The sequence below is a fragment of the Amblyomma mixtum genome, chromosome 2, assembly GCF_055824585.1.
Source record: "Amblyomma mixtum isolate Tamu chromosome 2, ASM5582458v1, whole genome shotgun sequence".
Lineage (NCBI taxonomy): Eukaryota > Metazoa > Arthropoda > Arachnida > Ixodida > Ixodidae > Amblyomma > Amblyomma mixtum.
Window position 1 is genome coordinate 212,224,863 of NC_143013.1, and position 144,179 is coordinate 212,369,041.

At 46.3% G+C, this 144,179-nt stretch overlaps 1 long non-coding RNA gene and 2 pseudogenes across 1 annotated transcript; all 3 read right to left on the reverse strand.

The window, feature by feature from the left end:
* Positions 1-51,221: 51,221 nt before the first annotated feature.
* On the reverse strand, positions 51,222-80,905 carry LOC149362477 (uncharacterized). The gene is made up of 3 exons (XR_016288506.1): positions 80,838-80,905; positions 65,499-65,567; positions 51,222-51,413 (listed from the first exon to the last, which is right to left on the reverse strand). It is a non-coding gene; the product is annotated as an uncharacterized LOC149362477 (long non-coding RNA).
* Positions 80,906-104,256: 23,351 nt separating this feature from the next.
* LOC149362478 (uncharacterized) lies at positions 104,257-106,908 on the reverse strand (annotated as a pseudogene).
* A 2,393-nt stretch (positions 106,909-109,301) lies between these two features.
* On the reverse strand, positions 109,302-111,252 carry LOC149362479 (uncharacterized; annotated as a pseudogene).
* Between the last annotated feature and the right edge of the window lie 32,927 nt (positions 111,253-144,179).

A 144,179-nucleotide genomic window follows, 5' to 3' on the forward strand; every position in this document is an offset into this window, starting at 1 on the left:
CTCGTTTCATGGGCTCAGGAAGTCGCCCCCACCTCGAGGCCACAGCAAGCCAACCTGCCCTTCTCTTGTTGTTTCTCTCTCTCTATCAAATGCATATTTTTGACGCACGATATTTTGAGCCATATATGCGTTTAAGAAAATTTTAAATAAATGCTAAGCTTAGATTTCGACCATCATGAGTTTCGCGATATGATCTTACCCGTGGAATAGAAAAATAAAAGTTTATCATGAAGATTGTTCGATAATACAGAAAGATTCTATGAAATAGGTATTTATTACTGAAAATTACTCATCAGGACCTGTTTCACCCTTAAAGTAGTCTCCGGTTAGCGAAATGCACTTGTCCCATTGTTTGTGCCTCGGCTGGAAAACATGAAAGAAGCCATTTTTCGTCGTCTGCTTGAAAACCGCCTCCAAAGCCTTGACAGCATTCTAAACGTATGAAAACACGTATTTCATTTCTTTCTCCTTCCTTTTTGCCTTGGGTTACAAGAACTAGCCGCAGGGGGCCAGGTCAGGACTCCGGTGTCATTGAACGATTGTTGAAATGTTTTTCCGAGCAAGAAATTCCACAGTGTTCGCAATGGAGCATTTCCGTTGTCGCAGTGCAGTTCCCAATTTCCTGCACGCTCGGGCCTTTTTCTTGAGATGTGTTTCGTCATCAGCGTTTGCTGTGGGGCCTGCAGGTACAGCATGGGTGCAGACTAATCCTTTGTGGTGAAAAAATATGGTCACCATTGCTTTGTTTGACAACCTTTGGCCCTTAACCTTCATTGGTCGGGGCTTCCTTTTTGCAACCCACCCAGTGCTTTGGCACTTCATCTCTGGGTCATAGCAGTATACGCAGATCTCGTCTGCAAAAATACTGGTCTTCCACCAGTCTTCGCTACCGTCTTCTATACTTCGTTTCGCAAGATGTTTGCAGCACTACGGAAGGCAGAGCCCTCTCGTCCAATCAGGGCGGCAAGAACACAAAAAATAGTCCCTCGAATTTTTGAGCAGTGTGGGACTATTAATCAAACAATAAGCACAGTAATTGAAAGCATAGTTTGGACTGATAGATTTAGATGGTGTAGAGCGATTTCAATCACTGCTGAAATTAACAGACAAAGCCCCTACGAACACAGCTCTGCGGAGGCTTGCTGCGAGGTAGTGATGCGTCGCCACTTTCCAACATGGCGCCGGCCAAGTCGGTTGAGTCGCCAGTGTGTCCTACACCGACAGTGCGCTGTTTTTCCAATCAGGCAATCGCAGTTGGCTTCTTGAAGTGCTTCGCGTGGAGAACGGGGGCAGTTCAAGTACGAATGCGCTCATCAAGAGGACGGCAAAACTCACTCAGGTGAGCGAGCGAACGCTTTACCAGTGGACGAAGCAGACGTTGAAGGCGGGCCGAATGTTGTCCCCGAAGAAGCCGGCAGCGTTACAGTCATGGACAACGCGCCATATCATTCTGTGAAGCAGGATAAAGTGCGGCGGATGACTAGCCTCGAAAAAGGCCAAAGACTTGGCTGCCCGGAAAGCGTGTCGTGTGGAGTAGCGACATGGTGAAGGCCGAGCTCATGAAGCTTGTCAGCAACGTGAACACAGGTGGGGACCGATACGGTGTGGACTGCATCGCCGAAGCTGCTGGCAGTCTCGTTGTGCGCTTGCCACCCTACCACTGCCAAATGAACCCGATAGAGCTTGTTTGGAGCGATGTCAAGGGCTTCGTCGCCAGTCAAAACAAGATGTTTAAGCTCCAAGACGTGGAGCCTCTGGTTTGGCAAGGCATCATGGTAGTGACTGCCGAGAAATAGAAGAATTACCTGCAGCATGTTATTAGTGAGGAAGATGGGATGAGGAAACTGGACCATGTCATCGACGATGTTGTTGACTAAGGACTGCCTATTGTTGTCAACTTGGAGGACGGCACAACCAGCAGAGTTGAATGGAATTGTGATGAGGACAATGAGTTGAGCCCCATTAACGTGCTAACGTACGCGGGAAAGTCTGAGTACTGTCGCAGCGTCTCTCATGACATACCGCAGACGCCGTAGCGGACGGCTCCGGATTAATGTTGACCGCTTGTGCGTTGACTTTCACGCAGCGCATGGGGATGTTTTGTATTTCGCCAACACCGGCATTCGGCTGCCACGGCCTGCATTCGACCAAGCTTAATAGTGTAGTAACCATGCTGGAACAAATAAATTCATATACCCATGACAGGAACATTGAAAATGACTGTAACGTGACAAGAGGAACTGATACAAACAGGTGGCGACAAAAAAAAGTGGGGCCAGTGCGTCTGGAACGGGCTTCTGCCGGTACAAAGAGAAACAGATGGAAGAATAAAAAGACATAAAGCGCCACCTGCTAGAGGTAGAAAGAATCTAACCACTAGTACGACTTCTTTCATATGGATCGAGCCACCTGGACATCAGGTGGATCGAGCCACAGGCACGTAGGAACACACTAATGTAGTGTGCGCCATCCTGATTGGACGAGAGAGCTCTACCTTTCGTAGTGCTGCAAACATCTTGTGAGACGGAGTATAGGAACCGCTTCCACTTGTCCACACAACAAATTCCATACGGTTTTGTTTCTGGACTGGTGTCAAGCAGGTGCGGGATCCACTTCGCACAGATTCTTCACATGTGAAGGTGTTCTTTCAGAATTTTCTAGGTGATTCCTACTGAAGTATCCGGGAATGCGCCCATCACCTTGATCATGGGCTCTTCTATGTTCCTCAAAAAAGGTTGTAACAGGTGCCCCATCGCCTCATTTTAATTCAGGGCCTCCCCTGCCCTCTTTGAAAGCCTTGAAGTTGGACTAGACATGATGTCCCCAGAAAATGTACGCGTCAAATCGGCATAGTTTTCCGCGGCTGTTTTACTAAGCAGCTCACAAAACTTGACAGCGCAGTGTTGATCACGCAAGGTCGACATGGGTTACACAACCAGCACACTAGGAGGTGATGAAATACTATCTTCTTTTTGAATGAATATTCCTGCCAGCGAGTAAGACTCAAAGTGATGCGGCATCTGGTGGGGATTTCGGAGTCACAACGTTCGCCAAAAACGACGGAAAATGGCGCAGGAAGGTCGTAGCAAGGAACCCTTGAGCCAGTCTCAGTCTTCACTGAACAGCCCACTTAGTTATTTCAAGTTAAATGTTTGTCTGATTATTGATCCATATCAGGTACATACTGTTCGCATTGCTGCATAATCTAACTCAACAGACACCCACCGACACCACAGACACCACCACCATCTTACAGTTTTTAAATTCAATACCCGGAAAAGATAAAGGATTCGCTCTTTCATAGCCCCCCAACGCACGCGAAAATTTAATTACTCAAATAGAAACTACACCTTTCCTAAACGTCTTACCTGAGTTTAGCCAAGGAGGTAGTCATGTTATCCCGGTTTCGGTCCGAGGTGCTGGCCATATTGAAGAAAGAACAAAAGTAAGCTGTGTTCAGATAGAAAATTGTTTTGAGGATAAAATGCGATGTAGTCGATAATATTCAAAGAAACAGAAAAGTGTGCCATTCAAACTCAAGCTCCAAATGAAACGAAAACACTCGAATGAAGCGATAAAGAAAGAAATAGAACGCCAACCAATGTTAAAAAGGTCAAAGGGAACAAAACTGTAAAAATAAGGTCGACTCTTCTCTGAAGGTGTGACTGTGGGCAAGGCATGGATTGGTTTCAAAACACGCGCACATCTCTATTCTTGTTACTGTTGGGTAACTGAAGTGCACGTAAGCTGGGGGTAGTCTTTGAATTTCAGACTGGGTGGCAAGCGAACTTATGTCGTCAAAGTTATGCCTGTGATCGTGCCTTACCGTGCTCCGCCAGGGCGTTGAGCTTCCCGTTCATCTGGTCAACGTGCACTTTTCATTTAATATTTTCAACAAAGTTTTTAGTTTCCCCGAGTACGACGCGGAACCCCGTGAGCACAAAACCGCGTAAAAAATGTTAGGGTTTTTTTTTGTTTAGCTCTATTGAGGGAGGAAGAAGCCACCCGTTCGTGAAAGAGTGCTTCAATAATCTTCATATCCCTTCTTTTCCAAGAAGCCGCGCGAGGCCTGACTGCTGTCACCTACATTTAAGATCGGTGCGCGTTGTTGCCGCTGTCTTTTATTTTAGCTGGCGGCAGAAATATCATATTTACTGATTTTTACTTCCACTTTATGCCACATGCTCTCGGGTTGTGTGCGTACCCAGATACTTTTAGAGCGTGTGAGGTAAGGGTCAGGAACACCTTAGACTTCAATCAACCAGATGATCAGCGAGGCTTTCGTAAATGATACTCGGCAATTTACCATATTCACGCTATGAAGCAGGTGACAGAGAAATGCGCAGAATATAACCAACCCATATACATAGCCTTCATTGACTACGAGAAAGCATTCGACTTAGTACAAACCTCAGCCGTCTTGCATTCGTTGCAGAATCAGTGTAGAAGAGTGTTATGCGAAAATATTGGAATATATTTATAACGATTCCACAGCTACCATAGTTCTACATCAATTCAGCGATAAAATTCAAATAAAGAAAGGTGTCAGGCAGGGAGACATGATCTCGCCTATGCTATTCACAGCCTGTTTACAGGAGTTATACCGGGGCCTGAATTGGTAACAGTTGGGGATAAGAGTTAATGGAGAATACCTAAGTAATCTGCGATTCGCTGATGACATTGCCTTGCTAAGTTCCTCAGGACATGAACTGCTAAGCATGACCAATGATTTAGGCAGAGAAGAACGGTGTGGCTAATAATTAACATGCAGAAAACCAAAGAAATATTCAGCAGTCTAGCAAGCGAACAGCAGCTCGCAGTTGGTGGCGAGGGGCAAAAAATAGTAAGAGAATAAGTCTATTTAGGGCAGGTAGTGACCGCTGATCCGGATTGTGAGAGGGAAATAACTAGAAGAATAAGAAAAGGGGGGGGGGACCTCATATGGCAGGTTCTCTCAGATCATGAAAGGCGTTTACCAATATCCCTCAAGAGAAAAGTATACAACAGCTGCATCTTACCGATACTCACCTATGGGACAGAAACGTGGAGGCCAACAAAGAGGGTTCAGCTTAAGGAGAACGCAGCGAGCTATGGAAAGAAAAATGATAAGTGTAATGTTAAGAGATCAGAAGCGGGCGGAGTCGCTGAAGGAGCAAACAAGGGTTAATGACATCCTAGTCAAAATTAAGAGGAAGAAATTGGCTTAGGCAGGGCATGTGATGCGAAGGCAAGATAACCGCTTGTCCTTAAGGGTAACGGAGTGGATTCCAAGAGAAAGCAAGAGTAGAAGGGGCGGCAGAAAGTTAGGTGGGCGGATGAGATTAAGTAGTTTGCGGGGATACGGTAGTAGCAACTGGCGAAGGACAGGGTTAATTAGAGAGACATGGCAGAGGCCTTTGCACTGCAGTGGGCGTAGTCAGGCTGATGATGATGATGATGGGGTAGGTGTTCCCGACTTAGAGGAGACGTTCTTTGTTTAGCATGGCAGGCTCAGGCGGAATCAAACTACCACGTGATAAGGCGGGGCGGGGGGGGGGGGGGGGGGCGAGTTGTTTGGTACCCAGCTTTCCCCGGTGGAAAGCTATAAAATGGGTCGGAGTAGAAGTTTGACTAAACAAACAGCTTTATACAGCGAAAATCCCATAGAAAGAAAATACAAAGTACGTATAAGAATACGCGATTGTTGTAAAAAAACATTCCAAGGCAAGCAGTAGTAGAAAAGGCTACAGTACGGAAACAGTTCTCACAACAGTATACTACAGTACGCGAAAGCCAATGGAAACAAACGCAAATTGTTCACTGGGCACTGCGACTGTCCGGCGACCAGAGAATCGCGATGAGGTCGTCCGCAAGACTGCCTCGCGCTAGTCGGCAGGTCCGTGGCTGGTGGTCAGCTGTGCTCAATTATGATAGTAATCCGAGAGCGCTTCTTTAAAGCCGACCAACGGCAGGGGCTCCAGAACGTCACTCATATAGTATAGGCGCGCTGTGTCTGTTAGTTTAGCCACGTCAATGTAGGCACGAAAAAGCAAGTAACTTAAGTAAACCAAGCGCGCTCTTGCCCTCTTCGAGGGGCGAATGTCGCTACTGGTCAGTTCTGCAGCGAGTTCCAATAGTTACTTTTCGGCAAGGCGCCGCCGTTTCCGGCAGGTGTGAAAGTATATTTCTCAAAATATGCAAGGGCATGCACGCTCCGTCGATCATCACTGGGCTTTTCTCCGTTGTTCTCGTACGTTCTACACACTGCGCAGGCAAGTTTTCTTTCGTGCAACGCGGTCTTTCTAAATGTATGCGCCCAAATGTGTGACACTAACCTGCTTTTTAGAATAGTGTGCTACAATATGCCAAACGCACTTGCACGCACTCGTAAACGCAAATGATAAAAGCCAAAATGAAACTTTGGACGCTGTCAAGTGTAGACACCATTGAAAATTTGCAAATGCTGAATACAAACGTGTGCATTGCAGTTTTGAAGCCTGATACTGAAACGTGATCACACCCTTCAATCACTGCGCAGTTCGTAAACCGGGAGCACAGTCTTCAGAAGACAACCAAGCACAAGGCGGCTTTTTTTTTCTTACTCCCATCCTTGCGCAAGCTAATCTACCTTTAAACACGCTTTACAAACGTCGGTTTTTGTGTAGCCGTCACATTTCTCTTTCTTATTCGTGTCTTTTCTATTTTAAATGCGGGCTGAAGCAGCTCCCTTTCGGAATTTCTTCAACAATATTGCCAAAAAATTGCGCACTATGATATGAGCTTACAAACATGACTCATCTCAAAAGGACGGCAACAATGAAGAAAGACGATGATACAAGCGCTAATTCACAAGGAAATTATTTTATTGAGAAAACGCATGTTTATACTATGTAAAGTAACCACCGACAAAGGGCAAAGCAAGCACAGAAAAAAAAATGATCAGAACCTCATCGCATTTCAAACCGGAAGACGTTACTGTTGTGAGGTGGAAATAAAGCGGAATTCTTTCTTATACAAAATGATCGAAGCCTCACTTAAACAACTGGGCCCTTTTCTTGCTATATAAAAAACTGAGAGTATTTCGCTTTTTAGATCACATAATGATTGTCATTGTGAAAGAGGAGAGTGACGCTGTATGCGTGCGGCAGGAGAGCCTCTGAAGGGACCCACTGACACTGTTGCGTCATACCCTTAAAGGCGGAGCTTATGTGTCCCCGAATTTATTTCAAGGTGGTTCAGATTTCTTCCTTATATAGAATGCAGTGATAGAATGGAAATCAACATCATCGTTGGGGAAATAACTACATTAGTGTATTGCGTACGGTAAAAATAAAGAAACGGAATGTGTCTTATGTGCACTTTTGTTCCCTTAAGTGTTCCCACTGTTAGTGCTTTGTAGATCTTCATATTGACAAGGACAGATATTTGCTGCTGCAGATTCTCAGGAGATTGTTGTAGAGTTGGTTAAAAGCGTAAACGTTGGAATTCAGCCCGCTTGGAAATTGTGGTCCACCCTGCCTTTGCAAAGTGTTTTGAAGGGATGTGCATGCAATAATCATAAAAATTATAAACGAATCTGCTTTTCTGAGCTGAGTGCTTTGAAATGTTTTCAGGGTATTGTTTTTGCATGAAAACCAAGATGCTATGCCATAGCCTTACATCGTTCGGACTAGTGGGCTAAATGTGAGGAGTTTTGTGCAAACGGAGGCGGCTGTATACGTGAGTTTCAAAAATTATAGTGTATAGAGGGCTTTGCTAGCAATATATGAGACGCGGTTCTCCCTTTTAAGGCGTGCAGTGATAAATATGAAAATATATTTAAATTGACTACCTTCGGTTCTTTGAAGTTTTGAAGTTTATAGTGGAAAAGAAAAGACTTCCTTTTCCTAGTGAAATCTGAGTGTTCTGTTTGCGTTGATAGCCATCTGCCACGTCTCGCATCTGTCTGATACCTGCACAAGTATATTCATTAGAACAGGTGGATCTTCAGAGCTATAATTCTCTGATAGCAAACTCACTGCAAAGCAAACATACAAACAGTAGTAGTGTCGACATTACGCGCAATGTCACTGATGAAAAGAAAAACTAGAATGCTAACCGAAACTGCTCCTTGAAAGACCCCGGAAGGCACGTGTCTTTAGTCGGAAAGTTGGGTATATGCAGATCGGTGTTGTCAACAAGCGCGATAAATAGACCTTTAAAGGATTAGTTTCCTTGTTATTGCCAAGGCGACTGACTCATTAATAGCTTAGAATGTGATACGTGACTCATCGCGTCAGATAAGTGTCAAAACACAAAATGCCGAGGTCCGTATAGTCTAATGTTAGAGAAATTGGTAAATTGACTCAGTGATGCTTTCATGGCTACGTCATTTTTAAAGCCATACTGGTTACTGCCAATGAAGGTATTAGCTTCCACAAAGGTCGGGATGCGGCTCAGTATGATGTGCTCCAGTATTTGTCGCACATAGTAGGTTATAGACATTTCCCTGCAGTTGGACGAAACATTGATATTTTTGCTTCTATGGGTAGTAATAAGAGTGGTAATTTTCCACTCAGAAAGAACAGCGCGGCAGATTCAACATTTTCTATAGGGGAGAATGAGGCAAAGCGCGACATTTTGTTACTTAGGGCGCTATAACCTTTAAGCGAGCTGCGATATTAATGTGATTTTTATGCGACAGGGCCGCCCATATGTTCTCTACAGTACAACCTATTGACTATATTGGCCACTTCTAAACAAAAGGCCAAATTTCGAAATCCGCGTTGATGAACGGGAAAGTGGTCGGAAAGGCGTTAAATCCTGCACGGAAGATTCTTCGGAGCCTTGCAGCTCAATCAACATGGCGTCCTAGAGTAACGGAAGTGTTTAGTTGCTGTAATTTGTTAGTACTCTTATATTATGCAAAGTTTACGGATAGTTACTTCTCGGTAATTAAGGTAGAGTCATCTAAGCATGAGACTACATGCTGTGCAAAACGTGACGTTTGGAAGTTTTAATGGATTTAAGCAAATGCAATGGCTTTATGCGATGTCAGTGTAAGTCAAAGAGCCCAAGGTGGTCGAAATTTCCGTAGCCCTCTACTACGGAGTCCCTCATAGACCGGGTTGGTTTGAAACGTTAAACCTCCATAAGACATAAATTATAATGGTTTTATTGCTTGCTCTATGTTATCCCACTCCCGAGGATGGTCGGCAAATACTAAAGTAAAACTACGAGAGGGCACAAAAGCATGTAGAAAATATGGAAAAATCTCTGTTGAAACGGAAGCACTGCTGGGATAATCAAGCGTTTCGCTGTTCCCATAAGTCAACACCATAGAAAAGTAAAGAAAATGACAAGGATACGACAAGAATAAACTGTATAAGAAGTTGCGCGAACCTCAGCGTCGCACTTTGTCCGGAGGGCATGTACAGCAGTTTGCACAACCCTCTGTGACAGTGAAGCAAGATCTGTTCGGAACAACTTACATCCACATTAAAAAGCTCGTGTTCATGCGCCATGAATCGAACCAAATCGCATGTCTATTCAACACGGCGGCTGGGCGAAACAGCAACAACTGTGGAACTAGAACAGAGAAAAATGTGAGGTAAGGGCATCAAATTCGAAAACATCGCGACACCGGTCAACACGCAGATCCCGGATGTAGACCTACGTCTTCTAAAGATAGCCATGTAACGAAAAAGTGCCCATTTTGGTCTCAGTACAATGTCTGGCATTCGAATAAGCTCGGAAAGATTGCCCAGATATCTACGGAGCCAATTTCGTCTGCAATCATTGTTAGGATCACTAATACAGTGATTTCGGAAGGGCATCTCATTCTGCTCTCATGCATAGGTTGGCACGAGATTCAAGATTTTGAAATATTGCATTGCGCTACAGCTGACTGTGTTCCTTTTGTGCATGACATTTCACAGTTGGTGAGCGTGATGGTAGGGCGACACGAAATAATTTGGCCGCATTTGGTTTTCATATCTGGGAACAAACATAATGGCGACGATTGCGAATTTGTGTCGCTTTTTACCCAACTCTACCCCAATTGTGAAGCAAGTATTTCGCGTTCTGCTCTGCATATTCTGTAATGAATTTATTTGATACTTTGTCGGGACCGCTAGACATTTTATGTCGATGTTGAGAATTACAGCACAAACGCTTAGTTCCGATGAAGCCATTTCTTCCCAGGCAGTTGCGTGAGTATCAGAAGACGCCCTTCTGTTAAAACCATTGTTAGTCGTCAACACTGAACTGTGAGTCATAGAGGTATTGTTATATGTGTAGCTTAGGTTGTTGGCAACAAAACATTGCCCTGCTGTCAATCGCTGTATATCGACAGAACTTATTTGGTACAATTCGCATAAAGTTACTGTGCGTTTTGGGCAGGAACAAAAATTTGGTTTCTTTGATTGCGATCTTAACTAGCGACTGAGTACTCGTGGTTTATAAGTGCAGTTACTAAAACTATACGTGTTTTTTAGCTTTCTCAGTCTGATGATTTTATGGATCAACTGTCACGAAATATCCAGAAAAAGGCTTTTCTGGTTCTCTTCCTTTTGTTGGAAATGTAGTGTTATAGAGAGCTCTCACCTGTGCCTTTCAACAAACACCAGAGCTAATTAGCATACCCCTTAGATTAGCAGCTCTATTGTGCAAATTCCAAAATGAGCAATATTGTTTATTTAGGACAAAAATTGGTCGAGCATGTCGGGAAAACCCACGTCGTGTGCGCTTCCCGAATTGTAAGCGCGAGATATGAAGTTTATTTATCGCAACGACCATAACACTGGAAGATTACAGAGCTTGTGTGCTTTGTCAGGAATAGCTGTTATACCCAGAATCTGTCACTGTGTTCACATGGGCCTTCTGTGACTTCATATGAGAATAAATTTGTTTCGATGTTGTTTGATTTGGTTTTATTGTTTATGGGTGTTTAACACCCCAAAGTGACTCAGGCTATGAGGGAAGCCGTAGTGAAAAGCTCCGGAAATCTCCACCACTTGGGCTTCTTTAACGTTCAGTGACATCGCACAGTACACGGTCCTCTAGAATTTCGCTCCCATCGCTGTTCGACTCCCGCAGCGTGGATCGAACCCGCGTCTTTCGGGTCAGTAGCCGAGCGCCGTAACTACTGAGCCACCTCGTGTGACTGAAAAGCGTTAGCTCTACAATGCTGCTACTTGTTGTAACGACACGTATATGCTTCTGGATAATCCAAGATCAAAATCTAGCGCGAAGTGAAGAAACCTTTAAAAAATCTAATACGGCGCGTACGATTTTCTAGAGGAGAAAACAATTTAAGCCATGGAGTTGAATTCGCCGTCAGGACAATTCTTTTGCAGCCACATATATGATATAACATATGCTTATACATTTTTCAGCACTTCAGAGCCAGCATTTGGGGAACGGTGGACAAAACACTGCTGCGTTTCAGTGTTGCCCAGATTCACTTCTTCAGCGAAGGAGAGTTGTGGTGGCATGCGCAGATGATCGCTGGTCAAAACGGTGACGCGTCCGCCTTGTGAGCGTGTATTCTGGCGCAACAGCAAGTTTTGTTTCAACGTAAGTATGTCGGGATAGTACTCGGAGTGGCTTCAAGTTCTGGGGTTTTGTTAAACTTGCTACTTAGATTTATGTCAGCAAGGACATTTGCGACAGTGGCATGTTTATTTATTGAACTTTGCTATTTTTTTTATCCGTAGGTTGAAGTTATCATATACCTCTATTTTAATAAATACCAACGCCACCACGTCAGCTTTGCCTCGGCCATCCTGACAGCTATACCAAACATTTTTTGCGAATATTTCGAACACGCAATGAAAAATCTTCCGCGGCTACTTAATGCCATTGAAGCATCTGCAGTTTCTAAAAATGTTTGCCTTTTTATGGTAGTAGTGCAGCTTTAGTATGATAGGCAGCACTTTTTCTTCTTTCTTTGCTCCTATATGCTGAATTCTGTGAACACCAGAGACACTTTTAAAATTTTCTTTGAACGGCGCTTTCGTCACTACTTTCTGCAGACCTTTTATCAGTTTCATGCTCGCTGAAAGGCCAGCCGTAGATGAGGAGTGAAGTGCCCACTGGTATTTTCGAGGCGCTGTTTCTCAGAAAGGTAATATTTTATCCGTTGTTAAGTTGGCCAGTTTTGTACCCGGCTTGTTTATTCCTTTCATGAATTGCGTTAATTGTTAATTTATGCCACTGACATCAGCTGGTAACTTCTTGATTTCAACAAGAATATTTCCTGCTAGTAAGAGTCTGGATTTTTTTTCCACATCACTAGTGAGCTTCGAAAAGGTACTTCAGAGAGGCGAAATCGCCAATAATAGAGCTGAAATGACCTGCTCAATGCAGCATCATCAAGAACAAATTGCAACTTCGACAGCTTTTCGCAGAGCTTTCGTCCACGTGTAGCAAGTAGACGAAAGCATTCATGAACAATGTTGCTCGACGTGCCACCATGCTCAGTGCCTAGTCGAAAGGTGTTGTCCGTATTAGGTAGGCAAATGTCTGACGCCATCTTTGAAAACTGGTCGATTTAGTTGAATGTGCTACGGGATAATTAGTTCCAGACGCTTTTCGCTGCACAGCTTCTCCAGCCGGTCTTCTTTAGAATTAGTGGCTATGCATTGGCGATGCATAGCAGACGCAGGTCGGGAAGCTAATTATTAAAACTGAGAATTGAGGTTACATTATCTACCAAATATAAGTAATCATAGAAGAGAAGAATCAATGCAACACTTTCCAGAACATTTCCCGCGCGACTTTAAAAAAGCGTGCTACTTGCTGTTTAATTAAAATTATCCCATCATCTACCTTGCTTGTATAAACCTACGTAATCCAGATTTGCCCTGCCATTGCTTCAGCAGTGCTGCTGCATGCCGTAGTCGAAGATTGCATTAGTAATGATCATCATCATCATCATCAGCCTGACTACTACCACTGCAGGACAAAAAACCTCTCCCATGTCTCTGCACTTAACCCTGTCCTTTGCCACTTGCGGCCACCTTAACCTCGCAGACTTAATCACATCCGCCCACCTAACTTTCTGCCGCCCCCTGCTGCGTTTCCCTTCTCGGTTATCTTGTCTATAACCATCGGTTGCCTATAACCATCAGATAACCATCGGTTATCTTGCCTTCGCATTACATGCCGTGCCCAAGCTCATTTCTTCCTCTTGATTTGTAGGTCATTCGAGTGGGCATTAGTAATACAAAACTTTTTTTTTTTTGGAAACACTTTCGTTCCATCAACTGGAAAATTTTGTAATTTGTTGTGGGGTATTCTATAGTATTTTTCTTTAATTCATGCTTTTTGTCGGGATTAGCATAGGAAGAAGAGCACGAATTGGCAACATACTAGCCCTTCACAAGTTTGAATTTTATTTTTCGTTCTCTGGCATGTATGAAACATATCAACTCACGACAAAAGCTCCGTGCCATCACCGCCAGGGATTACTTGCTCAAACAAAAAGTTGTGCATAACTTAAAACTTTATTTAATCAGACTGCCATTCTGAATAGAAGAAAACCAAATAAGCACACAAATTAGTAGCATGAACCCTCATCTCGTAGAGAAATTTTACAGCTGAAGTTAACGCCAGCTTAGCATGAATGCTCCATTCGCTCCTAAATCGGTTGACCCATCGGGAACAGCGAAACCTGGACAAAATATAGTTGACGCTGAACTCAAGGCCCACGACATCCTGATATTTAGACGGGCACCTTGACAAGTGAACTTTCCTTCGCCACACACAAACGAATATAATAAAACAAGGGACAATGACACAAACAGCAAATGTTACCTCTGCCAGCGGCGAGTCTTCCTGAAAAACACCGCTAAGAGGGAAGGGGGCAGGGACCGACAGAGTGGCTGCGCTGTCCACATCCAGATGTGCAGCTTCCTGTAAGCAATTGTTCATCTGCCAGTGAACTCTGATGGTCAGTAGAAGCTTTGTGTGTCAGTCAGTGAACGCGCCATGATAGTTAGTGAGAAAGGTACCTGTTCAAGCGGCAAAGCGTTCAGGAACATCATGAGTGCGCTGAAGAGATGCAGATGTATACCATCCAGTGCGGTTAAAATATCTGTAGAAGGGCTTTACTTAGCTGGATTGGGTATTTTGGAGGTGGAAAGCTCCTAGATTACATATTCTGGCATGGGCGCTTTCTTAAATACAGTTGCGTGATACGTGCCTATTGGCAATTTCAAGCGAATATTGCATCATCAGCAAAATGCCATATATCCGCTACCTAGGTCAATAAGTTTTAGTTTCTCATTGGGTATATATAGCAACACAGGCCTTCCCGATGCGAAACGTATCCACCTTCGTGTATATAAAGGTAGATATTTGAGTATTGAAAACATTGATGTCGTCTTACCAACAACCAAATTAAGATGAGTAGCAGTCACACACTGTTGCATAGACGTAGAATATATAAAGAGTTCGTTTGCAAAAATTAATAACACGGCGCATCTTTTTCAACAGCAATCACTACCTGCAGGTTAGAAAACTGGAAAATGATGTTTACGTTTTGCTTCTGCTTCGGGCTGCAGCGCAAGAAAGTGTGCCTATGTGGGCGTAAAACCAAAAGTGGGTAGAAAATAACTCAGTGTCTAACTGGGCAGGATGGAATAAGTTCAGGCATATTACTGGGCAAAGGACATCTCAAGAAAAAAGGACACGCGTGCTGTATGTAGTAGTGGCACCTTTTTGTTTCCATTTTCTAGGATTTTTTTCTCTAGGACACGTCTGGAATTACTAGTAGACTTATCGTGAGCAGTGTCATCAGCCTATTGCGTTGGAGCATAGACTCATTCGAGAAGAACCTACAGTTCGGGGCGCTGGTGAATGTTTTTGCCCAGCTTTGCTAAGTTATATCCGGCGAGCGCAGTGGTGGAAATATCGTGGAAAGCGCGTGTGCTCTTTTTATGTACTCCGCTAGCACTTGTGTTTTAAGGGGTTTCTCTCACGATCACCAGTTTTTCAGATGTTGTTGAACCTAGAATAGTTCACTGATCGCGATGGTCTGGTGGCTTTAGGGTAAGACAACATACGAGGTCTGTTAGAAAAGTATCCGACCTTTGGCTGTAGAAAAAAAACTTCTATAACTGGAGGGTTGGAAACCTAGTCACCTTCAAAGTAGTCTACTTGGGACTCCACACACTTTTTCCAGTGGTGCTGCCATTGTGGGAAGTATTCTGAAAAGGCCCCTTTCGGAATGGAGTTTACCTCAGCTGTCGCTGCAGCCATAATGTTCTTCTTGTCTGAAATCGCGCTCCTTTTAATGGTCTTTTTATTTTGGGAACCAGCCAGAAATCGCAGAGGACATATCAGGAGAGTAAGGAGTCTGTTGAACTACAGGAGTCTGGTTTTTGATAAAAAAATCTGAACCAAGTGCGAGGAATGCGCAGGAGCATTGTCGCGATGGGTGCGCCAATTTCCTGTTGACCTCAGCTACGGGTTCTTGCGCCGCACAACATCATGTAGACAACGGAGGACATCCCTGTAGTACTCTTTGGTCATTGTTTGACCCTGTGGGGTGCGTACTCGTGGTGTGCCACACAGAGGGAGTCAAAGAAAGCAGTCAGCATCACTTTCACATTGCTGCGCACTTGGCGGGCCTTCTTAAGTCTTGGTGACGTTGAATGCTTCCACTGTGACGACTGGGATCTGGTTTCCGGGTCGTAACTGTACACCCAAGTCTCGTCACTAGTGATTATGATGTTGATGAAGTCGGGGTCACTGTTTGCGGAATCCAACATGTCCTGTGAGACTTCAACACGAAGCTGCTTTTGCTCCACCGTGAGCAGCTTCGGCCCGAATTTCGCCGCAACTCTCTCCATGGCCAAATGTTCGGTGATAATGGAATGTGCGGAGAAATTGCTCATGTCCACCTCTTCCTCAATTTCTCGGATAGTCACGCGACGGTCCCGTATCACCACAGCGTTCAGTTCGGCAATGACCTGGTCATTTTGGCATGTTGATGGCCGATTGGAGCGTGGCTCGTTCTCCACCGATCTGCGGCCATCTTTAAATCAATTGTACCCTTGCTTAATCTGTGTGCTGCTCATAGCATCGTCACCGAAAGTCGTCTGAATATTTTGAATTGTTTTCACTTGGCTGTCCCCTAGTTTATGGCAAAATTTGATGCAGCAGCGCTGTTCCTTTCACTCCGCCATTTTCCTTGCAATAAAAAACCGACGAGAGCACTGCGCACTCCCTCACTCAAATGCTGCGTCCCAGCAACTGACGCTATCGGCAGGCGGGAAAAAATTCGTGCATGGGCATTAAGGTTCAAGGTCGCCTGATGCAAGCGCGCTTGTTTCATATCCATCAGGTGCTCGCAAAAAAAATAAAGTCGGATACTTTTCTAACAGACCTCGTATACCAGGTGCCCAAACTGTAGGCAACCTAGCTTTAAAAAAAAACAAAAACAAAGAATATCCTAGCCGCGTGAAAACAGCTGAGGTTGTTTAGAGTCGTGTGACTAGTCTGCTACATTTTTTTTCGTTTTTCTAAGTGAATGAGTTAAGCCTAATTATCTAACTTTTTATTATCGACAGAGGAAGAAAGTTTCAATAGAAACAGCTGAAAAAAAAACAGCTGAATGAAACGTTTGCACAAAGGTACCGTTTACGTAAAGCCGTTTGTTAAACTGGCTGTAAACCGTAACTCGCACAATAAAACAGCTTTCATATCGGTTTTTCCTGAAGTGCTCACCCCGTCGACCCTTTGCGCGTATATCTGGACGTAGATATGAGCCAGCAGCTGGTCAGCTCTTTTAACGCCAATAAATAAAGCACGTTAACCTTCCCTTGGCGGTAACAGCGCTGCTAGAGGTTTTTTGAAGCGATCCACAATTTTTTCATTTACACTTTGTTCCTGAAGTCAGTAATAAAAATTTTAGGTAAATAGACATGACTATTTAACTAAATTTCAAGAACGAAAACAAATACTACAGATCAAGCCGCGCGACTCCGAACAACCCTCAGTTCGCTTCGTTGAAGCTAGGACAATTAGTTTTTTTTAAAAGGTTGGCTACATTTAGCGGGGACGCCTGTTAAATAGGGCCTTTCGTTCTCGGGTAAAACGGGATTTCACCCTATTATTGCATCAAAAATCTTTCCTTAAATATCGCGTTGAACTCTATTTGCATGCCCATATTTGGTTACAGAATAAGAAGGCGCAGCTCATTGCATAACAAAAATGGTGTGTAGCAGAAACATGTTCTAACCGGAATTACAGCGATGGGTCGGCTTACTCTTCTAAGATCGGCATTTTCCTGCTGTGCTCGTTATTATGTCCCCTTCTTACGTGGATTTAGCAAAAAAACCCAAATTCTATTTGTAATTTTGAACAAGCCCGATTTACCCTCCGACAATAAACTGAAAATAAAGCTTTATATTTACGGCCGAAGTTAGCAAAAAATAAAATGAGGAAACGAATCGCCCTACCTATACAGGCCGCATACGACAAAGGTGACTACCCTTGAATTGAGTGAAAGTAAATTCCTGGCAAAAGAAAAAACCGCCTTGTGTTTGCATGACCCTTATCCCCTATGTTCAGCGCTTCGCTATGAACATGATTCCCTAAGACTTTTCACCAACATCAAGGGGAAAAATATGACAATGACATATGTACCGCTACTCACATATCCGCTTGCTATGTTTATAGATACAGTACGAGGATTTTTACGAGGGTTGGACCACTTACTACGCCACAAGCTTTTTTTTTTAAATGCTGCGGTAGTCTCAATATCTCTTGTTCTATATCAGCTTGAGAATGCCATGCTGAATGTGGCGCATGACCCGTATCCCCTATGTACAGTGCTTCGCTATGAACATGATTCCCTAAGACTTCTCACCAATATCAAGGGGACAAATATGACAATGGCATATGTACCGCTACTCACATATCCGCTTGATATGTTTATAGATACAGTACGAGGATTTTTACGAGGACTGAACCACTTACTACGCCACAAGTTTTGTTTTTCTTAATTGCTGCGGACGTCTCAACATCTCTTGTTCTATATCAGCTTGAGAATGCGATGCTGAATGTGGAGAGGAGGTTTCGGGAGAGTTTTCAATCAGAATCAGTGAAAGCAATCAATGGAGCACAGGAGTGGCGGTGGGAATCAGAGCCGTAGAGGGGGAGCAGGACGCGCGCTCTGCAACACGTCAATGGCGGCTGCCGCTCCTTGGGTTCTCAATCCCTGTTTAGAGGTGTGGGATCAATACTAAGAGCGTTCATATTCTCTCTGAAGCCATTAAACATGTGCTCCGTAAACGATGTCTTTTTAAATGATGTGCCAACAAAGAAAAAAGAGACGAGTTAAGGACTCTTTGCCTTCGGTTAGTGATGCAGCGTACTAATCAGTCGCCCAGTGGGCTCGCTAATGCCAATGCATACATTGCCGCACGATTTGCATTGAGTTTCTCTGATTATTTTTAGAAATCGTTCTCCGTGGGCATAATACCTACGAAACTTTTAGGTTCAATACAGAGCTAGGGCCACCAGTATTGTTTTTTTTGCGCGCGGGATTTTCATATTGCAGCTGCACGAACACAACAGTCTGAAGTCAGCGCTCTACAAAAGCGCTTTTCATGCTGCCTGACGACAGTTGCAGTGGGGAATAAGAGTCCGAAATATTGGATACTAAGGACATGCTTAGACATTTTCGCGCAAGGACAACGCGAACACTCCGGACAATGTTTTTTTTTAAGATTTTCTTTTTCACGTGACCTATTCTCATTTTCGCTTTTTAAATATCCTGATTAACTTCTCCTTGTGTCGTGCTGACTTTTTTCGTCATCTGCCATTTCTTCAGCATGTGAGCGTCTGCCATTTGTTTTTGCTTCAGTAGAGAGGGCATTAACAGCTGCGCGATTTCATGTCGTCTTCCTGTGTCGATGTGGGGATTTTGAAGAGCAAATATCGATTTGCTCTGCAGTAAATGGCATCGAACGCGTTGACGATTATAGTGGAGTTCAAGTGAGCCTCAATCTCCTACTGTGATGGCTTCATATTTTATGAACGTAAAACACTGTTTTCAGGTTCAGAACTTCTCACTATGAGCCATTGCTCAAGAAAGTAGCGCTAGTGACGCCGGAGCACTAGCTTGTTAGCACCGAAATGCATGAAATGCTGTGCCGTTATTTTTTACGCAAAAAAAGATATTTCGGCGCTTAAATTTCTGAATTTGTGAGGGAATTTCTGCCCTTGCATTTTTGGCTGCGTGTCTAAATTTGATATAAACAGAGAGCGTTGCGTACTCGGCATCGGCCGAAGGCACAACGAGTACAGACAACTCGTGGTGCCTTCGGCAGCTGCCTCATGGACCTAAGATCACATGCAAAGTTTAGGGTAGCCTTCACTATCCAAAAATCTCATTCGAATTCATAAGGGTCTCGAATTATTTGATGCTTTACATGCGAGTTATATGTCTCGCAAGTAGATCTCCTATCAACACACGGTGAGCATATGAGTTACATGTGCTAAGAAACGTGCCTCGTATGAACAAGTGTATGTTTCATGCGATTACACACGTGTTAGAAAAATGTGTAGCACAAAATTTTATGGGTCTTGTCCGAGCGAATTCATACGCCTCAGAAATGCCTGGATTTAACACATATGTGCTGCTGCGACCTTATACGTAGCACAAAAGTTTCACTGATCAACTATGTGGCGCATACAATTTCACACACCTCACAAATGGTTCTTTTGTGTTTTTGTACTTCCGTGTACAAAGCCTCAACTGACACGCCACACACGTGCGTGTCAGTGACACTCACATCTGACTCGTATGAAACAGAGAGCGGCTCATGAGTGTCTCGGATGAAGTGGCCCCTGTATCATGAAACATCATAAAAGACGCGGCAAACCAAGGTGTAAAACAAAAAAAAACACATGGCCAGTTTCGCAGAACTTTGTCCGTGTTTCTCTGTTCAAGTGCGGGAGCATTTTTGTTTATGGGCGTACCTACGGACTGCTGGCCGCAAAACTAAATGTACCATTGCGCAGAGCACCGGCGCGGCTGGGGGCTGCCGCGTAGCGTCCGTGCAGCCGCGCGCTTGCCACCAGAGTGCCCCGAGCGACGACAAACTTCAACCTCATTCTAGCCTGGGTCACTGCCCCGCTTGTTAGATTTCTCTTGTGCTGTTTCGCTGCTCTGCTGTTGACGGTCGCGACAAAATGCTGCGCGCATCGGCAGTGGTCGAACACATCGCTCTGTGCTAAAGTAGTCAGGTGGTGTGCAGTCAAACCGCTGGAGTGTGAAAGAACGAGAGGCCGAGTGCAAAAGTGCTATTCTGATAGGTAAATCCCCGCGAAGATAACGTGATGTCAGTGTGCTTGCTGTGTTTGTGGGAGTTGGGCAAAGTGAAATAAATAAATAAAAATACATCAAATAATACCCGCAACAGGGATTTCATCCCGCGGCGGCGTGAAGGAACCAGCTTTTCTGATCACTGCGCGAGAGCACTAGGTTGTCGCCGCACTAGAACGCGTCTCGCATTAAACGGCAACACTCACTCGCACTCTACATTGCACATCGTATCCTTCATCAACTAATGCTACTATAAAGCTAACATCCGCGCTTTGAGCTATGTGACGGTAGTTACGGAGACATCTGTGCTGCATGCGTTGGCGTGGACAACACTGTGGCAGAAACACGGCACTAGAGAAATACGTGTGGGCGCTGACATCACAACTTCGAAAACGCGGCCCTGGAGCAGAGGCCGCTGACGTACATTAGATACATTGGCATTTAAGATAAGAGGTCAAGAGGCGCATAATTAGCTCCATGGGTGAGCGGACAGTTCAATCACTCTTTCAGGTACGTGGTGGTGGTGTCCACTCGCAAGACACCATGGTTTCGCGCAATATATTGTGCTTACCAATGTTAAATCACCAGAAAATTTTCAAGGCGGAAGCCTTTAATGTCTCATTGTTGTAAGCAGCAGTTTACAGAAAATGTCACGCTTTTCAATTGGTGGAAACGGTCGTGACGTCACAGTGCGCGAATCTCAAACGGGGCCAATTGCACTTTGGCTAGTAACCATGCAACCAATTGAAGGGATCGTATAGTGATGCTCCAAGTAAGTGGGACTGAGCTTAGTTAATTGCTTAATTACCCAATTAGCTTTACTAGTCGGGCCATATAAATAAATAAAACCGATTAAGAAATTGGTCGAGCTCAGGAAACGAACCCCGGTCTTAGGCGTGAGAGACGAGCATGCTATCCACTCCGCCATGCCAGCTCGATGGTTTGGAATGAACAAAGGCGCGTCTAGTGAATACGGTGTCTTCACTCACTCTCATCCTTTTCCATTCCCTTCCGGTGAGGTTTAGGTGTCCACCGACAAATGAGAGACAGATACATTTCCTTTCTCAAAAACCAATTTACCGACGAGCGAGGCGTCGAACCGAATGGGCGATGGCGTTCTATGGACTCCTTGGCAGCGTTGCAAGACGCTGTCGCGTTCCACTCTTAGGGGCGAAGCTTAACATCTTAACCACACATCAGTGACCACACTTTAGGTAAAAAAAAATGGCTGAGACTTAACTTGGTTAAGCCTAGAGAATGCGAAGCATCATCGTGTCGCGTAATTTGGAGGCGCACAACCACAGCGACGGCGCGAGGTGGGCCCCCGTTTCTCCACTGTCGTGACGTCATCGTGTCACGTGGTGTGACGTCATGTATCACGTGATTTGGAGGCGCACAACCACAGCGACGGCGCGAGGTGGGCCCCCATCATCATCATCAAAACGTTTATTTCCACCGAAATGAGACTCCTTTTTGGACCCCCCGGCACGCAGGCCTAAGGGAGCCCTACTTAGGAGCCTCGCAAACTAAGGTCTGGTGAAGACACATTGTCTCTTCACGGCCTCAGCCGCCAGGCGGATGGCTTGTTGCTGCTTAGCGGGGTCCTCGCTCCGCAGCAAGGTCTCCCAGGCTTCTCTATCTTCTATCTTTTGCTCGGCGCCCGGGCTTCCAGCACATTCCCATATGACATGGTCGAGAGTGCCCCTCTCCCCGCACGTTATGCAATATTTATCTTTCTCCTCTTTAGAGATTGTTATGTATACCCAGAAGGGGCTTATATGATTCCCCCCTTGCAATCTTCTCCACGCAATTGCCTCCTCTTTTGCGAGGGAACGGTCGGGCGGCGGATAGACCCTCCTGCTCAGCTTATAATGTTCCGTGATCTCATGGTATGAAATTAGGCTATCTTTCATGTCTATGCGGGAGGGCTGCTTTGCGGCCCCCGTTTCTCTACTGTCGTGACGTCATCGTGTCACGTGGTGTGACGTCATGTATCACGTGATTTGGAGGCGCATAACCACGGTGAAGGGCTGAAGTGGTCGCTAAAGTAGTATGCTTCGCATAAAAGTGCCCCCCTGAATTTTGAGGGGTGTCCTCCGAGATATGTGAGACAGTTACTGCGTAATTTCCTTTCCTCAAATACAATTTTCATTTTCTTCATTACGGCTCCTCTTTATCTATCTTCTTTCACTCCCATTTCCTCCCTTCCTCTACGGTGCGGTTCAGGTGTCCACCGAGATTACAGAGAATTACTGCGCCATTTCCTTTCCTCAAAAAGCGTTGCGTTCAAACGGGTGGTGGCGTTCCGTGGACTCCCTGGCAGCGCTACAACGCGCTGTCGCGTTCCACTCCTAAAGGCGAAGCTTAAGCGTCATTAATTAGCAGTTAATTAGTATTCAGGCATTAATCAGTAATTAATAATTAATTAGTGATTTGCCATCACTTAGTAATTATATGTGACGCCACTAGTGCCACAGAAACAGCGAAGGTGGTGCGGAAAACGCTTCCGCCTCTACCCACTTTAGACAGTCAAAGTGCCCCCTGAATTTTTGTTGTTCTTTTTACATTTTATATTGCTCTCACGTGAATTTTTATGGCCTGTTGCCTGTGTTCACAGCAGCAAGATTTCAAAAAAAAACGGGGCCCAAGGCGGCGGTTACCATAAGGCACACTTTTTCATACTGGTGCAACAAGTAACAGACACGGCGAGCTTTGCTGCGTGAGCTGCTTCTCTTACAATACTGTGTTCTGGACTGTCTCCGCAAACGGTTTAATATTATGGTCAGCCAGTCCTCTGAAAACTGTTTTTATTGGACGCTACGATGCATAAAACTTATGGAAATTTATTTTCAGGAGCACCGTCGCAAATTTTACCGGCACAAAGACAATTAGAATCTATTCGAGCGGCAGCTACACAGCAGTTAACCTTGAACTTTCTCTTTCGTGGAAAATTGCATGCCCACTTTCTTCGAGTGAACCGTTGATGGAAACTGGGCTTCATTTAAGAAGAAAGTCTCATCGCTAGTCAATACGTAAGGCATCGGTCAGTAGTTTAGAGCCCAGGGGGTTTGCTTCTAACCCATGTAATGGGATTCTGTACGATTGGTGGGATTCCTACCAATCCGAGGGGGCAGGACCAGAAGTCTTATTATCTTCAGGAGATTTAGAAGGCCGAGGATGCATTACAAGCCGCACGGTGCGGCTCGAAAACAAACCACTAGGGCTCTGAATTTTTGACAAGTGGTGTACGTGCCAATGTACTGAATTTCAAAAACCCCTGATCGCTCTGGTTCACCGTTGCAAAGTAACGTTATCAATGATTAAAAACGTTTCTTTTGCATTGCAAAACATGTTAACACCCCAGAAAGTTGGTGTCTATAGAGCGATTTTTTGCGAACGTATCGTTTCGCTGTCACAGAGGCCAAACACGTTTGTCAAAATACATGCTGCCTTCCGTTTTGAACTGGTCTTATACCTCCCAGGACTAGAAACGGGAACTGCATAATGCAGCTACAACTTTCTCGCACTCACTGATGAGGTCTTGCAACTACCGCACTCGTAATGAGTTTTTATGGACTATAGTTAGGTTATTACTCGAGACCCTCTAAACGAGCAATGATAATTCTTTCTGCACGTTTGTGTGAATTGTTGAGATTACTTTTCCTGATGTACATCGTTGTGTTTGTTTTGCTTTGACTGCGATTTTATTTATTATTTATTTAAGCATTTTTATTAGATGACCTGTCATTCGATGTGAACTGCCACAAATATGGTGGCAGCCACGCCGTGACACTGCTGTTCGAGGCAACTTTTCTACCCAGCTGCTGTTTTTCTGCTGTAACGAAACTAAAGTTAATATATTTGTATTATTTTATTACCTCAGACGAACTGAGCTATTAAATTAGGGAGAAATTCCTTTCTTTGTGGGACAGTTCAGGCTGGTGCTTTGACATCACTGGCAGCTCTGCGGAAGCAAAGACCTCTACAGAAAATATTGATACCTTCAGGTTAGGATAACTTTTGATTTAAAATGTTTACGTACACTGAATGTATCGCTGTCCAGGAATTAGTGCATAAAGGTAGCTGCTGATGTATATTCAACGTGATGAGCACGGGGCAGTACAGCGTATTCATTTTCTATATTTTCTATAAAACGCAAACAGGGAGGTGGTGGCTGCCAGAGCGTTGCAGGTCATTCTGATAGCGACTGTAGACCAACGAATACGTGCACTTTGTTAGTTCATGTAACTAAAGGCGAGCATAACAGGAGTGGCATCGGGGTGATGAAGATTGACGCGTGCGGAGAGATGCGGGTAGTATCACTCTCCTATCCAATGCCGGAGGAGAATTCCGCGACTGCGCAGGCCATGGGTCCCCGGAATCTGGCGTGTAGGTGGGATGCCGAGAAGGAATTGGTAATCCGGCCAAAGAGGATACGTTCAGGAGCCATAATGCGATGCTCGGTGGTGGGGGCGCCATGTCGAGATCGCACCGTGCTAACTGCAGCGGTAGCACACAAGAGAAGGACGAGGGACAGGCTGCACAGGCAAGTAGTCACCGTAGGAAGCACTGGGCTAAACGTTCTTGTCATATGTGATCGGCACGAGCTGATATTAACGGGACCGTTACTCCGGGAGTGATCACTGTGTTCGTCGGCCGCAGCGTCACGTATCGCTGGTCCTCCTAAAAGCCCGCTTGGCAAACGGCGGCTGCCGAGGCGGACGCATCATTTACGCGGGACAGAGCACTCAGGAGCTCATAGTGAGTTCCAGTGACCTGGTGAATTCTTCGCGAACGATCTGGCGGACACTGGATGCCAGATTGTATAACGATGTTGTCTCAACAGCTGCCACCGTCGTCACTCCGGCCAAATGGCCGAACATGGAGGTAATTCCATGCATTTTCAGTCTCAATACCTGCGGTAATGCTGGATGGCATCACACACACGGACTGGAGACGTCCTTTGCCATCTTCTGCAAATCGTTTGTCCACTGCATAAGTTTGTACTCTTCTGTCATACGAGCAGAGACAACTTCTCATAATTTCAAGATTTCCTCGATGCACTGCATACTAAATGTCTAACCCGGAAGCTGAGCCCTTCGAGCAAAACGTTTGTTCAGGCCCCTTCTTCGCGACAGGGTAGCCGAAGCACCTTTTGCGCTGCTCTGCAAAATGGTCCAATATCGCAAAAGAATCCCCTTAATTTTCGTATCATATTAGGGCCGTATTAGTAAAGCAAAATACCACATTGTCAAGCCAGGGTGACGAGTACCACTTTACCGGCTCACCCGGTGGCAGTAGGGTTTAGCAACTCGGCCACTTTGTCGCTGGTTAAACCCGCGAACGAGCATGAGTCTGTCAGCATGAGCATATTAAGGAAACAGAAGGTGGAAGGCCAACAATGCAACGACTCCAGTGAATCTCACGCTGGGGATGCGTCTTTGGGTGACCTCGTTAGCAGACACATTCCACCAAGTTATTACAAGCACTTTCTTAGTGAGTGCAGAACGGCGGACTAAGGCCAGCTGTGGCCGCTTCAGCATCATATTCTTCAGCCTGGATACGCCCACTGGAGGGCAAAACCCTCTCCCGCCATCTCTCCAATCAACCCTGTTCTTTGCCAACTGCAGGCACCGTATCCCTGCAAACTTCTTAATCGCATCCTCCCAGCTAACATTATTCGGCTCCCTGCTACGCTTGCCTTCTCTTGGAATCCATTCCTTTACTATTAAGAACCAGCGGTTATCTTGTTTTCTGAATATATGCCCTGCCCAAGCCCATTTCTTCCACTTGATTTGGACTAGGATGTCATTGGCCTGCGTTGGTTCCCTCACTAACTCTACCGCTACCGGTCTCTTAATATTACACCCATCATTTTTCTTTCCTTAGCTCGCTGACATGTCCTTAAGTTGAATCCTTTTCGTTAGTCTCCACGTTTTTGCCCCGCACGTGAGTACCGGTAAGATGCACCTGCTGTATACTTTTCTCTTACGGGCGATTGACAAACTGTATTTCATGATCTGAGAGAACCTGCCTAATGAGGTCCACCCTATTCTTATTGTTGTAGTTATTTCACTCTCATGATGCGCATTGCCGGCCACTACCTGCCGTAAGCACACATATTCCTTTACCCCTTCAGCACCTCGCTACCACTTGTGACCTGCTATCTTCTTGCTACACTGTTGAACATTGGTTTCGTCTTTTGCGTGTTAAATTTAGATCTACTGTTCTCCTCTGCCCCTCTAACTTATTGATCATGCTTTGCAGCTCATCTTCTGAGTGACTTAGCAAGACAATGTCATCAGCGATTAGTTGTTTACTTAGGTATTCTCCGTTGATTGTTATCCCGAGCTGTTAGCACTCAAGACCTCGCCACTCATCCTGTAAACAGGCGGTGAATAGCATTGGTGAGATCATGTCTCCCTGCCTGACACCATTTCTTATTGGAATTTTTAATGCTGACTTTATGAAGTGCTATGGTAGCTGTGATTATCTTGCAGTATTTTAACGTAGTACCCTTCTACGCCATGATTCCGCAATGCCTGCATGGGGTTTCAACTTAGTCAAATGCTTTCCTGTAACCAGCAAACGCTACATATAGGGGTTTGTTATATTCTGTACAGTTCTCTATCGCCTTATTACTAGTTTCAATGTGGTGTACTGTGGAGTATCCTTTACGAAAGCCTGCCTGTTTATTTGGCTGACTGAAGTTTAAAGCTGATTTGATTCTATTTGCAATTACCTTAGTAAATGCCTTGTAGGCAACAGAAAGTAAGGTGATCGGTTTTTAATTTATCATTTCTTGGACATCTCCTTTCTTATGAATTAAGGTAATGTTCGCGTATTGTTAGCGTATTAAGGTATCTTAGGTATTGCGTGTACAGGGTGGCTAGTTTTTCTAGCACAGTCTCTCTGGCGTCCTTCAACCAATCTGCTGTTACCTCATTCTCACCAGCTGCTTTCTCACTCTGCATTGCTCTTGTAGGACTCTTTACTTTCTCTTTACTGGCGGGATGATCCATTGCTGTGCCCTAATGGCTCTCTGATAACGTTGTGATTGCATTAGATACTGAGGGCACTTCGTTTGCTTTAACTACCTTATCCATATTACATATTTCATTGCCCACTTTGTCTCCATGCGCATACATCTGGTTTATACCTAGGCCTCGTTTGCTCTTCGGTGCTTTTAGGCGACCTCCGTTCTTTAGAGCAGGCTCGATATCTCCATGTTGATCCTCCTTATGTCAGCTACTTTGCGCTTATATATTAAGTTGGATAGATCTGCCAGTTCTATTCCGTCCGTAGGGTTAGGCTGTTTTATGCTTTGGCGTTTCTTATTAAGATCTTTTATCTCGTGAGGTAGCTTGCCGGTATCCTGAGGCACCATCCTACCGCCTACTTCTACTGCACACTCCGTAAGGGTAGCTGTGAGATTAGCGTTTATTCTTTCAACATTAAGGTCGTGTTCCTCAGCTAGAGCCGAATATCTGTTCTTCTGCGATGTCCTCAATTCCTCTACTTTCCATCATGACACTAACTCGTGAATAGGCTTCCGCTTCACTAGATTCTCCGTTTCCTTCTCAAGTCTAAGCTAATTCGAGACGGTAGCGTTCTGTGGTGAGTACAAAGCACCTTTCTGAGGACCTCCAATAACCTGCACGATGCCAGGGTGAGCGCATGGTATGGAATCTATATCAATTTTATGAAGCCGAGAGTTGGACGAAAACTCGCCTGGTCGGGGACAAACATACTGACGGTGAAGAAGGAACGCCGACCAAAGAAAACACAAAAAACAAGAACAGACGTTTCGGCTCCCCTACAGGAGCCTTGTTCACATTGAAATGAAGCAAGCAGCTGAGTGGCATTAAATATTCTTGAAAAGAGGGCGCAGGGAGCGTGCGTAGATTGCGTTCAGATTTCCATCGTTGCGGTTGAGGGTGTGACTAGTAGTTTGGATGATTAATGATTCCAAGTGCAGGCGAGGGCGTAGCTTCTTTTCAGTTGAAAGCACGTGTGCCCGACCGCAGTCGATGTCATGGCCTGTAGATACTGCGTGCTCGGCGATAGCATTGAAAGCCACTTTTTTGTTACGTAGATCGTTAATATATGTTCTTTTAGCCGCCTCTCGAAGTTTCCGGTGTCGCCAATGTATGCGTAGCCACAGTCGGAACAAGGAACCTTAAACACTACGCCAGGATATTTTTCTTTGGGAAGGGGGTCTTTGACGTTTACCAACGCATGGCGCAGTTTTCTTGTCGGAACGTGGGCGATATGGATATCAAAGGTGCGCATGATGCGCGCTAAAGCCTCGCGTAGTTCGGGAGCATAGGGCACGGCAGCACGTTTCGAGGGTGACAGAGGAGTATCGCCTGCTGGGCGACGTAACTGTTTTTCCACAGATTGCACAAATGAGGTCGGGTAGTTGTTGCTTGAAAGTTCTTGTCGTACAGTTTGAAAATCAATGGTGTGGTCTTCAAAGGAGCTGCAGATGCGTTGCGATCGTTTGAACAAGGGCGTAGCGACTCATTTCTTCTGTGTAGCAGGGTGAACCGAATTAAAGTTGAGGTATCTTCCGGTGTATGTCGCGGTTCTATAAACGCTGAAACTGATCTTACTGCTTTCCCGCTTTATCAATACATCCAGAAAGGGCAACGCACCATTCGCTTCTTCTTCGGTAGTGAAGTCTATTGCTTGTGCTATAGAATTCAAATGGTGCGAGAAGGCGGCTAAGTCAGCATTACGAATCAGGCAAAACAGTCGTCAACATATCTCAGGAAAATTCTAGGAGGTGATGCAAACGTTTCAAGGGCATGGCGCTCGACGGATTCCCTACAGAGGTTAGCGACGGTCACGGATATAGAGGCACCCATTGGTGTGCCCTGAAGTTGACGGTAAAAGCATCCTTGGAAGACGAAATAAGTGTTATCCAGGCAGAACTACAGGAGCCTACGGAGATCCAAAACTTCAATGGGGGTTCGTTTAGGTATAGACTTGTCAGCTTCGAGAGCAGGAGAGCAAACTTGTACGGCCAGGTCGACGGGAACGCATGTGAAAAGCGACTTGACGTCGAACGAGACCATGAGCTCGTCATCGTCCGGTTCTATGTCGTTTACCTTCTCGATGAAATCAGTCAAGTTGTGAACGTGCGTTGAGCCAAGGCCGACAAGAGGGGAGAGGATACGATGGACGTAGCTGGATAGACAGCGAAGAGGGGACGGACTGTAGTCTACGATGAGGCGCATGGGCATACTAGGTTTGTACACCTTCGGTAGACCGTAGAGAGCAGGGGCTGAGCCGTTAGTGCACACCAGAGTGAAGTAGAGTGGCTTGTAGGTCGGGGGAACGAAACGAAAGACGTCTGAAAGAAGTTTCTGCAAGTTGCGCTGAACTTTCGTGGTTGGGTCCTTGTCAAGACGGGAGTAGGTGATTTCATCTTCCAGGAGGCTTTCCATTCTGCTTATGTAGTTGGTTCGGTTCAGGAGGACTGTGCTGTTTCCTTTATCAGCGGTAGTATGACGAGATATTTGTTGTCTCGCAGGCTCTTCACGGCTTTTTGTTGTTCTGTGGTAAGCGGGGACAGGTGTTGATACTTGGAGAAGACGCTGACTGCGCGAGTCCTTGCTTCATCGCGGCGAGATGCTTCCACTTGATTCACTGCGTTTACCACCGCACACACAAGTTTTTTGGTCTCTAGAGAAGGTCCAGTGTTGCAATTGAGGCCAAGGTTTAAAACAGAAATTTCAGCGCTGCTAGGTTTGTACGAGGAGAAGTTTCTAACGACGGTTGTGGGCGTAGCTTTTTCAGTTGTTGCGCGTTGCGGAAGAAGGTGATGCAATTTGTTTTTGTGTGCAAGTTCAGCACACCGGGACTGTACAGCTGCTTTGCGGTTGGCGTGCAGCTGAATGCTGGCAAATTCTCCAGGGTAGAGTGATTCAAAGCGGCGTCGAGTGAAGAATGCCTCGTTTTCTAGAACTCTTAGCTTTCCTTTGCATTCCAGTATCCTGGCCTGAAGGAGCGACCGTTCGGCTTTGGCGACAACGCTCAAACCAAAGCATGTACAGACTGGACGGATCAAACGGAGGGACCGTGGAATAACAGAATAGGACTTGAATGTCAGGTTGAACTGAATATGGCCTTTGAACAAAGAGACGCGGGTAATCAGGGACAGGTACTGGTGGATGCTTGTGACGATGGGTTGGCCGTACGCCCGGCGAAGATTGATGAAGTCGAGAGTTGGACGAAAACTCGTCTGGTCGGGGACAAACATACTGACGGTGAAGAAGGAACACCGACCAAAGAAAAAAAAACAAAAAACAAAAACAGACGTTTCGGCGTGTTTTGTTTTGTTTTGTTTTTTTTGGTCGGCTTTCCTTCTTCACCGTCACTATATATCAATTTTAGTCCCACCATTGGGGCTCTTCCACGTCCACTTCCTGTTCTTTAGTTTCCGGAATAAGGTATTCATGATGCCTAAATTATTTCTTTCTGGGAATTCTACTAATACCTCTCTCCTGTTCCAAACTAGATGAGCCACAGCAGCACGAGTGATAGCGTTTTAGAAATTCTAAGAACTAATACAGCTATATCTAACGGGCGGTTAACGGCAGACGTGCAACTTAATTTTCAAATTTCCTGGGGTGGGCCAGCCAAACTTTCGGAGTAGTCCCAGCCCATTTTTTGGTGGCCACAGGTCGCTTCCGAACGAGGGTGAATACAGTTTTGAAATTTTCGAGGGTAGGCCACTCAAAATTTGTGGCGTGCCACCCCCCTTTTTGGAGCGGAGGTAATTCGATTTTGAGACTTGTTCAACCCTGTCTTGCATTCGACCCACCTAAACTCACCAGGAAATTAGGCAAAGGTCACTCCTAGGGCAGTCCTATCTGACATATGACATCCCTCATATGTCCATATCGTGTGCTGCCATCTTCACCCTGTCTGACCATCCTCAAATTGAGCTTGTCTTGCTGTCTCACCAGTCTTGTTGTTCAAAGGTCGAATTTCGGGCGATGCTAATCGCATGTTTGGGACATGTCGCATGTACCATACCACCAGACCGGGTTTTTTCATCCTTAACCTGCAGAACAACTTCAGAATTGAGCTTCGTTTGATTCATTGTCATGGTCACCCATTTTTTGTGTAGGGCTGAGGCTTCATTTCTTCGCATTAGACAATGCCGAAATCGCTCGGTTAGGCTAGAATTGCTTTTGCACTAAAACACAGGCGAATTAGGAGGAGAATGAGCTAGAAGAGGAAAGGCAGGGAGATTAACCGGAAGAATAACCGGTTTGGTACCCTGCACCGGGATAAAGGGGTGGGGGATAAAGAAATGAAACAGGAAAGAAAGTAGCAGAAAATTGAAGTCACTACAAAAAGTCAGCGTTCTTTACTAGTAAAGTGATTACCTGAGCTGTAACAGTTGTTTTTAACTAGTAATTTAATAGTTTATTAAATTATTATTTAAATTTTGTGCTTTTACATATAGACACCTGATCGCAATTAGAGATTTTTCGCCAGGTTTCATTATAACGATATTAATTTTAAGAATTTTGAAAATGCGATCACCCTCGCAGCTATGGGTCGACTAATTTGGGCCAATATATCGTACCAGTCAAAAACCGCGCTATTGCTGGAGGGCACAGAGCAACTATCAAGTAGGAACACTGCGTGACGTATGTACAAACTGACATCAATTGGCTGTCAATTGGCGAGAAGCGGGGAGCATTCCAGCAGGCAGATTTGAGACTGTCTCGTGCTACGTGGAGGAACCAGACACCTTGGAAGAGAAACTGCGATGCTATGTAAGTGCGCATCTTCGAGGAGCGGAGCGCCGTCGCGCTCCTCGGGCAACGCATTTAGCATCAGCGGCTGGAGAAGGCACCTCAACATTCTTCCGTCTTCGCCGTACCCTTCCTCCTCCTTCCTCAGTAGCAACGCTCCGGGTCGTTTCCGTGGTGCGCCTTCCTATACTGACGCCATACCCTCCTCTTTTCGCTGTAGCCCCCATCAACGGCAACCCTCCTTCTCATACTTTGGCACCCTACCCCCCACCTCCCAATACGTTTTCTATACAGACGCGCAGGCAGCTCTGCGTGCCTTCCATGAAAGAGCCCTCCCTTTCCCTACCCGATCGGCCTTAGATGCCTCCCTCTTAGCATTAAGCCCACGACCGGTGACCCTTCGATGGATCCCTGGTCACATGGGCATCCCCGGCAATGAGCTGGCTCACCAGCTTGCCTGCGAAACTGTACACCGGGCGCCGAGGATCCCATGGACGAGCCCACCGACGGAGCAGGCGGTCAGGGCTTACAGACACACTGTCGACGAATACTACACGCAGGGAAAATTAGACTTAGCTGATTTACCACCCCCACACCCATCCTTATCGATCTGTGAAGCTCGCCTTCTTCGCCGAATACAGTTTAATCTCCTACGTACACCAGCCAAACTTTATATGTACCGGCAAACTTCCACACCCCAGTGCCCAAACTGTCCACACACATATGCAGACATAGAATACTGCCACGTAGCCTTCCAGTCCCCCGCCTATCCTTTCCCGCCACCCCCACCGTGGCCCATCTGGCTTGCCTTCCGGGACCTGAACCTGCAACGTTCCCTCGTCACCTTGGCCCAGGACCTATTGAACGCCTAACATAAAGGCTGTTAATAAAAAAGTGTCACACCACCACCATCCCCACGTTCTCATTCTAGTGCAACTACCCTCTGCTGGGTTCCCATTGCAATCAGGTAACGGTTGCGCGTTCTCACTCTCTCCCCATGCCTTCCTCCTTTCACAGTAATCATTCTTCGGTTGGGGATTTCTTCCCTTCCGCCACACCTTCCTCCTACCAAGGCAGCCACCTCCAGAGAGATTACCGTTGTAACCATCCTCTGGTTGCGCCTTCCTACGCTCTCTCCATAAAGCCTCTTTCCAGGTAACTCACTCCTTCCAATGTAACTGCCCTACCGGTGGTTTCCGTGGCAACCGGCGACCGATTGCACCTTCTTAGGCTCTAATTATACTCTCTTCTTTGCAGGCTAAACATCCTCCGGTTGGGATTCCTCCGCTCTCCCTGTGCCATCCTGCTTCCGCGATAACCGCCCTGCGGATGGCTCCTGTGGCAATAACCCACCGGGTGCGCATGTCTCCGTTCACAAGAGCTTGTACATTCTACCTCCACATTTTATCCCTGAACGCCGCGATCATAACTAGAAAGTTCTTGTACCGCGATGTCGAACTGATGTGTTTCGTAATTCTTTTTTCCTCATACTTCTTCACACTGGAATAGGCTTCCCAAGGGCATAGAACAATGTAAAACGCATAAACATTTTCACTCTTTCCTGGCGACGAATCGGTCGTAGAAGCTTTCCACCCTTTCAGAACTTGTTTTCTCGGACCGCCATTTCAGTGATGCGTTACTATTGTATTTTAGACAAATGTGCCTTATTGTTTATTTCCAATATTTTTGACATGCTCATTTTAGGTATATGTTTACTGTTATTGTCGCCTCTGCTATAATGCCCCTGGGCGCTGCAGGTACTTGTATAAATAAAATAAATAAATGTTACACTTTCCTCATTGCAGAGTAACCACCCTCCCAGTAGTTCCCATGCCAATGCACCCACTGGTTACGCCGATGACTATGAAAGAGGACAACATACTGCGACTCCAAACCCAGGAACCGGCGCTTAACAGCTGGGGCTGCAAAATACTCATTATTCATTCAAATCAGCAATGACTACCCGGTCGCCCACGTCGTCATTAATGTTTACAAAAGAAGAATTTATGAACGAAGCAGGAGTTTATATCTACTCGGTTATCATAGTATACCGAGCCGAGAAGCAACGTAATATCTAGCGCAAAAAAGGAGTGGAGCTAGAGGTTGTAATTTCACCACAGGATCATAACACCATTAGATGTTTTAAACCTGTTGCAAGCCACCACGTCTTGTTGCTGCTGCATGTCCGACAAAAATTTTTTAATTAAAAACTTTTTCATATCGGTTCCAAGGCGACTGTCATGCTCGTTGATATTCTGCGTGCCAGCTTTGCAAATACGCAGACTGCATTTTCAGCCACCCAAAAAACATTTCTCTGCGATTTCAGCTGTATATTTTTCGATCTTTACGTCAATTTGACATTTACGTCTTTTGGCCGTGGAACTACCGTAACTGGTGGCAAAAAAAGGCGTTTCTCCCAGATCTTAAAGAGCAGGCAGCTGCTTAAGGAGATGATCGGTCAAGCAGCTGCCCTTTCCAAGGTAGATGCCCTAATGCCTCTATGCCCGTCGGGGTTCCGTGGCTGTTTCCAAGGCGTTTAGAAGCGCACGTGTGCTGTGCTGTCACTGCACAGTAACAGCTACTGCTCAGTACAATACAGTGTGCTTGGTTATAGGCAGCAGGAGTCCTTGGGCGGCCAGAAATGCAACGCCATTTTCATGGCATGCCTAACGCGCCTGAAACGAGGCTGCAATGTGAAGCATAAATAGTTGAGTTTCTGCCACTTCTCTCGGCCATGATTTCACAACATATGCTAGTGCACTTTCTCCCTGCTTGGGCAGATTTACCAAAAACAAACATCATCCTGTCATGAGATTTTCAACTCTAGAGCAGTAAGACAGCTGCTTCGTTACACTACAAGCTTGAAGCAAAAATTAAGCAGGAAGTAAAGATTTGTTCTTGCCGCAAGCTACGAGAAAATGTTTTTTGATTAAGGCGACAGCCTCCCAGACCCGGATTTTCGGTTTAAACCTACACCATACTGATCGCTGAATGAACACTACTTATTTATTTCTCTGTTTATTTATTTATTTATTACCAGTACCTACAGCACCCATGAGGCATTATTGTATGGGGATTAACCCCATGTTTGCCTCTTCCTTGTACGCTTTGAAGAGCGAGGCGTTAAAAATAACTGGAAATTGTATTTCACCCAAGGCGCATGCAAATGTCAAAAAGTACATTCTTCAGAGCGCGGTCTTTTAAAATGCCCTGCACCTTTGTGCTGAGTTTGAAAATGCCTATACCGTGACGCTATTTGTAACCTTTTGAAACTATATTTACACGCGTTATGAAAGCGCTCGCATAGTAAACGTATCCCCCCTTTGCTTTTAAAAATGAGGAATTTTTTGCTTGCATAATAAACGCACACACTGCTTTTAGCGCGCAGTCTACTGATGCTGATAGTGAATGATAGCAAGCGCCATTGTTGAATGCCAAAACAAGTAAGAAAAACTATAAAATACCAACTGCCAATGCCGAGGACTTCTGCTTCACTCTACACTACAAGCATATAAACCGTTTACACCCCCAAATCATCCGTTTAAGAATAGATGGCGCCATAGGCGTGCTTAGAATACGGAGCCATTACGGGCCTCGTAAGTCGCCGGCGTGTACGCTTCAACGCAGCAGTGGAAATATCGGGGGTGGCTGCCGAACATGTTCTTCCTACGAAGATGGGAAAACACACAGGAAATACGTGCTGTGTTACGGATTGCAAGAATTGCGACAGAGAGTTAAAGGTGCGGGAGGCGATCGTTTGCGAGTTTCACGGAAAGGAACTGTCCAAACAGGTACTGCTCCTGTTCGCTCCCGTTCGCCATGCGCCATTTCAGAAAGAACGAACGCAAAAAACTCGTCCGCCAGCGCTAGATAGCCAACATAGAAAGAAAGGTTTCGGTTTTAGAAGATCTGCGAGGGCTAGTGCACAACACAGGCGCATGAAGAAGCTGTTCCGCCACCGAAACCGTCACTTTGTGCTTTACTTTGCTGTGTAGAGTGCTGAGACCACACTGCTTGTAAGTTAAGGCGTGCGGCCATTCGTAAAAGGAGCGCCCGGGGCCGAATTAGGAACAGAAATAAAAAAAGACGACTTAAGCTCATACACACCGCTACTGTATATTTTCCACTGCACAACTGTGGAAGCGGACAGCGCTTACCGTCAGTCCGCGTGTATTTCACGCCGTCGTGGTGCTAGTGTTAAACTAAGCTCCAAGTAGCACAGTTGTCGTGGACCATAACAGGAATAAAGCGTTTGCGTTACGGCTGCTATGCTGGGTGGTTGTCACTTCCTCGCGGCCCATGCGAGACAGTCACTAAAAGTGACTCCGGCTAAGAGTGAAGATAATTACCAACGAGACCTCGAGCATTTTGATGTCCGCATGTCGAGCATGGAGCGTACCACAATTTTATATGTGAGGCTGACACAATTGTTAACTTCGTGTTGTATGAACGCGTTGCCATGCGCGTAATAAAAATTATGTCGCGGAATCCTTCGAAACGAGTGCACGCCAGCTTATGAAGGCTGCTTGTTGCATGGCACAGCTTAGATGACTAGATAACAACTGTGTCTCTATTTTTTGTGGCCTTTCTGTGCTTAAAAAACCAGCAGAAAATATTTTCAGTTTCCAAAACACCGTTAACAGGTTTTAGACAAATGCGTACGATGTGCATGTGAGCATTTTAGAGCGGTCTCTGCATGTATGCATCTACACGATAAGACAACAACGAGCGCTGCCGGGGAGGCAGCGTTTTAGACAACAACAATAAAAAACATTCAGCAAATCCTTCGCCGGATGCAAGGACAAGCACTCAGGCGATCCAACCGTTGGCTCGAAGAGGCGGAGAGCTCAACAGCTCTCCGCGACATGAATGCCGATCACGTTTTCATGTCTCAAGTGATCAAATTAGGGTTCTCAAATGCCTTTCGTAGCTTTGGATAAACCATAATATCGTCTTCCCACTTCTTTACAACCGTATCAGTGGAAACACTGTCTGTCGGAACCGAACCATCAAACGCAGCAACCATAGCGAGGAGGCGCGCGCCGAACAGTCTGGAGGCGTGTAATGGCGACGTGATCACGTGATAAAAGATGGCAGCGCCTGTGATACGGCACTGTAGAGCGTCTATACTGGTTTGGTTTATGGCGGTTTAACGTCCCAAAGCGACTGAGGCTACGAGAGACGCCCTACTAGCGCATACACATGACACAATATGGCAAGAACCTTCTAGCAACTTATCGACGCAGCTGTTGCTCCCGCTGACTGAAGAACAGGGAAGTTTGTACCTCTTCCTAAATCAGGTATATAGCACTCATCCTACAACTATCATCCAATTTCATTCGTGGCATGCTAAGTAAAATTTTGCAGCCCTTTTTCTACCCACACATTTATAAGTTCCTTGCGACTACCTTCTTTTTTCGACTGGACAACAGCTCTTTTATTAAATCGGCTGTATATTCCGGTTACTGATTTTGGCTCATAAGCTTAGCCTAATTAATGACATCCTCTCGTGTACTGATTGCATCTTTCAGGCTTCCCGAACGCCTTTGAAAACATGTGTCATAAAAGTCATGACCCTGGCATTCAGGCCTCACTTGAGCACTGCCTTACTGCAGCCAATTAATTCATAATAGTAAATAAATTCACATCACTTTTCAGCCTTCCGACCTTCCAGAAGAACTGTTATCAGGTCTCTTTCTATACATTAGTTACATTCAGGCACATAATTAGCACCTTGCGTATGTATAAGATATACTCATTTTTTCTTCGCAGAAGACAGTGTTGTGTTCCACGAAATCACCAGTATTCAGGATAAAAATATTTTGAAAAATGAGCGTAACGCATTTTCTACCTGGTGCCACGAATATTTGTTGAAACATAACCAGCAAGTTCTTTGTCCTAGCGCTTGTTCTCCTGCTTCGTATTCTTTTAACAAAATAACCTTGCTACTGAAATAATGCAGCGCTTCAGTGGTGTACATACATGGAGCAAGGGCTATCCTTTGCCTTTTAAAGGCAGCCCCCTAAGGATTGCCTCGTGCCACGTAAGGGGTGGAGGGGGGTTGCCCCCTCTGCATTCCTTGACAATAAATGTTTCCACCACCACCACAACCATGGATCGAATTAAATTGGTCACTTCAAATTAATAGCAATTTTAACAAGGCTATTCGAAAATTAGAATACATCAGTCGAACCTTTCTTCTCCTGCCATATATATACAAATTCACCATCACCTTCAAAAGACTGCCTACCATTGTAAGACAAAAGACTTGCCATTGTAGGGCAAAGGCCTCCCCTTTGCCTACCAGTTAAATATGCCCTGCCCTAGCTGCGACTACCCTATTCCCTATACTCATCCGCCCACCTGACATTTTGTCTTACCTTGCCCTTCTTGTTCTCTCTTGGAATCAAGTCTGTTGCCATAACAGACCATCGATTGCATTCCCTTCACATTGCATGCCCTGCCCGCGCCCATTTATTGTTTATTTTTACTCGGGCATCATTACCTCACGTTTCTTCCCTTACCGGCTTTGTTCTCTTCCTCTCTCTTATCGCTGCACTTTTTGTTTCCTTTGCATTGCTCACTGCGTTCTCCTCGATTTAAGTTGAAGCCTTCCGGTTAGCCTCCAAGTTACTGTCGCTCAAGTTAGTACCAGTAAAGGTACAGCGGTTTCATGCCTCCCTCTTGAGGGATATTTGCAAGCTGCCCCAATCGAAAAACACGAGAAGTTTCTATCGCACGACTGTCGCCTGGCAGAGTTTTATGTCTTGAAAGTAGCACACTGGCTGTATAGACCGTCGCACGACAAAAATTTTGCGCCGGGGGCTCTGGCGCCCGACAAACGCGCCTGTCACCGAATCTATTGAGGGACAGACGCTCGCAGATCTTCCATCATTCGTTGGAAGCGCCCGCTGTGGGTTATGCAGTACTAAAGACTGCCCTGACGCATTCTGTAAGGGAATTCGCGTGCCAAAGACTCCGGCGACTCCTTTTTGAGCGCCAAATAAATATCTGCCTTCGGGGCTGATATGCGACGCACTTTTTCTGTTCTTTCTGACTCATGATAGATATTCCTATCGCATGGTCTGTCGTGTGAGAAAGCCCAGCCATGCCTTCTGTTGTGCTGAAGAGTCTGTCGCAAAAATGTTTCTTCCATTTAGGCATCCAGACACTGAAAAGGTTCCTGTGAGGTACATGAATTTTAAATGTCTAAATTGATTGCTTTATTATGCAAGGAATTCGATTCAAACTCTGCGCGAATAACTAATAATGCAACTCAGATCATTCCAGGAGTTTACTTACCGCAAGGAAATCGCGTGCATGCATATTTACGAGGCATGTGGTTTATATTTGTATGACCCTACTAGAAGAAGAAATGTACGTGTGAAGCTCATCCTTCACTGAATCGGATGAGAAAGCGTGCTCAAAGAGACACTCGAGAGGCAGGAGTCACAACACTCTATTAACAAGGAAATGGCAGAGTTATACGCGCTGTAGGAACAGGTGCACTGACCCCTACTCCAGAGCAAACCCAGTAGAATGCTTGCACAACTGAAACTTGAGCATGCATAATGCATATGTAATGGCTGGAAACTCATGTATTATGCAACGCCACTGAATCAGTTCAGAACTTATGAACAAGTTCGATCTTTTTGTACGCGCTGTCTTTGAGAAAATAAAACAAGGGCATGCTACCTCAACCGTCAAGCTAGCAATCATTGAATATATTAGGCCCAACTTGGGTCCTGACTAATTCGTTTACAGTGATAATGTATGTCTGCGGTTCCTAGGAACAGCTTTTAACCCAGGTTAGGAAAGGACAAAACAACAAGAAGCCCGGTTGGGCGCACACTTCCTACTAAGTAAAAAGTTGTTACTATGCAGCGGGCGCTTGCTTCCAGCCGTTGTTATGAAATACATCATTGGTCATGAATTTGCAGCATGCAGGTCTTGCGTGACCTTCGCATTTTCAAGATTAAGAATTTTTTTATATTTTTCATTTACTGCTTCAGACATCTACCTCTATATAACACTTGGGATGATACGGAATAATGATAAATAAAAAATACGCAGCCTGGTAATTATTTAGTTTGACTCTCTGGCAGTGCAATTGTATACAAGGTGCAGGTTATTCACATAACCATTTGGACATCGAGAAATGTCTCGTTGGATGAAGCAATGTAATAAAAAATGCACAACATGTGGCAGCAAGATACATGCATGCATACTACTCGTGTGTCTGTAAATCAGTTATTATTTCTTAAATGAGCATTGTGTACCGCAGCATGACTGTATAACGCTGCTTTCACCGACCATGCTCTTTTAGGAAAAGGTAGTGGCATGCAAAATCGAGGAGTACCAATTTACAATGCTGTACGCCCTTTCACCTAAAGAGGAAGGTGAAGGTAGCGCACTTGTAGAAGACAATAAGATCATAAGTTGTCTGACTCCAAGTCACAGAACATTTTTTACTAATACAGATATAAATATATATATTGTTGCGGGACAGAATATATCTACAAATATTTACAAATAGAAAAGAACAGCTGCAAGCGGCACCGAGAACACAGTCCGAACTTCGTTGTCGTCTTCTACTTTTCCCACTCGTGCCATCGCTCTTTGTCGTCGTCGTCTACCCGCTTCAGGACCCCCGGCTGCTGAAACGCCGTCTCGGCGTTAGGGCGGCGACCTATGAGTGTCGTGATAAGGTTTAAGGCGACAGACGTGGACGATGTCGGTGGTGGCGCCAGAGGACGATGGCGAGGTTTCAAGGGGAGCAATTTCATAGTTCACGTCGGTAACACGGCGCACGACACGGTAAGGGCCACGGTAGTGCGAAAGGAGCTTCTCGGAGAGACCGACGCTGCGAGAGGGCGTCCAGAGAAGGACGAGTGATCCTGGGGTAAATTCGACGGCCTGGTGACGGCGGTCGTAGGCTGACTTCTGGGAAACTTGAGAGGCTTGGAGCCTACTACGTGCTACTTGGCGCGCCAGCGTGGCCTGGGAGATGGCGTCCCGAGCGTAAGCAGTGGTGGGGGCTGAAGAAGGCGGCATGAGTGTGTCCAAAGGCAAGGTGGGATGCCTACCAAACAAAAGGTAGAAAGGAGAATAGCCTGTTCTGTCATGAAGGGAAGAGTTATATGCAAATGTCACATAAGGCAAGGCTGCGTCCTAATCTCGGTGGTCTGGCGATACGTACATGGCTAACATGTCGGTGAGCGTGCGGTTGAACCTCTCCGTAAGCCCATTGGTTTGTGGGTGGTAAGCTGTCGCGAGCTGGTGCTGCGTGTCACACGAACGAAGAATGTCGTGAACTACTCTGGATAGAAAATAACGACCGCGGTCGGTGAGCAGTTGCCGAGGGGCGCCGTGGTGAAGGATGACGTCTTGCAGAAGAAAATCGGCGACATCGGTAGCGCAGCTGGACGGCAAAGCACGCGTGATGGCGTACAGAGTCGTATAATCAGTTGCGACAGCGATCCAATTGTTGCCGGAGAGGGACGTCGGAAAAAGGCCAAGAAGGTCGAGGCCAACACGGTGAAAAGGTTCCGGAGGTATGTCGATGGGTTGCAGAAGACCGGCAGGCAAAGTGGAGGGCCTTTTCCGACGTTGACACAGGTCGCAAGCGGCCACGTAACGCTTGACGGAACGATAGAGACCAGGCCAAAAGAAGCGATGCCGCACCCGAGCGTACGTGCTGGACACGCCAAGGTGACCGGCTGTCGGCAGATCGTGCAGTTCTTCAAGGACAGAAGAGCGTAGACGTTGGGGTATCACGAGCAGGAGCGGACGGCCATCGGAGCGTAGGTTTCGGCGATACAAAATGCCGTTCTGGAGCACATAAAGGTTCAGAGACGGAGATCGGTTTGCAGAACGGATGCCATCAAAAATAGGACGTAAAGATGAGTCGTGGCGCTGTTCGTTGGCAATATCGGCAAGATCAGAGATAGCTAAGAGGCAGGGCAGGGTCTCAGCGTCCTCTTATTAATGCGAGGGGTTTAGTTACAAAGTACCAGGTTTTAAAAAGTGCGAGCTCAGCGAAGATTCAATTAGAGCAGGGTGTTTGAATGTTCGAGATATTTTTAAGTACGTCTGAAATAATAATTCACAAAAAGTAGTGATCACTGTACTCTAAATATATTGCAACATTTTCACTACAAAATTGTAATGCATGCCAGCTTAGAAATGATCGTTGCCGGTGTTGTGCTTGTGAATAAAATAACGGAAGTATTCCTGGTAAAAGCAAGCTAAACACTCGAGGTTCCAATGGTGTTCTCAATTAAATGCGCACATAACTGCAGCAGAATTATTTGCATGGCTCAGAAGGATCTACTATCAGAAGTGACGGTGCTAGTGTACCCTAAGAGAAGCGAAGTTAGGAAGAGCAACGTTCTCATCATAATAAGAGCCCGAGCGGTGTATTTTTGAATCACAGCCACCGAATCAAATGAGCACCCTTTGCTTAGCCGTGAACTGGGAGTTTGTGCAAATAGCTGCAGGCTACCCTTACTAATTACAGAACTCATGATTAGGCGAGGAGCCATTTGAAATATGAAGCACTTGACTCTTAAGGTAAGCAAGCTAAATAAAACTGAACTGTCGGCTACATACTGCGCATCAGCCGAAATTTGAATAGTTTGGGTGCAGCACAGGTGAACAACTTTCTAGCCTGCATCCGCTTGCGATATCGGCTGCACTATCTAGGCACACGTGATCACTGCTCGTGACTTACAGTTTGGAAAACTTCAATTAAAATGCATATGTGCCCAAACAAGCTGTTCAGAATTCTGACAGTCACCTCAACTCTAATGAAGGGCTGATTCTATACGCCATCACTGTTTTGTTTTGATAAAATTGCACTGGGCAGGATATAAGGAGCCTAAGCTATCTCTTGCATACGAGTGAAAGTGTGACACTATTCATATCAAAGCAATCTGCCCGTATAATGGTACACCTGTCAGCTTTATGTACATGCCCGGTTAGTATGTGAGTTCCAGGCAACCCACAAAAAGGCTGAACTTTTTCAAAACGTCACCAAATAGCTACACGCGTATAAGACGTCCTACTCTAGTCCAAAGCCCTTCAGCAGCGTGCGCGTCAGGAAGTTTAATCAAAAGTGTCTCCGCTACGCACGCACCTAGTAGTTTACTCAGAAACATTTCTGAAATAACAGACTAAAGATCACCTCAGAATCACACATTGAAATGAAATTAGAATGAAATTAGTGAAATTAGAACCTACATGCGAGCCAAAACTCCATCCCAATCATTGGAAAGCCAGCTCGCCTGGTGCTGTGAATTTTGAGACAATATTGATGCTCTCTAAGAAACAGCACGACTACAGTGACGCTTTAGTGAACAGTGAACTATATTACACATTATAGGCACACATTCAAAAACAGCAGACAAAGAAAACAACGGAATTAGAGCTTCTCCTCCGTAATCTCGAAGTAAAAATGAGCCGAGTACACCGCGACGAGCAGAGGAGACAGTGCGCATTTATTTTAATGTACTATGGAAAAAGATAAAAACGTAACATGTTTTTATTTTTATGAGTGGCTTTTGTAGGCAATTATTTTATTTGAGTGTATTTGTTATTCGGCCGTTTGGTGCTGATGTCGTGGCTTGGCGGGGTAGCACTTGCGCGCTCGCCCGTCGTGAATTGCAGGTGCTACGTGTGAAGCAAGTCTCATTTGTTTCGCGCCTTTCGTCGGTTCAGGCTGCAGGGTGAATAATTTCCACTTAACAATCAGCACTTCCTGATCGCAGAAACGCATTCTTTGCGTATTGCTAACGCTTGTCTTGTTTCTTTAAGTGGTGAAGCGTTCGCAGTGAAAACTTTGAAAACCGACCAGAACACTGGCACAAATAACTTGGCCACCCTTCGATGACCTACTGCACTACTTGCGAATATGCGAACTTCATTGTAGTTTTGAACAAAAAGATGGCCTGTCAGCACTTTGCCCAAGTGTGCGCTGCCCCCAGTTCCTCAGCGAATAAAAGGAAACTTCGGGTGGGCTGCGGAGGTCCTGTTAACGTGAAATAATAATGCACTATTTTGCACCCCGCAGGGTGTCATGAAGACAAATGAGGCTGGGGAAACCGTGAAAATATCAATAATGGACCCTTTACAAGGAGATGCAGATATGGGGCAGTCTTAAAACGCAGACTTAAAGCGTGATGAGTGACAGTGGCCAGTTGGAAACACGTCGGGTCTGCACCAGCGCCGTCACCGTTCTACACTCTATACGAGCGGGTACCCAAAAGAAACCGGACTTATTTTTGTTTGAACTTATTTGTTCACATTTTAAGCACAGACCTTCAATCTCCTTCAAAGTATTCCCCACTTGCAAAGATACGCTAGTTGAATCTTTCATTCTATTTTTCAAAACATTGTTTAAATTCATCTTTTGTGATGCTTGACAGTGCTTCCGTCGTTTTTTCTTCACCTCAGCAGCATCAGCGAAACGATTTCCATTCACCTCTCTTTTCATTCTAGGAAACAAAGAAAGTAGCACGGGGCAAGGTCGGGAGAGTATGAGGGTTGAGGAATAGGGGTCATGCCATTTTTGCTCCAAAATTGTCGTAGAGACAGGGCTGTGTGAGCAGGGGCATTGCCATGATGGAAAAACCAGTCACCCAACCGCCACAAATCTGGCCGCTTCCACCGCACAGTGTTGCCCAATCCTTTCAAAACATCCAAGTAGAAAGCCTGGCTAACTGTCTGACCCTGCGGAACAAATTCTCTATGGACGACTCCTCTCACGTCGAAAAAACAAATCAGCATTGTTTTGAGGTTTGGTTTCACCTCACGAGCTTTCTTGAGGCGAGGTGAATTTGAAGTTTTCCATTGGCATGATTGTTGCTTTGATTCCGGATTCGATTCAGGAACACTTGAGTTGTCCCCATAGCATCGTCCTTGTACGTCTTTCTTAATATTTCAAGAGTTTCCATTCAACTTTTTCAGAGCAAAAATCAGAATTTCACCGGCGCACGCTGTTCACGAAAATCAACCATTGCAAAAACGACATTCACACAAAGCAGTCGTCACTCTAAAACTCTGCCCATACTAGTCTGACCTCCTTCAACGACGGCACTCGGCTTACTGACTCTGGAATGTTCGTTCTATGCGCTCCTAGTGGTAAAACGCGGTACCACAGAAGCTTTGCCGATCAAAAAATTTAGTCCGGTTTCTTTTGGGTACCCCCTCGTACACAGTAAGTTATGATTTAACATATGGCCGTGAGTAACTTGTGCAATATGGAGTAGAAGTACTGTGTTTTTTTTTGCGTTTTCGTTATTTTTTATGAACCCCAGAGGTAACAGCCAAAATGAAACCAATCTAAATGTTACCATATTAGTTGCGCCATGCAACCTTTGCGCGGCAACCTATATGCAACGCGTTAACTTATCTTTCTACAAGCCAGGAGCTGCGCATCACTGACGCGCATGCGCCAAAAAAAAAATGCACTGCGCTTTATTCCCGTAAAATAATGGGAGGGGGTGAAAGTAGCCCGTGGCGGTGAGAGTGAGTTCCGCTGGCTTCTTCGCGCTTGGCATGCGGTGCCCGCCGGGAAGCATGGACAGCAGAGCGCCACCGCAGCCCCACCACCTCCGGCTGCCTCGTTAGCGTCTTTAGTTTCAACTGTTCCAACTGTTCGAATACACGCCGTTTCTAGCTGCGTTTCTTCATTGCTTTATTCGCGATTTCGAAGTGTAGCTTGGTTTACGCTCCGCGAAATCAGAAAATGCCTCGAAGCAGCAGCGACTGGTCGGGTTTGCTGCGGGTCAACTGCAACAAACCTTTTTGCGACTGTCGCCGCTACGTCGCCGTCTCTTCGTCGCACTCTGCAGCAAGCGGGACGAGCTAATCGGGACGGCAAGCTCATGGTAGGGCGAGAACGAATTGATTAATAACTCGAAGTGGCAACAGTGTTGGTGAAATCCCTTGGGGGATTCCCCTAAACATTTGACCAAAAATTACGCCTGTGTAACTTCGGAACGAATGACGCAATCACGACGAAATTTCAGTAATCTGTTTTATTTATAAGGTAGAGAGAGGGTGTGGTAGATGGCCCTTGGCGATCACAAAATGAACAAGGAAGGGGAAAACCTCAGGTTGCTTGAGCCAACGTTTCGACAAGGGGACTTGTCTTCGTCTGGGCGAGTATTATGTGCTAAAAATGAAGAAAATCCCTCCGTTAGATTTTTCTTGGTCCCTAATGGGTGAACCTGCAAGACAGCACCGCTAGTGGTGGTACTGACACATAAAGTGGCGAAGCCGAGTGGAAAACAAGTTCTAAACAAAGAGGCGAGTGTGCAGCCTCACCGGCACGTGCTGCTACTAGAACAAAATCAATGCATCAAACGCTTACAAATGTTTATTTTCTTTTAACTGTTTCCTTTTAAAAATGTGTTATCACATCCAGCGAAACAACATGAAAAGGAAAAGAGATCATTCTCCGCAGCAGCTACACAGGAGGCGGTAGTAGCAGCAGGCAGCAACAGAAGCAAGTAGCAGTAGAAGCAACGAGAGGCAGTAACAGTAAGCAACAGCAGGAGCGGAAGCAGTACGCTGCAGGAAGAAGCATCAGCCGCAAGGAGCACCAGCCGGAAGCAGAAGCTGCAGCAAGCAGAAGCAGCAGGAAACAGGACCAGCAGCTAGTACGCCCCTTAGCTAGACCAGCAAGCAGAAAGAAGAGCAAGTGGGAGCAGCACCAATTAGGAGCAGCAGCAAGGAGGAGCAGGAGTAGCTGCAGCAGCAGCAGCAACAACAGCAGCAGCAGCTAGAGACCAGCAGTAGCAACCACAACGACGACACCTCACGCTCAGGTCTGCGACACACCCAGCAAGGCTTAGTACTGATGAAATAGTTTTTGAGATGGTACGATTCTTGTTCAGATAGGCAATTTTCGTGCGCCTCAACGTATTACTAATAACACAATGGACGCTTCATTTGTGCCGCTCGGGCTAAAAGCTAGCGTATTTCCCGTTTTAGAGCGGGCCGCAAAATTACAACAAGCATTCACGACAAGAACTGTTCTTGCGAAGTTACTCTGATGATAAGCCGCGGAGTATGGGTCGGAAAACGAAAGTACTTCTGCAATCAATCGGAGCCGAAACGCTAGTGCTCAGTGCACGCGTTTTAGTCACAGAAGTAAAGAAGCAAGAAATCAGGAAAGTACTGATTTTATCATCGTGGTTTGTGGAGGTGAAGTAAAACGGGTGTCTGAATGGAGAATACCTAGAAAAAACCAAGCTTCACCCCAAATCCAGGACACAAAGGATTCGTTATTCAGTCCTGATCATAGTGTAATATTGGTGAACAGCGCTTAGACACAGTGACAGAAGACAAACCACGACGCCGTATGCGCTTTACTTCAACTTCATTAAAGAAGGCATCGTAATGGAGGCAGAGAATGTGTTCAGAAATTGTTTAGCGGCAAAACTAATAATATTAAGGACTTATTCTACTCCTGTATGACGACGACATCTGGACGCTTCGTGCTCAAAATGGGATGCTTTCTACTATATAAAACCGGCATTTTAAGCACCAACTAGAGGGGGAAAAAGTACCTACAGTTCCAAGGGTGTTGTGCGCTTGAAGCGCGTAGGTTCGAGGTTGGTGGCCCTGTGGATGAATTCTTAAATTCCATGCTGTTGCTAAAAGAGTCGTTCAAGGGAGAAGCGGAACATGAGAAAATGGGACACCGTTGGTTCTGCTAAAAGCGAAGCATATAAAATAGTTTTTTAGAGCCGTTTAGTTAGTGTAATATAGGCATTCAATGTTAATTATCTCTTTCAACTTCAATAGGCCTATTGCTATATAGTGCTATAAACAGGACGGGTGCGAATGATACACGAATTAACACGAGAGGTATCCAAGCAATTCAGATTCACCTCCGCACGAATTTGCTTGCCAGCTTTACCGCTTATATTTTATATATTTAGGTTATGCGAAAACGTTGTAGCCCTGGTTCATTGCATGAAGGTACAAAAGAGAAAACAGGCGCACATTTTCAGAGGAACATTTATTGCTCTCACTCAATGGGTACTATGCGTCAACAGATTTCGCTACGGCCAATTTACACGCAAGTTCCGCGCTGACATGTACCAAGTTTCCAAGGCAGCGGCTTATTTAGGTCGATTTTCTTGGGCTCTTCAAGTTTGATATTCTTAAACATTAAAAAGCGTATTATTAACCAGTAGTAAAGTGTCAACTTTAAGCCGAGAAATGTCGTGGAAGTTCATTCTTTCACAGGAATTAAGCACTACTACACGCAATATATTGCATACAAGCATATCTTTAAGCTATACGTGCATTATCATTTCAATTCGAATACTTTATCTGATAATTCAGACGCAGGAGATCGTGAAGCCGTATCGAAGCTACTAGTGCTTACGCCAGTGTCACCGATTGCCTTTTTACTTTTATTCTTCGAATCCCTTAATTGCACTGAGCGCAGCTGCTTATGGAGAGATTTTTGAACTAACCCTCTTTCCAAATGAGAATGTTTCGCAAATTGGGAGGTGCAGTTTCAGAAACTTTATTTTTATAAATAATTTTAAAAAGTAATTCATACTTTCTAGGCTAAAAAGAAAAGCGCAGCGTAAACAATTTTTTTTTCGGACGTGGTGTGCAAATTTTAAGCGCTAAAAATCTATACAGGAATTCAAGCAACCTACAAAGCAAAGTGGATCATCACATTCACGTAGTCACATATCATGCATCTAGTTTAATGGTAACAGTCTCTGTGCGGAATTGTGGCATGCAGGCAGCTCACGAAATTGGTTTCGGTTGACCCAGTTTCTCCAGCCCCCTTAGAGTTGATGTTAACTGTGTGCATTTTTCTCTTTACATCATATAATTGAAGAATCCATCTTCGTGAACTTTTTACAATTCACGATTTTTCAATAAAATCAAAACTGCCGGCTGATGCCATTTTGGGCGGCTGCTCGCGGCATTCCAAAACCGCGCGTCTGTTGAAAGACGTAAAGCGCTGTCATTCAAAAGGCACCTCTCCATGGCGGCCATACCACGCGACAGTCTCTGCGCTGCTCGAGCAGGAGCAGCAACGTAGCGAGGAACGGGGAGCTCTGCCCCACAGACGTGGGAGAGATTCTCGAGTAGTTTGTGCGTCATGAAGTGATACTATTTGATTGACGTCGCTTTCAGCACTTGTAGGCATGTTGTAGGTTGTAGATTTGTATGCATCAGATATAACATGAAAGTTCTCAGCAAATGAATGGTTATGAATTCCAGAATCAAGGTCCGAAGGAATAGGATTACTAGAGGTGTCGATTGAAATGATATTTTAATAAGTCTTTGGATTAGTAACACGCCACAATTTCCTGATATTTGTTGTGAGCATAGACGGGAGAATCTGTGAATGAAAGTGTTCCTTTGCGTCTTCAATTGCCTGCCCTTACGCCTCGGATGCCGTCGAGTACGAAGCCCGCCGTCTTTTGGTGGGGGAAAACTTATCGATGCGATAAAGTCGCTTCTTATTATTAGGTAAGCGCTTGAGATGAATGCCATACAATGTAGCATTAGTGTTGTTTATGATGCCGCTTTGAGGAATGAACCGTTCAGTGAGCTGTTTTACTTTGGCCGAAAACATGCTCCATTTGCTTTCAACAATATGATTGTCAAAGCGAACAAGAAAAATGTCAATACAAGAAGAGAGTACAATATTTATTGACTGAAAGTTCACTCGCTTATAATCGCGTATCACTAATACTTTTTTTGTTAGATATTGGACAAGTTACCTTCATGCAAAAGTTGAGAAGAGCGGGATCGATAAGGCCAGGTCGATAACTTATAGGTAAAACTATTTCAGGTCGACTAGTGAGGACTAGATCCAGTGTATTGGCAACGTTAGCTGTTAGTGTAGTTGCTTGCGTACATATTTGCTGCAATGAAAATACTGAGCATACATCCAAAAATTCACTCGCTAGAGAAGAGTGGTGCATAAAATGGGAATATCGGAGCTCCATGTTATGTTGGGAAAATGAAAATGAGCGAGTAGAAATATCCGAGACGCGGGAAAACATGTAGCAACAGAATTATTGACGTCGTGAAGATTATTGCAGAAGGTGGGGAGGAATATGGCGGGCGATAGCAAACTCCTATTATGTCTTTGTGGTGATTACGCGTTACAGCACCCCTTACCATTTCTACGTCAGTCTGAACATGTACACATGATGAAGTGATGCCATTTTAGTCCGCCAACAGCATGCCTCCACCTCTCTGTTTTCCACGATTACAACGAAATAATGCAAAATGATGTGCGTTAAGAAACATAGAACCACAGATGTGCGCAGTTAGCCAGGTTTATGCTAAAGCAATAATTTTTGCAGAAAACGTGTCGATAGCAGACGATAACGAGTTATATTTGTTAACACTTCTGATGCTGGTGAAAAGAACGGATGTAAAAGTTTTAGACACCCGACCACTACGCTCACGTGTGCCAATGATGTGCTGGGTTAGCAATCGGTTGCGGCGGAACCAGAGCCTGCCCTGCGTGTCAGAATGTTGACGATAGCGTGCGTGGCCGAGTCGTACATGTAGCAGTTTTCACTAATATGCAACTTGTGGCGCCATTAGTGTTTTGTGGCACCAGGTTGGCTTTTAGCAAATTCAAGGTGCTTTTTACGACAGACTCTTCTTGCAGCTGAAAAGTCTTCAGAAAGGGTGATCTGCGTGTCCTTCAGCCTATTGCGTGTAGAGAGAATGACATCCTTTCTGTCCAAATTGAAAACTTTGCTAGGACAGGGCGACATTTATTCGGCCAGAAAACTCCCAAGCTATGCACGCGTTTGAGTGCATCAGGAATACGGGGATCAGTGAGACAATTGTTAGGAGCAGAAGTTAGTTTTTCTTCTGTCTCTTGCCATGTCTCGTCGGAGTCTGAAATGCCGTGGAATATTAAGTTGTTACGTTGTGACCTGTCATCCTGATCATCTATTTGTGTTTGCAACGTGCTGACTATCTCGAAAAGTTCTTCAGTTTGGGTTTGTATGCTGGAAACTTCATGGCAGCGCCGAATCCTGGCCAGAATACAGGACAGATGAATGTGCCATTCGGGGCCGTGAACTGTGTCTCTGTATAGGTCCTTTATTTTCTCAAAAAGCGTGTAATTTTTTTTTGGCTGAGGAAGCCAGCGAAAAGAAACGTATTTAGAAAAGTTAATAGTTTGCAGGATCATTCAAGTGCCCTCTACGACGGCATAATTCACTCCGGTTATTGGGGCGGCAGTATCCACGTGAGCACTTGCCAAGGTTGCACGGATACCAGACATCTTTGGTCATTTTCCGGGCAAACGCCAGATCGACAGTCTGAAAAGAGAAAAAGATTTAGATTTAGGACTTGTGTACGAAAAAAAAACACCTTAGCACTGACAGGTGGCTCAACCTTCCCAACAGCGCTCAAATATATATGCAGATATTGCTATTCTTTTAAGGCTTCAAAGCTAATTACAATAGTTACTGCAAGGGCAGTGCATGGGTTTGGCATGTCGCTAACTGGGTATTGTTTCACACATTCTCCTGAAAAAGTGTGTGGAAGCAAGAGTGCCAAGTGCCTCACATTAAGAGGTTTTGCTTTCTAACGTGGATAAGCTTTCTGAGCCTTGCTTTCGCCAAGTCATTGACAGCGTTGTGCGTAATGTCTTCCTTTATACATAGAAAAATATACTGATATACTACTGTTGGCCAATGTGTTTCTCTTTCAATGCTTTTGTGCAAATTTGTTTCCCAAATTTTTGTGCCAATATCTTTGGTTGCATGCCACCGAGAAACGCATTTTTACACATCCCTCTGCATCTTCCGCGAAGAAGCAAACCATTTGCTTATACTCGCTAGAGTGTATTTTTTTCTTCCTTTCATAGCTCCTGTACATCATATAATACGAACATTTGTGATTTATGCGATCAGGTAAAAGAACAATAATAAGGCAGAATACATCGTACCAGAGCACTGGACACGATTTTATTGCGCCATATTGACCACAGCTGGAGCGAACGGCATCTGGGAAGATATTGGCAAATATGCTAACATAAGAGACCTCTACAAAGCAGTGAAAAGCGTCGCTAGACCACCCATGCCGTCCTTTCATGTATCAATAAACCCCTACCTTTCCCTCCGCTAACATCCCAATTCCCTAACAAACGGCCTTGAGCCACCCTTTCTAATTAAACAGCTCATTCATTCATTGCGCTATATACTTAAAAAAAACGCTTTTAGCTGGGAAATTTCAGAATTTCTTAAAAAACATGGTTTCTCCGAGCATGATACAAAGTTTTAGAATCTATTTCGGATTGGAATTTTTACTCACGGCTGCAAAAAGTCGGTAGACGCACTTCACTGCTTGCGTGTGACTATGCGAAAGAATTAAACTGCTGAGTCATGCTATGAACATGTGTGATGGCTAGGCATACTTTGTACAAACTAAATACATTTCCCCCCTTCCCCCCAGCAGGGTCATCTGCAACATGCTGATGTTGGTGAGTTGTGATAACACGCGTTCCTAAGCATCCGCACGGACATCCTCGCGGGGGGATGATGTTCAGCTTAGTGTCACCGCGGACCCGAGCACCCGTCCTTAGCCGTGCGTGGCATCGCCGTGTCCAGGGAAAAAGGGATCCCGGAGGTTGTGTCGATGCCGTACGTTTGGACCTTTATGACCCCTCGGCGAAGGCAACACCACTTAAGCGCTGCCGTGGCGGTTCAGTAGTGATGGCACTCGGATGCTGACCCGAAAGAAGCAGGTTTACTGCCGCCTACGGCTGTGGAATTTCGACGGAGGCGAAATCTTTGTCCTCAGCCGTGTGCTGTACACTACCCCATACTTACACCTATCCAAACATGACATAAACGCTTTGGATGCTTTGATTCGCAAGACATTCAAGGTAGCACTTCACCTTCCCCTCAACACACCCACAGACAGATTACTGGGCTTGGGCCTCCACAATACGATCGGGGAACTGGTGGAGGCCCACCGACAGGCCCAATACATCAGGCTCACACAAACCTCCACAGGTCGGTATATCCTTGACACCCTCGGAATCAAAATACCGGCCAACGACCCAACCCTCCTCGCCATCCCACGATCCCTTCACCGAGAGCTCCTCATCAGGCCGCTCCCGAGGAATATGCACCCGTCCCACAATGAGCAGCGCCGCAGAGCCCGTGCGAAGGCACTCCATCGAGCGTACAGCCCCCAGCCGGACGCCGTGTGGGTGGACGCTGCCTGCACGGATGATGAAGCGACAGCAGCTGTGGTGGACTCCTCTTTATCCGCCCTCCTCACACTACCTCTCCCTCCAGACACGTCCCCCGAGGCTGCAGAGGAAGCCGCCATTGCCCTTGCTATAACCCGCACGGAAGCCCGGTACATTTTAAGCGATTCTAAAACTGCGATTCTAAATTTTGCTCGAGGCCGAGTCCATGTCCCTGCTTCTGGCATACTGGACTCGCCCGATGCCCCCCGCCCCGCCAAGTGGAGCTGATATGGGTGCCCGCGCACTCCGGGAATCCCGGAAACGAGGCCGCCAACCTTTTAGCCCGAGGTTCTTTAAACCGGGCTCAGGTGGCCTCGGATCGGGGATTCACGAAGGATCGCATGCACTCATTCAGTGAGCTGAGCCAGGCATGCAGAGCCTCTCGCCAGCTTTACCCCCCGCCCCACCCCTCCCTAGATAACAGACACGCAACACTCTGGCGCAGATTACAAACACATACTCTCCCCTGGCCCCTTACCCTAACCCACTATCATCCCTCCTTCCCCACTCCTGCTTGCGCCCTATGCCCAGAACCCTTCACTTCTTCCCTCCACATCCTTTCCCTCTGCCCGGAGGACCCTCCCCCGCGAGACCTAGAGAACCTCAAGACCTGGGAGGACTGGGAGACCCTGCTGCGCTCGGAGGACCCGGCCGTGCAGACCATCGCCACCTGCCGTGCTGCCAGTGTTATGGACCTTCGGAACATAAACACTTGAGTGCAGTGGGGTCGTGCGGGAACCGTGGGGCGTGCCCCGAATTCCTCTGTAAATAAAGTTTTCTCTCTCTCTCTCTGTGCTGTACGATGTCAATGCACGTCAAAGAACTCCAGGTGGTCGCAATTTTTGGAGCCCTTCACTACGGCGTCTCTCATAGCCTTAGTCGCCTTGGTACGTTAAACCCCATAAAAACACCACTTTGGCCAGAGCTTCCTGTAGCCTACAGCCTACAGGAAGGCTGTAGGCTGTAGGACAGGAAGCTGTAGGCTGTAGCCTAGAGCCTACAGCCTACAGCCTGTACCTACAGCCTAACCTGAGGGTGGAAAGTAGGCACTTGCCATTTTCTGTCCTTTCCTCTATGTTTCACCCTGCTATTTTTTTCTCAAAACTCTCCTGTCTCCTACCTACTTCGTTTCACTTTTAGAGCGCAGCTATTTGGCGCCCATTTCCGCGTTTCTCAAAGTCGCCGTCGCCATTGTCTGTTGTAACCAGCGGTAGACACCTTAGTCGCGCTTTAAGCTACGAAACCAATGGAGCGGGAGTTTGGAATGCAGAAGGAAGGCGCATAACTGCCCTTTTGGAAGAGTGGACACCTCAATCGTGCTTTAAGCTGCGCTGCGGTAGTGACAGATGCGCGCTGCATGCGTAGGCATTGACAACGTTGTGCCTATTTCTTTCGTCTTTCACTCCCACCTTCCTCTCTTCCCTTGCGGCGCTGTTTAGGTGTCCAGCGAGATATGTGAGACAGATATCGCGCCTTCCCTGTCCTCAAAAATCAGTTTACCAATTTGCGCCAGAAACACGGAGCTGGAGCCATAGGCCATCGGCATTCATTGTGTTCATTGGGGCTGGCAACGTTTTAGACTCCAGTAATTTTAAGGAAAGGAAATGCGCATAACTGACTCCCTAGGTCAACGCATGCCTGAATCGCACTTATAGGTACGTGGGGTGATGAGAGAGAGATGTGGTGTGCATGCATTAGCGCTGGCAACGGTGAGCGAACTATCGCAATCAACCGTTAACTGCCACTTGCCAAGGTGGCAGGGTGGGTGGGGACAGTAATGTATATATAAAGACAAACAGGAATTTTCTTACCACATGCGGGAGAACATCTCGTTCCCACGGCTGTGACAACCTCGCGAAATACTTGCACAGACCTCGTCTTTGAGAGCCAGGCATTCGTGCGGCAAGTCGAGCATATATCTATTTCTCCGACCACAAAGCTTCCTTCATGGCAATCAAGAACTGTTAGTGGAGTGTTTCTTATGTGTGAAAAATAAGTTGTCCTTAATTGTACATACATGTCCTGCTCGAATTCTTTGCGTCAATCTATCGAAAAGCTGAAACAACTGATGAGCTGCACTCAAATTCCCCATTAGGCAGTAACGTAAGCGTCGGCAATTTTTTTTCCTGGCGGGGAGCGTTAATCTTGTGTCAGCAACTGCCCTGAGTTGCGTCATATTGGCTATATGCGGGGTGGCCCTTCAAGTTCCTGTGCCATCCCCTTGTTGGGCGCCATGGCGGGCAACTGGAACAACACACCTACGTCATGGCTCCTCCCTCTCCACAAAATGATCGCCCTCACTAGAGGGCAGACCGCAGTGACTGTCCAGTACTTTCAAAAATCTAAAGAAAAATTCCCAAACTTTCATATTCTTTTAAAGCGAAGTAAGAGATAAGACCGCCCGATCACTGTCATCATTCAGAGTGGCAAGAAACCTAACCGATGCGTTGGGCACGAGCTACAAGGTACCAAAAATGCCAAGTGCAGAATTGAAAAACAACACCCAAAATTCTAAACTGCCCAACTTGGCGGCCGATGGGGGTACGCCTGTCTCAATTACCACACATAGATCTTTGAACACCGTCCGTGGTGTCATCTCCGTAACCATATTTCTTGAACTCACAGAAGCAGTGCTCGAAGGCCTCAAGGACCAAAAAGTCATCAGTCTTGACGGCATCAAAATCAGGAAGGATTCCAAAGAAGTAGCAATAAAACATCTTGACATCACGTTCAGCTTCAGCACACTCCCCGAAGCAATAGATGTTGGCTACCTGATGATAAATGTCCCACACGACATCCCGAACCCGCGACAGTCTTGCTGCTAGAGGTACCGGAGTTGCCGGACTCGAAAAACTTGTTGGAGGTGGTGACGAAGTGCGGCAACGGCCGCATATCTGTTTTCTCAGCCAGCGCTCGCTTCGGGGGACGCGGTTCTTGCTGCGACGCGCGTCTTTTCTTTTCTTTTTATCTTTCCTCTCATCTGTTAACTCTCCTCTATCTGCACGTGGCAGGTGGTGGTGCTGGTGGAAAACATTTATGTACAGGTATACTAAAGGAGGTTGTGCATGAGCTGACCCAGAGGGGGCCAGCCCTTACAAATATTAGGTGGAGGTCCCTAGTTCGGGACCCCAGTGGCATCGGCCACCGCCCGGGCTCGCGCGACCAAGGCCCGTTGGGCCTGCAGGTCAGAGCAGCCGAGCAGGGTCGCCTCCCAGTCCTCCCGGGTTGGGTTGGGGTGAGGGGGGATAGCAGGGTTGGAGCGGCAGGCCCACACCATGAGGTAGATGTCCGAAGACTTCTCCGCACAGTGCGGACAGTTGCCCGAGAAAGAAGGGTCGAAGTGTTTGAGAGCTGCCGGGCACAGCAAAGTATTAGTATAGAGGCGAAGCAAAAGCCGCTCCTCCGCCTTTGAAATTCTTCTTTTGGCCATTTGGGCCCTTTTCTTTTATTTTTGATTGGTTTAAGCCTGTTGATGCTCCGCAGGTGCAGGCTCTTTCTCATTCCACTTTATTTTTGCCGTTATTTTGACTTTAGCATGGAATGAGACTCCGACTGGGGCGGGGATAAAGACCATGGCCAGATTGATAGAGTAAAACGATGTCTCTGAAGGTGTAAGCTGGAATAAATTCGAGTTCCTGATCGTCAGGGTCAGAGGGGAATGTCCGGTGAGAGAGCGCGCGGCCGGCGGCGTCAGCTGCCTCATTTCCCTCAAGGCCCATGTGAGCGGGAGCCCTAACGATACGCCGGTGCATGGGGTCACCGGTGTAGACGCTGTTTTGGAGAATGCGGTAGGCTAAATACGGTACCCAGCCCTGCTCGACGTTCCGATATACCCCTCGCGAGTCGGAAATAATTGTTTTTGAATTGGAATCAGATGCAGCCAACGCAACTAGTGGCGACCTTCTCCGCGTGTGTTGTGTCACGGGCTCGGAAAGTAAGGCCGTTCACAGTTTTGGCTTGGTGGATGGATGCGGCTGTGTACCATCCCCCATGGGCCGGAGGCATCCACGTAGAATACGCCGGGTATCGATCCATAGTGGCTGGCCAGGGCTTCCGCCCGCGCCAGGCGCCGGCCATTATGGTCCTCACGGTTTATGTTCGCAGGAAGAGGGCGCACGTGGAGGGCGCATCTCCACAGGGATGGAATACGTACGCGCTCTTCCTTGAGAGTGGTGTGTTGGATGTGTAGTCGGACAAGGAGGCGGCGACCCGACGATGTCTTCGAGATACGTGTGTTTTGGTTAGTCAAGTGGGGTTCCTGGAGCTCCCGAAATGTGTTCACCATGACTAGCCCCAGGAGGCGCTTGTTGGAGGTGCTCACGAGGAGACCTAGAGCCCGCTTAATAATTTTGCGGAGGATGACTTCGAGTGAATCCTCGTTTTGCTTCCGCAGGCGGAGGTATGGAGTCGCATATAAAATTCGACTCGTTACAAATGCATACGCCAGCCGCAAGGCATCCTTACATCGCAACCCCCCGCGCTTGTTAGAAACCCGGCGGACCAAGCGGACCACCTGGTCCCCCACCTGACGGAGTTCGGCCAATGTTGTTTCTGACCGTCTGTCTTGATGTATAAAGAGCCCCAGTACCCGGACTTCGATATTTTCAGGGATTGGACCTGTCTCCGGAGGAAATAAATTTTGGCTCTGCACTTTGGTGAGGAGCGTATGTGCACAAATTCAGACTTTTGGGTGGAGCATTGGTGGCCGCAGCGGCGAGCATAACGGTCCACTATGGTCGCCGCATCTTGCAGGTTAGCCTCAATGTCTCCAAGGGAACCCTGCGTGGCCCACAGGGTGATGTAATCGGCGTACAGCGCATGCTGCAAATCGGCGACAGCGCCCAGCTGGGCCGGTAGGCGCATCATAGCCAAATTGAAGAAGAGGGGAGAGAGCAGCGGTGGTGCCTCGGCTGGAGCCAGTTGGCAGGCGCGTTCAATTTCCTTTTCATCCTTCTGTCAGTCGCAACAACAACAACAACAACAACAAACTGTGGGAAATGCACCTTACAAGAGCACGTTTCTGAAAATTGTGAAACAGGAGTACTACACTGCGCAAACTCTGAAGGTGGTCAGCCCTGCTATTTAAGGTCATGTCCGTCATGGAAGAATGAGAAAGAAAGAGTAACGGTGAAGACAAAGCAAAGTATAACTTTAAAGAAAGCCCGACAACTCTTCCGTGCAAAAAAAAAAACTTTCAACTTCAAAGCAATAACAAACTTCAGCGATCTGGAGGCGCTGCCCCACACCGCCTTCCGGCCACAGCCCAGAGTAAGCCCAAGGCAGGTTCATCTGCGCCCGTGGCAGCGTCAGCGAACTTTGCTCCGCCACCCGCCAGAGATCTCGCCGTCCCCTCCACTACGGCGTCTCTGATACTGTCAGTCACTTTGGGACGTCAAACACCCATAAAACAAATCGAATTCCGTAGGTAGTATAATTCTAGTCTGTTATGTATTCTCTATATGTCGGCCTTGAAGTAGCATGCACGTCCTGCAGCCTATCAAGGTTTGAGGGACAGACACAAATGACAGAAAACAGAATTGCGGTTTGGGCAAAAATAGATTTGTCTCGACAAAAAAACAGTGGCTGCTCTTTTGTTGCTGAAAAATGGTTTGCAGATTGACTGCACCCTGCACTATATGATTTATACTTCCCGTAAAGCAAGAACATAAATTTTCGGGCATAGAATTTGACAACCAACTCACATTCTTGGCACACATAAACCTCCTCAAAAAGAAAGCTTTCCACTCCCTGAATATACTCGAAGTACTGTCACGAAAAGGCTGGAGATCTGATAGCAGATTTCTTTTACAAATCTACAGGACTGTAGTACGCTTTTCGCTAGACTACGGATTCGCTATGTAAGGGTCTGCGAGGTGTTCATATCTATGGCGGCTGGACCGAGTGCATAACCTTGGTTTTCGTGTTTTAACTGGCGCATACAAAACATCCTCCAGAAATAGTGTCTATGGCGAAATTAATGTACCTGTAGAGGTTGATGTGGAGGTCGCCAAGGATGCGACCGCGGCCACGTTTATTTGACGGCTCCCAGAGAGGAGATTGCGGCGGAGCAGCGGCGGCAGCGGCCCGCCCAGGCTAAGGTCGTTGTTGTTTTTGTTGCCGTCCTCCCAAGCGTTCTCTTCTGCGTGCGGCCACCGCTTCGTCGTCCTTGCGCGTGCGGAAACGGTGGCGCTAGAGAGGCCCCCACTCAGAGCGAACGGCGAGATTGTGCGAAACGTAGAGAAAATTTAAACACTAAAAGAGAGCGTTGAACAAAAAGAAAGGTAGAAATGGGGAAGGAAAGGCCGATAAGACCAGGTCGGTAGTCCGGGAAGTCTGTCGGGCGGGAGAACCAAGCTCAGGTGGTCGAGACTGGCTGCTTCGCAACGGGCGACGGGTGCAGAAAGGGCACGGTGAGGACATGAGCAGCAGACATGACAAGTCATTCAGGAAGCGTCTACGGGATGGTCGGGCACCAGTCTTCAAGCGTGCTGGTTGGGCTGACAGTGCGCTTAAGGTGAAGTGCATCACCCCAGCAGGTGTGGTAGAAGGTGCCACCTGTGGCAGCAGCAGCGGTAGAAGCGGAGGCGATGGCGCGGGCGCTCGAGGCGGCGGAGCAACTACAAGGCAGACGAAGGCGGATCGAGCAACGGGCGGCCATCTGATGGGAAAGCCGTGGTCGCTTCGGTACTGGCAGCGGTGGTTGCAGAAGTAGGGCACAACTCCGGAACGTGAGCGTCGGAAGGAACAGGATGCTCTTTTGCTCCGACCACAGGTGGTGCTTGATGGGGCCCGACCAAGCGCGTCCATTTCGTAAGCATCCCACCACCTTCGGTGGCTATCTCGTCTTTCGCGGAGGCAGAACCACTTGCGAAGCCGACAGATGCCCAGGGAGCCATGGTAAGTGGTACGGGTTGCGTATTATGATCGGCAGGGCTCTGATGGGAAGTGCATGCGTGCCTCGCCACAGGAAGAGCAGATGGTCTCACCGGGAATGGGCATGAGGTGGCGGCCCAGATAGTGGTGTCAGGCTTCTTTCAAGATGCTAACACCGGTGGGGAGGAAGAAAGTCCTACAGCAGTGGCCTCGTCGGTCTTGAAAGCAGGTGCTGGCACCGGTACAGGATTTTTGTCAGGCAATGCAGGGCTGTTGTCAACCGCCATGCTTGTTACTGCTGTCATCGGTTTGGCCTGTTCATCCGGCTCCTGATGACGTTCAGTGCTGTGCGGACCTTTTAAGGGGGTGGGGAAGTGACGAGCAGGCTTGATCTGTGCCGAGGGCTCTTCAGCACCAGCTGGCCGCGGCATCAAAGTCACAGCCTTTCGTTGCGTCGGAGATGTTCAACTCGTTTGGCGCTGCTCATATGGGGGAGTGAGTTTTTCCAGTATAATATTTTCGTATTTCAGCAGCACGTAGCTTGATAGGGTATCTTAAAGGGCAACTGCAACACATTTTAAAAATTTCGCGATATTCAAGGATTTAAATCTACATAGGCTTTAGGTAAAGCATGCCAAGTGTTTTTGCACTAGGATTTAAAATAATGACGTAATCGAGAATTGAATTTTGCGCTTCACCTTAATGCCCCAGAGGAGTGCAGAAAAACTCGACGTGATGTCACGGAAGGTATGATTTCAATTACCGCTGCCGTCAGCCACGCCCTGCCCTGACTCGTTAGACGCTGCCAAACAACTCTCGGCAGAGTTCGTCTTTGATGACGTTGGTTTTTTTCCTTCAAAATAGGCATTTGTGCGTTGAAAATGTACCGATACCTTCGATGACGTCATCATGCGCCCCCCACTTGGCGTTGTGCGCTGCGGAGAAGCTTGAAGGGCGTCCAGAATTTATTCGGCGATTACTTCACTATTTCAAGTGCTAGCCCAAAAAGGCTTCGCATGCTTTACCAGTAAGTTTCACGCATTCTATCCTCTTAAGCTCATTGATTTCTAAAACCTATGCAGTTTCCGTTTAATAGGATAATTATTTTTTAAAGACAATTCACTAGAAAGCAGAATAATAAACAACCACATACCACCGGTTGGATGCGAACCCACGAACTCCCTAATAACAAGCAATAAAAAAAGTTTCACAGCTCACCCTGAGTTCAAGGACTGGTGTACATTCTCCTAGAATAATCGCGTATTTTAGACTAGAAGCCATGTTACGAGCGCAAAATGAGGATTCTCGCGCAACTCCCGATAACAACGAAATTATTTTGGGTGCATCGCCTGCCCTTCGCTGTTGCGTCGTGCGCTGAACTTCTTTTGTGCTTGTACGCCAAAAGCTGCGCTTACTGACAGTTTAGAGCCTTCGTATATCCCTCCTTGTTGGTACTTGCTGTGCACTGCACTTTAAGTCTGCTTATCTGCAGCACGTGGACGTTCAACACCTTTGAAACCATCTTGCGTTCGGCATGGATCTTTATTTACCTTGACTGAAACATGTAACTTTAATTAATTCTAAATTCAATTCTTTACTCTTTTTCTGCCAAGTTAACTTGCAGTCTTTTTTCCCAAAACGCTTCCTCGCTTTTTAAACGCTAAGCAGTCTTTAAGCCCTAACGAAAGTATCTGCTCATCAAAATGATCCGCTGTCTGTAAAGGGCGTTTCACCTAAGACTTTACACAATTCTTAAAGATCGGCTCTCTGAGTACGGACGATGTGTTTTTCTACATAGTATTGCCATCACAATACAGCTATGACGTGCTAACCAGCAGGCTGGCTAACAAGTATTTAACTGCTAACTTTTGAGTAATTAGCGTTAGGCTCTTTAATTGTTGAGACATATAGACCATTGTGCGCAATATCATACCAGTTTTTATAATTTCGAAAACGTGGTTAGTCTCGCCGCTGTGGCGAAACAAATTCTGGCTATTTGCATGAGTTACGTCCACTGGAGAGGTTGCCTTGTCTGCAAGCTTCTTGAAAGCGCATGTATTTTGGCGCGACTTTCCCAAATAGGCTGGGCCTCAACGCAGAGGGCAATCATGTTTCTTTTTATTCTAAAAACCGATATGGATACTACGGTGGGCTACACGCCTCTCAATAACTAAGGAGCCTAAGAGCAATAGTTAAAAAGTTAACTATTCGGTATTGGTTAATCATGATGCTAATTAGCATGGCTTAGCTGTTTTCTAATGTACTACACCGCTGTAGTGATATGCCGAAAAAATAATCTTCTAACTCAAAAAGCGTATTTTTATAAATTGTGTTATCTTTTCTGAAACAGCCTGCATATATTTATTCATTGCTGATTTGAGCCTTCCTAGACACTTTTAACGCCAGAGCGTTCAAGGCCCCGTTCTCCAGAAAATCCGGTGTCGGCGTTGTGAGCGAAAAATCACGGGCATGGCTCTGGCAGTCTCTAGAGGGTAACCTAGGAGGCAGGTCGGCCACATAGGTCACGTCACCTTGCAGCGGCGTCACAACCTGCCCACAGGATAGTGAGCAAACTGCCCACCACGGCAGTTGAAGTTCAAACTGACTGGTCGCCCGAGAAGAGTAACCTGGGGTGCACAAGACCCACCGCTGGAAGCACCTGCCACCACAGGGCAGTGGCTCATCGCTCAACCGTTCCACCAATGGGCCAGAAGGAGCATGAGGAGTCCAAGGGATATATAGAAGTAAATTAGAGATGACCTTCCACATATATGTGAATTGCCCCATTACGCTATCGCATATTACCCCGAAGACAGAGCTTTAGTGTGCCTCCAATTTTTAGGTTATGTATATCCCACTGGTGCATAGAAATTCACTACCTTTAATTTCAACTGTGAAGGGTGGGTTACGACGGCTCTTTGTCGACGTCTCTTTTGTTTACAGACAAACTTGCATGTAAGCAGGCACCGACTTATGTGAGACCGATACAGCGCCATTTCCTTTTCTGAAAAACCAAGTTATCAATTTGCCAATTTAGGCACGTATTCGATGAACAAGAAACTTACAACACATTCACTCATGCGGTGTAGGCTCCAGTAAATGAATAGATTTCTTTTACATTGCACGTGCCGCCCCTCTCCGGCTTCTAATATCGCTGTTGGCTTCTGAACTCTGTGTAACGCCCGACGCCTTCTCAAATGATAGCTTCGCTGGTAAAGTGCTGCGTATGCCAGCTTTTTTTCCTATGCGAAAGCTCTAAACTCAAGTATTTTTTGTGTCCTTGCTGTCAGCACGCTCTATATAATGATTTCCATAGTTCAGCGCACTTTCTAAATGTTTCATACGTAAACTGTATGAGCATGAGTTGCTTTTTACGGATTACACCGGTAAGTCTACGGGAAAGTCGAAATTTACATGCCATAATGAGACGTTACAAGTGTCATATATGAATCATACAAAATGACTTCCATAAGTGGCAGAAATCTTGTGGTTCTGTTAATTTTCTACGTAATACGGACTCTACATTCCAGAAATTGCGCATCAGTAGCTCATATGGAACGGCGACACGAGCGCGGAGAGCAGGCTTCGCATAAGCGCGGACTTACAACTTAGGTTTATGACGAAGAGGCCCAGATTTATTGACGGGCTGCGCAAAACACAGGAAAAAATAGGAAAAATCCACGAAAGATTGATCTACAACCAACTCGCCCAAGCTTTTACATAAGCAAATTTTATTTCTCTTAGAAAGGGCCTGTTTTCATATTCGTTTAACCTCAATCTATTTTCCCATTGTTTTCTATTTTCTGCGCAGCTCGCGTACAAAACTGGGCCTGTCCGCAGTGAAACATCGGCTGTTCTTGTATACGTCTCCTCTCTGCGTACTTGTCTCCGCGCTGTTTCAGCAATTCACTAACTCGCTCAGGATTCTACATTGTCGTATGAAAGGTTTCATTGGGTGCGGTGCGCAGTAAATGGCAACAACGCACAGTTTTGTTTTCCCCGCATCCGATCAGAATTGGGCACTGCCGATGAATGAACTTCTGTAAAGAGGGGTAATGGCTGTTACTAATGCAACGTACCCAACTTCTCGTTCCAATTCGTGGTTCCTAAGCAAGCCAAATTTGCGCTATTCTACACTTGCAGTTCTACTCTCACTGATCTTGTACGATATGAATAATATACCTGAATCAGTAGTTGCACGAGGTCAGACACGACTCCGTGGCTGTATTCAGCCACACAGGCACCCATCCCGCTATCGAATAGATAGCTGCCGATACACCGATATTGATGTCGAAATACTAGCACATGGATGGTTCTGGTATCGGTGCAATCCTTTGTAAGTTATGTCGACTTTGATAAGAGAAACAATATTTGCAATATCTAGCTTACACAAGCTTTATGGGACAGTTTTAGAACCGGTAGCATTTGGTGCCCTAGATGGTGGAATTGCCGACATGTTAAATAAGATTAAGAATAAAAATTTATTGCGTGCATATAGGATAAGCACATCAATTCGGTATACGTGCGAGGGTCCCAAAGTCAAGTGACTGCCACGGGACTCCCCATAGATCAATACTAAATTGAACGACAAACAAGCAGCAACACAGGCAAATACATTTAGGAGTAATGACAATGGTTATTTATATACAGAAACTTTATACTTGATGGAAATGAAATGAGGGATTATAAGGCTGAAGAACATACAAGATATACAGAACAAAAATAACAAACCCCTATAAATAACTGTTGTAGAAAACCAGAATAGAGATAAAAGAACGTAGAACTGAAATTAGAATGCCAGGGTACAGTTGTCAAGCCACAACAGACAAGAGCAAAATTTCTAGCACATAAATGTAAAGGTACACATAGCATAATGCACCAAATATAACGGCAACCCCGCTTGCATACAAAGGCCATCACACCACAACATCATAATGGGCAAGACTTATAATAAGCTGAAGGGATGAACGACGAACAGATTAGATCACAGAGTGCTATATAACGAAGAGAAGAGAGAGGTAGACGACGGAGGCAGTGCAAGTCGGGGAGGAGAAATTATAAACTGTCCAGAACAAGTAGGACGCGGCCAGTTGGCGGTAATTGGAACCTTCTGCTGCGGGGTACGTAACTTGGTTAATGACAAGAATGATCTCTGCAGGGTGACTCCTTTTGATGGGAGCCCGATATCACTTCACGGTGGCAATCTTCATATCGCAGCCGCAAAAGCAACCACATATCAAGAAGTATGAATAGAAAAGAATAGTCTTACGTAGCAGGGAATGCCGTCATCCATCGAATGAAAATCGTTAGGGCAATGTCTTGTGCATCCGATAGGCTTCTGTATCAAGGAAGGAGAAATTTTGAAAATAATTCAGAATTACTTTTTCAGTTGCAGCTCAAACTGCACTGGTTGTTTAAATTTTTGCTGCCCAGAACAGGCAATCGTAATTGCATTTTGATAGTCTAATTTCGACGTTTCTACATTTAATACCATCTCCCAAATTGCAATGACTTTCGAATAGCTCTGAAAATCATGACAGGCTTTTCTCATGCTGGTAGGCGTGGTTTGAACTTTCTAGAGTGTTTTAACGAATGCGGAAGGAGTGGTTTGCAAAGACCAGTACATTTCAGTAAAACTTTTATACGTGTACAAAAAATTGCATGGACACCAAGAACCATGATTATTTTTCGAAGTTTGGAGTTGCTCTAACGAGGAGGAATCATGCCACAAGAGGCTGCTAAAATGCCGTAGAAATGCTAAAAGTTTACTGTTTTCTTGTTGTCAGTGCCGATTTCAGGCTCATGCTTTTCCAAATACCAGTCTTTCCAAATACCAGTTTTCCAGTCTTCTCACAGCGTTAACTGGAAGAGAACTGGCGAAACTATATGTTGTAATTGCGAATTGCTGTAGTGTTTATCATACCGCGGAAACTTATTTCTTGGTTCTTTGTTGATGAAACAGTCTGTTTTTTTCACGAACGTTTGCAACATGAACATCAAATACTAATCAAAACTTACGTCAAGACGATATTGTGCTCAAGCATATAGGCGACACAAAACTGTATGGTAAATATGTATTCTACACACATAACTTGCAGAGGAAGGTTTCTGACATTATTAATTTACCAACTCTGGGTAGTTCATTTGAGTAGAAATGTGTACTTCTGACAGCGGGCGAGAAAGGACCACACTAAGGGTTTTTTCGTTGTGTAGCACTCTTATGTTGTCCTTCATAATTTATTAGAGTTGATTTCATGGATGGCGCTGCCAGTATTATAACAGTAGTTACAAAGTAGTAAGCTTTTTTTACACCCTGGCGGTTCATCTTTCTACCATGCCAGAGGTCTTCACGTTACATTATCTTGATTTTTAACGTTGTTCATATTATGCTATAAAATATTTCACAAAAGTCGTATTCATTAGGTTGAGAGCATTTCTAGCGAAATAAGGTTGCGCCCTTTTGTGAGTGCACGCTGGCCAAAAAAATGAAGCATTTTTAACATATTGTTCGAGTTTAGCGTCACACTAGTCGCTATAGTGCAGCGGCTTGGACTTTTGTGTAGTGATCGCGATGGCACGGCACCTTACTTTCCAACTCGTGATCGGTTTTCTGTGAGGAGAAAACTGAAACCGTGCGTGTGGTCTGTACTTTATTGCAACTTGGGAACCGCAGTGGGCATACAGAGTGCAGCGTCTTCCCTGAACTACTCACACTTTGGGTGCAGCTTCAGAGCATTAAACAGCCATATATACCTACATTTTGGACTAACTGACATGTCACGCATGCTTCGTTATAGCATCCATGGTTTGCAGATTTCGTGCCGCTGATCAAAACGAAACTGTAATAAGTATGGTTTGGTTTGGTTACAGTAATAAGTATAATATTCGAACGCATAAGAAAGCATATAGTGATGCTTTTTGGTAAACCTGCAGATCTCCGGACTATTTCTTTACGGAGTTCATCACAAATGGCTTTATTAAAGAGAAAGCATTACATGCCTCACGATAAGAAAAATCCGTCACCGGAAGTTGTCCACTGAATGTGTCCGCCGGAAATGGTACCTCTCACGTGTACTTATTCGAAAGAAGAAAAGCGTTGGCATTGGGGTTTCAACGCAGGTCCTCTGAGTGCCACGCGCGCACGCAGCGCCTATGCCAACAGGGGTTGTTGGTGCTAGCATGTTAGAGGTGCATGAAGTGAACACGTTGTAGTGTGTACGACACTGGAGTGCGTTGGGATGGGTGTGCTGATGTTTTGCAATGATTACTTGCAAAAAAAAAAGTTGCTGAGGTGTCCAAGGGTCGCGTGATGAGTGCCACTTCAGAACTATAACTTGCAAAAAAGTTTATGACGTTCAAACGCAAATGCCTTCGTATTTCTGCAATGCAGCCGACTACAGTGCTCTCCAAGTTTTTATTACGGCACCTTATAGGTTCCATGAATTTCAGGCGTAGTAACCGCTGCTAACGGCAATAGAGCAGATCGAAAACTCTCCGACATATACAAGCCATATGTTGATAGCACTCAGTGAACACTCCTTTCATTAGAATGGTACCGTCTCTGCCATAACCAACCAGGTCGCATAAAGGGTCACTTGTGGAATAGTCCAAGCACTAAATCTGTGTAATGTAAGGAAAACCTTTGTCGTGAACTCTCAAGACCTCCTGATCTTTACGAAAGCCTCAAGGGTTATACGATTTCGAGCAAACCACAGTGCTCAGTCAAGATTGCAAAGCACGGTGCACGCAGGTGCGTACAGAAATTCAGGGGTAAATTGCAAAGCTCTCTTCACCTCACAACGATTCTAAACTCACTAGAAGAATGTCTCTTTAAACCTGGATACGTTGAATTTCACAGAGTTAGTGTGAAAAACTCGCGATCCTGTCTAGCCTGCTAAATACTTTCATATCTCACTGCCGTCATGGTCGCCTTCTTGACTGGTACGAGCTGTTGTTCCACCTCGGGACAATAAAGTACGGGACAGTACATCGTTTAATAAAAAAAAAAACTGGTGGTGATCACACGAAGTAATGGCAGAAGTGTCTTCGTCATATAAGACAGTATATTTTTTACTTTCGTCCTATTGCTGTTGTGTTTTAAATTTTATTTTACCTTAGCTTTTTTGTTGCGCTGCTCATGGGCTTATGGTGAACAGAGGCTTGTGGAGGATGAATTTGGGCGGGTTGCTGAGTGGATGTATTTTGGAAGTTGGGGTTGGAGGAGTTTTTAGAGGGTGAGTGATGCTATAGTGTAAGTTGGGGAAAAGATGGCGGCTTCACACTGTTTCACGCCTTCATCTTTAAACCACGCACACTATGTCACTATGTCACACTATATAGCCACGTTTCAATGTAGGCGGAACGCAAAAAGCGCCCGTGCGCTGTGCAATGTCGCTGCATGTTAAAGATCCTTAGGTGCCCGAAATTATTCCGGAGGCTTCCACCAAGGCACCTCTTTTTTCATTTCTTCTTTCACTCTCTCCTTTACCTCTTCGTTTACGGTGCAGTTCCGGTGTCCACCGAGATATTTGAGACAATTACTGCGTCATTTCCTTTCCTAAAAACCAATTTTTACTTCTTTTCCTTTACTCCTAACGTAACAATAGCGGCTCTTTTCTGAAGTAATCGCAGACACGCATTATATCCATGTGTGCAGGTTTTCGGTCCTTTCAAATCAGGAGTGTAGCATGCGTGCGCACACATTAGGTACTGACGATTTACCACATTCATAAATTGCGTCCCTTATTTACACTTTGTTTCTAATTTCCACTTTTTTTGTTCGAAGGAGCCAATTTCGTGTTACCTTCAGGACTTCAATATTCTTTGACAGCGAGCTTATATGTATCGGCTTGTATATGTTTTGTGCCGAGAAGCGAATAAAAGCTATGGCGTTCATCATGCCATGATTGAACAAAGTTTCAGTATGTGCATCGCTGTCAAAACACCCTTTAAAGCATATGAAATAAGAATTTCGCGTATGGTTTGTTATTTTGTAAAAAACTGCCCACTCGTACATCCGGGGCAGCGTCGTTGACGCAGAAAACCAGGGAGAAATGCCATCGTTCTTCGTAAAACTTTGCTAGATTAACGCTGTAACAGCTGCACAAAGAAAACGATGATGCCAAATACAAGTGTATCTGACAGTGCTCAGCTACCGGCACCCGACGAGTGTAAGAGCTGGTTGTGAACGACGCCTTGAAATCATTGTTAGTACACTACATGGCAACGCATGGAAGAAGACGGTGTGTGTTGATAGCCAATGGCAAAATACAAGCATGCTTCAGCGAAGTCGAATTTGATAATATTGACATATTATCAATGAATAATGACAGAAGCCAACAGCCACAGAAACCAAGGGGCACAGGGGATTTGTTTTTTTTTTTAATTAATTTATTTATTTTGTGCTGTTGTACGATTTTATAATGTTACTGAATATGTTATCGCTTAAAGGTAATTGATTAGAAAAGCCGAAGAAAAAACAACCACATGCCGCCGGTGGGATCCGAACCCACGACCTCCGAATTACGCGTCCGGTGCTCTACCTCTGAGCTACGGCGACGGCTGTCAAACCTTCTGCTTTCGGGGTTATTTATGTTTACAAGTAACCTAACCTTGAGAGTGTTCATCAGCGCCACCCACGTTCATAAGCGGCGGACGTAGAACGTCCTGATTTACCGCAGGTGTGACGTAGAACGTCATCGAACGGAGAGGGTGGAAGCTGTGTGAGAACCCTCTTATGCTTCCTATGGCATCAAGGCTGCCAGAATCGAGGCCCTCGCTAAGCAATTAAGCAAACAAGGAAGGGGAATGAGGGGCTCGTTGTAAATATGACAGAAGCCAACAGCCACAGAAACCAAGGGGCACAGGGGATTTGTTTTTTTTTTTTGTTTTTTTTTAATTAATTTATTTATTTTGTGCTGTTGTACGATTTTATAATGTTACTGAATATGTTATCGCTTAAAGGTAATTGATTAGAAAAGCCGAAGAAAAAACAACCACATGCCGCCGGTGGGATCCGAACCCACGACCTCCGAATTACGCGTCCGGTGCTCTACCTCTGAGCTACGGCGACGGCTGTCAAACCTTCTGCTTTCGGGGTTATTTATGTTTACAAGTAACCTAACCTTGAGAGTGTTCATCAGCGCCACCCACGTTCATAAGCGGCGGACGTAGAACGTCCTGATTTACCGCAGGTGTGACGTAGAACGTCATCGAACGGAGAGGGTGGAAGCTGTGTGAGAACCCTCTTATGCTTCCTATGGCATCAAGGCTGCCAGAATCGAGGCCCTCGCTAAGCAATTAAGCAAACAAGGAAGGGGAATGAGGGGCTCGTTGTAAATATGACAGAAGCCAACAGCCACAGAAACCAAGGGGCACAGGGGATTTTTTTTTTTTTTTTAATTAATTTATTTATTTTGTGCTGTTGTACGATTTTATAATGTTACTGAATATGTTATCGCTTAAAGGTAATTGATTAGAAAAGCCGAAGAAAAAACAACCACATGCCGCCGGTGGGATCCGAACCCACGACCTCCGAATTACGCGTCCGGTGCTCTACCTCTGAGCTACGGCGACGGCTGTCAAACCTTCTGCTTTCGGGGTTATTTATGTTTACAAGTAACCTAACCTTGAGAGTGTTCATCAGCGCCACCCACGTTCATAAGCGGCGGACGTAGAACGTCCTGATTTACCGCAGGTGTGACGTAGAACGTCATCGAACGGAGAGGGTGGAAGCTGTGTGAGAACCCTCTTATGCTTCCTATGCTTCCTCTTATGCTTCCCCTTGGTTTCTGTGGCTGTTGGCTTCTGTCATATTTACAACGAGCCCCTCATTCCCCTTCCTTGTTTGCTTAATTGCTTAGCGAGGGCCTCGATTCTGGCAGCCTTGATGCCATAGGAAGCATAAGAGGGTTCTCACACAGCTTCCACCCTCTCCGTTCGATGACGTTCTACGTCACACCTGCGGTAAATCAGGACGTTCTACGTCCGCCGCTTATGAACGTGGGTGGCGCTGATGAACACTCTCAAGGTTAGGTTACTTGTAAACATAAATAACCCCGAAAGCAGAAGGTTTGACAGCCGTCGCCGTAGCTCAGAGGTAGAGCACCGGACGCGTAATTCGGAGGTCGTGGGTTCGGATCCCACCGGCGGCATGTGGTTGTTTTTTCTTCGGCTTTTCTAATCAATTACCTTTAAGCGATAACATATTCAGTAACATTATAAAATCGTACAACAGCACAAAATAAATAAATTAATTTAAAAAAAAAAAAAAAACAAATCCCCTGTGCCCCTTGGTTTCTGTGGCTGTTGGCTTCTGTCATATTTACAACGAGCCCCTCATTCCCCTTCCTTGTTTGCTTAATTGCTTAGCGAGGGCCTCGATTCTGGCAGCCTTGATGCCATAGGAAGCATAAGAGGGTTCTCACACAGCTTCCACCCTCTCCGTTCGATGACGTTCTACGTCACACCTGCGGTAAATCAGGACGTTCTACGTCCGCCGCTTATGAACGTGGGTGGCGCTGATGAACACTCTCAAGGTTAGGTTACTTGTAAACATAAATAACCCCGAAAGCAGAAGGTTTGACAGCCGTCGCCGTAGCTCAGAGGTAGAGCACCGGACGCGTAATTCGGAGGTCGTGGGTTCGGATCCCACCGGCGGCATGTGGTTGTTTTTTCTTCGGCTTTTCTAATCAATTACCTTTAAGCGATAACATATTCAGTAACATTATAAAATCGTACAACAGCACAAAATAAATAAATTAATTAAAAAAAAAACAAAAAAAAAAACAAATCCCCTGTGCCCCTTGGTTTCTGTGGCTGTTGGCTTCTGTCATATTTACAACGAGCCCCTCATTCCCCTTCCTTGTTTGCTTAATCAATGAATAATGATGCCTAGACTTTGTACAGCAGTCTTGTTATAGGGTTCTGCCGCGTTTCATTATATTTCTGCATTGCTTAGCACCACTGACAGCAAAGAAAGTTCATTATCCATCCCGACTCCTTTACTGCCCTCCCTGCCTCCACTTCAGTACATATTTCTTTTCGAAGTGAATGACAGCGACAGCACCACTAGCATATAGTGCCTCATAAATATAACTATTAGCATATGGTCCCTAAGACGCACTTTAACACCCCGGTGGTTACTAAGAACGGATTACAGTTAGGTATAAAATATTTAAAGCAGTTTTCGTTCTTGGTGTGTTTGTTTGTTTGTTTGTTTCTTGGGATTTAACGTCCCAAATCGTCTCAGGCTATGAGGGACGCCGTAGTGAAGTGCTCCGGAAATTTCGGCCCCCTGGGGTTTTTTATCGCGCACGGACATCGGACCGCACATGGGTCTCTAGAATTTCGCCTCCATCGATATTCGCCCGCCGCGGCTGGGATCGAACCCGTGTCTTTCTGGCCAGCAGCCGAGCGCCGTAACCATTCAGCCACCGCGGCGGGTCTAGAGCAGTTTTCCTCATTTCTACAATTCTGATCAGTGCTTCAACTGTGTTTATACGTGCACTTAACGCAAATATTCGTTCAAATATCGTTTTCCTAGGCCGCCGCGGTGGCTCAGTGGCTATGGTGCTCGGCTGCTGGCCCGAAAGACGCGGGTTCGATCCCGGCCGCGGCGGCTGAATTTCTTTGGAGGAGAAATTCGAGGCCCGTGTACTGTGCGATGTCATTCGAGGCCCGTGTACTGTGCGATGTCATTCGAGGCCCGTGTACTGTGCGATGTCAGTGCACGTTAAAGAACCCCAGGTGGTCGAAATATCCGGAGCCCTCCACTACGGCGTCTCTCATAGCCTTAGTCGCTTTGGGACGTTAAACCCCATAAACCAAACCAAACCAAACCAAACCGTTTTCCTAGCACCATCACGACTCACATCAATGCAGTCTCCTCCTATAGCTACTTATCACTTGTTTCCTGGCGCGAATACTAATATGTGATATAGAGTATTGAAGACGTCGTCCACAGAAGAGTCCGGGGGTGATATGCAGCGTTTTTATTACCTGCACCAAGTTTTCTTAAACAAAATGGCGTTCATTAGCACATTTCGTATTTTGCAGTTGTCTTCGAAAGCATGGGAGCCACTTGAAATACGTGCACTTATGGACTGAGTCGGCTAAATAATATGTTTCAATTAAACTGTTATATAGATTTTTAAATGATTCGTGCAACAGAGAAACTGAGGTCAGCCTGCGCATACCCAAACTACTCGGTGAAAATTAAAAGAAAAATATCGTTGCGCGTTCTACACGCGAAATTATTCCACCTCCCCACCCGTCTTTTAATCTAAAGTAGATAGTGAAATATTGACAGTGAAGTTGATTTCTTCGCCTTCACTGGTAACGCAGCACGAGATCAACCGTTATGTAGGCATTATCGCCGCCCCTAGCACCATCCGTTCCCCCTTTTTTCTCTTTTTTTTGGGCGGAAGCTTTCAACCTTGGCGCTCGCACTCAGCGCCAGCAGTGCCACAGACTTTGCTTGCATTCCGCTGCCACGGCGAAGCGGCGTGTCCTGATGAAAATGAACGCTGTCACCTAAGTAACCTTTTTTTTTTGAACGGAAAAGCTTGTACAAATTCATTCGGGGGGATTGGAGACTCATAAGCGCGCACATCAAAAGCGGTTGTGCTCGATCTGGCCGCTGGAAGGAGCACGGCTAAATGGCATGACGGCTTGAAAACGTCATTTGTATTTCAGGCACCAGGCTGGATAAGAAATAAGAATCCACGACGAGAAAGCTGACAAATAAGGATTCATGATTTTGTTCACAACGCAACAAGAACGGGAAAGACGATAAGGTCACACCCGAGATAATGGAGGCCTTTAATTCACCAGAAAGGCAGTTTATGTATCATCAGCCCTTCCATTGCCTTATCCGAGAGGGAACTGAGGTACCTGAACTCCCACGTGCCTTCCAGAAAACGTCTGTGTGCTTGATAAGTGTTTCTATATATACCCCTTCTGTTCTTCAATAAAAACTAATTGATAGTGAGCGCTTGTTTGTGGTACTCTTTCGTCTTTCGTCTTTCCCGTTCTTGTTGCGCTGTGAACAAAATCATGAATACTTACCAACTCGCCCAAATTTCTGCCTTGCTTACAAATAAGGAGCAAGCCATACCAAAATGGAAAAAAGGACAGACAACCTGGTAACACAAGGGAGTAGTCAGAAGTGGCAATCTGAAGCCGAAAGAACGAAGGACACGAAGATCACATTCAATCAATATTTTTTCGAGGGCCTGTGTATTGTATATTAAAGATATCAATAATCCTAACTTTTAAAATATTTGGCAGTGAAGGAAGGTCGTGAGTTGACTGTAGAGAGCGACTGCTACGCATATAGGGGCACTCAAGTACTCAGGATGGCGGCTATTTTAAAATAATTCTAACGTAAATTGGGCAGTGTGCTATTGTTAGCACCATTTGCCAATGTAGTATAATAGATACTGGCGTGCCCCATGGCTCCATTCTGGGACGCCTATCTTTTTGTAACATAGATACTTGTGATGTTGTTAGCACTCGAAAATAAATTGACTATCGGCATCTCAACAAGATCACCAGGAAGGATGCCCATCTTCCGTGAAGTGATGATGCCCTGGATTTTTTACACGCAGGCGATATTTTTGCCCAATCGACCTGCGTAGCGGCTGCTGGCAAATCTCTGTCGACAAAAGGGACCGCGAGAAGGCTGCTTTCTTAACTACAGATGTCCTCTACCAACTTAAAGTAATGCATTTTGGTCTTTGTCACGACTCTGCCAAATTTTTTCGCGTAATGGGCTTGCTACTCCGTGGTTTTGGATAACTTGTCTATGCTACTTGGACGATGTCATGGTTTTCTCGCCAACATTTGAATGTCGCCTTCGACTTTCGTTCATCTTTGCGCTATTCTGTCGCGCTGGACTTCAAGTCATCTCAAAGAAGTGCAGTTTTGGTCACCGGGAACACAAAGTTCTAGGCCCTTTGGTTAGTGCTGCTGCCGTTCAGCGCGATCGCGACAAAGTCCGCGCCATCAGTGCTATCGTCATTCCGCGCACGTACATTGACGTAAGCAATTTCATCGTGTTCTGGTCTTATTTTTGCTCGTTCGTCCCAGTTTTACCAGAAGTCGCACACCCTGAGCACGCTGACACTTTTTCAAGTCTCACTGCTGCCCTCTACGGCACACCTGTCTTGGTCCACTTCGACTCCTCTGCCCCTAGCAGCTTCGCGCAGAAGACAGAACTCGGATTGGCTCCACTTTTGCTCAGCGGCAACGCGGCCACCCCTGCATGATTGGCTATGCAAGCCGCATCCTTTCTTTGCAGCAGGAGTATTCCATCACATAGCGGAAGTACTAGGCCCTCGTTCGGACCATTAGGAAATTCGGTCCTTATTTGTTAGACCGGCCGTTAACTGGTGTTACTGACCACCACGCTCTCGGCTGGTTCTCTTCTCTCGAGGACCCCACTGTCCGCCTTTGACTCTGGGCGTTGCGCTTGGAATAGTACGTCTTTTCTGTCGTGCACAAACTCGGAGGGCTTCATACATATGCAGACTGCCGTCCCGTCTTCTCTTCGATCCTCCCTATACAGAATCTGGCGCCTGTGTTTGCCTCACTCTACCTCCCAGACTGCCGACGAACAGGGTATGGATCCGAGCTTACGCTTCATCATCGACTGTCTAAACGCCGACCACCCTTACCCTTCCCTTGCCATGCTCATAATCAACGAGGGCACGCTATACCGCCTCAATATGAACCCTGTTGGCGCTCAACTCTTGCTGCCCCCGCCCCCCCAACACTGCGCTCTTCCGTTCTTGAACAATTCCATGATGCTCATACGGCTGGCCATATTGCCGTCGTTCGCACGCACGCCCGTGCTCTCCGACGTTTCTTGTAGCCTAACCTCTGTCGCTCCGTCCAGCGCTATGTGGCCTCTTGCGAGCGCTGGCAACGCCGGAAGAAGCCCTCAATTCTTCCTCCCGAACGCTTGCAGCCGATTGCCATGATGGCTGAGCGGTTTTCTCTTGTTATCCTTGACTTGCTTAGTCCCTTTTCGGTGTCCAACTCGGGGAACAAATGGATTGCCGTCGCCACCGATTATACGACGCGGTACACGATCATGCGAACCATTCCCACAGGCTGCGCTAGTGACGTGGCTGACTTACTTCTGCAGGACGTTCTAATCCGCTATGCCGCTCCCCGCCAACTGCTGATCGGCCATGGCCGCTGCTTCCACTTCTGAGTGATTCACGAAATTCTTCGTTCGTGCTCCATTTGGCACAAATTCACTTCAGCTTATCACACTCAGACGAACGTATTTACGGAACGCCTAAACCGCACGCTCATGGACATGCTCTCTAATTGTCTTACTCATGACCACCAGGATTAAGCTATTAGCACACCAGTTGTATAACTAACACTCTTAAAACTCTTCTCGCCATGATACTGCAGGGTGCTTGCTCTTCTGTCTTCTTGTTGGACGAGACCCATTACTACCCTCCTATACCTTACTGCCTGCCACCGACTCCGTTACGGCTTCCCTTGGGGATGTCGTCGCCCGGGCAGACGCCGCCTGCAGGATTCCTCGTCCCCAATTGTCTGCCCCCAACGGTTCTCAGAAACGCCCCTAATAGAGTAACTATTGTCCACTATTCGCCAGGTTCGCTCGTCCTAATCAGGTTCTCGTCCCGTCGTGTGGCCTTGCGCGAAAAACTTATGCCTCGCTACACAAGCTCTTAACGAGTTTTACACCAAGTAACCGATGTGACCTACGAGATTGCACCGCTTCATCCGAAGAGGCCGTCAGATACCCCTGCTTCGAAATAGTGTACACTGCCAGCCTTAAATCCTATAAATGCCATTCCACATGCTCGGCTTCGCACTCATAGGGACGGTGACTTCCCTTAGCCAAAAAGAGGATGTGCTTAAAATGCATTTCATACATATTGTATTAATTTCATATTTATTTGGCATGTTTTATTTTTATGCTTAAACTGCAATACCAATGCTAAGTATCCTAGGAATAATATTTGGAACGCTCTTTAAAATACGAGAAAAGTACATTTTTACCCGCTTAGCATATTTATAATGCATTAAAAATATGCTAAAAATATACAATAAATACATTAGTTTACATTAGAAATACACTAAAATATAAATTTATTACATTGAAAATACCATTCGCCTACCATCCCCAGACGAATGGCCTGACCGAGCGCCTCAATAAAACTCTCGTCGACATGCTGTCCATGTATGTTGACGTTGAGCATCGATCTTGGGACGATATCCTGCCATATATTACTTTCGCGTATAACACGGCTCAACAGGAAACCACGCGGAGGACGCCCTTCTGTCTGTTGTACGGCCGCGAAGTGTCGACAATGTTGGAAGCAATGCTGCCCCATGATGGCCGCGACCCCGACGTTGGCGCCGAGGAGTTCACGCTTCGCGCAGTAGAAGCTCGACAACTTGCAAAAGTGCGCATCCTGAACCAACAAGACCGTGACGCCCGACGTTACAACCGCCGCCACAGACTGATGACGTTCGCCCCGGACGACACAGTGTGGGTATGGACCCCCATTCGACGCCGTGGCCTTTCCGAAAAACTGCTCAAGCAGTATTTCGGCCCCTACCGAGTTCTCCGTCAGCTAAGCGACGTAACCTATGAAGTTATCCCTGATGGGGCTTCACGGACTACTCGCCGTCAGCAGAGACCAGAGATTGTTCATGTAGTGCGGATGAAGCCCTATTTTTCGCGAGACATTCAGTGACTAAGTGCTGTGCGTTACTCTGTTTTTTTTTTGTTTCTTTCTCCCTATTTTCTTGATAAAGCATCGGGCCGATGCTCTTTCCGAGAGGGAGGGTAATGCCGCGTCTACAACAATAGCCGCTCGGCGGCTGTTCGGCACGCAGCTCGTGCGCCACGCGGTTCGCTGCTGAAGAAGACGAAGCTCGACGTTCCATCCTGGCCGTCTCGGTGTGCGCTGGCATCATCTCGGTGTTGGCGTTCCTCTGCCGTCTGAACGCGGCGCTACCTGTACCAACTGCTACGTGACAATATTCACTTCGGCTTAGAAAAGGTCTACTTGCCGGCTTCACAGAATGAGACGGGTTAATGCTTAGACTGCAGAACAAATTATACAAGCGCAGTTATCATCAGTCACGATGTACATGAGATTACAAGGTCACGTGACTGGGAACGGTATACATACTTACACAGCAAATCATGGCGGTTGTATCGCAGCAAACAAGAAGTGCTCCAACAATCTCCATACTTGGCTTGCCTTATACTATATACCCGCCGAGAGCGATGCACTATCTTCCCGGTGCGGCGTTTTTGCGCAAAAACTGTGGGCCCACAAGTTATACCAGAAGAGCCCTACTGGTCGCGTTCGAATCTGGGGGCGATCTAGAACCGAAATATTAGTCGAAACTTGCGTCAGAAAAAGGTCAGGAGTCGAACTGTCAACCCACAGACACACGGGCGTCTTAGGGAGCCGGTCGGCCTTGCCGGTCGTCGTCCTTTTCGCTGGCATATTCGGGCCAGGAAGAATCCAAGGCGCCTTTGCCGGTATCATGCTATCAGGTTCTCCGCACGTAATGTAAATAAGTGGTGATTACCTTCTTGCTTGAAGTTACCATAAACGAAAGGACGGCAGAAAAGGGAGAGTTCACTGTTCGCTGAAACGTCATTTCGAGCCCTAGATTGTTCCACTGTAGCTTGATGTGTAATGCAAATATGTTTACGCAGACTGCCCATTTCTTAGAATTTAAGTGTACTTTAACGGATTGATTGCGTATTTAGGAAAGTACACTTTAAATACATTGCGAACACCAGAATGCGATTTCCCCAAACTCGATTTCGAGCACTAGGTTATTCAATGGCAGCTTGAAGTGTGCTGTAAATATGCTAAGGCGGACTGCCAATTTGTTAGAATTTAAGCATTGTTTGGACGAATGAATTGCGTATTTACGGAAGTACACTTAAAATACGTTGACAACACGCAAATGATATTTCCCGAAACGCAATTTCGAGCACTGTACTTCAACGGCAGCTAGAAGTGTGCTGAAAATACGTTTAAAAGGACTGCCCGTTTGTTAGAATTGAAGTATACTTCGGATGAATTAATTTCGTATTTAGAAAGTACACTTTTAATACATTGACAAAATGCTAAAACTGCATACATATTTTTTCGTGTATTTGAAAAGCGCTCGAAGTATGCTTTAGGTGAGATATTTTTGGCATATCTTAAGAATATATTTCGAATACCAAGCATGAAATTTCAGGAACGTATTTCCTACATACGTTTAGTGCATTCATGAATACAAATTATGTTTAAAATACATTTTAAATAGCCCACCGTATATTCCAAACGAATTAGTTTTTGCTAACGGTTAGCCGCTGAGGTAGTGTTGCCAGCCAGAAACGAAGTCACTATCAGTGCTCTTGAGGACGACGACGCTGAGATTGGATGTGTGTAAATGTTCGCTTAGCCTCAGCTCGTAGAGTACCTTTCAGCGCTGCACACTTCTTTGTGCAGACCTCTCCGCAAAAATATTTCCAGCATTTCTAACACTCACGATAGGGTACTGCATTCAAATAGCACTAATGTGTATTAGTACTGCATATGTTGAAACAGCAGTTAACAAATGTAATCAGCGGCTTGATAAGCTAAATATTTTGTCGGAAGTGGAGAAATCTGAAACACGTTGGGATAAACCAAAAATGATAACACATTAAATATAAAAACGAAGTTGTAGGTGCTTATCGTAGCATTAAAGAAAAAAATGTTATCCACTATGCGAAACCGATATGTTTTTAATGTGTTATATCTAAAGATTGATTCTTAGAGGATATATACATGAACCCTGTGGGCGTTAAAGTCTAGAGCACTTTTACTATAATCAATAAATATAACTACGTTCTACATCTTTAGCTGGAAACTGTACTTTTGTCTTCCGCAACCGAACCTAATAGATTACCTACAATTCAGGAACAGCTATTCAGACACTAACTTGAGAGTGCAATCCTTATTTCGGATCAGCGTACTCAGAAATAACTTAAAATAACTGAAAGAGTTCAAAAAAGGTCATATGAAATGCGCAGTCCTTTCTGGAAACCATTCCTAATCGCATTACTACATAGAGAATATTTATCTGCACTTATGTCTTCTACGTACCACTTCTACCAGACGACCTATGAAAAGAAAAGACTGGTTCTGAAGCAATGCTTCAACACATAAAGCTTCTAAATTCAAGCAAGCAAACTTAGAATTTTGTTCTTAAACATTGAAACCAGCTCTCATTTTAGAAGCCGTTAAGGGAATTGCTGCTTGGAGAACCCTGATTCATCCAACCTGCTAAAACTGTTTCTTGACATTTATGTATACCTCCTCGGTTATCTTTATTGTAATGCTTATTTTATAATTTATTCTAGTGCGGCGTTGTAATAATATGTATGCTGGAAATTGCACATGTTGCAGAATGCATACACGTTGTGGACTTCACAACAGGAGTGGGGCTCGTCAGGTTTACATTTACTTTTCGTCTACCCCTCAGGTGTGTACATAAAGGTGGAATTAGTGAACCTGCCTTCCTTCATTAACGCATTCAGTGTGAAAAGTATACAAACCATGTTGGTTTCACCTTCAAGGTGCAAATATTCGCAAGGAACTTTAGTAGTCGTCGTAGGCAAAGGCTCTGGAGGAAGCAAATATGAGCCATTTATTAAAAATCTGCGTGAAAACAAATATTGTCGCAAGATTCCGTAAAGAACCTTATGGCATGCTAGAAAAGGCTACTGCTAAACTCTTCATTGGTGATTCTCACCCAAGGTTCTCGGATCAAAGCACAAGTAGCGGTAATAAGGTAGTGCGGAATCTCTCTTCAGCCAGTTTCATTCCTTACCCTGGAATTATTTATATGCTGCTAAACCAAAAAACAAAAACATATCTGGTATTCGTATTATTCTGAAGAGATTCCTGATAGTGAAAGTGAAATTCAAGACTACGCCACAGCTTGCATTCGCACTGATTTAAAAAGAGAAGCTGTGTTCTGTGCAGAATGCCCGTTGTATAAAATACTGGGGCCGAATATCAAGAACTTCTCTATAAATCTTTCGAAAATTAGGTATGAAAGACGTTCAAAACACGTGATAACTTAAAAAACTCAAACTTATGAACACAAACTCCCAAAAACACTGTCAACGTACAAGAGGCACGATGACACATTTTCTTTTTAATATTCCCTGGGATGTCTGACAAAGACCCTTATGATAAATTAACTCTCAAGGTTTGTTCTTTAACAACAGCAGCAACTTTGCTGAAGCTCGTAGATAGAGTGCGGGCTGTGATTTTCCGCTGATGTTAAAAGCATCCTTTAAAGAAAAAGCTCAACCGGACATAATTGTTCGCTAACACTGATTTCAAATTAAAAATCATGTCTAATGACGATCAGGATACTATGAATGCAGCTTTCCAGAAAGATTTGAAATGGCGGGACGAATGCAGAGTGGTCCTCAATGGTACCATTAGCGTTTATCTTCCGATAGCTGCAAAAACCTACCACTTATATATACGCGTATGCCACGTTCGTAATCCCTTAGTGAGCTAAGTACAGATAGTGATGGTTACCAGTCACCCGAGATACTCATCAAACTTGACTAAACACAATGTTTCTTAATTGCTTTTCGCACATTGTGCTATCTAAAACACAGCCTCAAATGAATTGGGGACGCTTACACCTTTTGAGAAAATCGTGAGTAAGAGCGACAGCTAGGCTAAACGTTTTCAGTATGGGCTTCCTGGAGCACCCTACAGAAATGTCTAAGTGCTTGGCTGCACCTTAAGACCGCAAGTCATACCCAATTACGGCGAGGCTTGTGCGAGGCAATGGCTGCGAGCGCAAGGAAGCCGGGACATTGCGGGTGTCGGCGTGCCGTATCCCAATGCGTAGGCAGCTCGAGACACATGTGCATTGCCAGCTACTACACCCTCCTCCAACTTTGGATATGGTTCCCCCGACTACTACTCTTCTCACTGTCCGCCTTTCTCTACAGCACGAAAGGCAAGGGCTGCACAACTAGGTGGTCACGTGACCGCAGACCGACCGAAGCTACGAAGCTATATATCTGTCGCTCCAGGATGGATGGATGGATGGAAACAACTTTATTACACACACACACACACACAAAAAAAAATCTTCCAGGGTGGTCCCCTACTAGTCCAGGAGTCCACGGGCTAGTGCTTCACGTAGAGCCCGATCCACTAGCTATTTCTGGCCGGCGGGCTGAGCGGTCCGTAAAGCAGCCTCCCAGGAAGAATGAGTGGGATTGGGGATGGGGGATACTGCCTTTGGGGAAGGACATTCCCAAAGGTAATGGAAAAGTGTGGATTTGGGCACGCCACAGGTGTTACAATCAGGAGGAAAGGTGGGATGAAAGCATGAGAGGCGGTGGGGTGAAATAAAGCAGCCTGTCTGTAATTGCCGCCATGTGGCGCTGGATAAGGGCGACAAGGTACTGTGGTGTGGTGGCAGTGTCATGCGGCTGAATTTGTAAAATGTGGTAATTTGGTGATATGTAGAGAGGACCGAAGGGGCTTCTTTCGCAGGGTTGGGTGCCTGATCTCCGGGGTCCGGGAGGTGAGTTCTCGGGCCAGCGCATGAACGCGCTCATTACCGGGGATCGAGGCATGCCCAGGGACCCACGACAGAGTAACCGTTCGGTCGAGAGAGGTGGCCGTGGTAAGAAGACGGTGTGTTGCCGGAGTCGCCACGCCCTTTAGGTAGTGGCGGTACGCGGCCTGGGAATCTGTGCAAATTTCGGTTATGTTTTTGTCAATGATGGAGTGGGCCAGAGCAAGTGCGATGGCGGCTCCTTCCGCCTCTGCAGGCGAATTAGTTCGAATAGTGGCGGCGGCTCCCACTGTACCGTCTTCATAGGCTGCGACTGCCGTGAAATATCCTGGTTTAGAATTTTGTGCCGCGTTGACATAAAGGATATCGTAGCGGTTGCTGTATGTTTTGGTGTAATAGCTCGCTCGTGCCTGCCGCCTACCGTGTTGGAGACTAGCACTCATATTGCGCGGTAGGGGCTTCAGATATATGTGATCCTGCGTGCGCAGAGAAATCATGTAAGGTGTAGGACTAGTTGGGGTGGGAATTGGTGGATTGAGACGTAGCTGTCGCAGTAGGATGCTTGCTTTAGCATGTGCTGCTTTGCCATTTTTCTTATTTACACCTAAAACGAACAATGCTTGCATGTTGTGCGGCCCATGTAAAACCATTCGGAAGATAGAGGTAAAAGCACTCCGGCTAATCTGCAATACGTATACAACTGACTGAATCACAGAAATAAGGAAAAAGAATGACTGTGAACGCCTTCAATCTCGAAATAGCAACTTTTGGTACAGATATCTCTCTCGGCTATTTGGTATTTAAGTGCCTCTGAACCGGTCGCAATACTATACGTCGTTATAATAATTGCAGACAAGGCGCCTAGAGCCTTCCTAACCAAATCGCATATGGGCGAAAACAGACGCTTTTTTAGTTCAAAGTTTTTAACGCATAGGAAAAGAAGGAACCATAATTATATGGTGCCTCTGTGAGGTGTAGGAATCGACTGTCATTAGCATTGTTCTGCATTGTTGTTTTGTTCTTTTTACCAGCTTGTAAGCGCACGTTCATTAGATTTAGTGTCCACAGTACTTCCCAAGAAAAGTAAATGTGCTAATATTGTTTTTAAAGGTTACGAATTTTAGAGGCCATAGTTTAAAATGCGTCGTTGGCAGCATGGTCTCCTAAAAGCTGTAGGTGTTACTCTTGTTGAACGCAGTAAGTCTCTCAAGCAAAGTACGTTACTTTCTCGGGGCGCTTATTGAGAAAATATTTGGCGCTATTCACAAGAGGGTGAAGCAGTAATGTAAAACGCTTATGAAAACTGTGTAACCTAATATACCTACCGGAATACGTGAGCAGTGCACTTTCATTTTAATATACAAATACTCTGAGCTGCCTCGACTCGCAATTCATTCTTGGTTTCTGAAAATACTTCTGATACCTCCTATACAGGCCAGAAACGACCAACACCTCACTGACTAAACCTTCACTCTTCTGACACACATGCCGAAGACTTTTTCGGTTGAGCAGCATTTCATCTTGCTATTTACTAAATACAACAGGTGGTCTCGCTTTATCGAAAACCCTCAAGATTGTTGGCAGTTATTAAAATCGAGAAAGAACACGCAAAAAGAAAATTTTGGTGCAGACTTTTGAATACTACTTTTTAGCAAATTAATTATCAGTAGATAGTATTTTTCACGTGCGAATGTGTCACTTCATGGGAAACTGGTGTCCCAAAGTGCCGCGCCAAAAGAAAAGCTTGCTTAGGCGTGGTATTTAAGATCAGCCAGCAGTGAAGTGCACACAAAGCGTGGGAAGCAACTCTCAAAATCCTTCAGCGCCAGTGACACCAACGGCTGAGAATTGTCGGGCGGCCCGGTTCAGCACGAGACACTTGGATATATCCACACATACACCGTGTTTACAAAGAAAGCGAGTGGTTTGCAGCAGGCAGATGCGACTGGTGGTGAAACATAGGCTTAGCGCACATAGGAATACCAGGCAGCGAAAGTTTTCAAAGCGTTCTGTTGTTTCGCCGTGCACCTAAATGTCACTTCGCGGACAAGAACCAAATTCATCCTAGAAAAGGTTCTGAAAGCACGAAGCGTCATTTCGAAGGTGATGCAGCTTTAAAGTACCGCGTTGCGTGCGCGGGGTACGGGGAGGAAGCTCGACCCCTAGGAACAAATATAAGTAAAGCTTCAAACTTTTAGAAATATTTTTCTCCTTTCACAAAGTATCCATAAAGACTGTTGATTGCTAACAGTTTGCGAGTATTTGGAAGAATAGTGCGAGAAAGTATACTATATTATTTAGAAGCCATCTATTTAAAACGGCACAATAAATGTGTGTTGCGGATCCAGGCAAACCCCCAAAGCGCGCTAATGTCGCTGGGTGTTTCCCCGAACCACGCAAACTTCTTATGCAGTGTAATATTAAGGCGAAGGTCTTTAATGGCTCATACTGTCGTGACCAAGACGTGTTAGCAAATTTGTGCGTGTTTCAGGTTGGTCGAAATGGTCGTGACGTCACTGCGCGCGAATTTTGACAGGTGCCCACCGAAATACGCGACACAGTTACTGCGCAATTTCCTTTCCTCAAATACAATTTCCATTTTTTTTTCATTACGGCCCCTCTTTCTTCTTTCACTCCACTTCCTCCCTTCCTGTACGGTACGGTTCAGGTGTCCACCGAGATGAAAGAGAATTACAGCGCCATTACCTTTCCTCAAAATTCGTTGCGTTCAAAGGGCAACGCATCGCGCCGAACGGGTGGTGGCGTTCCGTGGACTCCCTGGCAACGCTACAACACGCTGTCGCGTTCCCCTCCTAAAGGCAAAGATTAAGCGCCATTAATTGGCAGTTAATTAATGCACCAACAGAAGGTGAAGTGAACAATCGCGTAGCAGAATGCAGCACTCAGGCTTTCGCCTTTCATCACTTTAGCTGCTGAAGTTCCTTGTAATTTTTTCCACCGCGCACGTTACATTCCCTTCCAACTGCTCCCGTTTAAACGATAGCAAGGTTTACATTACGGACAGTCCTCAAACAGCACGACTTACGAACCGCGCACTGTAGGAGACGACTAGCACTGTGATTGCACACATAGGTGGCGCTGGCGGACGCCGGAACGGGAGGCGCCCCAGAAATGTCTTGTGCGGTGCCGTTTGCTATAGTGCTTAGTTCTGTTTCGTGCGATTGCCATAGCATTTGAAAACTGCTTTATATTGTATTGCTGCCTAGGCTGTTAATTTGAGCGACTGTATTATTTAACATAGCAAATGCAGCGCATGCGACAGCATGTCGGACTACACGAGAAGTTAACGCGTTTCGGGGAAACACCCAGCGGATTGAGCGTCATTCGGAGGCAAGCCCGGCTTCACAACGCACATTTGTCGTGGCGTTTTGCAAGACAGCTTAGAAATGGCGTAGCATATTTTCTCTTACGCTACTTGTTCAAAGCACTCGCCAATGGTTAAAAAACACCCACATCGATGGGTACCCTATGAAACAAGAAAAATATTTCCGAAAGTTCTCCTTACTTGTATTTGAATAGGCCACAGTCCCGTTCCGTGCCCCAAGCTGGGATTCACCCCCGCATTGTTTTAAATATAAATCGCATTCGAAATTCTCTTCATACTTTCAGAATCTTTTCTAAGGTGAATTTACTTTTTCTTCACGAATGAATGACATCTCAGGTGCACTGTGAAATCAGAAACCTGCTTTGAAAACGTTTGCTTCCATGTATTCCTAGGGAAGCTGAGCCAACTTTTCATCCCAACTTTTACCCCAGTCCTTCCAGCTGGCGACAGCAGCAATACCACGTTTGCTTACGTCAGAGATCGGTGTTCATGTACACTTTATAGCAAAGGCTTGGTATGCGCAAAAAGCTGTGGCGTCTTGCAAGAGTACCTGAACTGGGTTCAATAGAGGTGGTGGTGGTGGTGAAAACTTTTATATTGTAAAAAAGAGTTTGGGAGCCACAGAGTGGCCCCGCTACATGGTCGGCGTCCCTAGTCCGGGACACCGCACGACGAGGCCCCGTCTCTCGCCCGTTTCACCAGAGCCCTTTGGGACTCTGCAGTTGAGTCCAGAGCAGTTGAGGAGGGCAGTCTCCCATGCCTCTCTGGAAGGGGTAGGGGAGGGGGGGAGGTGGGGATTTTGAGTACATGCCCACACCATGTGGAAGATATCACAGGTCTCCCCACAGTGTGGGCATCGCCCATCCGTGTTAGGATCGTAATGTTTTATTATTGCAGGACAGAGTAGAGTACCTGTCTGCAGGCGCCTTAAAGTTCGCTCCTCCGTCTTACTCAGCCCTTTTGCAGGGGCCGGGAAAAGGCGGTGGTTGTCGCTATAATGTGTTAATATTTCCTTGAATCGCAGCAGCGGCTGGTTAGTCTCCGAGCCAGAAGAGCTGGGATGAGGAGCCCGGTGAGTAAGCGCTCGGGCAGCCGCGTCAGCGGCCTCATTGCCTCGTAAGCCCTGGTGGCCAGGAGCCCAAATGATTCGTTTGGGTGTTGGATCAGTGGCAGTCCGTCGTAGAATACAAGCAGCTAAGGGGGAGATCTCCCCTGCCAAGTAATGTTCACATGCTTTTCGGGAGTCCGTGATGATTATTCTCGAATTGGCGTGGGCGGCAGCAAGCGCTATCGCTACTTCCTCGGCCCGCATTGAATTCGGGGCTCGAAAGGAGAGTCCATCAACGTGCATTTCCTGGTGAACGACAGCGGCCGAGTAAAATCCCGTGGGCGATGGCCCTGCTACGTCTACATAGTATACACCGGGTCGGGAGCCGTGTTGTCTCTCAAGAGCCCGAGCCCGCGCTTGTCGTCTGTTTTCATGCATGTCGGTGTCCATGTTACGGGGGAGCGGGGAGACCCAGAGCATATGGCGCCATATTACTGGGATACGCTCCGCCTCCTCTGGAGTGCAGTCGTGTTGGATGTGTAAGCGGTTTAGCAGGCGGCGCCCAGGAGCCGTCTGCGTGAGCCGCGTGTATTGGTTCACGAGGTGGGCCTCCCGCAGCTCCTGGTAGGAGTTTAGCACCCCCAATGCCTTGAGTTTGGCATTAGAGGTAGCCACCGGGAGATCCAGGGCTCGCTTAGTTGCCTTGCGGATGATGGCGTCTATTCGCGCCTCGTCTTGCTTAGTAGTGCGGAGATATGGCACGGCGTAGAGGATCCGGCTAGTCACGAAGGCATAGACGAGCCGAAGCGCGTCCCTGCCCCGCAGACCAACAATGTTAAATGAAGCAACAATGTTAAATGAAAGTTAAATGACAGCTTAAAAAGCGATATATTGATGAAATTGATATCTTTTGACAAATCATCCTAACTGACTGGAATAAACATACCTTATATTATTTCCAGCCTTCTACGAATTCGTAGCCGTTGGCGCGCTCGACTGCTTTAGTTTTCAGCCACATCGTTATTGTGCAGTTAAAGTGTTACTTGCTTTCAAGGAGCAAATATTATTAAGCCGAACTTAAGTAAGTGCACATGAAACTGCCGTTTATTGAAAAATTGAATATATTTACACATGTGACAGGGGTCAGCAGTTAGTATCAAAATGAGGTTATCAGCTAGCAACACTCACTCACAAAGCTTACCTATTGGACGCTCGTCACTGTAGTCGTCATAATCGGAATCTGTGTAAAAATGAAGTTGGAACTCTTCGAGAAATTTTTTAAGCATGTTTTTATCATGTGGCAACATCGAAAAGCATCTAGGTATCGTTATTGGTTGTTAGCTGACAGCAAGCGTAAGAATTTCATATTCCAAGAAGCATTCTCAGAATCTTAGACCCCGTTAGCCGCTATTATCACGTGATATACGGGACAAGCACGTGTCTCATCACGCCGCACTTACGGACTAAGTGCTTTCGTTTTTGACGGTCACATAAGTGACCACACCTTCCTTCAAATACACCGGGTAACAGCATACAGTGGTAGAAATGTAATCTGTACTCTTCCACTTACCTGCGATACATTGCACACAGGAGAACCCAATCTGGCATTTACTTTGTGCATTCACGGCGAACTCATGCGCCAATGGGTAATGCCAAAGAGGAACTGTGTGACCCAGTTACACATTTACCCAGGATTGAATCTCGAAGAGATTTTGCATTGCCAGATATTTCACTATCGGGAAAATTAATAACGCCGTTTCTGGGGGCTTAGCTTGTGTAAGTAACATAAACGCATGTTTTAGTTCAAACGTCAGCATGCTAATTATGAGGCAATTGCAGGCATGCTCGATTTCTTTGGTGTTCCTATAAAAAAAACCGCGCTGTAACTTGCTCTCCATTGCTTTACTTTCATTTACTTGCCTACTCGGGTGCTGCTTAAATTTCATTCCTTCCTGTATAGTTCATAAAGAGCAATCACTTCTACGTTTAAAACTCATAGTAGTGGACCTATTCAGAATTTGGTTGAGACGCTCGTGATAATTAGAGATCCATACGTTTTGCCCGTTCTCTTTTATTTGCAATATGCCGTAAACAAGCTCTGCGTCTTACCCAAAACACTTCAACATTTTGTGTTCTCCTAAGCGAGAAAAGCATCATACCAGGAGGCGATCGTTTCTCGCTTTTCATAGTGAGTGCAGCTGCAGTTATATCTGATGGCATATATATTACGGCAAACAGAAGTCGAGTGCCACGTAAGAAATTTTTTTTTTACTGGGCATGATATTCTCCTAAGTTATTTGTTCAAACGACACAATGCAGAGTTAGCCGCTGCATATTGTTACAGGTTACGGCGTGGTGGTGGTGGAAAACATTTATGTACAGGTATAATACAGGAGGTTATGCATGAGCTGACCCAGAGGGGGCCAGCCCTTACAAATACTAGGTGGAGGTCCCTAGTTCGGGACTCCAGTGACATCGGCCGCCGCCCAGGCTCGCCCGACCAAGGCGCGTTGGGCCTGTAAGTCGTGGCAGCCGAGCAGGGTCGCCTCCCAGTCCTCCCGAGTTGGGTTGGGGTGAGGGGGGATAGCAGGGTTGGAGGCGCAGGCCCACACCATGTGGTAGATGTCCGAAGACTTCTCCGCACAGTGCGGCGTACGCCGTCCAAGAGAGTCGGCGCCACCGGTTGGGTTTTCTCGTGGCTCCTGCGTACCTGGGTGCTTTCTGCTGGACGGGCCCGTGAGCACTTAACAGTAAGCCTAGGGCCATGCTAAGCACGCCTCAGTCATCTATGTTTCAAACTAGTGCTCACACCTTCTGTGTAGAAGGAGGATAGACAATCTCCAAAGCAATAAATTTCAGCTGCACAAAACTGCCATGCCGAACAAAGAAAGGTTTGTAACTTCGAAAGTTTTGGTTTTCTTCTCCAAAGGAGCTGAAGAAAATCGGCGATCTGCGATCTGCTCTCTGAGATGCCCAGTGCGCACCCTGTGATACGCAGTCACACCTTATAACGTGAAATAGTACAAAACTTCCTCTGCAGTCATTTGAAACCTTATTTCATATAACCTTATTAGACATATGAATTTTGTTTGCCACAAATAAGCCATTCACAAAAATTAGTTGATATGCCAAATGAAAAAAGTAAACAAGCGCCAGAGCGAATTTTACGAGTTCCGAAGGAAATAATCAGGTGAAACACATATTAAAAGTCACTCACTGGAGGTCACTTTTGCGAGAGCTGCCTATCCCAACATAGCCCAAAATTTTACACTAAAAACCCGGCGTATTTAGGGAGCATAAGATGACAATACAAAATTGCCACTTTCGTTTGCATCAAAAATCTTTACAATTGATTTGAGCAAACCGTCACCATCGCGAAATACGCAACCGCCTGTGCCCACACGCAGTTGTATCCAGCAGAGCCGAAAACCGCTCCATCGTGAAAGCCCCTGCCATTGATGTGTCGAATTAGGATAGAGGCGTTGCTGATTTTGCATTTGCTGAAGCGGATGCAATGAAAGAATGCTATCGGTGGCCACTTGGCCCTACGCAGCGAAGGGTAACAACAATGTAAAAAGAAAGTAGGTAAGGTACAAATAACAGGTTTTTTCGTAAACTAAACGATTTTCCTCGGCTGGGCTCAATGTTATGATTGAGCGTGCTGTTATCATATCAAAAAATAGGTAGCATAAAGTACTATTCAACAATAATATAACTTGAAAGATTTCTAACCTTAAATAGATTGCAATATAGCAATAAATAAATGTAAAGACAAGGGATTTGTAAGCAGCTAAAAACCCATTACGAGAGGGCGGTTTTATTTGAAAAGAAGTGTAACAATTCTGAAGCTTATGGCCGAGTCCTAAACTGCACCCACCAAATCGATATAAACGTAAGGAGCCTAACGGGTTTCAGAGAGAAGAGCTATAACAATGTTCGCCGACGAAGATGCACTTGCTCAGAAGCAGAAGTGCGCATTTTAAAAACTTACCAGGAGATTCGTTGGAATAATCATCACTTGGAAAACCTGTCACAAAAGTAAAAGAAAGTGATTGTCCTGATTTCATCCCTGTGTGGGGTAGCACGAACGGGAAGTTTAATTTACATAATTCGCAAAGGCCAAGCTCAATTATATCTAGAACCAAATGCTATCGACATCAGCTAGCAGCAGTTAACCTGAAGCGCGAAAGTGTAGTCAGTGGACAAATATTTTAATGAAAGCAATTATCTGAGCATATACTGGCGACCTATAACCTAATAAATTATAGAGGTCACTTGGATTTAAATGCCATCAGTCACATGCGCTTCTTTAAGAAGTACGAGGTTTTTCCTACGATAAAAATATTTTCCCTTTGTTATCGCCATTTATAGCAGGCGTGATTATAAGATTATGGCGCTAGCTGCCAGCCGTGGCTAGCTTGTGTAGCGCTGTGCAAGGCCCGTCCTCTCGAGACAACATTGCGTGCGGCTGGCCTGCTTTAAACAGCGTTATATTTAAGCACTTGACTACTTTTTGTCCTCGTGCTAGATTGCCGTCGGTGTTGCGTGCGCGCTTGTTCTTTGCCATACGAGCTGCAATTCCTCTCGCTAGTTCTGTCGCTACTGCCAGAAATACATGTGGCTCAAGACAAAGAGCGCGCCGCACATGAACTGGTGCTCCTTAGGAAGGCGTCAAAATTAGAACCCCTCCACTGGCATCACACGATGGCAGCCATCCACTGGCGTCACACAGGGTATTATTATTATAGGTGCCAGTGGTAGGAATGCTACCGGATCGAGGTGTCAGCGTGATGCCCTGAATTCTCACTGAAGAAAAAACAACCAACTGAGAGTCGAGAGACAATGGTCCTCTTGTGTTTTGTTCGAAACTAGTGGCAAGTGTCGTTCGCCCACATACTCGCTTTCGTTTTCCTTCATATTGCTTCCTCTATTTTTCCCTGTGCGCTCATGGCCCTCTCTCGGTTCACATTATTTGTTGACAGTTAGGGCATGTGGTGTCTTCATTACTTGACTCTCATTGTTTGTAATGTTCTTTGAGAATGAATTATCGGCAACCGGAAGCACATTTTCTTTGAATAAAGTTTCAGATGCTTCAACTATTTGTTCTAGAAGAGGGAAATTGTGCGCATTCTCGATCGTTGCTTTGCAGAGTTGCTGAGAAGCTGCAATAAACATCTTATGTAATAATTCGTAATAAACTCACCATGCGATGCCAGAAGCGCGAAGCTGAAAAGCGAAGTGTACAGGAAAGCCTTCATGGCCTGAAAAAGTAGAAAAAAACGCTCTGCTGGAAAAACAAGTATAGGTTGACATTTCTTAACGTTGCAATTTTCTAAGTAGACTGCTTACAGTTGACCCAGATGTAAAGACCTGCATTTATTGTCTATTATCCTTCTAAACTACTGAAAGGCCTGCCTGCTGCGTTTTGGTAAACCTTCTGTGATCATATTAATAGAAGAAAACCTATGAGGCGCTTTAGTCACCTTAGAAGCAGGTAGTGCTATTGTCATAGTGAAATTTGGGACCCTCTGTATGCAATGCTTTTTGAGCTGACCCGAAGGGCAAGAATGTAACCGCACTAGAACAACGTGCAATAACACACAAAAACGGACAAGATGCTTAGGAGGATTGTAATGCGAATGTTTCAATGTTAGCACCGCTGTAAGATAGAGAAATTGTTCTTCAACCCCGAGCGATCGCATACACAGCAGCTCACACCGATTCTCTTAACTCGCTAGTGCCTCACTTTCCAAGCTGCAGACTCCCGAGGTCTAAGCCTGCATTGTCGCTGTTCCAACTGCAGTGCTGTTACGTCTTAGTCGCTTAGGTTCGGCTTGTAATAATTGCAACAGACGCCGTGGTGGACAGCGTGTTATCAATTTAGGCGCCTAGTGCTATCTGACACTAAAGGGAACAGGAGTTTCTGTCTTTCGCCTCCACCGAAATACGGCCGCCGCAGCCGGGATCGCGCTAGCAATCTGGGGATCAGTAGCCTGACGCAGGAGTCACTGAACCGCCGCGCCGGATCTGTGGCCCTATAGCGAATGAATCCTCTTCAACACGAGTGGCTCGTGCGGCAGCATTCCTTTTTCCGCTTAAGCGTTTCTGCTCCCGGTCTCGACCTCACAGGATTGCTTTCGGGTCTGGTGGTCCTTTTTCCATCATGACATTTCAAAAAGAATCACCAGAAGCGCAGCAACAAGGTGGCTTATTGTTATTGTCAACCAATATTAAAGCAGAGGTAAGAGCCTGACGGTGGCGAGTTTGTTCTTTTTATATATAGGCATAAAGCAAACTGACTCTGGCGAGCTAATACACTGCAAAATGCAGTTGCAAAACACAATAGTGATAATGCAATACACACGTCAGGAATGTCAACATGAAATTGAAAATAAACTACATTCAGCGAACAGAAAATAAGTACAGTAAATGTAACACCACAAAAATTCAATAAAAGACCTATAAACAACAGGCAAGGAAACAAGATCAGGTCTCAGACAAATGGCGGTACTGAATAAAACGCCCGCTTAGTATACTCGTAAATCAATGATCATGCAACGAACCAGAATATTACTATATACATATAGAACAGTATTATTATGACAGAATATCTATCAGAATATCTAATATTATTATTCTATCAGACCACAATATTATTATTGCATGATCATGCAAAGATCATGCAGTGACCCCGAGTGGGGTCAAGTAGGATATCTAGCTTCTAGTAAATCCCAAGGATGCAGCTGCCTTTGACAAATTATTAAGGCGGAAACCTTTAATGCCTCATTGTTGTAAGCAGGAGTTGCCGTCAGAAAAGTCACGCTTTTCAATTGACGTTACAGTGCGCGAATTTCAAACGGGGCCATTAGTACTTTGGCCAGTAACCACGAAACCACTTGAAGGGATTGTATAGTGGTGCTCCTCATAAGTGGGAATGAGTTTAGTTAATTGCTTAATCACCAATTGAACTAATGAACCTTTCTAATAAGGCCTGATAAATAAATAAAACCGAGTAGGAAATTAGTCCAGTTCGGGAATCGAACCCCGGTCTCCGGAGTGCGACACGAACATGCTAACCAGTCCGTCATGCCAGCTGGATGGTTTGGAATAAACAAAGGTGCGTCTAGTGAATACGATGTCTTTGTTCACTCCCATCTTCCCTCCTTCCCGTTACGGCGAGGTTCAGATGTACACCGAGGTATGCGAGACGGATACATTTCCTTTCCTCAAAAACAAATTTACCGACGAGCAAGGCGTAGAGCCGAATGGGCGATGGCGTTCCGTGAACTGCCTGGCAGCGTTGCAAGACGCTGTCACGTTTAACTCTTAGAGGCGAAGCTTAACACCTTAAGAACACATCAGTGACACAAGCAGAAACACCGCGCTTAACGCTTTCGCCTAACCGCACTTTAGGTCAAGAAAGTGCCCCCCTGAATTTACTGGGCACGTTTTTTTGACCGCCACGTAGCCTTGCTTTTGGAATGCACGCGTCGTCGATACACCTAGCTCGTTTTCAAGATTGAGCGGAGTGTTCTAAAATTCTCATGTTGTGTACACAACTTTTTGCATGCTTCTGCACTTTTTATTTAATTCACTGATACTGCCTCACACTGACACGCCAAATGGCCTGCAGAGAGTTCTGTCATGAATGCTGTCGTTCGTGAAAGTGCAAAGACGTCAGGAGAGAGTTAAAAAGAGGTAATTCTGTAAAAGTGCCTTTTCGATCTATTTATAGCGCTAGCTTATGCTATCTATCACTGTGAAACAACATTCAAAGTCCTCCCTTTTAAGAGGTAAAACTAAGCCCCTAGAAACAAAAAGAATGCAATCCTTGCGCTTAAACATCGATGCAGAGAGTTGTAATTCATAGTAACTGCACTTCAGGCAAAAGCAAGTAGCTTAGACTTCAACTTCAGTAATAAGAGACCTTATCTGTGATCCCTCTGCTGGAGCCTGTACGATTTCGTCCAAAACCTTCACATAAGCGTACATTTGCAAAATTGTGACCGCGTTCGCTCCCACTGCGGCCCATTTAGACTTCAATCCTCAGCCATTAATCGCTCCTCAAGAGAGAGAGAGAGAAAACTTTATTTACAGAGGAATTCGGGGCACGCCCCAGGGTCTCCGTACGACCCCACTGCACTCAAGTGTTTATGTTCCGAAGGTCCATAACACTGGCAGCACGGCCGGTGGCGATGGTCTGCACGGCCGGGTCCTCCGAGCGCAGCAGGGTCTCCCAGTCCTCCCAGGTCCTGAGGTTCTCTAGGTCCCGCGGGGGAGGGTCCGCCGGGCAGAGGGAAAGGATGTGGAGGGAAGAAGCGAAGGGTTCTGGGCATAGGGCGCAACCAGAAGTGGGGAAGGAGGGATGATAGTGGGTTAGGGTAAGGGGCGAGGGGAGAGTATGTGTTTGTAATCTGCGCAAGAGTGTTGCGTGTCTGTTATCTAGGGAGGGGTGGGGCGGGGGGTAGAGCTGGCGAGAGGCTCTGTATGTCTGGGTCAGCTCACTGAATGAGTGCATGCGATCCTTCGTGAATCCCCGATCCGAGGCCACCTGAGCCCGGTTTAAAGAACCTCGGGCTAAAAGGTTGGCGGCCTCGTTTCCGGGATTCCCGGAGTGCGCAGGCACCCATATCAGCTCCACATGGCGGGGCGGGGGTGCATCGGGCGAGTCCAGTATGCCAAAAGAGGGAAGTGAACTCGGCCTCGAGCAAAATTTAGAATCGCAATTTTAGAATCGCTTAAAATGTACCGGGCTTCCGTGCGGGTTATAGCAAGGGATATGGCGGCTTCCTCTGCAGCCTCTGGGGACGTGTCTGGAGGGAAAGGTAGTGTGAGGAGGGCGGATAAAGAGGAGTCCACCACAGCTGCTGTCGCTTCATCACCCGTGCAGGCAGCGTCCACCCACACGGCGTCCGGCTGGGGGCCGTACGCTCGATGGAGTGCCTTCGCACGGGCTCTGCGGCGCTGCTCATTGTGGGACGGGTGCATATTCCTCGGGAGCGGCCTGATGAGGAGCTCTCGGTGAAGGGATCGTGGGATGGCGATGAGGGTTGGGTCGTTGGCCGGTATTTTGATTCCGAGGGTGTCCAGGATATACCGACCTGTGGAGTTTTGTGTGAGCCTCATGTATTGGGCCTGTCAGTGGGCCTCCACCAGTTCCCGATCGTATTGTGGAGGCCCAGGCCTAGTAATCTGTCTGTGGGTGTGTTGAGGGGAAGGTGAAGTGCTACCTTGAATGCCTTGCGAATCAAAGCATCCAAAGCTTTTATGTCATGTTTGGATAGGTGTAAGTATGGGGTAGTGTACAGCACTCGGCTGAGGACAAAGGCATGATTAAAGGAATGATTAAAGGAGGAAAGAAAGAACGATACTTTATACATATACCTCGGACTCTAACGGCATCAAGGAAAGCATTAAAGACAATGGCTCACATTTTGATGTCCCTGCCAAACAAGCAATTTGAAGTTCCTTTTCCCTGAACGCAAATTGGTTGCCCTTTCGCGGCACGTAGCGCTAACCTCATTTCATCCTCTGCATCTGGCGATCATCGCACAACCAGAGTAATACAATAAAAATATGCTTTTTGTATTTCTGCTTCCAAACATTCAGAATTTGTAATTAGTTATTCTGTCTATTGCTGTTATTGCGTTCAAACAGCCTTTCCTCGAAAAACTGCTGTACGCTTGTATTAAATTATATTATTTTATCCTTTGGATAAATTTCCCCTCACTTGCATCTCCTATCAGCTTATATAATGTTCCCGCCTTATTGTACAGTCTACAAACACGCTTAGGTGGATCAAAAAGTAAATAAATACCTTGCGATTCGTGCGCAAATTGAGTTGCTTGCGTGCGCAGCAGCTTAGCATCATTAGAGACAAGACAATATATTGGAGATATGTTTTCCTTCGAACCTTCTCACCACTCCACCGAATTGTGTCTTCATGTGTCATTCATTGCGGCCGAGAGTGTTAGATGTGGATTTCAGTTTTGTAAAGCGACAGGAGCAAACCATTCAGGAGATTTGAGAGCTTACGGCCACGCAAATTGCCGTCGAATAGGAGGATGCATGGGTTCATCAACCGCCACACTGCCAGTTGGACGGTTGAGTTCGAACCGCCAACATCACCCGAAAATTCGGGGGACACATAGGCTCCTCGTTAAGAGGCTGACGCAATAGCGTGAATGGTCTCTTTAGCAGCCTGGCGTCTCGTTTGCGTATCACTTCACAGACAATGCTAACGCGCTGAAGGCACCGTGTCACCTGTGTCAATGTTGTCGCTTCGGTGTCGCCGTCATGAGCGAATAATTTGGTTTGGTTTATTGGGGTTTAACGTGCCGAAGCGACTCAGGCTATGAGAGACGCCGTAGTGAAGGGCTCCGGAAATTTCGACCACCCGGGGTTTTTTAACGTGCATTGATATCGCACAGTGCACGGGCCTCTAGAATTTTGCCTCCATCGAAATTCAGCCCCCGCGGCCGGGATCGAACGCGCTTCTTTCGGGTCAGCAGCCCAGCGCCGTACCACTGAGCCACCGCAACGGGGCATGAGCGAATAATCACGGGCATGGATCTGGCAGGTTGTCCCCAGAGACCAACCTAAATGGCAGGTGGGCCACCTAGATCACGTGACTTTGCGGTGTCATCACAACCTGTCTAAAGGATAGTGAGGAATGAAAAACTGCCCACCGTGGTAGGTGGCAGTTAATGATTTCCCGCTTAGGAAGAGCAACCTGAGACACACAAGGCCCACCGCTGGGAGCACCTGCCATCGCAGGGCAGTGGCGCGCAGCTCAACCGCTGCACCACTGCACCAAGAGTGGTATGACGACTCTCAGCGATCTACATATGTAAAGTAGCGACTGACCTTCTGCAGGTATGGGAATTAACTCATTATGCGATCGCGTCATACACTTACGGCGGACCTGAAGTATCTCCTACAATTTTGATTCTTCAACCAAGACGACCGAGCGTTCTTCAGTGCGCCGAGGGGTAGGGCGCCCGGCAACCAACCAAAGGTGTAGTGGTTCTGGTTTCGGAGCTGCTATGTTTAAGTGTCGCTGCCTTTGTGCCTCAGAAACACTATTGTTGAATTCCAATGGCAGATCGGGATCAAGTTTTTCTGCTCAGTTTGGATCAGTCGTATTCCAATGGTAAAATGGGAGCGCGAGTTGTATGTTCCAATGGCAGATCGGAATCAGGCGTAAATCCCGGATCGCTCCGTGGAGCAGCAATACTTGATCCGCCGAAATCGGCAGATTTGACCGGAACCTCGTGTGACGTTTTCTTTTCCGCAGCGTCTGCTTCCGGTCGCGACCGGCAGCAGCCGCTTCGTTCCTGTCGTCGCTACGTGGTGAGCCGGGCACTTTCCAGTCAACAGTGGACCGAGCCGTGCGGCACTAATTTTGCTTCATGGAAGTGACAGTTCCGACTCGGGCACTGAAAGCTCAGAGTCCAGCAGTGAAGATTCGTCTGAAACGGACAGCGAGTGTGAAGCTGCCGGCATGTATATGCCTGCCGCCGGCGTCAGAAAAATGCGCTAATATTCTTTGTTCGCGTTCGTAACAAGCCCTGGAGTAGAGGAATGTAACAAATGAATCATTTTTGAGGATCGTTGGCCAATACCGAGTTGCTGGTAGAAGTGATAACTGCGATACAAGCAAATTTCTTCCTAATGCCCAGTGCGGCTGGCCTGCTGTCTGCTAGCTCCGCTGCTGGAGGCGTCGCAGAAATCGATCATGTCTTTATTTTATTATGAGACGAGGAACACAGTAAAACGGTAACGCGAGTAGCACCTTTACTACAGCGCTGGCCTGTTCCGAAGCGCCCTCAGCTGCGGCATCGATGAAAAACGTTTAGGCTTAGCGACGACTACGGCAGCCAGGGAGAAACGTTGTCCGGGGAGCAGCGCAGTTCGTCGCTCGGCGTGTCCGCGTTCGGCGTCGTTGCCGAAAGCTCGACTGTCTCACTGATTGGTTCCGCTGATTACGCCCAGAACCTTTCGCTTCTTCTCTCCACATCCTTTCCCACTGCCCGGCGGACCCTCCCCCGCGGGACCTAGAGAACCTCAAGACCTGGGAGGACTGGGAGACCCTGCTGCGCTCGGAGGACCCGGCCGTGCAGACCATCGCCACCGGCCGTGCTGCCAGTGTTATGGACCGTAGGAACATAAACACTTGAGTGCAATGGGGTCGAGCGGGGACCCTGGGGCGTGCCCCGAATTCCTGTGTAAATAAAGTTTTTTCTCTCTCTCTCTTCCGCTGATTGGTTCAGCGGCTTGCGTCTCGCAGTCGCAAGGCTGGAAAATCGAGCAGCGAGCGACTTGCCTGCGCGTCGTCCGCCACTTCTTTCGTGAACGGTAGGGACTGGCTACAGAGGCTAGAAGGTTTTCCTAGTGTCGCAACCGGGCCGGCCCAGCTGAAATAACTTGCTAAGCTCAAGGCAGATGGCGCTGCCGCCCGCTGGCGTGCGGGCGGGCGCAAGAAGTCCCTATGGGTAGTGCTCGCTGGTTCAGTCGGTTGATCGTGTGTGGGTTGCTATCACTGCTTTGACAAGGCGTTAAAGTGTTAAAGACGGTGCAAACACTGGCATAGGTTCTCTTCTCATTTAGATTCGACACGGACTACCTGTAACACCGACAGTGTGCCGCGGCAGGCGCAAATGCAAGCGTCACGTCGGGCCTCACCTACAACGCCGTAAAGAAGCGTAAAAACGCATTTTGTACATGATACCGAAATGAGAAAAGGAAGCGGCACAAATTGCAGGGTGGAACGTCTTTATTGCACAGGGTTCCATGACAACAATGTACTAATGCCTACTTTTGTGCCGCCGTGGTGGCTCAGTTGCTATGGTGCTCGGCTGCTGGCCCGAAAGACGCGGGTTCGATCCCGGCCGCGGCGGCTGAATTTCTTTGGGGGAGAAATTCGAGGCCCGTGTACTGTGCGATGTCAGTGCACGTTAAAGAACCCCAGGTGGTCGAAATTACGGGCGCCCTCCACTACGGCGTCTCTCATAGCCTTAGTCGCTTTGGGACGTTAAACCCCATAAACCAAACCAACCTTTTTTTGTGCGAAGTGCCCTGTGCGAGGCTACTGACAGCGCCTCATTTTCAGCAACTTTTTCTTTTCTCGCTGCGCGCCGCGCTCTTTGTTTACCGACTTTACAAGGAAATGCATCCTAGTCAAGGCGTAAAACTTGACCACTTCTGTCGTAATTCGACTTCCATGCTCCGCGCAGCCCACACCTTGAAGCTCACGTCCCTGAAGAAAATGCAGAAAGCTGACCATGCTATATGCGTGTAGCTCATTGCGGCTGAAAAACACCGTAAATGCGTCCTTAAGCTTAGCTATGAGCTGTTCAATTGGCCTTGATGGATAAACTAAGCCTCCATGGTCAAAATTTCGAGTAAGTGAGACATTGTTGTTCGACTCGGCTTGCAAAGGCGAAGTGCTGAAACAAGTGGCACATTCGGGGCAAGGAAATCTTTTAAGGATTTTTCTTACAACATACCCAGCTATATAATAAATTAGTCTGCTGTCACTTTTTTTGTCTACACAGCCCTGATGATCGGTCAGGCTGTTGTGCTCCTCGAGCAGCTCTGCAGCAGAAGCCAAGTTTTCGCCATACAGTAAATTATTGACAAGTTCAGTTATTCGTTCATTTTTTTCTTTGGGAACAGCAGATGGTTGCAAGAGAGCAGTCACGACTTCTGCAGGTACGTTTGCTCCTTTTGGAGGCTTTGCGAGGCTGTAGAAAGAAAGGTTGTTGATAATTTTCAAAAACTGCCCCACAGTTGGATGATCATTGCAACGGAAGCACTGGCGCACAATCCCAAATACATTCTCCATCCTGTCTTGGCTTAGGTTTGCAGTCAACAAGTACTTGTATTGCAGCGACGTGGTCAGGTATTTTACAAGCGACAGTGTGCTTTGCAGCGTTACACGCAGCCCAAGGGCAGTTCCTGCACTTAAAAAGCCGCCACCATACTGTGCAGCATGTTCCCCCCATTCCTTGTGAAAAACAATGAACTCATTCAAAAACTGTGTACTTCTTGAATCAGCACGAAGGCCTTTTGATGGGATTCTAGATGACATTATAAAAATTAGTCTTTCCATTAGTCCTTTGAATGTAGCGTTCGTCGAAATGCCTTGAGCACACGACACAGGTTTCATCGAGATCCTTGGCATCTCGCTTTATATTTCCAGCCCATTCTTGCAACCGATGAGGGTCGGACGGGGCGCGGAACAACGATACTTTTTCTTTCGACGACTTGTAGCCACCTTTGCAGAGCGGCACGAAACACGTGCGACCTCTTTTTGTCGGCATTATCACACGTGCTGCACAGACGTCACTTTTTCTCAACACTATGAGGCATCGAGAGTCGCACAAACAAATCACGCCCAAATCGCCCGCGCGCACTTGCCAACTCGCTGGGCGAACGGCGCGGCTTGCTTAGCGCGCCAAAAGCCGCACGCCTGGCAGCTGCAGCGCCACCTACGCTGTGCATCCAAAGCGGTTTCACAGGGGCCCCTTGAAACGGCGGCCGTTCACGACACTAGGAAAACCTTCTAGCCTCTGTAGACTGGCTCACTGGCTCTCCCAAGACCGCGGCCGCATACTCGCGTGTTCTCAGAGAGTGGACCATCGTGTAGTGCATACGCTTTGGTTTTGGCTTTACATTCCGACCTTCGTACTACCTCCTTTTTGTTTCGCCGAGACGGCGTCTGTCAACGCAGAGATCGCGCCTCGCTCAACTCCTGTCGTACTCGAACACGAAGCTAGCGGGGCGTCCGCTCCGGCGGCGCGTCTAGTTTCCGCGGCTCGCCGCTGCGGCGCTGGCGTCGCGCTCCCGAGGGAGCACTGGCATTCCAATCGCAAAATGGGAGGTGGCGAAGCTACGCGCTCCGACGCGCTCCGTACGCGATCCTACGGAGCGGTCTCGATCTGCCATTGGAATTCAGCATATGTAAGGATGGTGCGGTGACGTAACAACCCTGTAGGACCCTTAGGACTTGTGTAGTAACGTCATCAATCAAGTAGCGCGTCCTCATTGTGGTGTGCTTGAATTACCTTTACGAGATGACGTGTTTGTGACGTAACGGCCCTCTCTCTAGCAATACGGATTTTCTCGACACAATGCGGACGCCGCTTTCTCCGCTAAATACCAGAATTAAAGTTATTGCATTGAATACACTGCCGGTGAGATCTTAGCTGCAGCACAGCCATCCTGTACCACAACGCCGCTGTGGCATAGTATGCATGGTAAACTGTTTCACAAAATTTTCATTAACGGTGGTCGAATTTTCAGTGCCCTTGCGTCAGTGATATGATATTATCCAGGAACGATCAGAAATCAAGCCATGATTCTTTTCGAAAATTCCCGCACAAGTGATCGAATATATCCTTGGTCGATTGGTTCATAGGGTTTAACTCTTTATATGCCAAAGCCGTCGCAAATTATTAAGCGCCTTCAAATTGGTATTTTCAGAGTGTTATTGCATATAGGACAAGCTACGAATGAACAGCATGATACCATTGCATTTCATTACAATTTTTATCGCGCCACAAACGTTGGAGCTAGGACTAGGAGGAGAAATGGCACAAAATTCTAAAAGGCGTGTTATTAAGGCGGAAGCCTTTAATGCCTTATCATTGTAAGCAGAAGTTGTCGACAGAAATCTCACGCTTTTCAATTGGTCGAAACGGTCGTGACGTCACAGCGCGCGAATTTCAAGCGGGGCCAATTGTACTTTGGCTAGTAAACATGCAACCAATTACAGGAATCGTATAGTGATGCTCAAAGCAAGTGGCAATAAGTTTAGTTAATTGCTTAATTGCATAATTAGCCTAATTAGCCTTTCTAGTCAGGTCAGATAAATAAATAAAACCGAGTAGGAAACTTGTCGAGCTCGGGAATCGAATCCCGGTCTCCGGAATGCGAGACGAGCACGCTACCACTCCGCCATGCCGTCTGGTGAATACGGCGCGTCTGGTGAATACGGTGTCTTCGTTCACTCCCATCTTTCTCCCTTCGCGTTACGGCTAGGTTCAGGTGTCCACCGAGGTATGCGAGACGGATACATTTCTTTTCCTCAAAAACCAATTTACCGACGAGCAAGGCGCAAAACCGAACGGGCGATGGCGTTCTGTGGACTCCCTGGCAGCGTTGCAAGACGCTCTCGCGTTCCACTCTTAGAGGCGAGCTTAACCTCTTAACCACACATCAGTGACACAAGCAGCAATACTGCGCTTAAGGCTTTCGCCTCTCCGCACTTTAGGTCAACAAAGTGCAACCTGTATTTTTTTTCTCAAAGCAATCGATTTTTTATGAACCAACTACAAATGCAAACAACACTTTTTGCAAAAGAACCTTTGTCGAAATAACCAAAAGACCGAGTTGGAATTTTTTTTTTTTTTGGGGGGGGGGGGGGTAATCGATGCAATGTGATGTAAAATAACTGTTTATATCCTGTTGATGTCTCCCTTGGGCGCTTGCGCAACTCTCAAACAGTTCTTTCATGCTAGAAACGTGACGGTTCGAGCGTTTCGTAGTGATACATGTATTTATTTACTGCATGTGGTATCTTACAATTCTACACATTTTAATCCCGGATTGCTTAACATTTCTTGAATTCTTGAACTTTGGCGCCTTTTGTGTACTGACATTCTCTATTCTCAACGAACCCATGTGGAATTCATCGCGCGAGCCCAGAAAACAAGGCTTTAAGAAGTCATTTCTTATTCGAATCTACTTCGCAAACCATGTATTCTCCTTTCTAGAAGCTAACACCGAGCCGAAATAAGATTAATAAAAGTGCCTCAAATTTGATTTTTTAGCATACAAAGGAGCTGCTATCGATAAAAATACTCTCCGTATACTTCCACACGCTCGCCAGGGGCGGGCGGTTACCTTAGCGCTAGGAGGTTAGCTAGGAGATTACCAAAATTTGATCCTGAGCCAGAGGGCAAATAGAGCATAAAACGTTATGTGCACGGCAGTTATATAGAGCTACCTTCCCTATGATTACAGCGCTGGAGGCGTAGCTGTGGCACTCAGACATGGGACGATCACGCAGCCAAAGAACAGTGTGCTGATTGTCATGGAAGAAATCCGCTGCCTCGCCCACAACAAGTCCCCTGGACATCAGTTCCGACCAACCCTCGAGGTACCACTGCACGGGTACCGAGACATGTACGCGCTGTCGCAAAACGTGCTTTCCGAGGCTTATAAGGAGGTAGATCTTTTCCGCGACGTATTCTTGAGAGAGTGCATCATCGGTGCCCCGTGTTTTTGAACCGCCCGGAGAACTTGCGTAGTTCCACTTTTGATTTGGTCCGCCAAGGCACCTGATGTTTTCTCCACTTTCATTCGTGAAGTAACCTCCTCGCAGGCCTTCAGGACGAAGACAAGCTCTTCTGGCATCAGTTTACCAAGCGCATCTCTTACAACGTCGATCCAGAAGACAACCATGCGCACAAGGCGGCCGATCTCAACGAGGTATCTGTGGAGCAGGGAAGACAGGACTTCGCTTTTAGCGCTGTTAGATGCAGAAGGTACTTTCGTTCCACTCACCGTGACAAGAGCTTCAGCTTCCTTTTCGCTGCCTCCCGTAGGGCCCTCTGGGCTCAACTGACTCTCGCCTTTGTCTTGTGACAGCGCAGAGCCCTCCGACAGAGTTGGTTGGTCCTCGCAAGAATCACTCTTTTCTGTCTTGGCAGTGTCTTAGATGGAAGCTGTTCCTCCTTCGGCTGTGCTAGATGTCTCAGTTTTACGCGTCGCCCCTCGGTCGATGTTCGGCTCACACATACTGAAAGTGCCGCTCGTCAGTATAGCAGCGACACGTCAGTACTGATGGCGTCCTGGCGGCGCTGTTTCGGGTGATGCGCCGTTACTGCCCGGTGGTACTCCTCGCCCTTTAACGCTGCCTTCCTGTGGGGGACCCGTGTTTGGCACAACCGTAGGTGATAGGCATAACAGGTTTTCTGCTACTTCGGCATCCGAGGAAACACTAGGTGCTTTGCTCCCCGTCAGAAGATTTATTTCCCGGCCTACAAACCATGGTCTTGCTGATAACTTGGTATGGGCTGCACTGGGGAACTGTTCGTACAGATAACGCGCTACAGGCGTTGGAGTGCAGCTGTCAACAGCAAGCGCTTCTTTCCCGCTGAGGACACTGTGTGGATTAGGTCCCCTTGCTGTTTCCCCGCTCTGATGAACGATCGGCGAGATGTTCGTCGGATGGTATTGCTCAGTCAAGGCAAATGCCGTTATACTTGGGGCGACGTCTTCACGCTCGATCGTTGGATGTTGGTTATTAGTGAGCAGTAGATCTTCGCAGGCTGCACTGAGATGCCGGTAAGCGGCCGGGACTTCCGGTTCGAGCTGCTTGATAGTGTCTTCACCCCCAGGCAGCGCACTTGGGTTGTGTTGCAGCAGCGAGGGCGGCTTCGACTTCTCGGAGTTACAGGCTACAGCCAGATGTGCGATGACGTGGCCGTGAGCGATCGCTTGGCCGCACCTGGAGCAGCTAACAGTGTCGTACAAGGAGTCCTTGAGGAAGTTTTCCAGAAGCAAGACCGACGGTCGTGAGACTTGGCAGCACCTTTCGGCGTTCCAGCACGTTATGTGCCGGGCAGCCAAGTCTGGGACGGCACAGGGCATGATGGCCACATCTTGTTGGTGGGAGCTAAAGGCGTCCAGTGCGCATGCGCGGCTCCTCGTGGCCCATTGGGAGTAGCAGCCTCCACACACAATGTGGCAGCAGGGCAGCGTCATCATGGTTGCGCAAACACGTCCGAAGTAAGTGCAATAGAAACTGGGGGGAAGCGGATCCAAAAAGCAAGTTTTCCGCCAGTCCAGGTCGTTGTCGAAGCCGTAGAGTATGTAGGTAGTGTCCGACCTCTTTGCCGCCGATGCCATCTCGTCCGTCGCCGATAAGGCAGACGTGCGGGCCCCAGCGTCTCGGTGCACCGAACGGCCGCCGCCGTCAGCTGGCGTCCAAGCCCTCACCTTCGCAGTTTGAACGGAGCAGCAGCTGCTGCTGGAAGACCGAGTGTTCCAGGGGAAGCAGGACCGACGTGTACCAGCGGTGCAGTGGGCTACGTGTCTCGGCATACGACCTACGCCGACCAAGACAGCGCTGCGCTAGACGAACAAAAGAAGAGGCGCGGGGCAAGCGCGAGAGGAGAGCGCGCGGCGCCAGCGCGAGAGGGAGAGAACGAAAGAGAATTGCCGCGGTCAATTGTGTTTTCCTGTGTCACCTGCGTTACTGAGTGGCTTTCTCTGCGCGGGCCCGCCGTCCCGTAACAATACACTTTCTAATACCGTTAAAAAAAGTTCAGGTCAAGAAAGACTCCGAATATTTTCAACTGTTCCAACCAAAACGGAGGAAGCGCTCAGGTTCATGACCTAAAGCAAATATCATATAAATTCATTGCTTCTGGAATGTTTTCAAGGACAGCTGCCGCTGCTCGCTTGCTGAATAGATATTTCGCACATATTTTGATTAATGCCTCATCGTTGTAAGCAGGAGTTGTCGGCAGAAATGTCACGCTTTTCAATTGGTCGAAATGGTCGTGACGTCACAATGCGCGAATTTCAGACGGGGCCAATTGTACTTTGGCTAGTTACCATGCAACCAATTAAAGGGATCGTATAGTAACGCTCCAAGTAAGTGGGAATGAGTTTATTTATCTGCTTAACTACCCAAGTAGCCGAATTAACCTTTCTAGTCAGGCCGGATAAAGAAATAAAAAAATGGCTGATGCTTAGCTAAGGTTAAGCCTAGTCAGATGCGAAGCATATTGATGGCTAGGCTTGGTAATACATGGCTTTCCTTGGTTGACGTTCATCCCGCTATTCATCGGTCTCTGTGGCACGCTGAAGCTTTCGCTTCTCGTTCAAATAAGCCCTGCTTCTAGGCGGCATCCCAACACCTGGCCGCCTCGTAAGTGCTCGGAGTGTGTGTTGTGACTGAGAGAAGGATGAAAAGGAAATTGCACGGGCCTGCTACTGGCTCGAGCCAAGACACCACCGCTGCCACGTGCAGATAGAAGAGAGTTAAAAGATCAGAGGAAGGAGAGAGAGGAAAGGAAAGACGCGCGTCGCAGCAACAACTGCGTCCGCCGGAGCGGACGCTGCTCAAAGATTTGGAGGCGCACAACCACAGCGACGGCGCGAGGTGGGCCCTCGTTTCTCCACTGTCGTGACGTCATCGTGTCACGTGGTGCGACGTCATGTATCACGTTATTTGGAGGCGCACAAACACAGCGACGGCGCGAGGTGGGCGCCCGTTTCTCCACTGTCGTGCCGTCATCGTGTCACGTGGTGTGACGTCATGTATCACGTGATTTGGAGGCGCATAACCACGGTGAAGGGCTGAAGTGGTAGCTAAAGTAGTATGCTTCGCATAAAACGAGTAGGAAATAGCTCGTATTAGGGAATCGAACCCCGGTCTCCGGAGCGCGAGACAAGCACGCTAACTCCGCCATGCCAGCTCGATGGTTTGGAATGAACAAATGCGCGTCTAGTCAATGCGGTGTCTTCGTTCACTCCCATCTTCCTCCCTTCCCGTTACGGCGAGGTTCAGGTGTCCACCGAGATATGCGAGAAAGGTACATTTCCTTTCCTCAAAAACTAATTTACCGAAGAGCAACGCGTAGAATCGAACGGGCGATGGCGTTCTATGGACTCCCTGGCAGCTTGCAAGACGCTGTCGCGTTCCACTCTTAGAGGCGAAGGTTGACATCTTAACAGCACATCAGTGACACAAGCAGCAACACCACGCTTAAGGCTTTCGCCTCACCGCACTTGGTGTCAACAAAGTGGCACTCTGAATTTTTTCAGTGTCGCTGTCTTTGTGCCTCAGAAACACTAAGTAAGGATGGCGCGGTGACGTAACAACCCTGTTGGACTGTAAGACCCTTAGGGTTTGTGTAGTAACGTCATCAATCAGGTAGCGTGTCATCATTGTGGGGTGCTTGAATTACCTTTACGAGATGACGTGTTCGTGAGGTAACGGCCTTCTCTAGCAAGGCGGATTTTCTCGACACAATGCTGACGCCGCTTTCTCCGCTAAATGCCACACTTAAAGCTATTGCATTGAATGCACTGCCGGTGAGATCTTAGCTGCCGCTGCATAGCCATGCTGCACCACTTACTGCACTGCCGCTGTGGCATAGTATGCGTGGTACTGTTTCACAATATTTTCATTAACGCTGGCCGAATTTTGTGTGCCCTTGCGTCAGTGATATGATTTTATCCAGGAACGATAAGTCATACAATGATTCTTTGCAAATGGTTAAGCGCGTCCAAATTGATATTTCTAGAGTGTTATTGCCTATAGGACAAGCTACGAATAAACAGTGCGATACCTTTTCATTTCATTACAATATTTATCGCGCCACGAACGTTGCAGGAGAAATGGCATGAAATTTTAAAAGGCGTGATATTTCTCAAAGCACTCGATTTTTTGTAAACCAACTAGAAATGCAAACAACACTTTTGCAAAAGAACCTTTTTCAAAATAACCAAACTGACCGAGTTGGAAATTTCTTTCCTGCTACAAACTTGACGCTTCGAGCATTTCGTCGTGATAAATGTATTTATTTACTGCATGCGGTATCTTGCAATTCTACTCTCTTTTTATTCCCAGATTGCCTAACATTTCCTGAATTCTGTAATTGGGCGTCTATTGTGTACTGACATTTTCCATTCTCAACGAACCGATGTGGAATTCATCGCGCGAGCCCAAAAAACAAGGCTTTCAAGAAGTCATTTTTTATTGAAATCTACATCGCAAACCATGAATTCTCCTGTCTAGAAGCTAATATCGATCCCGAAATAAGACTAATAAAAGTGTCTCAAATTTGATTTTTTCAGCATACAAAAGGAGCTGCTATCGCTAAAGAAACTCTCGTTTTACTTCCACACGCTCGCCAGGGGCGGGCGGTTGTCTTGGAGCTAGGAGTTTAGCTAGGAGATTCCGAAAATTTGATCCTGAGCGAGAGGGCAAATAGAGCATAAAAGATTATGTGAACGGCAGTTATATAGAGCTACCTTGCCTATGATTACAGCGTTGGAAGCGTAGCTGCGGCACTAAGACCTGAGACGATCACTTAGCCAAAGAACGGTGCGCTGTCATCAAATAAACTCGCTGCCTCACCCACACCAAGTGTCCTGGTCTTCAGTTCGACCAACCCTCGAGGTACCACTGCACGAGTACGCAGACATGTACACACTGTCGCAAAACGTGCTTTCCAAGGCTTATCAGGAGGTCGATCTTTTCCGCGACGTATTCTTGAGAGAGTGCATCATCGGTGCCGCCTGTTTTTGAGCCGCCTGGAGAACTTGCGTAGTTCCACATTTGATTTTGTCCGCCAAGGCCCCTGATGCTTTCTCCACTTTCAGTTCTGAAGTAACCTCCTCGCAGGCCTTCAGGACGAAGATAACCTCTTCTGGCATCAGTTTGCCAAGCGCATCTCTTACAACGTCGATCAAGGAGACAACCATGCGCACAAGGCGGCCGATCTCATTGAGGTATCCGGGCAGCAGGGAAGGCAGGACTTCGCCTTTAGCGCTGTTAGATGCAGAAGGTACTTCTGTTCCACTCACCGTGACAAGAGCTTCAGCTTCCTTTTCGCTGCCTCCCGCAGGGCCCTCTGGGCTCACCTGACTCTCGCCTTTGTCATGTGGCAGCGCAGAGCCCTCCATCAGAGTTGGTTGGTCTTCGCAAGAATCGCTCTCTTCTGTCTTGCCAGTGTCTTGGATGGGAGCTGCTCCTCCTTCGGCTGTGCTAGGTGTCTCAGTTTTACGGGTTGCCCCTCGGTTGCTGTTCGGCTCACACATACTCAAAGTGCCGCTCGTCAGTATAGCAGCGACATGCGGGTACTCGTGGTGTCCTGGCGGTGCTGTATCGGATGATGCGCAGTTACTACCCGGTGGTACTTCTCGCCCTTTGACGCTGCCTTCCTGTGGGGGACCCGGGTTCGGCACAATTGTAGATGATAGGCATAACAGGTTTTCTGCTACTTCAGCATCCGAGGAAACACTAGGTGCTTTGCTCCCCGTCAGCAGGTCGATTTCCCGGTCTACAAACATTGGTCTTTCTGATAACTTGGTATGGGCTGCACTGGAGAACTGTCCGTACAGATAACGCGCTACAGGCGTCGGAGTGCAGCTGTCAAAAGCAAGCGTTTGCTTCCTGCTGAGGACACAGTGCGGCTTAGGACGCCTTGCTGTGTCCCCGCTCTGATGAACGATCGGCGAGATGTTCGTCGGATGATATTGCCAAGTCACGGAAAATGCCGTTAGACTTGGGGCGACGTCTTCACGCTGGTTCTTTAGATGTTGGTCATTAGTGAGCAGGATATTTTGGCAGGCTGCACTCAGATGATCGGAAGCGGCCGGGGCTTCCGGTTCGAGTTGCTTAGTAGTGTCTTCGCCCCCAAGAAGCGCACTTGGGTTGTGATACAGCAGCGAAGGCGGCTTGGACTTCTCGGGGTTACAGCCTACAGCCAGATGTGCGATGACGTCGCCGTGAGCGATCGCTTGGCCGCACCTGGAGCAGCTAACGGTGTGGTGCAAGCAGTCCTTGTGGAAGTGTTCCAGAATCAAGAACGACGGTCCAGAGACTGCGCAGCACCTTTCGGCGTTCCAGCACCTTATGTGCCGGGCAGCCAAGTCTGGGACGGCAAAGGGCATGCTGGCCACATCTTGTTGGCGGGAGCTAAAGACGTCCAGTGCGCATGAGCGGCTCCTCGTGGCCCATTGGGAGTAGCAGCCTGCACACACAATGTGGCAGCAGGGCAGCGTCATCATGGTTGCGCAAACACGTCCGCAGTAAGTGCAATAGCGACTGGGGAGGAAGCGGATCCAAAAAGCAAGTTTTCCGCCAGTCCAGCTCGTTGTCGAAGCCGTAGAGTATGTAGGTAGTGTCTGACCTCTTTGCCGCCGATGCCATCTCGTCCGTCGCGATGAGGTAGACGTGCGGGCCCTAGCGTCTCGGTGCACCGAACGGCCACCGCCGTCAGCTGACGTCCAAGCCCTCGTCTTCGCATTTCCAACGGAGCAGCAGCTGCTGCTGGAAGACCGAGTGTTCCAGGGGAAGCAGGACCGACGTGTACCAGCCGTGCAGTGGGCTACGTGTCTCGGCATACGACCTACGCCGACCAAAAGAGCGCTGCGCTAGACGAACAAAAAAAGAGGCGCGGGGCGAGCGCGAGGGGAGAGCGCGCGGCGCAAGCACGAGAGGTAGAGAACGAAAAAGAATTGCCGCGGTCAATTGTGTTTTCCTGCGTCACCTGCGTTCCTGTGTGGCTTTCTCTGCGCGGGCCCGCCGTCCCGTAAGAATACACTTTCTAATACTGTTAAAAAACCTCAGGTCAAGAAAGACTCCGAATATTTTCAACTGTTGCAACCAAAACGGAGGAAGCGCTCAGGTTAATGACCTAAAGCAAATATCATATTAATTCATTGCTTCTGGAATGTTTTCAAGGACAGCTGAGACTGCTCGCTTCCTAAATGGATTTCTCGCACATCTTTTGAAAAACAAGCTTGACGGCATAGCTATTAAGACAAGAGCCTTTAATGTCTCATACTTGTAAGCAGGAGTTGTCGACAGAAATGTCACGCTTTTCAATTGGTCGAAATGGTCATGACGTCACAGTGCGCGAATTTCAGACGGGGCCAATTGTATTTGGCTTGTCACCATGCAACCAATTAAAGGGATCGTATAGTGATGCTCCAATTAAGTGGAAACGAGTTTAGTTATCTGTTTAACTACCCAATTAGCCTAATTAACCTTTCTAGCCGGGCCAGATAAATAAATAAAACCGAGTAGTAAATTGGTCGGGTTCGGGAATCGAATCCCGGTCTCCGGAGTGCGAGACCCACATGCTAACCACACCGCCACGCCAGCTCAATGGTTTGGAATGATCAAAGGCGCGTCTAGTGTATAGACCTCCTTCACCCCGCGACGTCACGGAGATGCGGTGGCGCTGATGTCAGTAGCGACTTTCGCGTGGTAGGCAAAACAGGTTTCGTCTGGCCGTGCCTACCGCGAAGGTAAAGGATGCGCAATCAAAGGACGAACCACGAAGAAAGACACAGGGACACACACAAGCGCTTGTGTGTGTCCCTGTGTCTTTCTTCGTGGTTCGTCCTTTGATTGCGCATCCTTTACCTTCACAACATCATGTACTAACTAGGCCCTACCCAAGTTTTGTTGAAGTTCCTTTCTAGTTCAGTGGGTCCATCTTTTTGTGTGTCCTCCCCTTAAAGCGCTTGTGTGTGTCTCTGTGTCTTTCTTCGTGGTTCGTCCTTTGATTGCGCATCCTTTACCTTCACAACATCGTGTACCAACTAGGCCCTACCCAAGTTTTGTTGACGTGCCTACCGCAGCTGCTGCAGCTACCGGCGGCTGCATATCGTGGCTGCGCATTGCAGAAGCAGCATGTACTGACCAGCTGCATCGCTGTTGGATCCGCGTAGTATCATGAAACGAAAAATTAGATTAGCTTTAATAGGTTTCTCGGAAATAAATGCCGCATTAGGAAATGGACCGCGGTAGTAAAAGCGCGAAGTCTGGGTGTAGACCGGCGCTGCCAGTCAACGTACTTCATAGCACAGAAATTGCCGCGCTCATTCACCTGAACAACCGCATGGTACGCTTAAAATTGCGCAAGGAAAAGAAAAAGCATGTATGTAGCTGCGAACGTTTTTATCACCCTGAGCTGGTGTGCACGGGCGCCGCAGGGTCACTCTCCACCGAGGAGTGCGTTATTTTGTTGATAGCACAGCATGTTTTAACGTGTGCAGAAGTTATACGAACGTGTAATGACGCGTTTTAGGGCATTTAATACATACTTCAAAATATTTCTTAACATGAACGACATAATTATTTTATTGCAGTAGAAAAGTCTGGTAAGTTGTGACAATCTTGCGCGGTCGCGTTGGCATGCTTCGAACAGCGTACTTTCATTGTATCCTGCATGTGTCATAAGCTTCATGAAGTAGTACATGATCGCGAAGGCTGTTTGGAAAGAAGCAACCGCAGGCGGGCTATCAACAGAGGCACGTAGCTAGATTGACAGGGGATGAGGGAATGAAAAGTGTTTTCTTTATTGATGCTTGAGATATGTAACCAAATTTGGGGCAAATATGAAATTGCTCTGCTAATTTCAGCAATGCGTTTTATTTTCAGCTATACCTGGTAAAGTTCTTGGATAATTATAATTAACACCCTCGTCAAGTCACCACGGGTCTTGAGTAATTAAGTAGAAAATGCGGAAATGTTTTATGCCAGCACGTTGCCAACGCCCTATTCTCTATGATGGCGGTATTACTTCTTTTTTTAGATTCGCAGTACCTTTCTTATCATGACTACCATACTACTGCTCCTGTAGCAAAAAAAAGTCGAGTGATTTATTGCACTCCCCAATGTCGCTGGAAACGTTCGCGACAAATAGAATCATTCTATTTCCATTCGTTACAAATTTACGAAGGGGTGAGTGATGCCAATCAGAAAATGTGATAGATCACAAAACAAACCTTTAAGTTTTTTTTCCCTCGTTTATGGCCTCTTCGCTTTCGCTTTGGTCAAAGAAATACCGCACTGAAATCACCGAAACCTCTGATCCCTATTCTGCGTAGTGATTGTGGTGCTCCGTCGTCGGAAACCCGCAAGATTCGCGACGTGCCAGGACCAACAGAAACGCCATTACCTCACAATTTTTGACGACCACAGATCTAAAAACCGTAATTTCATGAATTTATACTGAATATTTTGCTATAATTTTTAGTAACCAAACAGAAGACTCAGGGCTGGAAGAAATATAATTTCAGGAATCCAAACTTTTCACCAAATCGACCAGTTTAAGAAGGGGAGAAGTCAGCCTGGTGGTGCCTGATCTGACGGCTAAAAAGAGCGGCTAAGCGAGACAGATGAGATCGGGACACGATCGACGCTGTCCCCACTTTTCGCACTCTGTGACACGTGTGTCAACAGACGGTGAGCGCACGTCGGCTCTGCCGAAAAAACGCCAGTGCTTCCCTCAGCACTGTCCCGAGGTAAAATCATTCTTGCTAGTTCAGTGTCAAAAACTTATCATTTTATTGAATGCCTGGGGTAGAAACCAACTGCAGCGCTTTCTAGCCATAATACAATACATACCGTGTCGAAATACGCCGTACATGGCCAACGCGAGCCTGTGTACTTCGAGGAATACTAATTTGAAATCATCGACCATTTTTATGATTCTCAGAAACTCAAAACGCGCATACAAGCCTTGAAAACCTGCGCTGCACCACCTCAACTCGACGCCACTTCCTGGCCTCTTGCCTACCGCGAGCCCGTTCGCGACTGCAGCGCCACCTCGCTTGTTTGCAAACATGGAGGAGGCCTATACGGTGCCTTCATTCACTCCCATCTTCCTTCCTTCCCGTTACGGCGAGGTTCAGGTGTCCACCTAGGTATCCGAGACAGATACATTTCCTTTCCTCAAAAATCAATTTACCGACGAGCAAGGCGTAGAACGGAACCGGTGATGGCGTTCTATGGACTCCGTGGCAGCGTTGGAAGACGCTGTAGCGTTTCACTCTTAGAGGCGAAGCTCAGCATCCTAACCACATATCATTGACACAAGCAGCAAGGTTAAGGCTTTCGCCTCACCGCACTTTAGGTCAGCTAAGTGCCCCCTGAGTTTTTTATCTGTAGTCTGTTCCCTTCTGATAATTAATGCAATCATAAGTATTATGCACTAGATTGGTGGATATCGATTCTCAACTTCTGGGGTTAGGCAAGCAGTGCTATTTGATTAACAGGAGGCATTAAATGAGATGTTATAGCGCTTAATGAAGTTGGGAAGACAGATACCGCCAATTCATTGCTAAAGAGCTTAGAATTACAACGGTAATGTGATTTAGCGGGCAGAGAGAAGCAGTTCTTAGATTTCTGATCAGGGATGTTACAGCTAGCAATATGAACAACTGCAACAGCAATGACAAGAAGGTGGCAGATATTTTAATTAGGCCTTATGTGGGGTGCAAACTAAAGGTGGTGCATTCCTATGCATGTGAACTCTGTAATAATGAAAACTAGCCGAAACCTTCTACGAAGACTTGAAACCAGAAATTAAACCGCCGTGGTGGCTCAGTGGTTATGGTGCTCGGCTGCTGACCCGAAAGACGCGGGTTCGATCCCGGCCGCTGCGGTTGAATTTATTTGGAGGAGAAATTCTAGAGGCCCGTGTACTGTGCGATGTCAGTGCACGTAAAAGAATCCCAGGTGGTCGAAATTTCCGGAGCCCTCCACTACGGCGTCTCTCATAGCCTTAGTCGCTTTGGGACGTAAAACCCCATAAACCAGAAATAACTAGACAAAAAAGTGTAGCACACTGCATTGTAGACAACGAGCATAGCCGCTTTCCGCAGTTCGCACCCTGCTGACAATTAATGTAATCATAATTTTAGTGCTCTGGCTGTGTATATATATCTTCTCGGTCTCTGAAGTTAACTGAGCAGTTCTCTGAGTAAAGGTGGTATAAGCGAGATGTTATGGCGCTTAATGAATTTGGGAGTACAGATGAGGAAATACCCATGGCCGGGCCGTGCTGAGTAAGATGGAAGTATGCAATGAAAAATCTTCAAAATTGAATGTGCCTGGCAAAAGACAGGCCGGAGGTCAATGGGAAGCGCATTTCTAATGAGTGAGCGTACCGTGAATCATGCTGGAGGTGATTCGCAGCTTTTCAAGGCAGCATTTAATTTGGTAGCTATTTGAGGTAAAAAGTACTTACAGTAATCTATACGTTTTAGAAGTGTGCTTTGCAGAAAAAAAAATCCATGCAAAAATTCTAAATTGCGGGGTTGGAATCCCCGAAGCCGAACATGGACTATGTGGGAGCCCTTGTGGAGGACTCCGCAATTATTTAGATCACCTCGGGTTTCTTAACCTGCGCGGACAACGCTGAGCACGCGGGTGCTTTCATTCTTCGTACCGTGATAATATGGTTGCAGTGGCTGGGATTCCATTGTGAGGCCTTCACTGCCACTGAGTCACCGCAGCGGGAGAACATCGATGTTTCTTAATGCAAAATTGGTGTTCAGACGGTTATCTTTACTCACCGATGATCGTACTCAAGCCAGTCACCGCGGGTCTGCAAAACCGTGACAGCTTTAGCTTCATGCTACTCCTTCGTATGTACGGCCTTGGGTTCTTATCCCCTGAGGGATCCGGCAGAACAGACGTTTGATAAGTTCACGAAGATGTACGGAGAAATAAGAAACAATTGTTTAAAGCGTCATGTGAGGAGAGAACTATTTTTCCATCCTAGTGTCAATCTAAGACCTTTCGCAAAAATTATAATCAGGCGACATTCAATATGTTCGCCCTGCCCAGTGAACTGCCTATCAGAAAGAAATCAACAACAAAACTATTGCAGACAACAACTTTTTAAGGTCAGACAGCTGAAGGCAGAGCTAAGCAAAATTTGTTTTTAACTTGATATCAGAAAGCCTTTTCCCTTGCGCGATGTTTTCTGACATTTCGTAAAAATAGATTGATGGACACCACGAGGTTAGGGTACTACGGAATCAGTTGCTGCTAACTTTAAGTTAAGGCAACAAAGCTTTAATTTGGCGCGACCGCAAGGGCATCGTACTTTCAAGATATCTGGCTGCACACAAAACGCGCGTATAGCCGCGATGATCGGGCGCGCCTGCGCGTATGTAACTTTCTTGTGCGCTTGTAATGCGGGCTTTGGAGTTGGCACAACATGACGCTTTCATATGCCCGCATTTTCTATTTCTTTATTTCAAGCCCCGTAATGATGAGCACCGAATCACATTTATTCGATCATTTTCTCTGATGTCTATAAAATAGTAGCCGGTATGTGTTCACCATTAAGTGTATTATCTTTCGTGGCGAAACAGTGGTGTCCCTTCGAGGAAGTGACACTACTTGAAGCCTATGTTGGGAAAGAACTCCGCGTCAGATTGATATAAAAACGAGGTTATCTCATCGGCATACATAGGTTTGTTTGAAATGAGGCTAAAGCTTGTACACGTGATAATAGTAGACGTTAAAGAACTTCAGGTGGTCGTAATTTCCGGAGACCTCACTACAGCGTCCTTCATAACCTGAGTCGTTGTGGGACGTTAAACCATCATGAACTATAGACTAATCTTTTGTCTTGGCTCATTTAAACCGGCGACCTCCTTTTCCCTCTGTGGGAGGGTTGCTAGTGCTAATAGATGGTAATTAATGGGAATCGTCACTTCCTTATGTCTTGTATTTTGAACGTCTAGGCTGGTGCTTTGTTCAATCTGTCTAACCGTAACTTTCGCAAGCGATTTTTCTGGCTGAGAATATGAAGGACTATGGGACCACCTCTTTGCTGTGCAGAGATTTCAAGGCCGTTGTTCTCTTGAACAGAGGTTAGATATCATCACTTCTAGCGAAGATGCCATGAGAGCTCTGCTAGTTGTGTTGCAAACTAATTTAGAGCGACTAAGGGTGATGTTGAAAAAGTGGCCCCAAGGCCGAGTAAAGGCTTTGGTTGTTTCCCGCTTGGAGGTTACCTTATGGGTAATGTAATGCATAGTATCGACTATTTCTAGTAATCCGCCGCTAGACAGACACCTGCCCGTACCAACGGATTTATTTAACAAAGTGACATATTGCCGTAACTGCAGTCCTTCCTTAATATTCCACAGCGAGATTGCGTCTCATTCTGTGAACCCTCCTTCTGTGAAGCCGACCAGTAGACTGCGGCTTTTTTAAGCCGAAGTTAATATATTTTAGTGTATTAAATTTATATTTTTAGTGCATTTCTAAAATAAAATAATGTATTTAATGTACATTTTTAGTATATTTTTAATGTATTAAAAATAGCCTAAGCGGGCAAAAATGCACTTTTTCCGTATTTTAAAGAACGTTCAAAACATTATTCCTAGTATACTTCGAAAGAGTTCGTATTACAGTTTAAGCATAGGGACAAAAAATGCGAAATAAATATGAAATTTATACAATATGTTTGAAACGCATTTTAAGCACAACATGTTTTTCGCTAAGGGTGACGCAACGCAGTGGTTGATATTATCGTTGTAACCCTCGCCTCAGGAAGTGACAGGCGCGAAACACAGTTTGTGTTAGCATGCCGTCCACCACTCTTTCAGGCGAAGGTGTAGTCGTAGTGTTTTATACAGAGAGTACGCCGAGGAAGCCCCCCCTCCCCCCTCCCACGAGTCTCGATGGTTAACGAGCCAGTAGAGGGCATGACAGTCGGTGAGGATGATGAGCGAACGAGCGCGAATGCCTAGATATATGGACGGAAACGCTGCGTGGCGAAGACTACTGCGAGGCACTCATGCTCGGTGACCGTATAAGTAAGCCCCGGCTTACAGAAGTACCGACTTGCGTACGTATCAGTATGCTCATTGTTTTCACAGCGCTGGACGACAACAGCTCCTATTCCAACGCCGATTGCGTTGTTATGAACCTCTGCGTGTGCGAGTAGATTGAAATGTCGAAGGACAGATTGCGACGCGAGGAGGAGTTCAAGATCGCGGAAAGCAGAGTTGCACTCAAGGGTAGACCTGAAAGCCATATATTTGTGAAGGTGGCCTTTCAGGGGATATTCATCGCCCAAATAGCACAGAATAAAGCAGCCACAAACTGAACATAAGCTTGGAAGCTGCGCAGGCACTCTACACACTAGGACGGCTTGAACGACTACGCAGCTGCGGGTTTAAGTGTGACGCTGTCCTTGCGAACGAGGCGTCCAAGCAGTACACTAACGTTTGACGGGCAGCAAAGCGGCACTTATGAAAGTTGAGCACAAAGCCGGCTCTGAGCAACAGTGCAGTATGAGAGCTAAATAGTCTTTGTACTCACGAAGCGTTTGTCCGCAAATGACAAAATCGTTAGGTAGCACTTGGACATATCCGATTCCGAAATGCGGAGTACACACTGCATAAATTTCTCTAAAGTGGCAAGCGCATTCAAAAGGCTGAAGGGCGCACGCTGAATTCATTAAGGCCGTCAGGAGTAATTAGCGCAGTTTCCTCTTTGTCCGGGGCATGCATAGTAAGTAGCCATCAAAAGTTTGGCTAGGTCCATTGAAGAATAGGAGGCCGAAGAAAGGTAGTCGATGGCATCGTTGATACGGGGAAGCGGATATATTTCTTAGTAAAGGCATTCAAACGACGGATGTGTACGTAAAAGCGCAACGAGCTGTCGCTCTTCAGGACATGAATCACTGGAAGAGCTCATGAGTACACCACTGTTGAATAACATTTTTGGTTAACATTTCATATCTGTCACTTGAAATGTGAAGATGGGACGGGAAAGCATCAGGGTGCTTGCCACGTTTCGACACGATAACTTATCTTTGAACCAGACGAAGACAGGTCCGCTTGTCGAAATACTGGCGAGCACCCTGAGGCTTTCCCCTCCCTTGTTCACATTTTGAGTATCATGAAACCATCTTTCTACCCCCTCTATGCCATGCATTTCACTTGTTCATTGATGAATTTGACTTAGTAGAACGTTAAGTTGGGTGAGTTGGTATAGGTTCATGGTTGTGTCTAGTCTTTTGTGCGCTGTTTTTCAACCATGATCAATTTGCTATGAGATGGTGACATACTCGCTATGGCTTTTGTCTGATCGGATGCGAGGCGCGAGTGTCAAGCCTGTGGAGGTTCCGAGACGAGAGAATCGCATGTGGGTCGACAGGCTGTGAGAAGTCAAACACGGAGGAATGTCGAAAAAGGTTGGTCAACAGAGCATGGTGGTCATACGTGATGAGCGAGTTGTGAATAATGACAAAGAATTGTGACTCGTGGGGGGACTCAGTCACTATTGTGCCCAACGCTTCGGTAACCGAAGAGAGGGATAAGGGCGAGTTACGCGATATTGCGCAAGTATAAATGAAACCTTGAGGCCGAAATGCCGATTCTGTTCAGCAATTCACTGGGCACAGTTCAGCGCAACCTTTATGGACGAAAACCATGGCATGGGGAACAAGGCATTTATCTTCATGCAGGTCAAATAGATCGGCTCAACTGTCGCATAAAAAAAAAGAAGGGGGCTAGGTTGGTAAGGAGACACGACGACATCACTAGAAGCACAGTACACACTCTCACCTGTGCACGAGTATATCATATGATAAGGGGGGAGACCTTTGTTGACAAGGAGCTCGGTGGTGTCATATTCGACGTCAGCGCTACACATCTGCAAAAAGTCGAGCCGAAGAATGACGTCTTGTGTTGATCGGGCGTGCACCGTCATTTCTGTGCTGTATACTGCACCACCCAAAGAAAATTTTACGCTGCACGCTCCAATCGCAGATAACGGGGCACCACACTCACCACAAAAGTTGGACATTTCTGACCCATCGAAATACAGCTTTCAGAATCATAATCAGTTTATTTAAACGAACAAACAGTAGATACATAGAGACATTTAAAAGCCACACTTATCCCAAAAAGAGTGCCTCCGGCATGAATTAATGCCATGACAGCTACTACAGTGCGCAGTATTACTTACAACACGCATTAGGTGGTACAAGCTGATATCACGAAGCAATGCGAGTGGTTCGCTGCTCAAAATTATGTATGCACCGGCGAGCAGGGTGCTGGCGTGCCCGGTGCTATGCAGCACAGCGTATTCATTTTCTGCAAAACGCAAGCCGGGAGGTGGTGGCTCCAGAGCATTGCAGGTATTCTGATAGCCACTGTAGACCGTCTACGAATACGTGCACTTTGTTACCTCATGTAACTAAAGGCGAGGGTAACAGGAGTGCCGTCGGGGCGATGAAGATCGACGCGTGCGGAGAGATGCAGGCGGTATCAGGCTCCCGTCTGGTTCGGAGAAGGATTCCGCAACTGCGCAGGCCACGGGTTTCCGGAATCTGGAATGTAGGTGGGATTCCAAGAAGGAACTGGTAATTCGGCCGAAGAGGATACGTTCAGCAGCCATAGCATGATGCTCGGCGGTGGGGACACCGCAGCGGTAGCACACAAGAGAAGGACGAGGAACAGGCTGCACAGTCAAGTAGTCACCGTACGAAGCACTCGGCTGAACGTTCTCGTCATATGTGATCTCCACGAGCTGAAACCCGGGATCACCCGGGTTACCCGGATCACCCGGAAACGTTACTCCGGGGGTGATCGCTGTGTGTTGGTCGGCCGCAGCGTCACGTGTCTCTGGTCCTCCTCAAAATCCGCTTGGTAAACGGCGGCTGCCGAGGCGGTCGCATCGAACACGCGGGACGGAGCGCTGAGTAGCTCCAAGTGAGTTTCAGCGACCTGGTGAATTCTTCTCGAACAATCTGGTGGGCACTGGATGCCAGATTGCATGACGATGTTGTGTCAACAGTTCCCACCGTAGTCACTCCGATCAAACGGCCCAACAAGGTGGTAATACCATGCGTTTTCAATGTCTCAATACCAGCGGCAATGCTGAATGGCATCACACACAGAATGGAGACGTCCTTTGCCGCGAAGAAAATTATAGGTGTCTTTATAGTGTACTAGAATATGGGGTAGTGTGTTCAGGGAGGACTCGCGGCTGTCGCTGTTGATGTCGAAAGCCACGAGATGGCGCCACCAGAGCATGGGCTGTCACTGCATGCATTCCTCCCGATACGCGGCGGTGCGTTCTGTACATCGCACAGAGTATTTTTGGTCCTTTCAAAAGCGAACACTTCAATAACATGTCCTGTAAATGTTTGTAATTGTACATGCACGACAAATAAAATTAAATGCGATAGGACAAGTCGCACACGGAAGAAAAAAAAAGAGCAGTGACTAGCAGACGGCCGCAAAACAGCCAAAATTGCGGAAAAGCAGCTCCAAATTGTTTTCCAATAGCTGCATTGTGTACAGGCGCAGAGAACTTACAGCGGGTACTGCTGCCGATGGAAAGTTTGAACACAAGGTTGATGAACGAACTATTATGCATACTGCAGCGAGCAGGAAACGCGACCTCGAAATCGTGACCAATTCATGATCAGACGGCCGCGGTGGCATACTTATGAACATCGTCTGATTTTCGCATGCAGTTTTTCCTTTCGCCCTGCCTCTCGCGACTGTTTGATGCCCTTGACAAAAGAATGACAAGTAGCTCGGGTTATTGGGAAGCAACGTCGGCACGGCGTCCGGCGTCAACTCTGGTTTCCCGCGTGGTATGCGGACTCCTCCGTTTATAACGTGAACGTAATCTCTGAGAATGCACGATGGCTCGAAGTGCAGTTTTCATACCGAGTACGTTTCATCCAGGGTCTTGTCTTTCCGGTGCAAATTCCGCTCCCAGATCTTCCTGCGCGCTTCATATTTTGGAACAGCGAAAAGCGACGGCTGCTCACCCTTAGTCCAATGGTAGCCTGCTGTGCACACAGGTGTAAAGCAGTGCCGTTGCCGCCGACGATTCGGAATTTCTTCACTGTCGGACGCCCAGCGGCAATTATAGCACGAGAAAGGGATCACATGAAAAACTTTCTGTGAGCCGCGTACCACGCAACCGCGTCAATGTACGCGTACGCGTCACTGACTAGCAGACGACAACGAAAACGCGCCTTTTCCCGACAGGCCATGGCGGCGCTGCTGTAGCATGGGCTGTCGGGTGGCATGTCGGCTGTCGACGCGCGCCGCGACACGCCAATGCATGGTGAGCGGCGGCGCCTGAACACACTACCCATATCTAGTACACTATAGTGTCTTCTGCAAATATTTTTTCTACTGCATAAGTTGCTCCTCTTCTGTCATGCGAGGAGAGACAGCTTTTCATAATTTCAAGTTTTCCTCGATGTACTGCGTACGAAATGTCTCACCGGGAGTTGAGTCCTTTGAGCAAAACGCTTGTTCAGGCCCCTTCTTCGCGACCGAGTAGCCGAAACATATTTTACACTCCTCTGCAAAATGGCCAATATCGCAAAACAATCATCTTGATTTTTATACCATATAGGATCATATCAGTAAAGAAAAATATGACGTCGTCAAGCCAGGGAGATCAGTTACACCTACTCGAGCGGCTCAGCCGGTGGCAGTAGGGTTTGCCAACTCGGCCACTTTGCCGCTGGTTAAGCCCGCTAACGAGCATGAGTCCTGATAACGTTACCATGAACTGCTGGTCACACACCCAGGACCGCCGCCGTCCAGGGATACCAAGAAAACAGAAGGTGGCCGGCCAATAAGGCTACGACTCCGGTGAATTTCAAGCTGGGGGTGGCTCTTTGGGTACCTCGATAACAGGCACCTTCCACCAAGACATTACAAGCACTGCCTTATTGAGTGCAGAATGGCGGACTAAGGCCACCTGTGTCCGCTTCAGCATCATCATCAGCCTGAATACGCCCACTGCAGGGCACAGGCTTCTCCCGCCATCTCTCCAATTAACCCTGTCCTTTGCCAGCTGCGGACTCCGTGTCCCCGTAAACTACTGAGTCTCATCCGCCCAGCTAACTTTATTCCGCTTCCTCCTACGCTTCCCTTCCCTTGGAATCCGTTCTGTTGCTATTAAGAACCAGGAGTTATCTAGCCTTCTCCATACATGCCTTGTCCAAGCCCGTTTATTCCCCTTGATATCAACCAGGATGTCATTAACCTGCGTTTCTTCCCTCAACAACTCTGTCCACTACCGTTCTCTTAATGTTACATCTATAATTTTCCTTTCCATAGCACAGTAAGTTGTACTTAACTTAAGTTGAATCCTTTTCGTTAGTCTCCACGTTTTTGCCCCTTATGTGAGTACCGGTAAGATGCAGCTGTTGTACACTTTTCTTTTACGGGTGATTGATAAACTGCAATTCATGATCTGAGAGAACCTGCCACATGCGTATCACCCTGTTCTTATTGTTGTAATAATTTCCCTCTCATGATGCGAATCGGGGGCCACTGCCTGCCGTAAGTACACGTATTCCTTTACCACTTCAGCACCTCGCTACCAATGGTGAACTGCTGTTTCCTTGCGCCACTGTTGAGCATCGGTTTGTCTTCTGCGTGCTAATTTTAAGACCTGCCGTTCTCTTCTGCCCCTCTAACTTACTGATGATGCCTTGCAGCTCATCTTCTGAGTGACTTACCAAGACAATGTCATCAACGATTCGCAGACAACTTAGGTACTCTCGGTTGGCTCTTATCCCCAGCTTTTAGCACTGAAGACCTCGCAACTCCTCCTGTAAACAGGTGGTGAATAGCGTTGGCAAGAACATGTCTCCCTGCCTGACACCGTTTCTTATCGGAATTTTAATGCTGACTTTATGAAGTGCTCTGGTAGCTGCATCTTCCCGTATTTTAACGTAATACCCTTCTACACCCTGATTCCGCAATGCCTGCATGGAGTTTCAACTAAGTCAAATGCTTTCTTGTAATGAGTGAACGGTACATATAGGGGTATGTTATATTGCACACATTTTTCTATAACCTTATTACTAGTTTCAGTGTGGCGTACTGTCGAGTATCCTTTACGAAAGCCTGCCTGTTCATTTTTCTGATTGAAGCTTAAAGTTGTCCTGATTCTATTTGCAATTACCTTAGTTAATGCCTTGCAGGCAACAGAGAGTAATTTGATCGGTTCGTAATTTTTCATGTTTTGGACATCTCCTTTCTGATGAATTAAGGTAATGCTAGCGTACTGCGAAGGTTCTCGCTCGCCCAAGGTCATAACGTACTGCGTATACAGCGTCGATTTTTATTCTAGCACAATCTCCCTGGCGTCCTCCAACAAATCTGCTGTTACCTCATTCTCACCAGCTGCTTTCTCACTCTGCACTGCTCCTACGGAACTCTATATTTCTCTTTCGTTACTAGCTGGATGATCCATTGCTGTCCCCTAACGGCTCTCTCATAGCGTTGTGATTACATTGACTACTGAGAACTCTCGGCTACTTTAACTACTTTATCCATATTACATATTTCTTTGCCCTCTTTGTCTCTTTGTGCGTACATCTGGTTTTGACCTATGTCCAGTTTTCTCTTCACCGCTTTCAGGCAACCTCCGTTCTTTAGAGCATGCTCGATTTTCTCCGTGTTGAACTTCCTTATGTCAGCTACTTTGCGCTTATTTATTAAGTTGGATAGCTCTGCCAGTTCTATTCTGTCCGTAGGGTTAGACTGTTTTATGCTTTGGCGTTCCTTAACCAGATATTTTATCTCCTGAGCTAGCTTGCAGGTATCCTGTGGAACCATCATACCGCCAACTTCTACTGCACATTCTGTAATAATAGCTGTGAGATTACCGTTCATTCTTTCAAAACTAAGACCGTGTTCCTCAACTAGAGCCGAATATCTGTTCTGCAGCGATGTCTTAAATGCCTCTAGTTTACATCCGACCGCTTACTCGTACCTGGGCTTCCGCTTCACTAAATTCTTCAGTTTCCTTCTGAGGTCTAAGCTAATTAGAGACGTTGGCGTTCTGTGGTGAGTACAAAGAACCTTTCTGAGGACCTGCAATATCCTGCAAGATACCAGGGTGAGCGCATAGTATGGAGTCTATTTAATTTTTAGTCTCACCATTGGGGCTCTTCCACGTCCACTTCCTGTTCTTTAGTTTCTGGAAGAAGGTATTCATGAAGCTTAAATTGTTTCTCTCTGCGAATTCTACTAATACGTCTGCCCTGCTCTTCCTGGAGCCTATGCCTTAGTCGCCTATCGCCTGGTCTCCGACCTGCTTCTTAGTTACCTTGGCATTGAAGGCGCCCATTAGTGCAGTGTATCGTTATTTTGCTTTCCACTTAACTGCGCACTTATACGCCAGGTGTTTTGGGAAGCCGGTCACTAATGATTAAAAACAGCGTGTCTGAGGTAAAGCGCAGCTTTTAAAGATAAGTACTCGCGGCCGACAAAAAAAATGACAAGTGAATCATGTTAACGAATGAAGTAATTAACTACATGCTGATTGTTATCTCTTTACCTATTACCGATAGGAATCTCATTGCAATTAGAGATGTGTAGCTGGCTCTTACTGCCAGCCATATGAGAATTTAGAATTTTCAAAACCTATTACCCTCGCCGGGGTGGCTCGACAAATTTGGGCCATCTCTCGAGCACTTTGAAAAGCGCACGGTTGCTGGAGGACGCGTCGCGACATCAAATCTCGACACTCCCTAGCCCGCCTATAATGCGACTTTCTCTGCCCCGTCCGCGGTGGCGCCACTGAAGTGGCAAAAAGCAGCCACTGAAGTGGCGAAAAGCAGCATGGGAGGGGCTAAGATTGTCGCGTGGTGAGTGCGGCACGGAGTGTCACGATTTGATTCACGCGGCTTTGCGCCCTCCCGAAAGCGCGTGGTTTTCGAATGGCACGAAAAATGGCCCATATTAGTTGAGTCACAGCGGCGAGAGTGATCGCGTTTTCAAAATTGTAAGAACTAATATGGCTATAACTAACAGCTGCACTCTAAGAACTGTTACTCCTGCATTAAGAGTAAAAGAGCCTCGCTACTCCTGCTGGTCTCAATCTACTCTCTCTACAAACGAGAAAGAGTGAAAGGTCCTGTTCACTCCTCTTGACAAAAGGCTAAAATGGCATTTCCACTCCTGCATACCCCAAGGGAGTTCAGTGCTTGTTTTACTCCTCCGCCAAAGGAATTAACAAACAAATGATAACGTTCATGCGGCTCCACAGGCTGCACAATAGATATCATTGCTCATCGTAGCAAGCAACTCGTATTATTTTCTTATGCCGCAAAGAATAATCTACAGCGAGGACGCGTTGTTCATTTTGCTAAGAGCGCTCGCCATGCATTCCTTCAAACTTGCTGTTAACTGCATTTTCGCGGAAGCACTTACTATATACGTATACGTGAACTACGTATACATACGTATACGTGAACTACGTGAACTAAGGGACTCGCTACTGCAAACGGGCATTGAATGCCCATTCACACTTGCAAGTAGCAAAGGGCATGCGACCAGAAGTCGCTTGCGACCAGGCAGCAGCTCCACGACACCGTTCCTCACACCTACAAGGGTGACCTGCGGGTCGCCTGCTCGTTTTATTCTCACGTGAAATGAGGTCTCGGGAATGACGACAGTCACGCGCTTTGGCCCAGGCTCCTGCGCCCTCGCGCTCGGTCTTTTAAAGTGGTCTGGTTCCTCGTTATTAGCAGTGTGCTGCTACAACCTGAGAGAAGAGGAGAATATCGTGGCGGTTTTGATGTGCGCCACTGCCATACAATCGTAAGGGCGCGCTAGCTTCTCGGTGCCGGCCTGCCAGCCTGGATGCCGGCGTCAGAAAAATGCACTGGTATTGTTTGTTCACGACCAAAGCTCTGGGATAGAGTATCATTAGCCAATGTCGAGTTGTTGGTAGAAGCGATAACAGCCATACAAATTTCCTCCCATAGCCGCTTTGCTGCTGCTCTGGAGTTCGCCTGGCCTCTGCTATAGCTCCGCTCCTGTAGGATTCGCGGAAACCGAGCATATATTTATTTCCCTATGACGCGGGGTTCAGAGTAAAACGGTGCCGAGGGTAGCACCTAAGTGCTGGCCAGTTTCGAAGCGCATTCAGCTTCAGCATCTATGTGAAATCGGCTAGGTTTAGCGACGACAAGGGCAGCCAGCGAGCAGCGCACAGTTCGTCGCCCGGCGCGACCGCGGGCGGCGTCGTTGCCGAAAGCTCGGCTCGCTCAATGACTCGCTCCGTAGCTTGCGAATCGCGCACGCAAGGCTGGAAAATCGAGCAGCGACTGGCCTGCGATTGAGCGAGCCTTTATGCCCACGTTTGCAGCACAGGTGCACAAATTTAGCACACATGTATGCATGGAATATCGGCTGCGTTGCGGCGATTCTTAAGCTCGTCCTCGACGCCATCATCACCGTTCGGGTGGACCCGAGCATATCTTTATTTCACTACGAGACATAGTTCACAATAAAACGTACTTACAATGCAAAGAGTAGCACCTCAGCGCTAGCCAATTTCGAAGCGCTCTCAGCTCTGGCATCGAAGTGAAACCTCCTAGGCTTAGCTACGAATACGGCAGCCAGGGAGCAGGCCGAAGCTCGTCGCGCGGCGCGCTCGCTAGCAGCGTCATTGCTGAAAGCTCGGCTCGCTCACAGATTGGCTCAGAAACTTGCGAATTGTACTCGCAAGGCTGGCAAATCGAGCAGCTAGCGGCTGGCCTGCGACTGAGCGCACGTTCGCAGTACAGGTGAACAACAATTAGCGCACGAATGCTTGGGATACCGGCTGCGTTGCGGCCACGTTAAGGCGATCCTTAAGCTCGTACTCGACGCCATCGTCACCGTACGTGACACACAGGCTGAGAACTTGAATTCGAGTACGTGCTAAAGTAAGCTGCTCGTATTTCTCGGAACAATCTGAACTCGAAAAGGCAGTTGCTTCTGTCGGCTTCCATGCATGTGGGCTCTTGCTAGTGAAAGTACACTCGAACAGGATGCGGCGAGTGCGGGCCGCTGTTACATATAAGCTTAAGTGTGAAGCAAGTATCGTTGTAGTTCCGTAACGCAGTTGATATCACAGTAATCCGCTTGTACGGGTCACATTTAAGCTCTGTTTCATGCAGATCTCCGTCGAGCATGCCAGTGTCGCGTAGAGTAATGCATCGCAGCTGCTCTTTGTCCTACCGCTCGCGTCGAACATACCCTTGATATGGACCAGTTTGCGATACGGTGCGTTTCTTTGCCTTTTTTGTCGCATTTAAGGGATTTTCGCTGCCGTCAATCGAAATTGCATTCCGTCAACAGCGTCGTCTGCGCCGTCGTCTGCTAGGACACCCGGGGATGGGATCACAGGATCGCAGCTTCTACAAACGACATGTCAGCAAAAGTATCTAAAAGCGCTTTGGTATTCGCATTTAATAAAAAAATAAAATGAAAAATATAATTGTTTTTGTTGGGAACACAATTCAAATATTAGTAATAAAAAAAGCGCATTTGTAGGTTTTTTCAACGAAGCAAAACAGGCAAAACTGCAGCCGTCGTCACGTTTTGTGTTATTTGGGTTTTCGTAGCATTGTTTGAGTGCTCGTGCGGTGGACGTGTATGAAGAACACAAGTGTGTTTTGGAAACCAACGACGAGAATTACGCCCTGTCAACACTGGTGATTTCGAACGGGTAAAGCCGTGAAGAAAGGTAGCGCTACGAATTCTTGTCATCTGGAGAGGCAACGAAGAAGAATGTGCGGTTTTGCTAAGCCTTGATGAGCCGTCTGAACGGTGAGTCCCGTGTACGTTTCTTTACTTCTGATCTCTATTCGCACGCGTTATTAGTGTGCGCCTATATAGGGATGGCAGTGCAGGCAGTCTGCGTGCGGTTGCCTCAGCTATAATGCGTTAAGGCCGATTCAGAACGGGCGTATAGGCCGCATGGCAACTGTTGCTCCATAGTCTCTATCTGCGTTTAGTACTCGGGTGCCGCGGTAAATAAAAATGCCACCAGTTATCACAACAGAGTTATGCGGTCGCTTGCTAGCGCTGCGAAAAACAACAGACAATGTTTACTACATTCCAATAGCATAGATTTGTGCTACGTAGGAGAGGATGATGAGCGTGCAGTGCCACGTTAGAGAGCGCTCTTGCTAGGCCAGCTGCGGACAGACAAGGGAACTGACAACGGTCGAGTTGCCTCGCGGCTGGTGCCCGTCGGATTGATTTGTGCTACTTAGAAGATGACGATGAGCGGCAGTGCCGCGCGACAGAGTACTCGCGCTAGGCCAGCTGGCAACAGACAGTGCTCTGTGTGTGTACTCGTCGGATTAGTGTTTACGCCTTAATATTTGTCATACAATTTTTTCGGGGACAATGATCGCGTGTAAAAGGCTGGGGCATATCCCTTGCCTAGTCATTTGTAAATTTTTATCTGTGCTTCCCCATGGAACAGAATTTGACACAGTATTATGTCAAAGTTAGATCGTTCTTGCGTCTGCCCTGAGGTGTAGGTGTCGATGCTTCCTCGCCTTCAGATTTTGAGAACTGTTTGGGATGCAACTGCGCACTTATTTAGGATTTCAAGCTTTTTGCTATATCCCTCGTTTGTGCGGCCCGCTTTCAAGTCGTTCGCTATATCGGTGATGGTTTGTTATTGGTTTTCACTTTCTCTTATTTATTCTTGGTTGACTGCCACCAGCTGTGCTGCCGGCTATTCTCCGCGCTCGGAACTATTCCCAGGCACGAGACCCTACCCACAGACCTCCCTGCACCACACTCACCAGTTTTCTTCGGTATTTTTTCCCTTGCTCTTACTTGCATTGCCACTAGGCAGTTTTTATTTCTGTGCAGATTTGTTAAATCCAATACCAATTTTCGTTTCATGCTGTGATGTGAGATATCGTGCTTCTTGCTAATGAATGCATGCCTTTTCCATCCTCTCGTCATTTGTGCAAAGCAGACGGGTCTACTGGTCGCTACGTTCAATTTAAAAATACCTTCGGTGCTGCTGCAAAGCACCCTAGTAGTAATAATTAAATCTTGTGCATGCTATATTCGAATAGTTACGCTCTTTTCATCATGCATAAAAATAGTGGTATTCCAGCCTTCTCATCTTTCTATGCGATTGTGACAGTCATGTAAATCTACTGAAAAAATGTATATCGGTGCATCACATACAATCTGTTCATTTCTTTTGTCATGGGCCATCTCATTGCTTTTTGTGTTCCTATGTTAATACCTTATTCTAATTTATGAAGCAGTAGACAATTTCTTCTCTTGTCATTCATGACATTGTTACGGCCACTAACAACAGTTGCTCTGACATATTTATTTGCAGTTGCCAGCTGCCAGTATCTACTGGGCCATTCGTGCTTCCAGCTTTTGGCTGTGCTATCTCTCCTCAGCTGTTTGTGGTAGGTATTGTTTTCCAGTGATGCATACCTTACCTGCCTATTTAGAAACATTTCGTAGACATAGGCTCACAGCCGGGTTTAGAAATGCATGCAGAGCTCTACGTGCACTTAGCAGCAGTACCTCCCTGTATAATCACATGAATCTGATCCTGAATTACATGAATGTAATTGCATGATCTGTATGAAATAGTCGCTCATGAAGCTTTTGACTGCTGCTGTTAACATAATGGAGTTTACACTGCTTCAGGTGCAGTGACTATTTCACACATGTTGCCTCTTATGCATATGTGCCCTCTGAAAGGGCGAACATATTCCTTTATCCCTTTAAAAAACATTGTGTTCTATCATGATGCTTTACCGGTATATCTGGTGTATAGACCAAATGTCACTCAGTATTGTAATACGAAGCGGGAACTCAGTTTGTCCAATGTTTTAGAGGTAACATGAAGCGGGAACTGAGTTTGTCCAATGTTTTAGGGGTCCTAAAACATTGGACCAACACAGTTCCCACTCGAGTTATTGATCACTTCGCTCTCGCCCTACCATAAGCTTGCCGTCCAGGTTGGACAAATTGGTAGAGCGACTGCTCCAGTGAAGTGGTGGTTCTGAGTTCGAACACCGGACCAGGACGAATCTTTCTTTAACTACGAAGTTTCTGTGAAAGCTGTATAGCTTTCCTTTGTAACCATTTGGCTGTGCTCGAGTGGATGTCAATGAGTAATTACACCTTATTACAGATCTTTTGTCAACGCCAAACTGATTCAGTAGCAACAATAGTAGAAGGGTAAAAGCATGCTGCTCCCAAAAATTCGTTAAGCATGTTATAAAATGTATGCTGTATTGTTTTAACTGCTGCAAAGAAATAACGGTGATGTTAGATGCCCAGCCCCTATTAGGTAAACATAGCTCGCAATTAACACAGTGGATGGAAAAGAAATATGGACTTCAACCCTCACGACGACCCTCACCCCAGTAAAACAAAAAGTGCCAGTGTTGCCATACTTGAGAGCTTTGCTCTTTAAAAGTGCAGTAGACTGCTACTCAAAGTTGACAAAAAAATGCGTCTCGTTTTCTGCATGTGCATTCCACAGTGCTGGTGCCATTTTCACTGGCCATTGACATTCAGTCGCATGATGTGCACCCCGCTCCTCGAGTTGATTTTGTTTGTCTTGTGAACCTGCCGTCAAAATCAGTGCAGGATAATGCTTCCCCAGTTGATCTGCAGTTAACCTTGTCCTTTGCCAGCTGCTGTCACCCTTTCTCCACAGAGAAGGGCGGTGGGAGTCCAAGCCAGGTGGAGTTGAAATATTTGACTAGTAGTGGACAGGGATCCTGCGGTTTGTTGAGGACACAGGCAAATTGGAGACTTATGGAAGAATTTTTTTACCAGCCAATAAAGACGCATACACAAGAGAGAACCGCACAGGACAAGGGCTGGTAAAAGCCGTAGTCCTCTGTGGTTCTCTCTTGTGTATGCGTGTTCCTTGGCGGGTAAAAAAATTCCTCCGTAAGTCTCCAATTTGCCGGTGTCCTCCACAGATTGGAGGATCCCTGTCTGTTACTAGTCAAATTTCACTACTCCACCTGGACTGCCCTTCTCAAACTTGAAATCCTGTTGCCCTAGCAGATCATCAGCTGTCGGTTGTATTACTTTCGCTTCAGTGGAATTTGACATGTAGCGGACAGGGATCTTAGAATTTGTGGAGTACACAGGCAAACTGGAGACTTATAGAAGAATTTTTTTACCAGCCAAGGAAGACGCATACACGAGATTCGTTGTCTGTGTTTCACAACTGAAAGTTCTAAATGCGTGCAAAAGTGTATCGTGCATTCGCACGTATTTTGAAAACTCAATTTTTGCAGCGTTAGGTTTTCGGAATTGGAGCTGTAGCATTGCCGCCACAGAATCCCGCTCGTTAACAAAGTGCACACTTATTTGCTAGGTATATATTCGGTATACCGCAACCAGTACACATCACTGTTTGGAAGGTTCTGTCGCGAAATTTCTGATTGTGCAAGGTAGCTTTTCTTTTAAATTCAAGCGCTCTCTATTTGCTTTTTCCTGTGCATATTCATCGGTCGTTTCAATTCGGAAGCGTTGGTGCTGCAAGACGTGCATACGGAAGCTACGTTTGTGCACAAAGCTCCTGAATTTTTGAAAGCGCAGCTCTGACAGTTCTCGTTGTCATAAATAAGTACAAAGCAGCCTAATCTTTTTGGACACACCATTTCATGCTCTTAGCTGTTTCTGAGAAACAGGCTGCCTTTTTTTCTGTTTTTGGTGTGATACATTCCTAACAACTTCTTTCTTTCTCCATGCACAGATAGCCTATGCATACACGGGCAGCTTGATTGCAATATTTAGGGCAATATTTATAACAGGTGCAGTGAGCCTTGGGGCATGTGGACAGAAATTAAGCTAGGGTGGGGTGGGGTATTTTCGCACAGGGTAATGTTATGCGGAGGGTTTGGCGTATTGAAACCGAGTCTTTCTGAGCTCTTATTAGACGTCCCAGCACCAGGACAGTAGTTGAGGCTTTTCTTCTTTGTTGTCTAGTCAATGGTTTCCATCACATAAAAAAGCCTTAATTCTAGCTATCCCGTGGCCGTCTAACAGAACGATGCAGATATACTGAAGTGATCAGTGTTGCATAAAAGTAGTGAGAACATTGCAAATGCAAGACAACTTCATTGGTTTGCAGTGCACTAACGTGGCAGTCATAGAGAATTACACATTACATTTGCAAATCTAAATTGTGCATAATAGTATGGACTGGCACGTAATGTGCGAAGTAATCACAGTTATCTCGTTCATGCCAAATGCTAGTGTCAAACATTGTCAGTATTGCATATTTATGAAGAGCAGACATGCTGCGCCTAACTTGTCGTTGGATAGATTTTATTACTATGAAAGCAAAAAGTTTACATATGGCTGTCGTGTTCTTGCGTGGGAAGTAGTATTACCTTAAATGAGTATAAACACCAAATTTTTGGTTATGTGTGTTCTTTGTAGCGACGTGCTGGGCATTCGTATACATAGAATTGTTGCGTAGTATTCGTCTCCAATCGCTAAATAATTACAACCAGATTTCTTTTCTTCCCTGTTTCAATAGCTTAGCAATTGCTATGACATCAATGTTCAGTATAGGTTATGGAAGGCACAAAAAAGCTACGATATCGCTACTTCATCGTTTTAATTAGTTACAATGCTAAAGCCAGCCTGCCTTAAGAGTCGGAATCACAATGAATGACGAAGCCACAATTATATTGCAGTTTTCCTCATGCCTCCCCTGGCTTATACTGACCTTTGATGCCATTGCCATTGCTCAGTTTTTAAAAGTGAAGCAGGAGAGAGAAGATATTTAATTACAAATTATTTAGCAGTCATAGGCGAATACTGTGTGGTTATCCGTGCATAGTAATGCCTTATGCATCATTAAAAACAAAAAAAAAATGTGCAACTGAAGTTTGCTCGGCTGCTGACCCAAAAGACGCGGGTTCGATCCCGGCCGCGGCGGCTGGAATTTCTTTGGAGGAGAAATTCTAGAGGCCCGTGTACTGTGCGATGTCAGTGCACGTTAAAGAACCCCAGGTGGTCGAAATTTCCGGAGCCCTTCACTACGGCGTCTTTCATAGCCTGGGTCGCTTTGGGACGTTAAGGGGGTACACTGGTCTTAGACCTATTTTCCTTATTTTTAGCCCAATCCTAATAAAACTGTACTATCTTGCTCAGTTTTTTATACTGATTTCAACAATGCAATTATCTTTCTCATAAATTAGTTGGTTCCCAAGACAATTAATTTTAATTAGTCATTCATTAGTACCTCAGTGCAAAAAAGACTGCTCAATAAAAAATCACTTTTAATCCACGGCTGCATAGTATGGTGAGTAAAGAGTGCAATAATCAAAGCAGTTTTTCCGTTTTACCCTCATTAGTAATTTTACAGCACTTGGAATATCAGTGTTCAAGGTGTGAATGCAGTGCATCGGTAAACTTTGCGAAATTATAAATTTTTTCAGTGCTATTGAACAAATCTGCTTCGATTATTGCACACACTGTGCCTTCAGCTTCCCTTAGCAACTAATACAACATCTCTATCTGTCCTAGATGTTGAGATATCGACATACTAAGATAGCCAGATGTCCAAAATTTTCATGCTATTAAATTGTCAGCGCCTGCATAAATTCAGCCCACACAATGATCTGAATTTTATATTATGGTCAAAATGATGACTTCTTAAAGGAAAAATGTGGTACAGTTGGAAAATGATAGCTGTAAATTCCACAAATGTCATTTCTTGAAAATCGTTTTTTTGGCCATTTTTTGGTCTCAAAGATCAGTGTCCCCCCTTAAACCCCATAAACCAACCCAAACCAAACTGAAATTTGTTGTCTGCCTCTTTGAGATGAAAAATTTTGAATTTTTCCTTCACTATTTTAGAGCATGAAATTCATAATGGTATCTGAGAAACAGGAATTGCAACAGCCATTTCTCTTCAGCAAGAAAACTGTCATTGGTTTAAGTGTTTTCCCGATTCAAGGTTACCCTATATTTTAAACTGCACAATGTATTATGTGACAAGAAACCGTCAAGCACAATAGGTGAGGTTTTAGAAATGACTGGAAGTGATAAGGGAATACATTTACTTAGAGCAGGTAGTGACCGCTGATCCGGATCATGAAGGGTAATAACTAGAGGAATATGAATGGGGTGGAGTGCATATGGCAGGTTCTCTCAGATCATGAATGGCAGTTTTTCAATACCCCTCAAGAGAAAAGTATACAACAGCTGTATCCTACCGGTATTCACCTATGGGGCAGAAACGTGGAGGCTAACGAAGAGGGTTCAGCTTAAGTTAAGGACAACGCAACGAGCTATGGAAATAAAAATGATAGGCGTAACGTTAAGAGATCGGAAGCGGGCGGAGTGGGTGAGGGAACAAACGCGGGTTGAAGACATCCTAGTCGAAATCAGGAGAAAAAAGTGCGCTTGGGCAGGGCATGTAAGACGAAGGCAAGATAATCGCTGGTCCTTAAGGGTAACGGAGTGGATTCCAAGAGAAGGCAAGCGTAGCAGGAAGCAGCAAAAAGTTCCATGGGTGGAGGTTTGCAGGAACACGGTGGACATAGCTGGCGAAGGACAGGGTTAATTGGAGAACATGGGAGAGGCCTTTGCCTTGCAGTGGGCGTAGTCAGGCTGATCATGATACTTGCAGAAGAGCTTGCTCATGTTAAAATTTTCATTTGGTAAATATGTGCTTGTTTTACATGCACACAGCTTTTGAAAGGACTAGCATAGTGATAATTGTATTGGGCTTCATAAAATTGTAGCTCTGAATGAAGGTTTGCAATGAAAGGTGTCTGCACTTGGTCACAATATAGGTACACACTAGTGGCGACATGACACACACGATCAGTACATTCTAGTTGTATTTTCTTTTTTTTTCATGGGGTTATATGCAGGATAGTATGAAAAGGGCATTGGAATTGACTCTTACTTGCATTATTTTCATTCATGTTTGCAGGCACCCGGAGAAATGCACGCATAGCCAAAGCTCCTTCACTCAGCCGAGCAAGCTACGGCATCATCCAGCATCTTAGTTTCTTTTGAGCGCTTACAGCTCACTGCGGTGGATTTGGTAGATGGGTTTACTTTGTTTTGGCAGTGTTCTTGGCATTTAATGTCAAGTACACCCCAAAAACAAAGCGGGCTTGTCTGCTGCTTGAGACACTAATGGGGCTTGATCCTAGCGAGCGCCTCCCGAGCGTGTTTTGGGCAGCCACAGCAATCACAGCAATGACTTGAGAAATAAAAGTTATCAGTGTTGTACATTTGTGTCATTATTTCTTGAACCATTGTTATTCCCAACGCAGACAGAGCACCATACTAATGTGCAAACTGTAGTGTAGCCATAAAGTAGTTGTATGAGCAAAAATTATTCTACTCAAAGATTATAATCCCTTTTGCTCATTACTCTTTTGTAGATGTAGCGCAGGTGGATCCTGCAAAACATATGACCAACTTGCTCTGAAGAATACGTGAAATAAGAAAGTTAGTAGGATACATTGAAAACACGTGAAACTCCTTTTGAAGGAGTAAAATAAGATCTGGGCTGATACTACTTGAAGGAGTATAGTCACTCTAACAAACGGAGTCCTGGAACTCTACCTGAAAGAGTAGTAGGATGCTGTTTCAATGTGGTAGCTTTACTCCCTCGGAGGAGTGCCTGTACTATATTGCAGGAGTAGGACAGTACTCCATGAGTAGGTGTTCAATCACTCTTTGTCCAGAGTGAGTAATTTTATTCTGGAAAAAGGAGTGGAATATGGGACAAGCAAATACTCCTCCAAAGTGTGTTCTGGGCACTCCTCTGCACTCCTTTAGTTCTAAGAGTGTGGTCAACGGCCGACGTGCAACTTAATTTTGAAATTTTCTGGGGTGGGCTACCCAAACTTTGGGGGTGGGCCTAGCCCATTTCTGCGCTGTCCCCGGTCGCTTCTCAACGTGCGTGAACTCAATTTTGAAATTTTTGAGGGTAGGCCACTCAAAATATGGGGCGCGCCTCTCTCATTTTTGGAGCGGAGGAAATTCGATTTTGAGACTTCGTCAAGCCTGTCTTGCATCCGATCACACCCAGATTCATCGGGAAATGCGGCAAAGATCATTGTTAGGGCAGTCCTTAAGATATTTTTTGACATGCCTCATGTGTCCATATCCCGTGTTGCCATCCACACCCTGTGTGGCCATCCACAAATTGAGTTTTGCTTGCTGTCTCACCCGTCTTTAACTCAACCAATATCGTTCCAAGGTTCAATTTCGGGGGATGCTAACCATATGTTTGGGACATGTCGCATGTACCATACCACCATAACGTGTTTTTTTGTCCTTAACCTGCAGGACCACTTCAAGATTGAGATGGGTTTGGTTCATTGCCATGGAAACCCATTTCTATGTCTGGCTGAGGCTTCATTTTTTCGCATGAGCATGCATGAAACAAAGCCGAAATCGTTCCGTTAGGCTACAAGTGATTTTGGACTACCTAAGCTCTAACATTTAAAGCTTTTAACTAATAATTTAATAGTTTAATAAACTATTAGATAATTTTTTTAAATATTACATATAGGACCTGATCGTAATAAGAGATTTTTAGCCTGATGTTAACAATACCGATAACATTTTTAAGAATTCTGAAAACGCGATCACCCTGGCAGCTATGGGTCGACTAATTAGGGCCGATATATCGCACCAATCCAAAACTGCGCGCTTGCGGGAGGGCACAGAGCGAAGTCTAAGAAACCGCAACACTCCACGACGTACGTACAAAGTGACGTTCTCTGCCCCGCCTGCGGTATAGCAGTAAATTGGCGAGAAGCGGGGAGAACTCTAGCAGAGGCGGATTTGAGCCGGTCTCGTGCTACGCGGAGCAACCAGACACATTGGACGAGAAGCTGGTGTGCTGGGTAAGTGCGGATCTTCGAGGAGCGCAGCACCGCCGCGCTCCTCGGGCGGCGCGTTCAGCATCAGCGGCTGCAGAAGGAACCTGCAACATTCTTCCGCCTTCGCCATACCTTTCCTCCTCCTTCCACAGTAACCACGTTCCGGATCGCTGCCGTGGTGCGCCTTCCTATACTGACGCCATACCCTACTCTTGGCGCTGCACAATCCATCCAGGGCAACCCTCCTTCTCGTTCTAGGGTAACTACCCTCCAGATACTTCCCATTGCGATCAGGTAACGGTTGCGTGTTCTCACTCTCTACTCATACCCTCCTCCATTCACGGTAATCATATTTTGGTTGGGGATTTCTTCACTTCTACCGCACCTTCCTCCTACCATGGTAGCCACCTTCAGGAAGGTTACCTTTCTAACCATCCTCTGGTTACGCCTTGCTACGCTCTCACCATAAAACCTCTTTCCAGGTAACCCATCTCCTTCTTCCAGGGTAACTGCCCAACCGGTGCTTTCCGTGGCAACCGCTAGCCGATTGCGTCTTTTTAGGCTCTCACTATCATCATCATCATCATTAGCCTGACTATGCCCACTGCAAGGCAAAGCCCTCTCCCATGTCTCTCCAATTAACACTGTCCTTCGGCAGTTGCGGCCACCATACTCCCCCGGATTTCCTAATCTCATCCGCCTACCTAACTTTCTGCCGCCCCTGCTACATTTGCCTTGTCTTGGAATCCACTCCGTTACCGTTAAGGACCAGCCTTGCCTGCCTGCCCAAGCCCACTTCTTCGTCTTCATTTCAACTAGGATGTCATTAACCCGCGTTTGTTCTCTCACCCCTCCGCGCGCTTCCGATCTCTTAACTTTACACCTATCATCGTTCTTTCCATAGCTCGCTGCGTTGTTCTTAACTTAAGCTGAACCCTGTTTGTTAGCCTCCACGTTTCTGCCCCAAAGGTGAGTACCGGTAAGATAGAGCTGTTGTATACTTTTCTCTTGAGGGATATTGGTAAACTCCCATTCATGATCTGGGAGCACCTGCCATATGAGCTCCACCCCGTTCCTATTCTTCTAGTTATTTCCCTCTCATGATCCGGATCAGCTTTCGCTACCTGCCGTAAATAGACATATTCTCTTGCTACTTCCTGCACCTGCCTACCAATTGCGAACTGCTGTTCCCTTGATAGACTGTTAATGTTACTTTGGTTTTATGCATGTTAATTTTTAGCCCCATCGTTCAGCTCTGCCTGTCTAATTCATTGATAATGCTTTGAAGTTAATGGCCTCAGCCACTTAGCAAGGCAATGTCATCAGCGAATCGCAGATTACTTAGGTATTCTCCATTAACTCTTATCCCCAACTGCTCCCATTTCAGGCCCCGGAATACCTCCTGTAAACAGGCAGTGAATAGCATAGGCGAGATTGTGTCTCCCTGCTGGACACCTTTCCTTATTGGAATTTTCTTACTGATTTTATGGAGAACTATGGTAGCTTTTAAATCGTTATCAATATCTTCCAATATTTTCACACAACACTCGTCCGCACCCTGATTCCGTAATGCCTGCATGACTGCTGTGATTTCTACTGCGTCGAATGCTTTCTCGTAATCAATGAACGCGATATATAGTGGCTTGTTATAATCGGCGCATTTCTCTATCACCTGACTGATTGCGTGAATATGGTTTATGGTCTTTAACGTCCCAAAACAACTAAGGCTATGAGAGACGCCGTAGTGGAGGGCTCCGGAAATTTCGACCACCTGGGGTTCTTTAACGTGCACTGACATCGCACAGAACACGGGCCTCTAGAATTTCGCCTCCAAAGAAATTCAACTGCCGCGGCCGGGATCGAACCCGCGTCTTTCGGGTCAGCAGCCGAGCACCACAACCACTGAGCCACCGCGGCGGCTTGCGTGTGTATATGGTGTATTGTCGAGTATCCTTTACGAAAGCCTGCCTGATCATTCAGTTGATTGAAATCTAAGGTTGTCCTGACTCTATTAGCGATTACCTTAGTAAATACCTTTTAGGCAACGGACAATAAGCTGATCGGTCTGTAATTCTTCAAGTCCTTGACGTCTCCTTTCTTATGAATTACATATAATGTAGCGTTTTCCAAGCTCTAGGTAAGCTCAAAGTCGCAAGGCATTGCGTATACATGGTGGCTAGATTTTGAGCACAATCTCTTCTCCATCCTTCAGGATATCTGCTGTTATCTGATCCTCACCAACTCATTTCCCCTTTTGCACTGTTCCTTAGCCTTTCTTTACTTCCTCCTTCGTTACTGGCGGGATTTCCCACTGCTGTGCTCTGCTGCCTCTCAGTAACATTTTGATTGCAATCGCTACTGCATAGATTTGTGTAACTCTTAGGCTACTTTAACTATCTTATCAATATTGCTAATAAGATTGCCTTCTTTGGCTCTTATCGCATACTTCTGTTTTTTTACCAATTCCTAGTTTTCTCTTCACTGCTTTTAGGCTGCCTCCGCTCTTTAGACCATGCTCGAGTTTTTCCATGTTAAACTTCCTGATGTTGGCTACCTTGCGCTTATTTATTAACTTCGACAGCTCTACAGGTTCTATTCTGTCTATGGAATTAGACGTCCTCATGCTTTGCCATTTCTTAATGAGATCTTTAGTCTACTGAGATAGCTTCTCGGTATTCTGTCGAACCATCCTACGGCCTACTTCTACGGCGCACTCCGTAATGATATCTGTGAGACGATCGTTCATCGTTTCAACATTGCGGTGGCCATCTTCAGTTAAAGTTCAAAATCTGTTCCGCAGCAAACTCGAGAATTCATCTACTTTTCCTTTTCATGCTAATTAGTTACTAGACTTCTGCTTCACCAATTTCCTCTGTTTCATTTTCAAATCTAAGCTAATGCGAGACCTTACCATTCTGTGGTCGCTAGAACGAACCTTTCTGAGGACCTCCACATCCTGTACTTTGCCAGGATGAGCGCACAGTATGAAGTCTATATCATATTTAGTCTCACCATTGGGACTATTCCACGTCCAGTTCCTTTTGGCTCGTTTGTGGTAGGAAGGTATTCATGATCCGTAAACTCTCCCCTCCTATTCCTAAAACCTCTGCCGTAGTCACCTACCACCGGATCTCCAGCTTGCTTCTTGCCTACCTTCACATTGAAGTCGCCCATCAGCACAGTGTACTATGATTTTACTTTGGTTATCGCCGATTCCAGGTCTTCATAGAAGCGTTCAACGATCTGGTCATCATGGCTTGATGTAGGCACGTAGGCGTGCACCACCTTCCGTTTATACCTCTTATTAAGTCTAATTACGATGGGTGCCACCCTCTCGTTAATACTATAAAACTCCTATATGTTGCTAGCTATATCTCGATTGGTGAGAAATCCCACGCCTAGTTCTCGTCTGTCTGCTAATCCATGATAGCACAGTACGTGCCCGAGCTTTAGTACTGTATACGCCTCATCTGTCCTCCTAACCTCACCAAGCCCTATGACATCCAAATTAATACCCGCTAATTCCTCCAACAGCACTGCTAAACTAGCCTCACTGGATAAGGTTCTTGCGTTAAACTTTGCTATACCCTCACTGTACCCTCCTCCTTCCAGGATAGCCATCCTCCGATTGGGATTCCTCCGGTCTCACGATACTATCTTTCTTCCATGCAACCACCCTCCGGATAGCTCCTGTGGTGAAAACCCATCGGCTACGCACCTACGCCCAGGTTACACCTTCCTCAATGCCCAATAATCACCTTTTGAGTAGTACGCATGCCAATGCACTTACTAGTTACGCCAACAATTTTGACAGACAACATACTGCGATTGCAAATCCAGGAACCGGCGCTTAACAGCTTTCACTGTAAAATACTCATTATCCATACAAATCAGCAATGACTACCCGGCCGAATACGTAGATATTGATGCGTACAAAAGAATAACTTATGAGCCAAACCGGCGTTTATATGTAGTCGGTTTACAGTGTTTACCGAGCCGGGAAGCAACGTAATGTCTAGCGCAAAAAGGAGTGCCACTGGAGGTTATAATTTCACCACGGGATCATAGTACCATGACAGGTTTTAACCCTGTTGCGAGCCGCCACTTCGTTTTCTTGCTGCGCGTCTGTCAAAAAATATTTTCATTAAAATTTTTTTCATATCGGTTGCAAGGCGACTCTCATGCTCTTTGATATTCTGCGTGCCAGTTTTGCAAATACGCAGACTTCTTGTTGAACCTCCAACAAAACATTTCAGTGCGATTTAAGCTGCCTCTTTTTCGATCTTTACGCCAATTTGACATTTACATCTTTTGGCCGTGGAACTGCCGTAACTGGCGGCAAAGAAAGACGTTTCTCCCAGGTCTTAAAGAGCAGGCAGCTGCTTAAAGAGATGATCGGGCAAGCAGCTGCCCTTTCCAAGGTAAGTGCCCTCAGCGCCTCTACGCTCGTCGGAGCTCCGTCGCTGTTTCCAAGGCTTTGGAAGCGCATGTGTGCTGTGCGGTCAGTGCACACTAACAGCTACTGTTCATTACAATACAGGGTACTTGGTTGGGCACCAGGAGTCTTTGGGTGGCCAGAAATGCAACACCATTTTCATGCACACCTGAAGCATATGAAACAAGGCTGCAAGTGAAGCATAAACATTTGCGTTTGTGGCACATCTCTCGGCCATGATTTCCCAACTTATGCTACTGCACTTTCTCTCTGCTTGGGCATATTTATCAAAAACAAACATCGCCCTGTTACAAAATTTTCAACCCTAGAGCAGTAAGACTAAGCTGCTTCGTTATGCTCCAAGCTTGAGGCAAAAATATAGCTGAAAGACAAACTATTTTTTTTATTTATTTATTTTATTTATTTACAAAATACTGCGAACACTGAGTCCAAGCAGGGTGGGCGAACAAGTCAATCAAACGGCAAAAAACGCAACAGTTCAAAAAGAACAACAGAATACAGCAATGATTGATTAAAACTCATGGGACAACGATTTAACTTGCTGATTCCAATCTCTTATTTTGCGTGGAAAGAACGAAAACTTGTGTCTGTTCCAGCCAATATAGGGGTTAGAGAAGTGGAATGGTGTTGACGAGTTTGTCTGGTTGGTGCCGGCGTTAAGTATGATGATGGATCCAAACGAAGTTTGTTATGTAATAAGAGAGAAATAAATTCTAACCTAAGCTTTTTTCTGCAATGTTCAAGTAGTTCAATTTTATTAATCTCCATTAAAGTGGTTGGGGAGTCAGTCCTTGCATATTTATAAAAAAATAAACATGCCGGCTCTTCTCTGTATCCTTTCCAGATTTTTTACGTTAAATTTAGTATACGGGTCCCACACTATGCATGCATATTCCAGTTTAGGTCTAATTATTGAAGAATAACAAAGTAGCTTAATGTTACAAGGAGCATTTTCTAGTTTGTCTTGAGCAACACAGTTCTCGAAATGCAGCAGAGCAGATATTGTTTATGTGCAAGTTCCATGATAGGTTGCTACTTATGGTTACTCCTAGGTATTTGTAGTTGGATACTTGTTGAAGAGGGAGGAAGCCTAATTTATATGTGCGGCTATGACGTATGGTTTTTCGGGTTATCGGCATGTAAACACTTTTATCAGCATTCAGAATCATGCCCCATCGGTCGTACCATTCAAAAACGTTGTCAAAGCACTGGCCAGGTGCCGCAAGATACGCGAAAATGGTCACTGGATTACGGCG